The sequence below is a fragment of the Spinacia oleracea genome, chromosome 1 (genome assembly GCF_020520425.1).
Source record: "Spinacia oleracea cultivar Varoflay chromosome 1, BTI_SOV_V1, whole genome shotgun sequence".
NCBI lineage: Eukaryota > Viridiplantae > Streptophyta > Magnoliopsida > Caryophyllales > Amaranthaceae > Spinacia > Spinacia oleracea.
Window position 1 is genome coordinate 121303415 of NC_079487.1, and position 122935 is coordinate 121426349.

Sequence of the window (122935 nt, forward strand, 5' to 3'; positions counted from 1 at the left end):
TTGTTTTTACACTATTCATACTAGATTTTTTGGCATTTTTTTTGTGATTTCTATTTAAGAAAGTTTATAGTCATGTAAGAATTTGTTAGATTCGTATAGATATATATTTTTTTTTAAAATATAAATTTTTTATAATTTTTACTTATACATAATTCGAGATATTAGGAGTCAAAGTATTTGTTGGAAAACGAAAGTCAACCATGTTGCAATATTTAAGGAACGGAAAAAAAATGCTCATGAAAAACTTAAAGTATGGTTCGTGACAATTACTTGTTATATTTCAAAAATGTGCAAATAAAATGTTGGTATACACTATCATGCAGTCAACAATATGCCTTATTCTGTTATTCCATAACAGCAACAAAAACAACATTGAAGTCAGCAATGTAAGTTGTATTCTTACACTTAACTTCAAGAGGAAACGCAATTCAACAATATAAATTAATTAGAAAGTTAGTTATGCAATCTTCTTGTCATAGTTAGTTGTAGTTATGTACAAGTCAAACTTGTTGTAATGAGTTAACTCAATCAATACGAATGATTTTCTTCTTTCTGTACTCTCCTCTATTTCAATATGCTTACTGCATCTTTTTCTCAAGAAATTCATCCAAGATGATGAATTGTGACATGGTATTAGAGTATATGTTTTTTTTATTCAGTTCCAGTATTTTTTTTAATTTACAGAAGTAGTGTAGAAAATTTTCATATAATTTTGAAAGATTTAAAGTTAACAGAAAAAATGATCCATTCACCATCAATACCAAAACATTCTCGCTATATACTTTAAGTAGAGCACCTAGTGACAATATTCCGAAAGTAGGTGGATTTTGTAAACCATAACTTGTAAGAGAAAAAGCACGGTAACTCTTCTCATAAGTGAACATATACGAGGCCGTATCAAAGTGTTGCATGTCAAACTTTGTAAGTAAGATATCGACATCTTGATTGGATATAGAATAAAGATAATGTGAGTACATGTGTTCTTAGATAGAATATCATAACATGCATGTGTTCTTAGATAAAATATCATAACATGCATGTGTTATGAATCAAAATGTGCAAGTGTTATAGTAAACAGAAAATAAAAAACCATAAATATTTTCATTAATCCAATAATCCACACTATTTCACCATGTTGTCACGTGCTGACTATTTCCAAGCCTTATGCACGCTTTCCACTAGCGTCACAATCCCGTCTGATCTCTAGTCAAGGCTACCCGATGTTTTTGTTATGCTAAGTGTGCTACGAAATTGGTTAAGTAAGGAAATTGTAAGCAAGAGTGTTTGGAAAGGTTTTTGTATTGTTTGAGAATGTTTACAATGTGTTGGCTATACAAATTAATGGGGAAACCTATTTATAGGCACCCAAGTCTTAAGGCCTAAAATATTTTACTCTCTAAAATATTCTACACTACTCTTTACAAAGAAAGCCCTACAATTCTCTAGAATGTTCCCACCTGCAAGTAGGGTGGCAATGGATCGGGTTTGGATCGGGTGAGGCTCAATCAGCATCCATCAATGACATTTCATCTGTCATCCAACCCATCCATCATCCGTAATATTCTTCATCAACATCCGATCCATCCATCATCCACGGGTGATTCGGGTGGGTCGGGTGAGAATCGGGTGAAATATATTTGAAGATAAACAAAAACAACTTAAAGCGACACATATTGCAATTAGGAATATTTAGTCCACATATAGTCCACATGACTATTTTTCTTTTTGAAAAACCATAACATAACTTTTACAAAGCTTTAGATTTATCTTTGTGTTATCCTAGTAAGGGAACGCAATATTTTGTGTTACGCTTATGTCTAGTATATTTTTATTTACAATAAATAAATATACTATGAAAGTAAATGATGATAAATTAAATCATACAACTAATGTAGTAGGTTGATGGATCGGGTGATGGGTTGGATGCACCTTCATCCATATCCAACCCACCCGTCACCCGATCCATCCATCATCCGTCAACCATCCGCTTTTCGGGTTTTCGTCCATATTATATGGATCGAGTGGATGTATATTCACCGAATTCGGTTGAAATTGCCAGCTTTACCTGCAAGGGAACCTTCTAAATACAATTAAGGAGGTATCTAGAAGCCTGTACATCAAGGTTCTAGACTCACCCTAGCTAGAAGAAGCTTCAAGAAACAACCAAACTAGAATGCCCAAGATCCATCCGGAGCACTCTAGATCCTTCCGTTGCACAACCGGAGTGATCTGCTGCCAAACTAGGCCTCAAACCCAAAATATGGCCCAACCATAATCTTCATTTGGGCCAAAATACGTGGGACCCCCAAGTTTCATCCCATTTGGATATCGTTTGGTCCCCCAAACGGCCAATTATTACGTTATTGTCATGTGGGTGTTCACTAGGAATTAACCCCTATTCAAAATAAACTTCTATAGGGGGTTGGATGCTCCTCTTGCTGCCAATGCCCAGCCACACCCTTGTTGCCCAATGCTGCCTAGCTCCCATGACCGTGCACCCAATGGTCAATGCACTTTGTTGCCACATCGACCCACACGACTCAACTTCCGATGGAACACCACGTTGCCTAGTGGTGCCCAACGACCTTGTTGCCACCCTTGGCGGTGTTGCGATGCTTGTTGCCTTGCATATTGTTGCATGCGATGGTGTGGGAGGCAATTCGTGACAGTGTACTATTAGAAAGATATAATAATCAAAATACAAAATTTAAATAAAAATATGGCATGGATCATGTAATGGCAAGTACGATGCACAATATCTTACATGGGTGCTTGAATGCACAAGTAGGTTTCGATGAAGCAATTTAAAGCAAGTCATTTCTTTTAGTTTAATTTAAATATTTGTTTTTAATCTTAACCTCTTAATAAAAAGTTCAGATATGTTTAATAACAAATAGTTTCAAGTCAATGGAATTTTAACCTTTGATATAAATACGAGTATGACCTAAAACATACAGAATGTTCCATATTTCATACACATATACAGTTTTTAGTCTTTAGTAAAAGGCGAAAGAATAGTTCGCTTTGTGCTCACTGCGTGGCTGCGTATATACAGTTTTTAGTCGAAAGCCACATTTTACCACGTTACCGTCTTACGGCCCCAAGAAGAAGACAAACTACTTACCTTAATCTAATCTAATCTAATCTAATATACATATATAAAGGAGGCATATTTGCTGAAATATTAGAGCGCCACATAGGATTACTAATGGTTTCGGCCAATGAAAAATAAGATTTCTAATTTCTTTTTGAATTATATTAAAAAATCAAATGCCACGTAGATAATTAGGTGCCACGTAGATATTTTAATTAATTAATTATTAATATATACAACTCCATCGAAAATCAAACACTCTAATAATTAAAAAATAATCGAGGAAAGATAAAATCAAATTAAAGATAAAATATAAACATCAGATAAACATTGAGTCATACTTTAATGATTAGTATGATTTTTTTATTTAAAAAAAACCCTTAGAGTTTAGCCTAAGTTAAACTTTCAATCATAAAACATTATAAATAGACCTAATTTTACGAGATTTAATCATATGACCCATTAAATTTTTCACAGAAAAAAGGAAAAATTATGCAAATCGATTAAGACCATCAAAATTGGTCTCGCAACGAATTTGGTTGCATTGCGATTGAGTAATCAGTCTTGTGAATTGCGTTTGAGGGTTATGAACTATGAATGTTCTAGGATATTTTTTTGAATTATTGGTTGCATTTGGTGATGATCATTGGTTTATGGATTACCCACAAGACGAATGAGGCACTTGTCTCTGCTCATGAATTGACATTGAGCAATGGGCATGTGCAGATAACTCCACTCTATGTAGCCGCCACTTGGGTTGGTGAATCTGGTGTGTAAATTTTGTTTGATTCCATTTTTTTTAACTTAATTTTTGTGTCCAATGCAAACTAATCTTATATGGAGTAACAAATTATTGTTTCGTTTTCTCTTATAATCCGTAAAGTAAACAAAATCACGTACTCATAATCAAGTCATTAATAATACAGAAAATATAATGAAATCATTTTAGAACTATAATCCTAATTAATTTACTTTTAAGTTATAATTAATATTGGTACTAAGTACATAAAGTATTGCAGTTCTTTGTACCAATCGCAAAAGGTAGTATTTAACTAATATTGGTCTGATGAATCCTCCTTACTATAAATATTTAACTAATATTATTCAGATTTTTAAGATAAAAATAGATAAATAAGCACCCGATAAAATATAAGAGATAAATTTTGCTAGGAATAAAAAAATAAATAAGTACTAATTAAAAGATAATAAGAGAAAAAGATACAATTATCCCATTAAAACAAATAAGAGAGAATTGGAAACAAAAAGAGGTACGTGAGGGTAGATCTTTCTAAAGATATTTGATAAAATTGTTTGTTGAAAACTGAACGATCGAGAGTCATATAAGGGATTAATATATATACCTAATATGAACCAAATACTTATTATAACATAATATTTCCTAAGATAATTCTAACGTAATATATTCCTAATATTCTACACCCTTGAATTTTTTTTCTATTTTTTTTAATGTAATTGGTTCGTTTATTAACTACTTCGTACTGATAATATTGACCACCCTCGCTAATTCAAAAGGTAATTACATAACTAAGCATATTGACCACACCCGCTAATTCAAAAGGTAATTACATTATATAGTTGGGGTTTGGGAGGAGTCTTGTATATTTGCTCGATCTAAGGGATGTACTAAATAGAATATGGGGCGAGAAAATAAGGATAGAGGGATTCTATACTTATACAAAGTATATGTAATGATTTTGTTGAGATCACATGAATAACTAACCCGAGTTTTACCATTATTGAATTACCATTTCATAACTCAGCTTTTCCATGAGCGCCTTATGTATAAACATTTTTAATTTTAAGAACACGTTTATACTCCAACTTGAAAAGGGACCTATTTTAACTTTCTATTATAGATATACTTTAAAAAGTGCGTATTTGTATACGATAATATAATTATAATAAGACAAAAAAAGTACGAACATTGACAAATCCGTGCATCGCACGGGCTTCTATACTAGTATATATGTAAAGGAGACATATTTGCTGAAATATTAGAGCGCCACCTAGGATTACTATTGGTTTCGGCCAATGAAAAATAAGATTTCTAATTTATTTTTTAATTAAAAAAATCAAGTGCCATGTAGATTTAATTAGGTGCCACATAGATATTTTAATTAATTAATTATTAATATATACAACTACATACAAAATCAAACACTCTAATAATTAAAAAATAAATCAAAAATAAAATTCATCCTAAATAATACACTAATCTAAAAAATAAAATTCATCCAAAATTAAGCACTAATCTAAAACAAATTCAATCCAAAATCAAACACGAATTCAATATTAGAGCACCATGTAGAAAATCTAATAGTTTCGGCCAATGAAAAATAAGATTTCTAATTTATTTTTGAATTAAAAAAATCAAGTGCCATGTAGATTTAATTAGGTGCCACATAGATATTTTAATTAATTAATTTATTAATATATACAACTACATACAAAATCAAACACTCTAATAATTAAAAATAAATCAAAAATAAAATACATCCAAAATAATACACTAATCTAAAAAATAAAATTCATCCAAAATTAAGCACTAATCTAAAACAAATTCAATCCAAAATCAAACATGAATTCAATATTAGAGAACCATGTAGGAAATCTAATAGTTTCGGCCAATGAAAAATAAAATTTCAAAATTATTTTTGAATAAAAAAAAGTCAAATGCCACCTAGATAAATAATTAGGTGCCACGTATATATTTTTATTAATTAATTACTAATATTACACATATACAAATTCATCCGTAATCAAACACTCTAATAATTAAAAAATAAATATAAAATGGAACTTAATACAAAATCAAAAACTAATCTAATTTAATATATAAAATATATTACGTAGCAGTTAGTATATATAGGGGTTTAATTTTAACTTAACAATTTTGCATCGCACGGGCTAAAATCTAGTATAAACGAGTCATATTTGCTGAAATATTAGAGCGCCACCTAGGATTACTAATGGTTTCAGCCAATGAAAAATAAGATTTCTAATTTATTTTTGAATTAAAAAAATCTATTGCACGTAGATAATTAATTAGCTGCCACGTAGATATTTTAATTAATTACTAATATATACAACTCCATCTAAAATCAAACTCTAATAATTAAAAAATAAAGTTAAAATAAAATTCATCCAAAATCAAACACTAATCTAAAATAAAATAAATAAAATTCAATTTAAAATCAAACATTAATCCAATATTAGAAAGCCACGTAGGAATTCTAATGGTACCGGCCTATGAAAAATAACATTTTAAAATAAATTTTGAATTAAAAAATTCGAGTGCCACATAGATAAATTGTCAAGTGCCACGTAGGTATTTTTGCTAATTAATTATTAATATTACGCATATATAATTTCATCCAAAAACAAACACTCTCATAATTAAAAAAAAATCTTAAATGAAATTCAATGCAAAATAAAAAACTAATATAATCTAATATATAAAATTGGTACAGAGTATATAAATAGGAGTTTTATTTAAAAATAACAATTTAATAGAAAATCTAGTAAGTTAATAATTATGGTGAAAAAATAGTTCCGCTAAAAAAATAAAAAATAAAATAATTAGGAGTAGCATTACGGATCGAGTACGAAAGAGATTAGATATTCCGAGTCACCCCGTACCATAAAAGCGACAAGCCCACAGTCTCCCCTGAAATCACAAACAACCTATCTTCTGTAAATTAGGGTTTGTCTCTCTCCTCATCTCAGCCCTTTCCCTCTCCTCAAAACCTTCGACTTTCGATAACAATGGCGGAGGATGCTCAATACGACTCTCACAAGAGAAAGTACGAAGAAGATATCTCACCACCGCGTCCACGGCGTCCCACTGGATTTTCAGATGCTCCTCCTCCAGCACCGGCGCCTTATGGCAACGTTCCGCCGCCGTTGGAAGATTTTCAGCTTGCCAAACAGAAGATTCAGGAACTTGCTTCTCTCGCTTTCAATGCCGAGGCTAAGCGTTCTAAGTTTGATAACGGTGGTTATGCTTCTAATGTTAACGTACTATCAGGTAAATTTCGCGTATTCATGGTCTAATTCCCTGTTCTTATTCATAGAGTGATTTTTATATTTGATATAGTTTGTTTGAATTCGTGATTTTCTGGCTATATACTTTTTGTGATTTAGGGTTTAGTAGTTCGATTTTGATGGAACTGATTATAAAGGTTAAGTTTAAAGGTTTTTTTGTTTTAACTTGAATATTTTCCTAATTATTATAATTACTGGTGCTTTTTGCACTAATTATTCTTAATTGTGCGCAATTTCTTTCTTTTTCTGTAGTTTCTTCATTGATTATTGAGATGCTATCTCCTGTAACTAGAATTATATTAGGCTTTGGTAAACCATGATCTTGGAAAAACATTATATGACGCGAGTCTGTGATGATTCCACTGTTCTATAAGTCCTTACGTTTTTAGGGACTTATCAAATATTTTTGTTCACTTGAAGCTGGAGAAAATCTTGTGATTTTTTCGAACTATGCCATAGGAATTTGGAGAGAAATTGTTTCGGTATGCTTGTTTTATTTCTTGGAAGATAAGACCACGATTAAGTATTAATCTCATTGAATCAGGAGTAGGAGTTCTCTATGTATGCAACTTAACCCCTAGTAGCTAAAGCCTTACCCACCTCTTATAGATGCGTAATTGAGGAAAAGCAGATTGGTAGTATAGCAACAGAGTAGAGTCAAGGAATAATAGAATGAAAGTGGCCCGAAATATTTTGATAAAGTATTTGTTGAGCAAGTAGAAAAGAGAAGAGTAAACCAGGAAGTTTTTGTGGCCTTCTATTCTTTTAGATGTAAAGTAACTGTAGACTGACTGAAGCTCAAGTCTGTCATGTTCTTGTTATGACTGGCTTAGTTTTCTTTGTGCAATGTAAATTGAGCTTAGTAAGTATCTTGTGTCTGATCATACAAAATGTGTACATGGTTTAATGTTTAGTATGTTGACAACTGATCTGTCTATTATAGATCAGAAGCCTCTATCGTCAAACATTCAGGCTGGAAGCACAGCACACTCCTACTCGGGTGGCTCCGGTAGCAAGAAGATTGAAGTACCCAATGGACGGGTTGGTGTTATTATTGGTAAAGCGGGGGACACCATCAAGAACCTCCAAATTCAATCTGGAGCAAGGATCCAAGTGACTAGAGATTCAGAGCATGACCCAAATTTGCCACATAGGTTAGTCGAGTTAATGGGAAATCAAGATCAAATTGCAAAGGCGGAGCAACTTATAAACGAGGTTCTTGCTGAGGTAAGGATTCTGAGTACTGATTTGTGGTTCATAAATATCTCGACTGTTTTCATTCTTTAAAAGGTTTGGCCACTATAAAGTACTGTCTTGAATAGCTGTTCATTTGGGTCATGGGTTGGTAGTTGTAGAACAATTTTTTAATACATGTAATATAATAGACTCGTCTTACTAAATGTTATGTGATGATGTTTGATGTCAGGCTGATTCTGGAGGTCCTGGGTCTGTTTCAAGGAGGCTTCCAGGGGCATCAGGGTCTGAACCATGTGTTTTGAAGGTCCCGAATAACAAGGTAGAACTGTGTTTTTAAAGGAAAACTCTGAGGATCTTCTTTGGTTGTCAGTGGTTCTGAGGGTTTCAATTTTCAGGTTGGGTTGGTGATTGGTAAAGGGGGTGAGACCATAAAGAACATTCAATCTAGGTCTGGAGCAAGGGTGCAGGTTGGTAGCAGGCCCTTATTTCCATCTATCTATTATGCTTTACTTTTGGTCCATTTACTCATATTTGTCTCATATTCTTGCAGGTTATTCCATTGCATCTACCCCCTGGTGATGCACCTATGGAAAGAACAGTGCAGATTGATGGTACAGCTGAGCAAATTGAGATTGCAAAACAAATGGTCAATGAGGTCATTGAGGTATGTGTGGGGTTATGCTTTACTTTATGGTGAAGTATGTTCCTTTTACTGTTATATATGATCTGAGTACCAAAATGTTAGGATAGCATATTTAATAACAACTCACATATATTAAACTTCTCTGCATGAAACTGTTATGTGTATAAAGGATCGTGTCCCATGTTGGCTTCCTATGTAAACCCCATTTTTCTTGTGTTTTTTTATTTAGTTAATGTTGCTTACAATGTGGAGCTGTCCCAATTCCTTGACTTTGTAGGGGTGCACGTATGCAATGTTCTTATGATATGCTTAGTTTACTCATCATCAATTTCTTCCTCTACTGTTGTGAACTGGGCAGGGTGAAAACTCATTTGTTTCTTTAGTTTATGTCAGAATTGTAGGATCACTTTCATTTATTTAAAATGATAATTCTCTCTTGTGCTATATGTCCATCATTTGGGGGGTTTGATTGATACGATTGGATTATATAAGTATCATTTGGGTCATCAAAATGTCAGGTAATTGAAGCTCTTGTTATCAAGTGAGAGTGCATACTTTTTTTTTTTGAGGTTTTGGTGGATGGTTTGTGGTTTTAATGGATCATAGGAGGGCAAGTAAATGATTGAATGGTTTATTTTGTTACAATAGATGTAATTTGTCATTTTGGAGCCATGCTCCAAGATTTTGTACTATATTGTATATAGAATGTTGTGAGACAGATTGGTGTCGACTGTCGAGAATATTTTTGCCATTTTCCAACACAAGATAACTGGAAGGCTGCATGAGAAAACACATGGCAGGGAAGCTATTTCTCTCTTGTTTGTAAGTAGTAGTTTTAGCTCCATATTGATATATTGGATCTATAGTACATGATCTTAGTTACATACTGGTTTCACATTGCCACCCACAAGTTCATTAGGGAGATTAATGTCGTACTTTGGTCCTGGAAACTTGAGAGACATTATTGTTATGGTTATGTTGTGATAGAACATCTTGAAATAGATTATTAAGTGCTAGCCTTTGAAGTGCTCTTGAGCTGTGTATCACTTGACTGACTTTTACTAGAAGCTGTTCTAGGGTAGGATGTATTTTTGACACCAACATGGACTTAGCTGTGTTGGTGTTCCTGCAACATATATCTGGTATGGGTCTTTCTACCTATGTATGACATTTACTGTCATTGGGTTCAAGTTGCTAGATTATTTTTTGAGGTTGGGACAGTCCTTGAATTCTGTATGACAATCAACAGCCAGATGAATATTATTTCATTTGAAGTTGACTGGCCTCTCAATAAATATTCAGTTTTGCCCATGGTGTTTTTTTACAGCGAAATTATGAGCTGTTATCTGTACAGATATAATCCACTTTGTTTATCCACCGAAATTTGGACAGCGCCTATTTTTTTGTCACTGCAACAGTTCACCTATGAGGACAATAGGAACCTATGTTTCTTTCTGCTTGATTTTAATGCTTCAGGATTCTGCTGTATTATTTCCATGCAGTTATTTTGTTTTTGGGCCTCTTCTTCACACTGCATTTTTTAGTGTTACTAATTGAAGCTGAGTAGCTTGTTTCTAGTGACGAATCCCATTAATTTTTTTTTGCTCATTTTGTTAATCTGCCAAATGCTAGTATGTGAAACTTTATCCTTCTCATATTACTCTCCAATCTCTATAGCTACTACTATTGTAACTGCTATAATTTTCTGCCTTTTGCGTAACCTTCATTTCCTCGAAAAAATAGCTCATCCCTTACATTATTTGGTACTTTATATGATATCCATCAATATTTATTTTTAGGTTAGTTTGTATGTTAGTACTTCTATAGTTTGTATATTGCTTGTACCCCTGTACTTTGAATAGGGAGTGGTTGGGCACCCGCTGGAGTAAGTCAATACTTCTACAAACCAGTACGGTATGTAGGCGTCTAAACCCCCTCTTGATCTTGAATTCTGACTCCTTGAGTAGATACATACTATATAACATTATAACCTTACAATCTGTTATTCAAAGTCTATATTGCTTTAATTTGTTTCCAGGTTTAATAACTGTCGTGCAAATCATATTGCTCTATGTTATATTTGCCTTGTTTATTTACCACATTGCTCTATTTTGGTCTTATATATGTGTTTCTGTATGGGTTCTATATATGCATATCTATATTTTCCTTTCCCCATCACATGCTAGCAGTAGCTGCTAGATGTTACCTAGGTTCATATGAGAACATAAATTCTTTGCAGAATCGCCTTAGAAATCCAGCAATGTCTGGAGGATATTCTCAGCAAAACTACCAAGCAAGGCCTCCTTCTACAAACTGGGCTCCTCAACCTCCCCAAGTACAGCAACCCACTGGTTATGGCTACACACAGCAGCCCGGAGCTTATCCTGGTGCATCATCTCAGTACAATCAACAATCTTACCCTGGCTATCCTCCACAAAACTGGGACCAGTCAAATGCCCCACAGAATCAGCAGCCTCCTCAAGGAACTGGATATGACTACTATGGGCAACAGCAAACCCAAACTCAGCAGCAGCAGGCACCACCTAATGGGGCCCAAACTGGTAACACTGGTTACAACTACAATCAGACACCAGCTTCTGGTGGATATAGCCAACAAGGATACTCTCAAGAGGGATATGGTGCTGGATACCAAGGTTATGGCCAGCCAACTCAATCTGGGTATGATCAACGCCAGGGTTATGGCTCTACTCCTGCCTATGGAAATGTGACAAACCCTCCAACTCAAGATGGCCACCCTCCTGCCTATGGCACTCAAGGTGAGACTGGTCAAACACCATCATCTGGGCAACCTCAACAGGGATACACGGGGAGCCAGCCTAGTACCACCCCTCCGTACCCGACTCAGCCTGGGTATGGGGTTCCACCAACCACACAACCTAGTTATGGGGCTCCATCTGGAGGCACATACCCTGGTTATGGGCCATCTCAGGGCCAGAAAACACCACCAAATCCATCAGCATATGCTCAGCCTCAGCAATCACCGTCTCAGGTAGGTGGGTACGCTCCACCTGCGGCTGGTCAGCCTGGATATCCTCCCTCGCAACCATCTGCCCAACCAGGTGCTCCTGCTGCTGCTTCTTATGGAGCTGGAGCAACTCACCCAGGTGCTTATCATCCTCAAGCCTATGGTGCACCACCCGTAACCCAGCCAAGTTATGGACAACAGCCATACTACGGTGGTGCCTATGCGCAGCCTGCTGCATATCCAGCTGATGATAACGGCGCTGCTGCTGCTGCACCTGCTCCTGCTTCCCAGCCTGGTGCCCAGCCAAATGGAGGTGCCAAAGCATCACCATAGATTGTTTGTGCGCGAGAGAGGTGCTGATCAAGTAAGTTATAGCAGCTTGTTCCTTTAGTAGGTTTAAGTTAGGATTTTATTACATTTGCTGTTTTGTAAAATTTTGGATGGTTATGTTAGCTGTTTCTTCTGTAACGATAATGATTTTAATCTATTTGGAACTCTTTGCTTTATGTTGAATAGGCTTTTCTGATGGATCTTAAGAACGGCTAGCATTGTGATATTTTAGATTTGCTGTAACGGCAATAAAAAGGATAGTGTTTGTTTTGGAACTCTTTTTTGCACCCGTTGGTAGTTGATACTCCGTAATATGTAAGAAGTATTAACACCGTTCCGTTGCTCAACTCTATAGTGGTTTACCCACGGAGGTTGTGGCGATGCTGCTTGTGACCATACTTAGGTACATGAAGACATGCCATCTCAAAATAGCCTCTTCCATTTCACACCACTGTTATTTTTGTTGCCCTTAAGTTGTACTGATAGCCTCTTCCATTTATCATCAAAAATCATAAATCTATCACCACAAAAATAGTGAAATTATCAGTAAATATGATGGATGTTGGCAAACGAGACAGCAATAAAGCATGACACCTTCTAGCCCAAAGAAGGATCGAATCCACAACAAATAAATGCATACAGTACGATCAGAAAGATATTTACTTGAAAACTTTGTTCCTAGTACTTCATCACACAAATTATATTTCATGTACATGGAGTTCAAAGTCCAAACATCGGTCACCACAAACGTCTCTGGGTTCAAAACCAGATTGCTTACCTTGAGTGGGATCAGCTTCTCATTGTTGCCTTTGTTGATTAAGTAGGCGGCCACCACAGCCGGTATCACGAGTACATGTCACTCCTATCAGTGTAAAAGAATTTGAAGAGGCATATATGAGCTAAGTTGCACGGTGAAATGGAAATTGATACGGAAAGCCGGAGAAAATGCTATTTTTGAAATTGTAACATGATCCACGTAACTATGTTTTTCTTAAATTTAAATCACAAAAGAAAATCAAAGGAGTTTCTTTAAATTGTTCTCCTACACTTTTGTGCATGCTCAACTGCTACCTTTTTCGTAAGAAAGTCTTGTGACGCCGCCACCTATATACCCTCCTTTTGAAGCTGCTTGGATCAATTGTCACCCGAATAAAGTCATTCTCCTAGCCATCTTGGTAACAACAGTCAGAGTTTTAAACATTGTCCAGCAAACCGTGTACAACGTAAATCTTTTACAGATATATAATTATAAGACTTCAATGTGTATAAACTTTGAAATAATTAAACAACGATGTTATATATATAAGGAATTTCAAGGCAAAATACTAGAACAAGAGTAAGAACGAGTTTAAGGAATCTTTGCTCCGTGATAATGAAACTGCCTTGAAAATAAGATCGGGTGCAATCGGGATGCACAATTGTATTTGGGTGATGAGATAGAGCCACATAAACGTATGCGCGAAAGAATAAGGAATAAGAAAATAAGGCTTGGAGGAAAGTATGAAACTATGAATCATCTTATATCAATGTCGAAACTTTGATACCTCTCATAATCTCATTAAGTCAAATGAAGTGCTTCGTATATAAAATCACGTCTTGCTGGTTTTCAATCGTTTTAGGTAGTAAAAAATAAATTTTCCTTTAATTTTACAAAAATTAAAAAACAATATCGAACGACCCTTACTAATTACTCACAATATCCAAAAGCACCTACATGGGTGGGTTAATTACTCAATTGATTACTGTACCATATATCCAGATCCATCCAATCCAAACAAATACGAATACATTCATTTTACAAGATTTGTTTGTTTTTTGGGCGGTTTATTTTGAATGTTTAGGGTTAAAAAAAGCCCTGGGTTATTGGCCTTATTGCATAGAAACTATCAAACCACCAAGTACTAAAAGTAAGACGACTCACCAAACACATCTTCCTCATCCTCTCTTACCTTTCATCACTTTCTCTCTCCTCCCGAGCGATCTTCCTTGGTCGATCTCGGCGCTTTCTCTGATAAAAGGTTAGCTTTCATTTTGAGTTATTATTTTTAGGGTATCCGAATTTTGGATCAGTTTTTTTCTGAATTTGTTCGTTGATTGTCTTGTTGATTTTGTTTTAGTTGTTTTGATCTTTGATTCGATTCGGTGATATTATTGATAGATGGGTTGATTAAAGGTATTAGTGGGTTGATTGATGAGGAAATGCGGGCCGATTTTGCTGACAATTTAGGGGGTTTTGTGCGGGTTAGGGTTTTTGATTCAGTGATGTAGATTCAGATATGCGATTTTACAAAATGGGGATTTTGTGGCGTGATGAGTGGTTGATTAGGTCAAGGGATTTGAATTGTTTTTGCAATGGGATTTTTGAAGAAATTTTGAAGTTTTTTTCCGTTGAGTTTTTTGGGGTTCATACATTTGCTTTGTGTTTGGCATTTGTTATCTGATGTGATGTCATTTTTTGTTATTATGTTTTTTTATTTCGTCTCGATATATACAATTTTGTTTTGGTTAATTGCAATTTTGGGTTTAGGGAAAGCATGGTCTCGGGGAGTTTAGAACTGAACTTAGCAGCTTGTAAAAATAAGGGAAGTTAAAATGATGGGGCAGAGACACTATTGCGAGTTAATCTTTCTTTATTGAACTCAGCCTGGCAAACTTCAGTGTTAACTAAAGAGTTATACGTCTAATTCAGTGAGACAAAATGGTTGAGTAAGATAAAATGTGAAAGGCTTTTGGGGATTGTTGCTTTTCCTTTTCGGTTTTCAATTTTGGTTTTATGAAGTTATTTTAAGCATTACACTTGTTATTCAATTAATCTCAGTCGGTTGGAAGAACTCTTTGCTAGTATTATAGTTATTTGGTCATTTTTTTATTGATAGTTTGGTACTTCTTATCACTTTACATCACTCTCTATTGGACGATTTTGTTGCGTAGATGAATGTTGATTTGTGAAAGCCATGGGCAGTCAATACTAGGGTGTGATTTGGATCTGAGGGTTGAACGGATAGTTTTGTGGGTTTTTGGTCTAATTAGGGTTGTTGTGGCACTATATTCGAGTGTTGAAGGGCCAATCTTGGGTATCTAAAGAGGGAATGAGGAGTTTTGAAATGAGTATTTACTGTGCTTTCTTAAATTGTTCCCCATTGCTTGTAGATACAATTGTGAGAAATGCTGCAAACACCCACTTGTAGCAGGAATTTACGTCATTGTGAGATTCTACGCTTTTTTTATGTCGTGGATTACATCAGATATTGTGATTACACAAGCACCCTTTTATGGTATAACTAAACCTGTAGTTTTATTGGCTTGTGCTGGGTATTTGAAAAGTAAATTATGGTACTTGTATATGAAGTCGATTTGTTATTTAACTCTTACATTCGTCTGCTTGTCTTGTCTCGATGCTAAGATGTTGTTTTTACTTTGTATATTTGTAGTTGTGAATTTCAATGGCGTCAATTGCATCAAAGCTTCGTCAGTTGCAGTCAAAGGCCTGTCAGGCTACCCAGTTTGCCTCAAAACATGGGGAAGTCTATTATAAGCAGATGATAGAGCAAAACAAGGAACACATTCAAGAGCCTGCCACTGTTGAGACATGCAACCGATTGGCGAAGCAATTGTTTTACACTCGTCTTGCCAGGTGTGTGTACTGGCAGAGTAGCCATGGATGTTAGTCATGTTACTTAAAAATTCACAATGCCTTAATCCTGCAGCTGTTTGTTGCTTTGAGGGGAATGTTATAATGTTTTTTTTTCTGACCAACTGAATTATGCGATCTACTGCCATCATGGATAACATGGGATACATAAGTTATATAATCTTTAGTATAAGCAGGTTAAATTATCTTGATTTCTTGATAGAAATATGTATATCATATTGCTGCTAGTAATTATTTGGAAAGAAAAGGAGAGAAATTCCTGCTAATATTGCTGCTTATTTTGGATCCTTGAAGGTTCTTGTGAAATTGTTTGTTCTTAATATCTTAGAAGTATTCAAGCCACTGAAGAACATGTGGCAAAATTTGGGTCATATTTCTTCAATTCTTTCAGTTGCTAGCATAATCTTGTATTTTCCATGGCTCTTGTTTGTGTCTAACTTGGCATGTCAAAAATATCATGCTAGTAGTGTGATGTCTAAAAACTAGGCAAGAATCGCGAGATTAGTTTGGTCCTGAACTCTTGAATGATGAACTTTGATTCCCAAGATGCCTTCCCCTTTTTGAACTTGGATTTTATGGTTTCACATCTGTGTTTATACTGGTTATCCTTGTGCATTTGTAAATTTCAAATGTCTTTTGTCTCTTCCTCTTTGAACATGTGATTTAAGTTTTAGTTTTATAACCATGCTTATTTAGATTTAAATGAGTAAATCTGATTCGCTGATTGCATATAGAAAGTTAGAAACATTGAAGTTGTTGGACTTGGACTCTCAAGATATCGTGTAATAGCGTCCTCCATTTATTGATGTTATTAACTTATTCCGCACTATAAGGGTAACAATTAGTGTCCTAAAGCTGTCTGTGGTGTTCACTGTTGACATGGTTGTATGCATGTCTATAAGGGTATGTTTACAACATGCCAAACGTAATTTGGATTTTTGTGTTTTACCATGTACGCATCTTGTTGACATGCGGTTAATTGGAAAGAATTATGTACTTGGATGTTTAAGGTTATAATTTTTGATGGAAGGAAATTAGCCTTGGCTGAACTCATGACACATATCATTGATAACATAAATATTAATTTTGTTAATGAACATGTCTACTTTTCGGCTTGTTGATGAGACTAATGACAAAATAACTTGTTTGTTCCGCCATTAGAAGCATCAGAATCCCTTCTTGCTTGAGTTGAAGGCTGAGATGGTACTACGTAGTGCATATTTGTGACTTAATTCAGATGTTTAATCAGAGTTGACTGATAATGTGTTTCCTAGAATGCTCCATCAGTCCAGGTTTTGATTCAACATACACTATTTCGAAATAGTATCACGTTTTCTGAATCCATTACAATTAAGAATCTAACAGTATTTTACCAAATTGCCCTTTATAAATAGTTTCGTGTTCTCATCCTCTCCCCCATTTATTCTGCAGAAATCCAACCATGATCTATTGTTAGTATTTTTTTAAATTATGTGACAATGTTCTCCAGTCACCTTAAAATAGTGTGCCTGGTTAAATTTCTGAATTTTGGGGAGTACTTGTGATCTATTTACTTTTTTATAACTCTGCAATCGTGGCTCTAGATAAAAATGCCTCTCTTTATTGCATGAATAAGGCTGCAAAAGTCAGAACCCTTCTATCCTCCTGCTACTTACAGCAGCCTCATGAAAGGGATTTTGTTATTCATAATTGTATGGTCTTGTCACATCGTGTCATCATTCATCATATGTATCAATTTATGTTGCTGTGCACCTTGGAACTGTATGAATGTCGATGATCTTCACCAACAAAGCCACGTAACATAATGTGTAGTTACAAGTGTCAGAATGTCTTACATAATTAGATCAGGTGGTCTAACTCTTATTGTTGGTGCAGCGTACCGGGTCGTCGTGAAGCATTCCGTAAAGAAGTTGATCAAGTAAAGCAGGCATGGAAGAACAGGAAAGATGTGAAAGTGGAAGAACTTGGAGTCGCAGCTTTGTTTGGACTGGAATGCTTTGCATGGTATTGTGCTGGTGAAATCGTAGGACGAGGATTTACCTTCACTGGCTACAAAGTTTAAGTTGCCTTGAGACTTGTTTTAAGACAAGTTGCCTTCTTTCCATTCTCTTTTTACCCCAATTGCCTAGTTGAATCGAGGATTTTTGAGAAATACCAGACATGAATAGAGGATTTTTGTAATCGAATCAAAGGATTGAAGATCAATTCCTTTGAAACATGTCTCCCTCGTTCCTCCCTCCCCATTTAGATGACAATACATAAATGGCAAACTTATACTTCTTATATTTGGCTGCTGATTGCTGTTAAATGCAATGTATTTGACATTGAATGGCTTAATAGTGAATAACCCTCTTCTTCAGGTCTGGTGAATGTCATGTTGTTATTATATTGTCAAAATTTCATAAACCTGATCTTTGGTTTTCTTTTCTTTGTAAACTAATTGATTCCAAACATGATTTATGGCATGGTCTATCAAACACACATAGTTAAACAGAGGCTAAAATCAAAAGGCAGGAGATGGATTTTTAGGGATGAAAATGAAGTGGGGAGGGCCAGTGTTAGTTTGTCCGGAACTGGAATTATTTGCACAAATTCTTATTTAAAAGTAGTTATTGTATACTAGAGTAAAAGTTAACTCAAAATGTTTAAAAGTTATCTCGATATATGTTATCTATTTTTATCTATTAACTTTTTGTTCATAATATGAAAGCTAATTAAAATATATCAAAAGTTAATGAAACAAGTTGTGCATGCAAAACTTTTGTAAGTTTTGAGATCCACACAAGTTTCATAACCGAAACTGATCTAAACAGCCTTTAAACTTGTCTATTCCACATTGGCAAGTTCATAATGACTGCGGTCAGTGATAATGATTCATTCTCCTTTGCCCTCATGAGAAACATGATAGAACTTCTAACGGGAAATCAATGATACACTCGGTTCTACTCCGTACCTCTCAAGACCTTCATCTAGAAATGTTCTGAATTGTAGAACCTTACCCAAAAAAAAGGAAAAACAGAATTGGAGAAGAATTATCAACAGTAAAAATTATTTCAAACTGTAACAAAATCTGAGGGATTTCCCTTTCTAATTTGTACTATTTCATTCTTGCTACAGATGTATATTTGAGAAAATAACCAGCAGGCTACAAAATAAAGTATTCAACATTTGTCATCGTTTGGAAGTTGAAGAAGAAATTAGAAGGCATGAAACAAGCATCCTCTTAAGTCCATCACTACTATGATTCTCCTCTGCAGTCTATTTTTTGTATACTGTTTGGCTTCATAATCTGTTAATTCTTCCTCTATTTCTCTACAAAAGATTGTTCCTAAATGCCAGAAATATCTTTGGGGACAGAAGCAGGACAAAGGCCAACAGAGAGCCGAAAAAGAACTTTATGAAATACTTGACCGGGTCATTTTCGACTTCTTCAGACGACGTACTGGTAGACATTGCAGCTGCTGAAGGTAGAGCTTCAGTGACAGCATCAGCTAGATCATTGATGAAAGAAGAAGTGCAATTTAGAGCAGGAACACGACCCCAGTTTTCAATCCCAGATTCAAGCGCCAATTCCTTGTATTCCATATCTATCTCTTCAAGTGTCTCAATGTGCTCACTCACAAAGCTGCAAAAGGGATTGGCAAACAACATGAAAAAAAAGCAGACAATTCAGCTATGAAGCAAATTTACAGTACTTTTTTTACTACCCACCAACATCAGTGCTTTTACCAGAGAATGGTCAATTGACAAAGATATTGCTTACTGCCTATTTCTTTCTCCAACAAAACACCAAGTCCATAGAGGACCTACTATCTAATTTCTCCATGTTCTCTTGCAACAATCTACTGAATCTAGTACTAAAACAACAAATTGCTAGCTACTCGTTTCAAAACAGCATCGGATAATGCTACTCTGTATTCCATGAAACAATTTTAGTGCCATAATATGTCCAAGAGCAAGAAGTAGGTAGTGATTAGATAAAAGTAAGCTTGTTGATTGAATGTGACTCACCTCACAGGAACTGCCAGCAGACTCTTTACTCCTTTTTGGCCAAGCTCAACAAGAACTTCATCAGTATAAGGTTTCAGCCATTGCACAGGACCAACTCGACTCTGAACATGGAGGTTATGAGAAATAATATTAGGGAAGAGCCCATATAAAAAAAAGTATCATAAAACAACTTCATAATTAAATATTGGGTGATGAGGACACGAGAGAAAAAATGGGAAAGTAAGGCAGCAATGAAGCAACTGAAATTTAGAAAACATGAAAGCTCGTAATAGACCTGGTAAGCAAGTGTATGACCATTGTTGATTCCTCTAGCTTTTAATTCTCTCATAATTAAGAAGATGCAATCCTCCATCTGATCTTTGTATGGATCTCCAGCCTCCTCAACATAACTAACAGGCACACCATGAGCGCTGAAGAATATCATAACCTAGACATTGATACCAGCTATGACAATTAATTCCACATCTGAAGTTAGAATGCCCAAAACTTCAAAAACAAATGATCAAGTACAAACAGAAAGCCATGGTGTACAGGTGAATGTAAGAGCCCGGCCTACCTCATCTGGCGTGGAGAAAGATTGCAGCTCTTTCTCAATCAAGTCAGCCATGGATTTCACATAACCTTCTCGTTGGTACCAGGATCGAATAACAGCAACAGGCAGGCGAGACAGATATGCATCTTCCCTGATAATGTATTAAATTAGGTGAGCCACTACAGTATTGAAACCCATATTTCTCGATTAGTTAGGTCTTGAAGAAAAGTTTACCTGAACATGTTTTGTAGAACTCGGAGGCTAGAACCTGTTGTGGATATAGAAAACTGAGGATAGAGAGGAAGGACAACAAGCTTTGTAACCTTGTCCCTCTTGATCTGGAAAATAAATAAAGCAAAGTTCAACTGCAATGCTTCAGCACAGAGAAAAAGATAGTAAAAGCAGACACCATATGAAATACGAAGTATATAACATAAGGCAAATATGCACAAGGAATATTCATAGAATTGAAAGTGTAGAACTGCAGAAGGAAGATGAAGAAACGGAGTCTCCTCCCTTAGCAGAAGGGTAAAGAACATGTCAGACTTTAGCTCATAAGGAGAAGGGCGAAAAAAACTAGTAGTAGCTTTACTTTCTACAACATAAGATGTCAAGATGGCAAGCAAAGATAGACAGCAGGGAAAGGGTTTACAACTCCAATTAACTTTTAGTTCAGACTCACCCTAGAGAAGCCAATGAAGAAAAAATGCACAGAAACATGGTTGGCCTTTGGTTTAAGGCAATCAATAACACGTGAAATCAGATCAACAATATAATAAAATCGTGATTCTTGCCCACTCGGTTTGTTGCCCCAATCTGAGAAGCTCAATAGGTCAATTGTGGATTATGGATCAAATATAAGGAAAACAGTTCAGGTACACAAACAGATGGTGAATCTTCGAAAAACAGTTGGGATTCTACTTTCTAGAAAATATGAAGGGCAGATCATGAAAGATAGTTCCCGAACAAACCAAAGTGTTCTCTCAAACATGTACTCTTAATATAACAGTGATTGAAGAGAACAATGACAAAACCAAACCTGCTCAACCGCCTCTTCTGTAAACGGGTACCAGTACCTCATGCCAACATAGACAGATACATCCTTGTTTTTTGCTTCTAGTGCCATCTTGATTGCATTTGCCTTTAAAACGGAGTTCAATTCATTATTAAGAGTCTAAGACTTCACAATATAATGGAATTACACAACCCAAACATAAATATAATTCAAAACCATCAATCTCAAGGATACGGTAATAATGCTAGAGAAGAAAGTAAGATGTCCAAAAATGAAAACTCTCTCACCTGCTCATCAGTAATCTTTCGCAAAGGAGAACCCCCTCCTATTGAAGCATACCCTTCCTTGCTTTTAGGGGCTCTGAGAGTAGAAATCAACTGCGCCAGAGGTCTTTGCAGAAAACGAAACAACGCTGGAAGGCGAATGATGTCCTAGTAAAAATTGTTAAGAGACACAAATTAGATAAATATAATAACTTCATCTACATTCTACAGCCAACACAAACAAGTCCAGGGAGAGAGCATACAGGGTCAGCAAATAGATTAAACAAGAATGGCTGGACATCGTTAAGAGTATCAGGTCCTCCAAGATTCAAAAGAAGCACCCCAATCTTTTCCTCTGCAACATGAGAAGGAGCTTTTGCCAAGTCCTCGTCATATATGCTTGGGTATAATGCAGCAGAACAAAATGTTTTTCCCATTACATTACTTCTTTTCTCTGGTTGACAATAAGAAAATCCACTGATGTTGTTGCTTTGACTGTCAACTGAGTTAGAAGACAAGATTGTACGTGACCCGGAAGAATTTCTACATGCATATCTACTAGGAGGCATGAAAGTTTTGATTTGTGGACATGACCTGCCAACAGAACAATGCAATAGCAAGACATAAGAAGCAAGAACAACATGAACTCGAACTCGGACTCAAACACTACAAATCCATTTTGATGAACTACATCATTTTAGTTATTTTAAACAATCTTGCAAACTCATACTAGAAGTAATCACAACAGTATAGCCAATTACTAAGTTGGTACCTCTATCCGGGTTTCTGGATACATATCTAGTTTAAATTACACTGTTAACATTCAGTTACACTATTAAAGTGACAATATTTCGTAAATTCTGAATGCACCTAGAAAACTATATGATCCCAGAATAACTAAATTACGGAGGAAACAAGGGAACACAATTACACGGTGCAACTCTAATCGAACATCAACAAAATTGAAATGAATAAAAGGTGACAAATATGTGAATCAAGCAGGTTAAACCTTCCTAAATGATCAATTGAGGATGGGTGAGACCTATTTCTAGAAGCTATCACTATGTTTTTAATCAAACCCCATAAAAATTGCAGCCAACAAAACAAAAACACTAGTTCAATCAAAATAAGCTAAAAAGGGAATCGTAATTTTCCGATCAGAGAATAAGATCAAACCCATAAACAATCTAAAAAAAAAATATCAACGTATGAGAATCCCCCAATTTAATCTAAGCATATAAAATACAAAAATCGATTCATTTCGTAAGCAAAATGGAAAAAGATGGAGAAACCCAAAAACTCACTCAAAGAATCTGGGTCTGAAATTTCGAGATGATAATCGCATCTGCGAAACAACGGTGGAGCTCGAGGTAGCATCCATGGCGGGAATTCAAGAAATACCCAGAAGCCGTAAAGCTGAAATTTGGCAGCTGGAAGATCAAACTACAAAGAAGTCCTTTGTTATTTTAGGGAATTGATGAATGTTTGAAAGTATGAGATCTTTATATTTCTAAATTAAAAATGCAAGGAATCACGTCATTGGTCAATGAAGGAAGAAAAAGAAGAGAGAGAATATAAATGGGAGAAGAAGGTGGACGTGTTCAACAATGGTGGTTGGTGTGTGCACCTAATGCATGTAGACTTTTCCCAACGAGGTCGGTTGGTGTTTGCAAATTGCATACACCAACGCAACTACTCAAGGTATCAAAGTGGACTACGTGGTGTACGAATTCGTACTTTTGGTAGGCCCGTAATAGAGGGGATTAACGTTCGGGTCGGGTCGGACTTTTTTTACAAAACTTGTATCCAAATCTATAATTTAGTACGGCGGAATGGATATTTTTAGATTGGGCTTGGATTTTGGTCTGAAAATACGTGTTAGAGACTACTCAAATCCGCACTTTATTACCAATAAAAACCTACAGTGTTCTCTATTAATATATACGAGTATTGTTTTTGTACTTTTATAATTACCTACTTTTAAATATAAAAAACGAACGTAAATGAATGAATTTTTAAACAGGATAATTTTACAATGGTTGTATATTGCAATAGTAACATTTTATTTAGAATCGTGGTTAAATCTACACCGATGATTCAATTGACTCTATAATTATTATATTTTGTGTGTAAAACATGTTACAAGTAAAAATAATAATATCACATACGGAGTACTTACTTACAAGTTACAACGATGTCTTTCCCATTCTATCGATCTCGATCGGTTCTTAATGATAGATTGAAGTTTCCATGAAAAAGTCTTGCCTTATTGTTGTGCATCTCTATTATATACTGGAACTTATGATGTCATTTTCATAAATGGTCTTTTGGTGTCCTTTATAGGATAAACTAAAATACCCTCCATAATTCATTATCAAATTGAATTAATTAAAAAAATTGATTGTTTAGTGACATTGAATTTAATTAATTTAAAAGCCGATTATTTAATACAAATCACCAATTAAGAAAGACTAATGCAAATCATGGATTGATACGTGCAATCTCTAAAAATACATAAAAGAAAATTAGTCAATCAAATTTAATACTACTTACCATTACTATGACATTAATAATAGAATAAAATTAAAAGGCATAAAAGAAAAATTAGTTGGTAAATGAGATTTAATCACAATAGACAAAAAGTCAAAAAAAAAAAAAAAAAAAAAAAAAAAACTACAACCAGACACTTAATCACAGTCAAATATAATCCTTATTATTCACATATTTTATATTTTCCTTTCAAGTTTTTATCATGTCACATTTTTATATCATAAATAAAACATTTTTTTATTTAAATTTTTAAACAATTAATATTCAGTTAAACAAATAACTTCATAATAAAAATACACACCCAATTATTTTGATGTCTAATTTTCTAGAAAAACTTTACATATAATTTTTTCTACATAACTTGATTTTTTTTTTTCTATATATTTACATATGATTCGCGTGCATATAAGACTATTTAGTATCTATCTTAATCCTTTTACCCTTTTCTTTACGCCATGTGAGTCATGTGACTCGTGTCTCTCTTCGGTAGATTAATGTCAAAACTAGTTTATGTGATTTGGGGCTACTTTAAAATGTTAAGTCCATATAATTTGGAGTGATTTATTCTATTCAGAACAAATGTAAATGGGTCTCGGGTATTTGAACCTGATATTTATCATGCACATGTCCCTGGTCTTAACCACTACTAGAACAAAACCCCATATATAACTGCCTATAGTACGTACCCTCATTCACACTTAAATTAACCAAATTGTATTAAATAAAGAAATTAATACTTAATGCCAAGATTTAACAATCTGACTGGGGAAAAAAAGTCAAAGCAAAACTATTTAGTGACAAAATTATTTGGTAAAAATTACAAATAATAGTATTCAATTTTCAAGATTAGGAGTGAAACACATTTACCAAAATGCATACAATTATACACTAAAAATGTACTTCCTCCGTCCCTTTTTGTTTTTTACACATTTCATTTTGGGTGTCCATTTTATTTTATTTTAAATAGAAAATATTTCTTTTTATATTATCACATACATGCCTTGATCTTCTATAAAAATTTGTGCCCAAATATTATTTAACCAATTAAATGCATTGGAGTATTAAATCTCTCACGTTTTTATATTAGAGCCTTAAGTCTTTCCCATTTTTCCAATGTCAGTTCTTTTTACAAAAGTGGAAATATTATAAATAAATGTAATTTGCCTTGTTGAAGTAAAAAAAATATAGAGGAATCTCAAGGCACGTATATTAATCATTAATTAAATCACGCGCATAATACCAAACGTAAAGAACAAAAAAATAATGAGGAAATACATGTTTAGTGCATAATTTAATAGGGAGTAGTAATTCACTTTTCAAGATTAGTAGCATGCAATACGAGTTCTATTTTTCCTTTAAATGAACTTTGTGAACAATTTTGTGGTGATTATTTGTAATCCCAATTACCAAATAGTTAGATCGACTATGGTCAATAAAATGGATGTCACTTGAATATAAGGTGGATAACATGACAAGTGGCCTAGAAAGTCGATCTTTTACCAGAGTTTTTAATATCATTTTTAAGATGCTCGTTAAAGTTGAATCCCAATCCAATCTGTTAAAGCTACCCATATTTAAGGTGTGTTCTATTCAACTTATTTGTATTTATTGGAACATATCAAACATGACCTGATTGGAACTATATCACCTTATTGGACATTATTATTATACTCTATAATAAATAATAAGTATACTAATGATATAATATTATTATAAAACTATACTTATAATAACAATAATAATTTTATTTACTCCCTCCACCCCTTAATAATTGCCCCGGTTTGACCGGCACAACATTTTAAACAAATTAATTGACTTATTAATTTATTGGGTGATACTTTTTTGGCAAAATTGTCAAAAAGTACCTTGTTTTTGTCTCAATTAGGAAAATAGTACCTTAACTTTCTTATTTTGTCAAATAGTACCTTGAATTAAAATACTTTATTAAAAATGGGACCTTACTGCCATATTCCGGCCAATTTTTCAATTTACCGGCCATTCATTCTGTTCATGGGCACAACTTGGGAGGCAAATAAACGCGTGAGGACACGCTCTAAACAACAAACCACATTCAAACTTCCTTTCCTCTTAACTTCTTCTCATTTACTCCTGCATTTCTGCTTCACATTGAATCTCAACCACCATTTTCGCGATCAGTCAACATTAAAACCTCAACCACACCATCTTCCTCATGCCTGCTGATTTCCCTCTTGAGTAAATCAATTTGGGATTGCAAAATTTTCTTTTCAAGTAGCAATTGGTTGGTAACATCCTTCTGCCAGTCAAGGATACCTTCGTCCACCCACTCAAAAAACTTGCATCCCCTTCTTCCAGTTGCATAGTCATAGAACTTGCAGGCTATTAACTTTCTTCCTGGGTTTTTCATTGTCCATGCCTTTAATGGCCCAGCATAAGGAATTCCACAGTCACATGCATGTAGTGCGAAATCTTTGAAGAGATGAATGAGAATGGGAAGACATCTGTAATGGGAATCAATTACAAGCAATCAATTTCAGTTTATTGCAACAAGAAATCCAACAGAAGAAAAGATAGAAAATAATACCTTTGGATCTTGAATTCAGTTGGTTTCCCCCCAATAAACTTGTTGCTTCCCTCCAAAATAAACGGCTGTAGATCTTTAAGTCTTGTCTAGGTGTTGTTGTTGTTGTTGTTCTTATAAGAGGTAAGCAAAGGCGCGTGATTGTTTGGCTTGTTTGTTGCACACGCACAATAGTTTGGAGGGAAAATTGAAAAATTGGCCGGAAAAGGTTGATTTTGCCCGGAATGTTGGAGTAAGGTCCCATTTTTAATAAAGTATTTTAATTCAAGGTACTATTTGACAAAATAAGAAAGTTAAGGTACTATTTTCCTAATTGAGACAAAAACAAGGTACTTTTTGACAATTTTGCCTACTTTTTTTGATATACAAAGAGCCAAAAAGGCCAGGCGACAAATGATGTACACGGGATTCTATCCGAGTTCTTGAGTACCACCCCATCAAAGCTTTACCAACTAAGCTAGTTGATTTATTAATTTTTATTAGGTGGCACTCCCTCCATATTTAATTCAAATATATATTTTCTATAATCTACTGTATTTAATTAAAAGACATACTTCATTATTTTTGGCATGTCATGGTCTCCATTTCCAATTATATTAAACTTTCTCTCCCTCTTGTGGTTCCCACACTTACTAACATCATCTTTTTATTACAATAAATAATAACTCAATACCCCACTTTCATCTTATTTTAATAAATTTAACTCATTTTTCTAAAATTACGTGCTGGCCAAACTATATATTTTAATTAAATACATAGGGAGTACTCCGTTGTTGATAGTGGGGTACTTTTAATATTGGTATATATAGTTATATCATTGTTATTATGATATTACTATATTTTATTAATATTACTGTTTTAATAGAAAAAATATTGTTGTCTATATCTGAACCGATATGTTCAGATCAGAATCGGTATGATCAATTTATGTCCAAGTTAAACATAAATGATATGTACGTATCATGTCCATATCAAAATGGATCGTGTACATATCATGTACAAATCATAACCGATATCTCAAGACCAGGATCGATATGTCCAGATCAGAATCGATATGTCTAGATCAAAACCGATAAGTCTAGATTAGAACTGATTTTCTAGATCAGAATCAGTCTATGTACGCATATCATGTATAGAGAAACGATATGTCTAGATCAGAACCGCTATGCTAAGATAATACCCAAATCATAATCGATCTATACAGATCATGTCCAGATCATAATCGATATGTAGAGATCATGTCCATATCAGAAACCGATATGTCCAGATCATGCAATCAGTCCAGACCATAACCATACGTTCAAATCACAACGGTGTGTCCAAATAATGTCCAAGTCAAAACTATTATGTCCATATCAGAACAATTATGTCCAGATCATGTGCAATTCATAACCGATTTTGTCCACATCGTGTCCAATTTAGAATCGATCTATCCAGACAATTTCCAAGTCTATCTAATATATGAAATAGTTAAATTAATGATTAAAGTTAAATACATAGTAAATAATTTGTAATTATAACAATATAAATTTGAATAAAATTTTACGTGTAAATCATTTAATATTAATAATTGCAGTTTTTGTTATTTAAATCTTAATTATGAAAATCAGATCAAATCAAGCCAGTTCAGATCAGATAAGTACAGATCAGACTAGAAAAATAAGTTCAGATCAGATCAGATTAAAAAAAGGAGAAATAAGGTGAACTAAATTTGTAACGCCCTGTATTTTTAAGCCTATTTTATTATTCTGTAATTACAATTATTAACGTAATTACGTCCTTTTTTTTTAATTTCCGATATTTTCTAATTATCGTATTACGTCTACCTTTTATTGAGATGTGATACATATGATTTGAGCCCAATTTATTTTCACATGTGAGTTTAATCCATATTTCAAACCCAAATTTGGTAATCTGATTTCTATATCAAGTGAGCATTTACACTCTCCATCCATTTTCCTTTACTCCTTTATACGTGTAATTGTACACTTGAGCCAACAAATATTTTGACTTCTCTTCATTCATGAAATCTGCTTTATTTATGAAATTTGTCAAAGTTCAAAGGCAAAACTCATTCCTCCTTCTTCTTCCCTGCGTGGCAAGCATTTTGAAAGACAAATGTCTGAAACTTTTATCCTATTTCATGACTCACCATGTCTCATAAACTCTATAAATAGCCATTAAAATTCTGTAATTTTCAAGCTCAAAAATCCATCTTAACTCCTTATTTCTTCTCCTCTTTTTCGTGGGTATTGGCATCCATGGCCAGTCAATTGGAGCTCTAATTTCGCCCAACAATACCCATAAAGAACATCAATTTAACCCAGAAATTTATAAACCCAAATCATCTTATCATTTACAACCCATTTTCTCTCTCCTCTGTTTCGACCACCGCGGCCCCGCCGCCCAGCCACCACCATTTGCCGGCGAACCTTTCTTGCCGCCACCCAGCAACCCTTCTCGACCTCCCTGTTGTGTGCCGTCGAGATAATGAAGCTGCTATGGATTCCTCTTATTTTTCCGTTTTTTCTTTGTTACTGCTTATGCCTCTTTTATGTCAAACCAACCAAGGAAAAGAAGCTGCTACTTATTACTTGGATTAAAATTGGAAGTGGGCCAAAGGATAAAGTAGGAGTTACTTCTTCATTTTTTTGTGGGCTTTGACCAAATTAAGAGGAAAGCTACGTAAGTGCTCCATAACCCCTAAATTGGTGATATTGGAGATTATTAAAATAATTTATTAAGCAAATGATTAACTGTTACTATTGTTTAATCTTGAGGTTTAATGAGGTTATGGCCAAAGGAGACTATTAATACTAAGGCTGCGTTCTATTCACCTGATTTTCACTTATTTTTTCTGAACTTATCTTATCTGAATTTATCTGAACTTAACTGAACTTATCTGAACTTATTAAAAGTTATCAAAACTTATTTTAGTTATAAGTTGTACTTGGTCAACCCTTATTTTTCCTGAACTTATCTTATCTGAACTTATCTGAACTTATTTTTCCAGAAATAAGTGGAAATAAGGTGAACAGAACAGGGCCTAAGAGCCTATGGATGTAGATTATTGATGGCAAATACGGTGGTTAAATGATGAGTTACAGAGGTAATACTTATGTCCAACAATTATATTTATGTGCCCGTACATAAAAGTATTATGTTTTTGTAATTTTCATGTCCAACCTTTAAGTTTATATGTCGGTATATGAAATGTGGGACTATTATGTGATTATATGTTTATTATGTGTTTTATGTGATAAATGATATGATATATGTTTAAGATTATGATCATGTTATTATGATGTTAAAGACCTTGTTCGGAAATAATTATAATATTTATAAAGTTATTTTAAAAAGAAAGACGATGTTGCTTTTGTCGGCTTGGAAAAGTGAATTGAACTAGTAAATGGGCAAGTTACAGGTAGAGGCCATGTTAAAGTTAAAGTTTGGGAAACAGTTCCCCCTGAAAAGATGTATGAAAAGTCCCGCCAAAGCGTGTACTTGCCAATGAGCTGTAAAGGAAATGATTCCTTGCCGACACAGTTTTCAAGATAACGAGATTAAGTTAGTTGTTTCCGAACAATAAATGCTAATGATGAAATATGTGCCAAATGATTTTCAAAATAAAACCGTTTTGACGGGCTGGAGTAATATTACTGAGTTTTCCACTCATTTTTGTATTTTCTGTGTTTTTCCTGTTCTCTATTTTTATGATGATGCACAAGTTCGATTAAGGAGCTCAAGTTGCTCAAACGAGAGTTATTACTGGAGTTGGTTATTTATTATGGAGATATCGAGATGAGAAATTATTTATTATGGAAATCATGTTATTGAGGTTGTTATAAGAATATTGATTTATATTTATTTTATGGGAAAGTTGTATTATTTATGGAATGTTATTAAGGATTATTTTATTTGTGGGCCCATACCCACAAGTCCCAAGGTTAATTAAGCCTAATTCCGCTGCAAGTGATCAGTTAAGTGCGGTTTATTACCGCTAATTAAGGTGCCGAAAAGTCGGGGCGTTACAAAATTAAACCTTCTTGAACTTATTTTATCTGTTTTTTTAATTATACGGAATATGAACTTGTTTTTTGAGAATATTATATGAACTTATTGGATATAATTTGTTTTTTAATGTCATTGTTATTTTATGGAGTAGTTGATCACTTGGAAAACAATAGTTTTTTTTTTGGGTTTATTGTTACTTATTTTTAATTTTGTTGTTGTTGTTAGTGGGAATCTAGGGGTTTCGGAATGATTGAGGCGTTACTGCGTTAGGGTTTATACAAAGCCCTAATTTATGCTATATATAAATCGCGCCGTTGTTCTCTATCTTCCACAACCCATCTCATCTTCCTCAATCTCACTTCGTCTACCTCCTCAAATATCGTTCATTTACTTTCTCTCTCCTCACCTTTTATCAATTTTATTCCACGGTTATCTATCAATGTCGTTGCTTATTGCGAAAATTTCCTCTTACTTTTTTTTTTTAATACTAATTGTTATCAGTAAAATCAGAAATTTCAGAGGTTTATTATGTATAATCTCAAATCAAACCCAATTTTGAGGTTCAGGTATTTCTTATTTATGAAATTAATCAGTTTTTTTTCATGGTTTTGAGTAAATAAGTTGTGATTTCAGATTTGGGGAAAAAATAGGCACATTTCAGACACGGGTGTTAGTTCAAATCCAATAATTAGCTACCTTTTGCACGGTGCCTATAAATCTGCTACTCATCACGATTGGAGGGAATTTTATATCCTCTATAATTCCCCTTCAAATTTAAATTAGCTATATTTTACTTTCACTTTTTCATTCGTTTGCTATTGAAAACTCAATTATTTCTTCATGAATTGCTATGAATTTACCAGATTACTAGACTATTTGTTGTACGGCTCCATTACAGAGTCAGCAGCATATGCCAAATTGATGGTAAATTGACTGCCGCTTGGAGCCAATAGTAAATCTAGTCAGATTGTTGTGATTTGCTTGAATAACTCACTGTTGATTCGTGCTTCAATTATCTGTCTAAATCCCTCATCATTAGTTGATTTATGCGAATAATTTTAGGGGTTTTTTAAATTTTAGGTTGTTAGAAGTAGCATTGCCTCCAAAGAGTAGCCTTATGAATGGATCAAGGTTTCATATTGGTTTAGTTAAGGGGCATAAACCAATTTGGATCAAATGTTATATTTGATCCTTATTTGCTAAGGCCTTCTTATTATGGGGACTGTTTTTATGCTTTTGATTGTCCTCTTAAGTAGTCTTGGACATTTTAATTCAGTTTCTGGGTTGTTTGTTAATTAATGGTTTGAATTAGTTTAAAGAACAAGCCTTCGAATAGCTGAATGGTTAATCTAGGAATCATTTGGTTCAGACAGAGGCTTAGATTGAAACTGGGATTACATCCCTCGAACGAACCAGTTGGATGGATGATGAGGGATGTATAATTTTACCTAAATCCTTCAATTAGGATGACTTCGGATATATGCATTATATTATGTGGTAAGAGTTGGTTTGTGATTCTATTATCGGTGATGAGGCCTTAACATATAAGGATGGTCCGACTATGTGTCGGATCTTCGATGCAATACTCTTGTTAACGCTTGGCTTCTGAGATAAAACTTCAAAGCAAACAAACAACTGGTAATTATGTATGATTATCATCTTGAAAACTCAAAGATTGTATCTTTTTGTGTTTATTTTATGCCTGGGAGGAGAGGATTAGTTGTATCTGGTTATGTAAATATCAGATATATTTCTAATCCCTTGACATTGTTCTTGTCCCAAAAATGATAGCTGCAGGATTTAATGCTTGTGCACCATTCATTGTGGTTTCCAAGTTTGGCTTTTCTGTGACATTTTTGTTCTGCTAATTGTCTTTGTGGTTTAATGTTATGGATCGTGTGTCTTTTTTTTGAAAGCTAATGATTTTTGATGCAGGGTGCAACCGAAAGACTGTTAGTGTTCCAACAGATTGTTGTTTTTAGTTTCTACATTTACAGTCAAAATGTATTACATTTACAGTAGTAGAAAGTTGTACCAAGAAAATAGAAATGAAATGATAATTATTTTTTAAACCTTTGCAATACCTTGGATTCTTTCCAGTGATTTTGATATGTTCCAAGTGAAAAGCAATACCCTGTTTGTAAATATACTTTGCTTTTGGCGATCTTTTGACAAATTGTAAATAGTGAACAAGTCCTTAAGGTTATGAATGAATGGTTACTTATTGGACGGATAAGATCATACACCCTGACTGATTGTTTTGTTTTGTAAATGGTGTCATTTATTGTCCAATCTTGAGGCTAGCTACGGTTCTACGAACCCATCCCAGGCGACAATTTGGTAAATTTAAATCACAACGGCGACAAATAAGTCACAAAACCGATCGGAATTTAGAAAACCTAATTGCGTGACTTATACGTTCTTAATATTGTTTTTTCCTGTACCGATCGGAATTTAGAAAACCTAATCGCGTGACTTACACGCTCTTAATATTGTTTTTTCCTGATTTTTTCCCTTAATTCCTGCAATTTAATTTTTTGATTAACTCTTTTGTAAAAAAAATCGTAATTAATTTCCTCCTATTTTCCTTCCCTTTTATTTTCTCTCTCTTGTCCTTCTCTTCCATTTTTGCGCTTACCCACTATTGCTGAAGAATTACTGAGTCAACTCAACAAAAATAAGGGAAGAGTATCATTAACACAAGGATTTGGCGTAGTAAAGGTGAATTTCAGAGTTAATTTCTTGCTTTTGTCTTTTCAAATGCCAATTTGTAATGGTGGTTGATGTTTGATTATGACTGGTTAGTTATGAAAATTGGTCGCTTGTAATAAAAAATTCAGGATTTAAGATTTTGATTACTAGCTTGATTGTGAAAATTGGGGTTTAAAAATTAGGGTTATTATAATTATGTTTGTTTAATTGATGAAATTAGGTTTAAAATGCAGCGGTTATGTTTACTTGATTAGTGAAATATGGGTTTGATAATTAGTATTCCATTGAAATTAATTAATTAGTACCAATTTGATGAATAAACTAATAATTTCAATAAAGATTCAGTAGGAATATTATCACTGATGTTGTGGCCCCTAGTATCATCATTATTAGGCCACTTCACAAAAATGGAAGAGAAGGAGAAGACAGAGAAAATGAAAGAGAAAGAGAAGGGGAGGAAACTAATTATGATTATCTTTTTTTTTTTACAAAAGTATTAATCATAAAATTAAATTGCAAGTAAAAGAAGAAGAAAATTGGAAAAATCAATATTAAGACCGTGTGAGTCACGCGATTAGGTTTTCTAATTTTCGATCGGTTTTGTCACTTATTCGTCGCCGTTGTGATTTAAATTTTACCAAATTGTCGCTTGAGTCACTTTTTTTATACCAAATTATCGCCCGAGATACTTTTTTATACCAATTTGTCGCTTAACGTCCAATTTTTTTACCAATTTGGTTAAACGGCCGCAAAAAGAGTGGCTAGTTCTTCACTTCTTCAATAAGTCTTGCCATCACAATCTTCCAATATCATTCGAATTTGCCTTTGAGTTTTACCTTTGAGGCCTTTAGGGTTTGGAGACGGGAGTACTTCGTACATGCTAAAGGGCTTCTAGAGTTTCAGTTCTAGCCTTCTAGGAACCACAATAGAACACTGGAAGCTTCTACATAATACATATATCTTAGTAACATACCCTGGACTCTTATTGGTTATTTTTACATAATCAACCCCACATGAGATTAAAATTTAAATCTAAAATAGCAATCTTACATGGAAGTTAAAATTTTAGACCAATCACAACCAAGGGTATATGTAACTCCTAGAGGTTGGTTCAACTGCGAATACCCCTGAGTTCTAAGTTTTGCTAACTTTGTGCCAAACTCCGAATTGGACACAGTCTATCCAATAGACTAATATTCGAAGTATCTTTCTTTGTATTGGACACAAGCTATCCAATACAATTGTGAATTGGCTAACGTATCTTTTTTTAATATTAGACACAAGCCTCATTTGACAAAGAATTTCTTGTGATATCCCTAGTGCATCTTTATTTATTTCAACTTTTGGTAACTTTCAATAAAAAAATCACCTATGAATTATGAAAATACAAGGTACCAAATACCAATTAATAATGAATCACATGGTGGATGTCAAATAGCTTACCTGAGATCAAATCCCGTCTACATCATTTGTCGCCTTGCCTTTAGTGACTCTCTCCACCCCAAAACGAATAATAGTAATTAAAAAAAAGTAACGAATCACATGAGTATAATTGCATTGGCTTATGAGCAAAAACCTCATAAATTACGTAGTAGAAAAAAAAATTGTTTGGGGTGGAGATAAAGTGGATTGATTTGTACAACTAAAGATACGCCGTGGACAATTAAAAAGGCTTGGGTATTACTGTAAAAGTAATGAATCACATGGTGGATGTCAAATAGCTTATCTGAGATCAAATCCCGTCTACATCATTTGTCGCCTTGCCTTTAGTGACTCTCTCCACACCAAAATGAATAATAGTAATTAAAAAAAAAGTAACTAATCACATGAGTATAATTGCATTGGCTTATGAGCAAAAACCTCATAAATTACGTAGTAGAAAAAAAATTGTTTGGGGTGGAGATAACGTGGATTGATTTGTACAACTAAAGATACGCCGTGGACAATTAAAAAGGCTTGGGTACTATTGTAAAAGTAATGAATCACATGGTGGATGTCAAATAGCTTACCTGAGATCAAATCCCGTCTACATCATTTGTCGCCTTGCCTTTAGTGACTCTCTCCACACCAAAACGAATAATAGTAATAAAAAAAAAAAAGTAACTAATTACATGAGTATAATTACATTGGCTTATGAGCAAAAACCTCAGAAATTACGTAGTAGAAAAAAACTGTTTGGGGTGAGAGAGGCTCGAACTCTCGACCTCAGGATCACTCAACTTAGCTATGAGACCTACGCGCTAGCCAACTGCGCCACCACCCCAATTGTTGTTAAGTATCCGTCAGTTAACAAATATTAACATAATATTTGTCCAATTTACAAGACACGTGATATTAACATAAAGTATTAATTGGTATTTTGGTACCTTGTATTTTCATAATTCATAGGGGTACTTTCCAACACGTAAACTTTAATATTATCACAGTATTTGATTGGTACTATTTTTTTTCGTTTTAAAGATGATATAAACGACTCAAAGTTATTTTTGAATATTTATATATCACTTTCGCGTAAATCTTTCATTAAGAGAATGTTAATTACTTAATTGGAGAAAAATGTTTCGGAATAAGTTTTTCAAATTTTCTTGTTTGGTTTGCAAAGGGTGGAAATTATAGTTCATGACAATAATGAGTTTTATACTTTAACCTTATAACCCAAAAAGATTATATAGTAAACCTTGATCAGCTCTACTCAAACTCTTATCTCAAAATCAGTATAGTTCAAACATTTTTGCAGTGGCAAATTTGAACTCTATTTTTCACATGAGCAGAAAACTAACATGTAATGTTCCATTATAAGTTTGATCGATGTTAATCTCTAATATTTGCATTTTATGTTGTCGGAACCGTGGAGGTTGCAATTTATGTTGTCGGAACTGTGTCTGGGATATTCATCAACTAGATTAGGTCCCGTGCACGCACGGTTATTTGAAAATTATAATTGATCATCTTTTTTAACTGGAATATTTATTCCTTAAATCTATTCCGTAATTAATAAATTAATCTCGAACGTACTCATTTTATCATACAATTCACAATTTCCGCTCTATTACGTATTATATATTTTACATGTGTTAATATGATGATTTGACCAAATTAAATATTTGATATGCTTAATATAAACAAAATATTGAGTAAGAATGTTTTCTATTATTGATAAGATGATCTGACTAAATATTACCAAAATTGTCTAATAATATCATATTTAATAATCTTATAATTTTTTCTATTTATAAACATTTATACAAAAGGAGAGAAAATAACAATAGAATAAATTATGTATAACTTTTTTAGGAAATGGTTTTTGGCGGGAAAAAATCGTACCAGGAATTGACACGTGTCATTCACGGTGTCTCTTTTAGTATATAGGAATTAAATAGATGTTATTAATTGTATAGAAAAAATCACGAGATATTGATGTGTATCATAGGAATAAGTATTTCATTACTACAATTTTGTTTAAACTGCAAATTGATTACCACAATTGTATATAGAATGAGATATTTGAAAAGTAATTTTATTGCTAAATTATGATCATTACTCGTATTCATAATATAATTGAGTATATTATTTTATGAAATTTTTGTGTTATTCTCAATCAATTCAAACAATTTGATTATGAAAACATGTTATTGATCAAATGGACAAATACAATTTCTTTTCGAGGGGAAAATAAAATAAAATACAAACTTGTTGGCTTATAGTTGGGCTAATCAAACCCCTCAAATTACCATCATCCTGCACAATTTGGAGTTTAAAAGTGGATTAAGGAAAATCTCTAATATAATTAATAATAATTTTTTAATTACGCATAATTACCTTAAAAAAAAAGGTACAGAAAAAAAATGAAATATTTGGAACTCAATTTTTATTTATTTAATGTTTTTGGTTCCATTTTTTTTTCATTTTATAAAAATCTCAACCCTCTATTTTTTGTTTAAAACCGACCTAATTAAATCAAGCACAACTGTAACTCGGTGACGGTAAGAAACAGACGTGTACAATAAAAATAATGAAAGATAGGCGCGTATATGAGTTGTAAAAAAAAAGAACGTCTGAAAAAATAAAAATACCGTTATAAACCTCCAATCCACCGCCATATTCCGGGAAACCACCGCCTTAAAATCTATATAAAACACTCTCACCGGTAAAGTTTTGTGTACATAACCCTAATCCGTCAATTTTCTCTCTCGTTTCAATTTCCCTAACTCTAACCCTAGAATCTCCGATCAAATTCTAACAATTTCAATCTAAACCCAACCCTAACCCAGTAACCCTAGATGATGATTCTTCAAATTGGGGATGATTCATCCATTCACTAGTTTGAGCCACCGGAACAGTGTTGATATAATCTTCCTAAGGGCGACAATGTGTTTCATTGGAGCATATCTGGTGGTATTTCTCTTAGAAACTACTTTTTCCCTAAGTGAAGATGTTGATCAAAGTCTTCACTTCGGGAAAAATTACGTTTTTATCGAAGTTTCTTATATGGTGTTGATGAAGATGAAGAATAATTAGTAGCAAAAGAAGAAGTTCGCGGATAAGAAGACGACGACGAAGAAGAAATACGAGGAGTTCGGTAAGCGAAATTTGTACTTCATCTTTTGCAATTTTGGATTAGGATTATGAATAGTGTACCTTTATGTACTGTCTGAATTACATATGGGTGTTATTAATTTATTATGGTCTGTCATGATTCGTATCATGTTTACAATTTGTCTTGATATTTTGTGAAAGTTGTGGTCTTTTGGAAGTAGTGAAGTAGGAAGCTTTTGATATAGTCAGTAGATAGATGTTGTAGTGGATTCAATGATTGAGACTTTGTTATGGAGCATATTGGCAGGTTGCTTGGACCGAATGGCAGGTTGTACTCTGTGGTTGTTTTCGGTAATTAGGAAATCTGAGTTTACGTATGCTGATTGTTTTTGTGTATTGGATTCTTGTATGTTATCGGAGAGAGAGGTTGATTTGAGGATGGGAATTTGTGTTGTGAAGAAAGGTTTGAGTGAAATAGCTTGTTTTTTTCAGCCAACTTTTAAATGTTGTCTAGGTTCCTGAGATTTTGTGTTCTGTAGGTGGTGTGAAGTAGTTGTGTCAACATCTTTGGGTTAATATGATTTGATATATTAGCGTGACGGGAAATATACTGGAGTGACTACTTACAGTTTTGTTGATTTACATTCTTGGAGGAGTATACATTTATGTGACTAGAGTAGTTAGGGCTTTTGAGGTTCTAGGGGATGTGCTTATTTCTGTTTTATGGAAAGTTCTGTTTTGAAAACTGAAATAGTACTGGAAGTAATTCTTGTGGAACGTTTTTTATGTTAACTTTGGAGAAAAGTAAGGGAAGTTAAGTTTATTATGTTTTTGATTTTTTTTGTTCTGTTTTTGGATCAAAGGGATGAGAGGTGTTGACTGAAGGAGTGAGTTTTTTTGTTGAGAACCCTGTGTAGTGGGGGACTTTGTGATACCTTAGTCTACAGGATCTTTTGAATGGAACTAGAGATTATATTAATGGGTAATATAGATGAATAAAGTTGGAAGTTGTATAGTAGGTTTGAGGGATTTTATACTTTATGTGTTGTAGTGCTTGACTCGATAATTCTGCCAGTAAACGTGCGACTGTCTATTGGAAAAAGCTTATGTAGATCAAGTATCTTCTAAAGGAACTAGGTGGTTGTGTTTTGCGTACTATAAAGGTATGAGTGGAGGACCTTTTTGCATATTAAGGGAATCCGAATTGCTATGTTATGTTTGTTGTTTAGGTGTGTTCAGTAGTGTTACGATCTTCGGTTATATTTGATTTTAGGTTTTCATCTGTCCAGATTTATATTGAAGTGACCACTGGCATTATTAATTTTTACTTTTTAAGGAATATGATTATGTTGTGAGATACGTTGGCACTTTGGAGGTTCTAGGAGCTTTGTTTAATTTGTGCATGATTTATAGAAAGTCCATTTTGAAAGTTGGAATCATACTTGCAGAAAAGATGGTGCTTTGAGGTTCTAGGAGCTGTGTTTATTTTGTGATTTATAGGAAGTCTATGTTGAAAGTTGTCTATTTTAGACCACTTTTGCAATGACGGAAGGTAAGTACATTAAGTTCTGATGGTGTTGTTGTACATGATTTTCGGGTCAACATTATTAGAGGTGTTGACTTAATGAGGGAATGTTATATTATATTGTGAACAAAGTTAAATGGAGGAGTAGAAGAGATCATTATAATGGAGTGAGTGAAGTGGGTGAATTTATGGATAGTCCACAAGTTGGAAGTTGTACAATAACTTAGGATTTTACCCTGGAAGGAGTTCTGAATTACCTGTAGTATATATTTTGTTATTTATGGCCAAGTTAGGTGTTGTTATAAAGGTGATAATGGAAAAACCTTGCCAAGGAGCTGTCTTTGAAGGGGTATATAGGTTGCTGTGTTATGCTTGTTCTAAAGGTATGAGTGGGAAAGGTTTTCGCAGATTTACGACATCGAGGTTGGCTAAGTTTTCTATGTTTTGGAGGTGTTGGCCCTGTTGGGCTGTTGTTTGTTTTAAGATCTTTGGGTTATTTGATTTGAGGTATCACTTTGACAGGAGATTAGTGGAGTAACTACTTATGGTCGTCGTTTTTTTGTGAGTATACATTTATCTGACGAGAGTAGATAGCAGTGGCGAAGCTATGTGGGGGCCTAGGTAGGCCATGGCCCCCCTAGGATTCTAGAAATATATACTAAAAGTTGCAATAATAAATAACTTTTTCTTCCTTGGCTGAGTTGGTATTTGAAGTTTGCTGCCAAAATGCTAATTGCAAGTTCGAATCTAATTGCTAGCATTTCTTGTTTTTCTTGTTTTTTTTATTTTTTATTTATTATTTGTAATATTTGATAAATCTATCGTTCCTTGTTCGCGAAATCCATTGAACTTATATTCGTTTCTCAAACTTCTTTTATTGTTCTCATTACATTTTTTAAGTGCTTTAGATTTTTTTATGAAGTATTATTCAATGGAAATAGATAATAAGTATGTTGCCCAACAAAATATATATACGTTTAATACTTAATATATGTTACTTAATTTTCGTTACCTAGCTACTTTAAACATAACGGTACTTCGCCTGTGTTACTTAAAACTTCTTTGTTTATGGTGTCCAAGTATTTTAGGGTTCGTTTCTTCAAATATTAAAAAAAATTGGTCAATTTATATTTTACTATAATAAACAACAACAAAAACATAGTTGAATTGATTATTGAAATTGTAGTATTTTATTTTAGGGAATTAGACAAGTACTCCAATACAAATTTACGGCCCCCCGTATACAAGAGATCTGGCTTCGCCCCTGGTAGATAGGGCTCTTGAGGTTCTATTGTTGTGTTTATTTTCTGGCTTATGAAAATTCTATTTTGTAAATTGAAAGCATACTTGGAGTTATTCTTGTGAGTCGCCTGTTATGTTTACTTTTGAGAGGAATGTGGGAGGTCAAGTCCATTAGGTTTTAATGGTTTTTATTCTTTGTAATTATATGGTCAAAATTATGATAGATGTTGACTGAAGGAATGAGTACACCGTGTACTGGAGGAGTTTGTGTACCTTAGGCTATGACATCTTCTAATGGAATAAGTGACTCTGCAGTCACATGATTTATAAGAATTATAGGTGCACAGAGTTGGAAGTGTATATGAAGTCGAGGGACTTTGTACCGGATGTGTTACAGTGTATTACCTGAAAATTAACCAACTTCTGAAACAAAAGTTGGTATTTGTGTTTTGTTCCATCATCAAAAAAAGAAGAAAAGAAGGTAGTTGTGTTTTGTGTGTTTTAAGGCATGAATGGAAACTTCGATTTTTTTTTAAGAATCTGTTTTGCTAAGTTTTGTTTGTTGTTACTGTGGTGGTTGGTAGTTGTGTTATGGTCTTTGGTTTTATTTGATTTCAGGATTTCTGATATGAATTGTATTGGAGTTACCACTTACTTTAAATTTTTTCATGAAATAATTGTGAGAGACAGTGCATGGTGCTTTTGAGTTTTTAGGAGCTGTGTTTATTTTGTGGTTCAGGAATTTCTATTTCGAAAGTCAAAGTCATACTTGAAGTAAATCTTCGAGACATAATTTATTTAGACCAATTTTGGTAGGTTTATTCTAAGTTCATTTCATTAAGTTTTGATATTTTTGTGTGGTACAAGATTTTTGGGATAATAATATTCAAGTATTGACTTAAGGAGAGAATGTTATATCGTGAATAAAATTGAATGGAGGAGTTGATGTGATCTTTTGAATGGAAGGAATGGAATGTATGACTATGGCTATGGCTATGGCTATGATAATGGATAATATAGGTGGACAAGTTGGAAGATTATGCTTCGGAAGGATTTGATTATAGTGTATAGATTAACTGACTTCTAGAGGAATTCTAGGTGGTTGTAATATATGTGTTCTAAAGATATGTGTGGATAGCCTATTATAGATAAGGAAATATAAGTTGCTAAGTTTTGCATGTTCTGAAGGTTGAGGGAAGTAACAGTGTTGTGATTTTGGGATTTTTAATTTTTTATTCGAGGTTTTACTTTGACATGAAATATATTCGAGTGACCTTTTTGCAGATTAAGGGAATTTGAATCTCTAAGTTTTACTTCTAAATTGATTTATATATTTTGAGTATACATTTATTAGATGGGTCTTTTGAGGTTCTTATGTGGTTTATGTAAAATTCATTATGAGATCTTTGACTCAAAATGATAAGGGGTGTTGACTATAGGAGGGAATGTTATATTATGAACACGGAGTAAATGAGATCTTTTGAATGGAATGTAATGGAATGAATGAAATGAGTGACTATAATAGATGATAATAGGTAAACAGTTAGAAGTTGTATGCTTTGTTCTGAAATGACAATAAACGGAGTAGTAAGGTGCTGCTATAAAGTTCTGTGGATTATATTAACTGTCTTTTGAGGGGAACCTATTCTGCTTAGTTTTTTTTATGTTCCGGAGGTATAAGTGGAAAAGATTTTTGAAGTAAGGGGAATCCGGGTTGCTACGTTTTGTGTGTTTAAGGTGGTGGTAATAGATGTGTTATGATCTTTGGGTTCATTTGATTGAAAGTTCAGGTTTTACAGGAATATGATGATTCTTTAAGAGATGAAAGAACAAATTTGTGCTAAATTTTGTCGTACCCTATGTGCGAGATTCACAAATTTACTTATTGGGATATCTAACTTTCTATAAACAAATTGGATAAAAATTCGGTTCCAAGCTGGGAATTCTTTTGAAGTGACCACTTATATTTTTATTGATTTGTAGTATTCAAGATGCATTTATGTTGAGAATAAATGGGATTTTGAAGTTCTAGGGGCTGAATTAAATTTTGTGGTTGATGGAAAGTTCTGTTTTGAAAACTGAAGTCATACTTGGAGTGATCTTGTGAAGACAACTTTTATGGCATAGGAAACTTTTGTCAGAAATACGGGAAGGCAAGTACATCTATTTTGGTGGATTTTGTGTGTGATTTTGGATTCAAATGCTTAGAGGTGTTGGCTTAAGAAAAAGGATAGTTATGTAGAGAACACTCTGTATTTGAGGATTTTGAAACCTTAATCTTTGAGATCTTTTAATGGAATGAATGAAATCTTTTATGTATTACTATTATTGCTCGGTAAATTGAGAAATATTCTGGAAGGATTTATGGGTCTTAAGTGTTACTTTTATATTGTACAACACCATATCCAGATAATTTTGGCATGTGCTAATTATTTTATAAGGTTCGAGGGGAAAAGATCTTGTTGTAAATTCACGGACTTCTAAAGGAAATCCAGGTAGTTGTTGTGTGTGTTCTAATGGTGTGAGACTGTGAGTGGAAAACCTTTTTGCAGATTGACTTCAAAGGGAATCTAGGTTACAGAGTTTTGTATGTTCTAAAGGCATGAGTGAGAAGACATTTTTTTTGCAAATTCTTGTTGTAGATTAACCAATTCTTGTTGTAGATAAACCACCAGCTTCTAAAAGAAAGCCGGTTTTCTTTTTGTGTGTGTGTGAGTTTTCGTGTTCTAGGGGTAGGAGTGGATAACCTTTTGCAGAGGAAGGAAATCCGAGTTTAAACTTTTGTATGTTTTGAAGGTGGTGGGAGTAGTTGCATTATGATCTTTTTGAGCTTATTTCATTAGAGGTATCAGATTTATACGAGTATATTTTTTGAGGATACATTAATGTGGCAATGTGAAAATTTTGGTTTATGGAAAGTTGCTACTTCTTTAATTGAAATCGTGTTTGGAGAAAATCCTGTGAGTCGTTAAGTTATGAGATTTGAATAGAATGAATATGGGAAGTTTAAGGTCATAGATGGGTCCAAGATTTTTTGGAGTATGCCTTCCGCTGGAGTCTGGGTATTGCAATGGTCCTCTAGGTGTCCTGAGAAATAAATGTTCTGGATGATGCTTTTTGATGTGATTGCTCTGGGAAATTTTTGTGACTCTGCAGTTGGGCCCTGTTTTGGTTGGCAAGGAGTTTGGGTGGTCTGCAGTGACTGCAGAGCTGCTGTTGGTTTGATCTAGTAGGTCAATCTGATGTCGATATTGTTATTGAAATATTCTGGAGGGATTTATGGTTTAAGTGTTCTAAAGGAAATCCAGGTAGCTGTTTTGTGTGTGTTCTAACGGTGTGAGAGACTGTGAGTGGAAAACCTTTTTGCAGATTGACTTCTAAAGGGAATCTAGGTTACAGAGTTTTGTATGTTCTAAAGGCATGAGTGGAGAAACATTCTTTTGCAGATTATTTGGGTTGCTTAGTTTTAAATGTTCTGACGGTGTGGGAAGTAGCTGTGTTAAACTGTTAAGTGTTAAGTTCTTTGGGATTATTGATTTGAGGCATCAGTTTGACATGAAATATTTTGGAGCGATAAACTCACAACTTACAGGAATGAGTATAACTTTTTTCGCAGATTATAAGAATTTGGGTTGCTAGTTCTGTGCGTTATGAAGGTGTGGGAAGTCGTGTTAAGATCTTTGGGATTCTTGATTTGAGGAATCAGTTTGACAAGAAATATTCTGGAGTGACAAACTGACAGCTTACATTTATGTTGATAATATTATTGGAGAATACATGTATTTAAGTTATTAGTTATGAGACTAGATGGGGCTTTGAGATTCTAGGGGCGGTTGCTAAGTTTTGTGTGTTCTGAAGGTGGTGTTTGTTTTAAGATATTTGGGTTTATTTTAATTACAGGTTTCGGACTGACTGGAACTTGGAGTGACTACTGAAATTTATATTATTTTATATTATGATATATTTATCTTGTGGAAGTAAATGGCGCTTTGGAGGTTTTTAGGACTGGTGTTTTTGAAAGATGAAATCATACTTCTTGGTGTATATCTTTGACACGTTTGTTTTACACTACTCCCGAGGGGAATTTGGGAAGTTAAGTTCATGAAGTTCTAATGGTTTTTATTGAACATAGTTTTCTGGTCAAAATTATGAGAGGTGTTGACCTAGGAGAGAATGCTATAGAATAAAGTTGATTAGAGAAGTAGATGAGATCTTCTGAATGGAATGAACTACACAGGTGTCCTTCGTCAAAGAACAGATATCACAGGTGACAGGTCTCTCTATAATTTCTCAGAGTCCCTTTTTAATCAGACCTTCTTAATGGATAGTATATATGCACAAGTTAGAAGTTAGTAAGTTGATGATCTTATTCTAGGAGAGTAGGAGGAGTGTTAACACTTTAGATATAGTACATAATATGTCAAGGGTGCCACGTAATGGGCTATTATAAGGTCGAGAAAGCTTGCTAAAGGTTAACTATTGCATAGGAATCTAGGTTGTTGTTTTGTGTGTTCGAAAGGTATAGGTGGAGAAGTTTTTGAAGATTAAGGGTATTTGGGTTGCTATGTTTTTTATGTTACGAAGGTGGTGGCTAGTAATTATTGTAAGTTTTTTGCGTTTATTTGATTTGAGGTATTAGTTTGACGGGATATATAGTGGAAAAAGCTAGTCGTAGAAAAAGCTAGTCGTAGAAAAAGCTAGTCGTAGATTAACCGACTTTTAACGAGAATATGGGTTGATGAGTTTTGTCTGTTGTTAAGGTAAGAAAGAGGAAAGCTTTTTGAAGATTAATGGAATCCAAGGCTGCTATGTTTTGCATGTTATGAAGGTGGTGGGAGCAGTAGTTGTGTTTAGATTGTTAGGTTGTATTAATTACAGGTTTCTGTTTGACAGGAATATGATGGTTTGTTGGAGACACCAAAAAATTGTTTCTTTTGCTAATGTTGTCTTAGACTAACCGTGGGATTAAAAAACTCTCCCATAAACAAACTCTAATGGGATGAAAGTTTTGGTTACAAGGGGAGGATTACTTCGGAGTGACCACTTACATTTAATTGATTTGTACTTTCTTGGGATGCTTTTATGTTTTGGGAGTAGATGGGATATTGAGGCTCTAGGGGTTGTATTAATTTCATGGTTAAAGAAATGTTCTGTTTCCAAAACTGAAAGTACTCGGATAAAATCATGTGAAGCATCTTTTGTAACATAGAACATGGGAAACCAGAATCCATTTGGTTTGGTAGCTATTGTCGAGTGTGATTTTTGTGCCTAAATGATGGGAGGTTTTGCCTAGGTGGGAATGTATTGTTGTGATCACAATTGAGGATTTTATGATACCATCTTTGAGATTTTTTGACTGGAATAAGTGACCATGACCGTATAATTGATAATATAGGTGCACAAGTTGGAAGTTGTATAGTAACATCATACATCAATAAAGTGGAGGATTATATTTTGGGATGATTTGAAGGTCTAATATGTTTTAGTTAATGTGTATATCTTGATTATGTCAAGTAATTTGCTATCTGAAAGGTTTAGTGTATTTGGGTTGTTGATCTTATGTGTTAAAGTTATGTGTGGAAAGCCTTTTTGGAGATCAGGTAATCTGGATTGCTAAGTTTCGCATGTTATGAAGGTGGTGGGAAGTTGTCTTGTTATGATCTTTGGATTTATTTGGTTAGAGGTTTCAGTTTGACATGAATTTTGTGTGGAGTTAATCTTGTGTAACATTGTTTATTTTAGACAACTTCTGAGAGGAATATGGTAAGTTAAGTTCATTATCTTTTGTTGGTTTTTATGTACGCTATTTTTGAGAATATGATGAGGGGTGCTCATGCTCACTTATGAAGGGAATTGAATGTTACTATTGTTAACACAAATTAATGGAGGAGTTTGTGATACCTGAAGCTATGAAACTTTTGAATAGGAAGTCGAGTATTTTATTTTGGAAAAGTGTAGTGTGTCTGAGTATTATATGGAATGACCACTTATCACAGTGGTTTTTACCTTTTGTGGATACATTGATGCGATGAGATAAGATGTGGCTTTTGAGGTTCCAAGGACTTTGTTTATTTGGTAGTTTATGGGAAAATCTATGTTGATGAGTGAAAGTGTAAAACCATACTTGGGGTAACTCTTGTGAGACGTTGTTTATCTTAGCCAATTTTGAGAGGAATAATGGAAGTTAAGTTCATTATGTATTGATTGTTTTCATAGTATGTTTTTTGGTCAAAATGATGATAGTTGTTGTCTTAAGGGGGGAATGTTATATTGCAAACGGAAACATGATTGAGGAGTAGATGAGATCGATGAATGACTATATAAATTGATAATATACGCGAATAAGTTGGTATAAGTAAGGTGATATTGACAAGGTCTTAATGGAAAAAGATGGTTCTGGACTATGTCTTTTGTGAAATCTAAGTTGCTAAGTTCGGGGGGGTTGCTAAGTTTTGTTTGTTCCGAAGATGGTGGGTATAGTTGTGTTATGATCTTCGGATTTATGGGTATAGTTGTGTTATGATCTTCGGGTTTATTTGATTTGAGGTTTCAGTTTGGCGGGATTCAATTGGAGTGGACCGTCTACATTTACATTGATTTATTTATTTGAGAATACGTATATGTTGTGAGAGTGAATGGGGATTTTAGGGCTGTGTTTATTTTGTGGTTGTGGAAAATTCTATGTTGATGATTGAAATCATACTCTTTGTATATGTTGTGGGATGTCGTCTATTTTTGACTACTGTGAGAGGTATATGGCAAGGAAGTTCTTATGTAAGTTGAGGATCTTATTCTGGAAGCATTTATAGGCATCAAGTGCTTCAGTTGTAGCGTATACATTTAGGAGCTATTAAGAAGGTCTTAGTGTATATATTATCTTTGGTTGGAAAGTATGAATGGAAATGCTATTTGTAGATTAAGGGAATCTGACAATCTGCATTGTTACATTTTGTGTCATCTGTCTGTTCTGAAGGTAGGTGGGCGCGTTGGGGTATTTGGTTTGAATTTTGAGTTGACAGGAATATGAGGTTTTGTTTGAGGTCAAGTTAAATTTTTAGCTATAAATGTTGCCATAGCCTGATGTGCGAGTTTCATTAATTTACTTATTGGGATATCCAACTTTTTATGTCACCATTCCCCATAAGAAAACTCAAATTGGATAAAAATTACAGTTCCAATTGGAGAAGGGTTTTGGTGTGAACAGTTATGTAATTGATATATAGCTTTTGAGGATGCTTTCATGTTGCGAGAGTAGATAGGGATTTGTGTTTCTAGGGGTTGTCCTAATTTTGTGGTTAATGGAAAGTTCTGTAGTAAGAATTGTAATCATCTTATGAAGACATCTTTTATATCACACAATTTATGAGAGGAATATCAAGGTACATTTTTCGATGGTGGTTGTGTATTATTTTAATTTATTTTTTGGGGTCAAAATAATTAGAGGTGTTTATTTAAGGATGGAATGTTACGTTTAGAACACTTAGTACTGCAAGATTTTGTGGTACCTCAATCTTTGAGATCTTTCGGAAGGAATGATGGACCGTATTAATTGATAATATAGGTGCACAAGTTGGAAGTTGGAGTGTTTGTTTATACTTTCATCAATTTAAGCTTTGAGGTTCTTGAGGCTGTGTTTGTTACTTTTTTATTGGGAAGTTCGTCTTTGAAAGCAAACTTGGGGTAATCTTGTGAAGACATCTTTTATATTAGGCAACTTTCGAGAGGGATATAGGAAGCCAAGTGCATTATGGTTTGACTGTTGTTATTGTGTTATCATGTAGTTTGCTATTATGAGTGGAAAAGGCTTTTCCAGATTAAGTGGTCTGGGCTGCATTATTTTGTGCTAATTGTTTTCGTAGCCAAGTGTGCGGTGTTCATAAAATCACTTAGGATGTCTATCTTTGTAGCACCTCTCTTAATGAAAAACCTAATTTTGATGAAAAGTTCAAGTATAATCAGATTCTTTTGAAGTGATCCGCTTACACTTGTATATGTAGCTTTCAAATACTAATCTATGTTGTGAGAACAGATGGGTCCATGAGAGTTTGAGATTCTACTGGTTGTGTTTTTGTGTGGTTGGCTAGTTCTTTACTGAAGGCATACTCCGATAATTCTCGTGAAGACTTCATTTATATTAGGCAACATTTGAGAGAAATATGGGAAGCCAAAATCATCTTGAATTGATGATTGTTATTTTGTGTGATTTGCAGGTTTCATAATAGGTGATAATGTTAATGTTGAGAACAAAATGGGGATTTTGTGATACCTTAACATCTATATGAGATCTTTGAATGGAGTGACTTAAATGAGGACTACATCTATATAAATTCACATTATAGGTGCTAGAGTTGGAAGTTATATAGTTAATTGATGATTTAATTTTTTATGCCAAGTAATGATTCATTTATTCGGTTGGGCTGGATTCTATATAGGAAATCTAGGTTGCTAGAGTATGTGTGTTATGAGTAGAAAAGGTTGCTAGAGGGTATGATGGTAATTTGGTTTCATTTTCAGAGGATTATGATAGGTATTCGTGATAGATCATGTAGTAGTTATCAAAGAGGTGAATGTTGTAACCAAATCTGTGGAATATTGGAGCCGAAAAGATTACTTATTGGGCTGAAATTGCTTTTATTTAGACTATTAATTCTTGTGTGAATGGGTGTTGAAGTCTGCTTTTTGTTATGTCGACCTTAGAGACAGTTGTAAGTGGCGTATGATCTATCGTAAATTGACGTCGGGTGTAGTAGATTGGATTACATAAGGAAGAGAAATTCCTTTTGTTAGATATAGTTATAGTCTTATAGAAGGAAACGAAGGATTCAAGTTATCAGTGATTATTGTATTTCCAATTTTTTTCATTATCTTAGGTTGATATGTTCAGAAAATGTTTGATAAAGTTTACGGGAATGGAAAAGATTTTGTAGCGTACCTTACATATACAAATTATTTTATCATTGTCTTTTACTAGTTATTAATTTTTTCATTATTTCTCATGGAGCCAAAGATATATTTCTTCTTTTTGCTTTGGGATATAGTAAACTAAATAAAAAAGGCTCTCAAAACATCTTTGCTTCCTTTCAATGAAGTAGACGATGGTCGTCGTGTTACTGCTAAGGGGTTAATTGGAAACAACCTCCCTACAATTGTAAGGGTAAGGTTGTGTACTCTCTCATCCACTTACCCCGCTTGTTGGTGGATCCCCTTTGAAGGCAATAAGTTTATCATGATGATTGTCTTTTAGCTGTTCGAGTATTCTGAAATTTTGCAGTTTTAAGATATTACAAGTACGTTTTGTAGTTAATTTTGGTGAAAACGGAAACCTTCAATAAATTAAATCAAATCATGGCCTTAAGCATATTACAGTTATCCAAATAAAGTTCAATACAATAACCTGGAGGAGTGAGAAAATATTTAGTTATATGTACCTTTTGTAGTTAACGTATGTTTAGTTAATGTATGTTATTTAATTCAAGTACTTGATATGGTTGTACAAGGTTGTGGTTCGTTAGGACATATTTTCCTTTGTGGAAGTTCTATTGTGTAGAAACGATCAATATTTTAGCCCCATATGAATGGGAAGTCCTGGTCATGGGTTTGGCTTTATAAAGTAGACGACGTTGTTGAGTCTGGGTATTGCAATGGTTCTTTGGGTGTCCTGAATGTTAATGTTCTGGATGATGATTTTTGATGTGATTGTATCTGGGAAAATTTTGTAATTCCACAGATAGGGACTGTTTCGGTTGGCAAGGAGTTTGGGTGGTCTGCAGAGCTGATATTGGTTTGATGGTGGTTTGCGGTGGTGTTTGAGGCTGCTGCTGGGTCTGTTGGATGGAAGTCTGGTGGTCAGTCTAGGTGCAGGAAGTAGGACTTGGTGTGTTTCTGGTGGTCTGCAGTGAGTTTGAAGAGAGCGGTTCTGCTCGGTCGTAACTGCAGTTTGCCCTGTCTGCAGTAGCTGCATTGGTAGTGTTGTCCTGTTGCTGATGTCGCTGCTTGGCTGTTGGCTAGGCCAGTGCTGCTTCTGGTGCTTCGTAGGTGCTGTTTTGTTGGTGCAGTGGTACAACATTAGGTTTTGTTGCAGTTAGTTCATGTGCAGTGGTGCGGTTTCAGAAGCCTTGCTGCTGTATTGCGGCTGTATTTCTCGCATTTCCTGTTCTTGTCATTCCTGGTTAAAGTTGACCAGGGTTGACTTTTGCTCTTTGTTTTGAGGGCCTTTTTTGTTTTGGAGCGTGTGTTTGCTCGGTTTGTTTTTGGTAGGTTGTTAGAGTTTTCAGTTTTCACCACCCTTTTAAATACTTTTTGGTTTATGTTGTTAATATAGTGCGTATTTTTATGGATATAAAGATATACTGACAGTGTTTATTACTTCATATTATGGTTTTTGTGATCTATTGATTTGTTCTGATGAATAAAATCATTCAACGTTTTGCTAAGACGAGCACTAAGAGATGTCCATCGACAAATTACTTTGTATTTCATTTCAGCTCGCAGTACTCCCAAGCTCTAAGGGAGGCTGATATCACAAAGATTGGTGCATCATAGTATTTGTCTTAGTAAATTATCCTCTGCCTATTAAATGCAGGTTGAAAATGAGTACTTGCAAATTGCAATATAAGGAAGTAGATGGACTTTTACTTGGGTCTGCTCAATAAAGCTCATAAGCATCACAGATTCACAGTCCCTTCTTGCTCGAGTTGAAAGCTAAGATACTATGTAGTACCTACTACAGAGTGCATATTTGTATGTCATGTGACTGACTCCAGATGTTTAATCAGAGTTGCCTGATAATGTGCTTCCTCGAATGCTCCATCAGTCCAGGTTTTGATACAACTTTATTTTACCAAATTGCCCTTTGTAAATAGTTTCGTGTCCTCACCCTCTCCCCTATTTATTCTGTGGAAATCCGACCATTAATATTATTTTATATTATGTGACAATGTTTTCCATTCATCTTAAAAAAGTGTTCCATTTTTGCAATGGCAAGTTTGAACTCTATTTTTCACATGAGCATAAAAATAACATGCTATGTTCCTTTATAAGTTTGATGTTAACCTCCAATATTTGCATTTTAGGTTGTCAGAACAGTGGAGGCTGCATTACACGTTTCAAAATGTCACCTAAACTAGCATTTTGAATCAATAACTAAAACCAGGTAAAATGCCAAATAATCCCATGATCAAAATCGCTTGTACAAGCAAAAAAATAAAAAACTAGATTACATTGCCATGGTTGAAAAGTAGAATCATAAATCAAAGTTTCCAAAATCACCATCTTAAAAGCAACAAGAACAATCAAAAGGGCAAAGTCCAGTGTTACCACCTTCTTGACTATTAACCTTCAGTTCTTCTTCTGAGTAGATAACAAGGCCGTCGTTTGTTCTCCTTCTAGGCTTCGAATCAGGGTTCAAAGCTTCGTTTTCTTTTAGGCTACGCTTCAGCTTTTTCTTTATCTTCAGTGGCTTTTCATTTTTGTTGCTACTTTTTTCTGCCTTTTCTTGCTCAGACTTCTTCCTCTTTAGGCTAGCAAAGATATCATCAATTTCATCGGCCTTTTTTGAACTCGTAGATGGTTTTTCTCGTGCAGCATTGGATTTATCATTTGAAGCAGTGGATACCTTTACGGCCTTTTTTGAACTATTAGATGGTTTTTCTTGTGCAGCATTGGATTTATCATTTGAAGCAGTGGATACCTTTACGGGCTTCTTTTTAGGCATTTTTTTTACAACGCAGTAAATTATCAATCAACTGTCCTGAAATTCACAGGTGTTGATGCATAATGGTCAATAAAAAGACAAGTAAACCAGCAATTGTAAATGGTATATAGTGTCTCTAATGCAATACTTGTATTTAGTCAAGGGAAATGTCAGGTCAAGCTCATTCCATAGTTCCATAGCCTCATGGAGTATATAAACCAGTTGATTGTACTCAACTAGTAATTATAACAAAGTACTCAGAGGCAAAGGTGACAAGCACAGTAGCTACTCGTATTAGGTGATGCTTAGACATGAAAAGAAAACTAGGTAACTGGAACATAATACTCCTCTATCCCATATTAATAATGCGATATTTGATTTTCGTGGTTAAATTTGCTAACTGCCTAACACTGATAATAATTTTATTATATCACTGCCTAGCGGCTACATGTCAAACATATAAAAAGATTTCCAATACAGGAATATATAGCAAGAACGTATTTGCATCAGACATCCATATATTTACGAAAAATAACAGTCAAAGTTCAGTTAAACCCCAAAAGTCAAATGTGGCTTATTATTTCACATTAGGGGTCTCTAATGTCCTTAGGGCGGGGGACATTAGAGACCCCTAATGTGAAATATATATATATATATATATATATATATATATATATAGGTTTAGGCTCACGTGAGAAGCATCCTTATGGTGAGAAGCGTGAGAAGCTATTACAATCGTTGGATTTAAATAGATTAACGGATGTAATTGCTCCTCGGTAGTCGGTTTATTAATGACAAATCAAGGAAGTCCCGTTGCCCAGCTGAGCTAGCTCCCATGTAATTATACAATCGTCTTCCCCATTTCTTTTTCTCTCTCCTACCTCAATCTCCCCTTCTCATAGTTTTTTTTTGTTTTTTTATTGACAGATTCTCTTTCCTCCGACCTCCAGCTCTCATATAACAGTAGAACACCATTAATTTTTGTTTGATGTATGATGTTATCTCTAATTCACCATTGATGTATCTCTAGTATAATATTGATGTATCTCTTAGACATTCTTAATGTATCTCGAATTCACCCCAATGTATATCATATTTTCTTCAATTCATTCAACCAAAAAATCAATCTTCCCAAATTAATCCCAATGCCTGGAAATTTTCTATGGTTTTTGAACTGTTGATTAATTGATCGGCATTGGTGGAAATGTTGTCGGACACATTATACTACCTGCAACAAGATAAATGGCACCCATGGATGAAAGGTTCAAGAGGAGAGATAAATGGACTGAAAATATGGAGTAGGAGGAAAGAGAAGGGATTTTGATTCGATTATTGACTTGTGCCCTCGTCGCCATTGAAACCAAGCAATTAAACACAGCGTATCGTAATTTTTAAAACTGGACGCATGTGTCATCACTTGTCTCCCCCCTCCTCTTGTCCCTGTTAATTACCTTAAACCTCTGTTGAGCTTTTTAAACGGTGCCTGGGTGTTTGAAAAAAATGTTCAACTCATCCTCAAATTGCGTATACAACATTGATATAGAGTAAGATTTTTGATGTACATGTAGTTCTCTTTTGATGTATCTATACCTTAAGTTTTATGCATCTCGAATTCACGCCTAATGTATATCATATTTTCCTCAATTCATTTATCCTAAAAATCAATCTACCCAAATTAATCCCAATGCATGGCATTTTTCGATGGATTTCAAACAGTTGATTGAATTGATTGGCGTTTGTAGCTATATTGTCGGAATTTACAGCAAGATGAATGGCACACGGATGAAAGAAACACAGTAGAGGTTGGGAGGAAGAAGATGAAGCAAAAGGAAAAAGGGAACCCATGGAGATCTTGGAAGCTGGTTGAGATAATTAGGGGGGATTTATTTGGGTTTGTCAGTAACAAAGAGAGAGGAGAGAGAATGAGTGGGTTGAGAGTTGAGTGGGTTCATGAGTTTTATGAAAGTAATTCCTGCTTAGTATTTTATCACTCACGAGTGATCTAAAAAAATATGCATCGTTAGATTAATTTCCTTGTACGGTTGAGATTACTTCTCACCTTCTCACGATAAGTGTACTTCTCACCGGATCCCTCCCCTATATATATATATATATATATATATATATAACAAAACATGCTTAGCCTGCCAACATTTATTACGACTCACAACTTAAACTTCTGGAAGAGAGGGCACGTATCCAAATTCATTGAGTTTAGATGTAGCTCTGAAGCTCTTGGAAACAAATGGAGCTATGCAGACTTGCAAATAAGCAAAGTGAGCGGACCTGCAATGATCCAGAGAGCTGCAGTTCCTAATCACTATTCACTAAGCTACAGTCTACCTTAAGCATATACCTACTGATTCCTCGAGAATAGAAAGTGCTGCAAATAGTAAATATCCTTAGGGCGGGGGAGATAAATAAAAATATTATGGTTTGCAGTCTTGTGCAGGCATGGACAGCTTGACTCAAACGTGCCAAAGAAACTCAATTTGTGGTCCCAGAACTACGGAGCAATATTTAAGAAACAATCATGGTGGAAGGAAATACCACAAAAACCCAATGGAGGTCATGTATAAAACACCTTTGCTAAGATACATGATAAACCCAACAAAATGTTCTCTTTAATAAGAACTAGAGGCATAAGGCCGCAGAACTTTAAGATATCAAAAACAGGTCCAAGAGAAGGAGATAGAAAAAAACAGAGTAATAAAAGCCATAAAAATGGAGAAAAGGGATGAACTAGCCAAGAAATAGCTGGCAACAGGCACAAAAGGCAGTGTGGATGTAAGAGAGCACTGAGGTGTAGGGAGAGCAGCAAACAGCAAACTATCACATTATCAAGTTTGACAGAAAAATCCTTTCACACATAATGGTATTTGTCTCATAAACCTTTGCCAAGATAAGCAATTTCCTAAAACATTGACAGCTATAAAAGCGAGGAAGTTCCATACCCAATGAATTTGGAGAAGCTAATATGTTGTTCAATCTCTAGATTCACTTCCCAATTCCCATCCAGAAAGACATTAACAGTTTAATCGTACTCAGCTATACAATTACTCTACTTAGCTATACTTGATCAAGCATTCAAGCTCAGCACTAACCTGTTACTCTGTTAAGACCATCAGGCAAACAACACATAAATACACATACATAAGTTATCAGTATGTAACCAAACCCCACGTCTTAAAATTTATGGAAGTTCCTACCATTGTGATAAAGTGAACCAAAGAGGTTACTACTTATTATATTAGTTTTCTCCCTTCAAATCACCTTATGTGAATCCATTCCTAATCGAAAAGCTCCCAAATTTAGTCAACTTCAATGTGGATTTGTTGTACCAAGAGTGCGTTATGACCTGTGGCCCGACTGTTAGCTATTAAGTGTACGTAAGAAGCATTTTTATGACTGAATTCATTCATTCTGCTTTAGGCCAAATATTGCTTCAGCTTATTATGAACTCACACACTTTCGAGAAAAACCCTATGCGTGTCTTCATCTTTAAAGTTCAACCCGAATGCCAAATACACAGTTTAACCAAGACTGCCTCAGAAACAACCATCCCCACAATAAGCAAACTTAAACTCCCACCAATTAGCAACTCAGTTATAAGTTTATAAAAACATACTTTTCATTTCTTCTTTGAAAAGGGTACCATCGAGTTTACACTAGCAGCCATAAAAAATTACCAAAAATGCTAACCCCCCTCAGTCCCTCACCCCACTCTCCCACTACAAATCAATATTCATTGAGGCATTTCATCGAACAAATGGAAGACAAGTAATCTAAACTTATTGAACCCAATCAATTCAATCCAAAATTTGCAATTTTGTAGGGTATACGGAAATACACGAGAAATTAAGCAAATCGAAAAAAAAACCCTCAAGAAAATAGATTTAATTATAAGGTATGAGTTCATACTTAATTGAGCAGTACCAATTTCAGGGTTTCTTTCTTGTCAATTCCTATTTTTCTTCTAAATAAAAAATAAATCGTTGAATGAATGGAAAAAGCTACATAGTAATAAGGTGAGAGATGAGAGCAGTACCGAAGGTGCGAAGCACGGAAGCAGAGCGGCAGCGGCCAAGGAGGAGAGTCGCGGCGGAGTATTCACTCTTCTCTTTTATTTTTGTTTAGTTTCGATTTTTTTTTCATGTTCGGTAATGTTTTTCTAAAAAAACTAATTACCTTAAATCTGAAATGATTTGTGTCCAAATACAACTATTTGTATTACTCCGTACCAATATAGAGTATGTCAATAGTGAAAATACAAAATTGCTAACAAGTATCAATATAAATTACGCGTTATTGGCATTGACATATGTTGTGTTGGTACTAAAAATGGTTGTATTTGAATTACTTATGTCCATATGACCATTATAGACTTAGATTTCCTCACTTCATCTAACTTGTATATTCAACTTAGTCCCCCCTTTCCTGGTTTTCGCATTTTAGAATGGACTAACTGAATAAAATTTTCATCTGAAAATCGAAACTACGTGTCGCCATGTCAGAACAGACTTTTTCATGCCATAATAAAAAATGATGCTTGAAATAAGAGAGAATAAATCGGAAAAAGATGGAATCTTGAAAGCTTAGTATTCTTAGCAGATTATTGTTTTCAATTACGTAGATTATTGAATAAGCCTAAAATAGATCATAAGTGATAAAAAGACAAGAAATATTAGTTGCATGCCTAAAATAGATCAAAAAGTGTTTAAAAGACAAGAAATATTTGATGCATGCCAACTTTTGCACAATGTTTTCCTTACAATCTAATACACCAAAAGCCAAATATAGTGCTTCCCTTGGGCATATATCTATTCTTCACATCTTCCACCCCAAATTTCTCTTTGTTCATCGTCTTCTTCTTCATTAATCAACAACAAGAGTTGAGAACCTTCTTTTCGCCAACCAACCTTTTTTTTTTTAATTTTTTTTGACTGGTAAGGAAAATTTTCATTAAATCACCAGTCAACCATTTCAAAAGTTTGGTTGATCGGTAATTTTTGGCCTTCCCTCATCAAACAAAGGTGAGTTTCTCAAGCCTAAACAATGACTTCCTTCTTTAGTAGTTTGTGTTGCGGTTGTGCGTGTGGATCATACGATGACGACGACGACTCCTTTCACGCAAACGGAAATGTGCAACATATTTTAACGGTAGAAGCTTGGGAGGAGACCTTAAACCTCAAAGGGAAGATCATTATAGCATGTTTCAAGGCATCATGGTGTGGACCTTGCAAAGTAATTGCACCCTTTTACGGAGAATTGTCTCGAAAATATGCTTCTTCCTTGTTCGTTAGCATTGATGTCGACGATGTTCCTGACCTAAGTGACGACTTCAATATCCGAGCCACCCCTGTTTTTTTCTTTTTTTTGGATAGACAAGAGCTTGATAAGATGGTTGGTTCCAATAAATCCGACTTACAAAAGAAGGTAGCTACCATTGTAGAGTTATATAGTTAAAGATTTCTAACAATATCAGGTTGTAATCTCACATACCCTTTATCATTTGGTACAATCAGAAATGCCTTGCTAATTGCAGTTATTACTCTAGTATATCATGCATGTATAATGTATGCTATGCTAAAACATTGTCATGTTTGAATCTATATGATGATTGTCAAATATTTCCATCCAAAACAAGGGGTGGTAAACCTCCTTAATCAACAAACTACATATGTATCATTATCGAGTTCAGAAATGTGCTAGCAGCATGATATATTGAGACCTTTAAACCAGAAAACAGAAGTTCACAATGTTTCTAGTCTTCAAGAAAATAGACAAGAATCAACAGATAGATAACAGTTCCTTTGTAAGAAGAAATAACAGCAAAATCTACACTACCAATCCTCCATAACATCCAATGAACAAGCTCAGTAGCGCTAAACACCCTCCGGAAAACGTCTACTCCCTCTCCTTCTATCATATAACTAGGCCAGGACTGAGCTGATCTGGAAAACAAAGTCTACACCATTATCATCATCCTAGAATACCTGCAAAACCGCAGATATGTGGTAAATGTGAGAAATAAACCAGATAATCAATACAGTTTTACAATAGTAATTATTCTATAATGGTCTTTACATTTTCCAACGCAAGAGAACAATTTAGTTAGACAACTGGTCCGCCATCCAGTATTTCAAGGTAAGAAACAGGCGGGGTTTTGCACTCACAAGTTGGTAGAAGGAAGAGAAGGAATAAAACCTGTCTAGTTAAGACATCCAGATCCAATACAAAGACCAGATATTCCGAACTTTTGTTGTTAACCAAGTGACAACAGACCAGTTTTTTCTGCAATTGAAATCAAGCCTACTTCATATACTAGGCAAAAGGCCAAGATATGAACACCAAGCCGCCTTCATAAACAAAACCTAAAAACTCACAACAGCTTTCATTGCATAAACCTCCTCACCAATGAACCAAAATAAAAGAATTCCACTTTGCGACATTTTTTTTCTTCTATAGTAGTATATTGCCTCTCAACTGACCAAGTCCACCAAAAAAAATATAGGTAATAAGCAGGCATCCAGTGTCAGAGCCTGCCTTTTGAATCTACTTGGCATGGGCTTAAGTTATCATTCATTCCATAGGCCAACATTAACTTTCACAAACTTCACAACAGCATCAGATAACAAAACATACGAATTGTAATGAAGTCGGATCCTACAAGTCCAAAATCTATACCTAAAATCAGGCTTTGATCGTTAAACCATTAAAGAAAGTAGTCAACATGACTGGGTAGGTTATTGTATATTCTTCCAGGACAAAACCAACACATAAACACCATTTCTTGAGGCAGAAAGCAATTACTCAATTTCCAACCAAAAGAAGAAGAGCCAATTACTCAATTCTTTATACTTGATAAGTTTAACACTAAATTCCAAACAAATTTATAGACAAAATTCATGCAAAGCAACGGGAACAGTTCAAAGAAATTAACGCTATCTGAAAAGTCCATAACAAAAATGCACATGTGTCGATGATCGAAATTCAATATATTCCAAACTGGCAAAAATCTCATTTTAATCATAAGCAGACCAATCTATAGATCATTACTCGTACGCAATCACAAAGTATATGTAACAAATAGTGTCAATTCCAATGCATCTCTCATTCAAACACATATGCAGGTTAAAACCAAATTAGCAGCAAGCATACCCATTGTATTGCAGTAGTCTAATTACTGCTGCTGATTCTGAGGTGGCTGTTGAGAGTTTGGAGGAGGTGGCATCCCCGGACGAGGAGGTCCATAGACTGGCACCTGTCCTCCAGGTGGTGGTGGCATGCCAGGGCGAGGAGGTGGTGGAGCTTGCATCCCAGGCCTGGGAGGAGGAGGAGGGCCACGCATCATGGGAGGAGGTGGGCCAGGCATTCCAGGACGCTGAGCATACTGAGGAGGCATTTGGAAATGCCCTGGAGGAGCTGGACCAGGCCTTGATCCTGGAGGAAACTGCCCCGGGGGAGGTGGGCCTCTCGGTGGCATCTGTGGTGGTCCTTGAGGTGGATATCCTGGCATCTGCTGACCCGGTGGCCGCATCACAGGTGCATTTGGGTAAGTCATCCCAGGAGCCGAAAACTGAGGAGCTGGAACTGGTGGTCGAGAGATCTGAGGCTGCATCATGCCCGGAGCTGGACCACCAACACCACGAACTGGACCAGCCAAACCAGGCTGAGCATGAACAAGTGGAGCAGTTGGAATACCCCTTCCAGCAGCTCGGCCAAGACCCGAACCCGCGACGGCAGTGGCGCTCATGGACTTGGCACGTGACTCTTCAGGAGGAGGAGGTCCTTCAACAGTCATGGAAATCAATTCTTCACCCCTAAGAAGAACAAGGCCAAGGGTACGGCGCTCTTCTCTCTCCTCATTAGGGTTTGCTTTGTTGGTTTTGCTTCCCTTAGTGGGAGGCAGCTTACGAAATTCCTCACAATCGCCAAGGACTAGGTTCATGTGACGATCAAAGGCCATGAATTTTCCTACGAGTTGACGCCCGTCTTGGATTGTGACCCGCATCCGGTAATTGATAAACTGGAGCATCTTCGAACCCTTAGACATCGACATGTTGATTGATTTGCTAACCTTTAAGCACTAGTTTGACCTGCACATTTGCGTCGGGTTCTTAGAATTTCACAAGGATACATATTTCAATGTAGTTTCAGCCATTCAATCCACAGAGCTACATAGTACATAATACTGACAATAGTAAATATGCCTTTCTAATTTCCATGAATTGAAGAAGTAACAAGTCCCTCGAGCGCAGACAACAACCAACATAAAAAGGCATAATCATTGATATCAGGTGTCTACCTTATCACCCAAAACAAAATAATCAACCTTCACCATGAATTTAACATACACTAACAATCAAGAAATCCAAAAAGAAGGAAAACCATGTCGTTTTCACATCTCAATTGCACATCACAACTCACAAGGAAAGCCACAACATCGTTATCAAAATGCTCCTGAAAAAAGCTTCTATTAAAACCAACAGCACTGGTTATTAAAACTGCCCAAGTTCTAATCAATCAAACTCATAAATGATATACTCTATATAAAAAATAATTCAACCATAACAATACTTTATTATGCCCTTCAATCATTGCTCTTTTCTACTCTGCCCCCTCCTTAAAAAATCAAATCAAACCCAAAACATAGAACTTAATCAAAAAAAATTGAAAGAAAAATAATAATATGATTGTCAAGTACAATTATGAACTGTGTATAGACTAATTACTAATTAGACAGAAAACAACATCAAAACAAAGCCCAAAAAAAATCCCAAAAATATATATTTCAGTATTTCACGACAAGTTTCATCATTTGAAACATCGAGCAAACAGAATGTATCACTTTATGGATCTATAAAACTACAAATACATCAACAGAAACTTCCAAAAAAAGCAATACAAAATAGAGAAGTGAATAAAATAGACGAGGAAAAGAAACTATACATTGTCACCAACACCGAAACTAGCAGCGGCAGAGAAGGAGAGGTGGTTGGCAGAGGCGTAGGTGGTGGAACAACTAGAAGATGGTGGTTTTGATAGAAGAGAGTAATAGGGTTTTAAGAGGAGAGGCAATTAGAACGAGGAAGCAGATGAAGAGCAGCTGCTGCGAGTTGGACTTTGAGGAGAGAGGAAATTCATTTAGTTTTCTTTTCTACTTATTATATCTTTTCTTGCAGAAATTTATTTGTTTCTACAACTAAGGATAAGTTTATTAGATTAAACCTAGAACAAGTGAAATGTGCAAATAACTAGGGTTAAATCACTCAAAATTCATAGCGTATACCGACTTCAATTGACCCAAACAGCAAAAACAAGACAATTCAAAGCATCCAAAATCACTACTCCGTAATTTGCATCCATGAATAAACCCTAATACATAAAGTGAAGGGCATTATTACACTGCTGAGCAGACCTAAGTCACGAGAGAGCGAAAGGAAAATTGTAACCAAAACTCAACAAAACCCAGTTACAATTCTTACAAACTCTACTCAAATCAACAGCCTAGCATTTTATCGAACACCTTAAAGGCAATGTTCTTCAGCAAACACATTCAACGAACTTATGCAAATCAACCCTTGTTTGGCATCAAAAAACAACACAAAATCAAATAAAATGATAGTTTTTAATAAATTAAGCAACAAATTACAAGGGCATTTTCAAAAGAACCAAATTAATCTCTAAATCACAGTGAGGAAGCCAAAATAATAGGGTTTCGACTTTTCTTCGTAAAAATTAATGCTCAAAAGCGATGAAGAACAATGACGAAGAGAGAGAGTTACCGAAGAGCAGCGGAGTAGAGACGGCGACGGCGAAGAAGGATGGAGAATGGAGGAAAAGTGGGCGGAATTTGAAGCAGCTAAACCTTAGTTTAACGAAGCCCTGCAAAAATAGAGAGCAACGGGGCTGTTTTAAATTAACTCTCGTATGGTCGTATTATATCCTCTTCGCGAGCTTTTTTTCTCTCCCTCTCTCCAAAAACGTTTTCTAATGAAAGAATGATTTTCATGGGAATTTTTGTTTTAAAAACATTAAGGAAAATTATTTTCCACATTTGAAAAAATTGTTTTCCACCCTAACAAAACAAACAAAGGAAAATGAGAGAATTATTTTTCGAAAAGTATTTTCCGTTACAACAAACGGAGCCTAGATACAATCATACAAGTACTGTTCTCGAGTTAAGTCGCTTATTACAAAAGAGAACTCGCTCATTGTTTAGGGGTGAGTAATGTAATTCCACGACTAACAAACCCCTAGTAGATGTGGGATGTTGTAGTTTGTAACGGGTGTGTATAGAATACGTGGTCATATAAGAATTATTTTATGAAAAAAAATATTTAGTATTTCACGTCCAAATATTAAAGTATAATAACACGACTAAAGACAATCACGAGTTTAAGAATAATACACGAGTCACGACTCATGAGTCAATTTTGACATATTTTTAAGCTTCTACATAGTACTTTTGTATTGGCTGAATTAGAGTTAAAATACTTGATGTGTATCTTGTGTTGTTGTGAAGCTTTGAACTTGGACGATGGATCATGACATACTATTGTATGATTGTATCATTTTTTGATCATTCATTATCAATATCATTACCCCATTGCCTCAAAAATGCTCCTGCAAGAAGCGGGGGTCGAACGTACGCAACCTTATCCCTGCAATTGCAGAGAGGTTGTTTCCAATTGACCCAAAAGCAATAACAGTACAAAACATCGGGACAACCATCTTCTACTTTATGGAAAGGAAGCGAAGGGGTATTAAGAGTCATTCTGATTTTGTCCATTACATCCCACGGCCAAAAAAACAAATGAATCTTTAGCTCTATCGGAAATGGACCTGATTGTATCATTTTGATGTATTAATAATATTAAATATGATTCGTTTTGCTCTCAGAGAAAACATGTTCCAAATCTTCCGAAACTCCATAAAATCACCCTTACTAATGGTAGATGTCACAACACTAATGATTTGGTTAGTGAAATCTTTTGATTAGGATTCACACAAAGAAACTAACTAATAAGAAATTCCACCTGGTGAACCCTAATTCCGCTCTTCTCTGTCGCTGAATTCTCACAAACATTTATTTTCTAAAAAATCAACTACAAAGCATTTGATTGCTCGCGACTCGCGAGCCATGTAAACATGAAAACTTTGGGTGTTTAGAATAAGTTCAACATTTACATCAAGTAACATGAGTACATGAAAGGATGCCAAAATATACTACTGCAGAGGGGGGAGCGTTAATAAGATATAACTACTTTGCTATTGCAAATTTTTACAGTTTCCATTGAATGGAATTAGCGGATACATAATGTACAATACTTGTATAACAGTACCTCATGGATGTACACTGATATAGTACAATATGACATAAAATTGATCATGGGAAAATTTATCCATGACTTCTAGGATCAGCAACTTGGTGAATCCTTCTAGCCTCTGCATTTGAAAATTGGCCAACAACACGTGCGTGGGGAATAGAATCCTTACCACGTGCTAGAGCGTCCACATTTTCCAGCAAGTACTGTCTAGGTAGCCTGCCAACCACATTCCCTTCCTCATTACCATCTTTGTCCAAGAATGCAAAATGTGGGATGCCTTCAACACCAAATTCGTCTATCTCTTGCTCCCACTTTGTGTTGTCAACATTCAGCATCACAAAGTTCACTCGATCCCTGAGGGAGGGAATTCATTACAATTGTAAGTTCATCCCAACATATTTTAAATACTCAGCAGTCAGCAACAATCATGGTGATTCATAATAATCAGCACAAAGAAAAAGTTTCACCTGAACTGCTGTTCAACTTTGTATACATCTGGTGCTAGTTCCCTACATACTTCGCACCAATCTGCATAGAATTCCACAACTGTTGGTTTTCCGTTTGCCAAAGCCTGTACAGAAACAATAACCAAACACAAAAATGAATAAGCCACTGAAAGCCAAATTGAACAGGGTGAAAGTGTGAAACATGCCAAACATCATTTTGTTTAACACTCTTGCATAATAGAAGTGGAAGACGTATATACTCGAACTAAACGTCCAGACTAGGAAATATCTTTTCCTGATCCGCCTTTAGCACAGCATGTATTGAATAGTATGTGCAACTGCACTACTGTGCCACAATAAAAGAATCCAATTGATGAGATGACAAAATGCATATACACTAGACATATAACAATTATTGTCATTGCCCCAAAAATAGCATGGACTAATAGAACCTTCAAATGAGCATAGCATAAGAAAGAAAAGGATGGCTAAATGACATATCGAGGCATGCATTTATGCAGTTGTTATTTGTTAACCTCAGAAAAATGCTTGGCATGGAACCAAGGGAATAAGAGGACCAAAACCCATCAAGTTACGGAGTTCTACAAAATGTAGCATTTTTTAGTCAACACCATAAATTCTGAAATTAATCTCAATTTGAATATTCCACGAAAAAAATGCCCAAATCAGAATGGGGGTGGAGAAGCGTTGGACAGTTAGAGGCTACAAGACAGAAACAGGAAGACTGGGCCATCAATTATTTATCAGACCCCTAAAACTTTTTCATGTTGTCGTGAACTTGCTTTAATGTTCATATTCCAAAGCATCAAACTCAAGTTCAGTAATGGCATAATTTTGTTTAATGCTTAACGGGACCCCTCTTCCTTTAGATGACCGGACCAAGGATCACAAGAGGATGTCAAATCCTCTTGATTGATGGTCTTTTCAAGGAGTCGAGTTTAAGTATCAGAACTATTCTTCATTATTCAAAATTTAACCCCTTCATCATGCTATACCTAGCTTTGAAATCTTTAGGTGTATTATAAAGGGTAACCCTTGAACTATCATGGAGCAATTTAGCAATAAAATCAAGAGATGTCAAGTATAGTTCCAAAGCCAATACTTGCTTCAGCTTCAAAGCCTCAAAAGAAGGGATTTTAACCTTGATATTGAAACTTCTTAGTCGTCATTTGGCTGAAAATGGAAAGCAATATTTCCTAGGAAGTTATTTTTCTCATGTAGTTTCATTTCTTACAAGTTCCAAGTGTGAAATGTTGTTTGGTTGATCATGAGAAATAAAGTTTCCTAAGCAAACTTTCACTTACATAGGGGGACTTTAGTAAGCAATTACAAAGTGGAACTTCCTATGAAATACTAACCAAACTATTTTCTTCCACTTATTCGGAACTTCTACTTCCCATGTTTATTTGTGTCAACCAAACAAGCACTTAACTGGAAGAGATACGGAGACATGGTTGTGGGTTTTCAAAATTGGGGTCCTAAACGGGACAAGGATTCATTTTTTTTACCATATGCAAAAATAGGAAAGTATTAGTCATACATGTTAGGCCAAGAGATTCTAAGTGTCCTGTGCCCATAGTCATACCCATTTTTTCTTTCAACTCAGAGCATTCGACACAAATACTAGAGCTGAGACACAGCTCCAGAACGTAATAGGCGTATGTTGTCAGAGATATCACAAACATTTATAGTGACTTGCTTTTAGCTTCTACATTAATTTACCATTAGTATAACCCATGTGGTGAGCAAAGTGTAAAAAGTCTCAAAGACCAACTTAAGGAATTAACATGACAGAAAAGACAAACCGCTTCATATGGCTGTGCCAAGGCAGTGAGGTCTCTCAATGAAACACCAAAATCTAAACGTGTTGATAAGAAAAGCCCTAATGCCGCAACAGTGGAAAACACAGCTATCCTCTTGTTCACTTCTTTGTTTGGAAGTTCAGGAAGGCCAGCATTAGAAGAGGAAGTCACAACTTGGCCTGATTTGTCATTAGACTCATTACCTGAACTAGGTTCGGCAGATGGCTTCTCCTGGACAAACCAACAAACATTTAGGAGAAAAGAGGACAGTTAGAAAGAAACAAATAAACAGTGGACACTTTACCAAATGTGGAAAAGGGTGAAGTTCTCTTATTTCCATCACAAAAGTGCTTGATCTTCCGCCTCATCAAGACTTCAAATCAAGTAAACCTTTTCACTATGACACTTTACCAAAACATCGGTTGGCTAATGAATATTACGGAGAAAGGTGATATGAAACAGAAACGATAGTTGTATGACCACCATAGCAGGGAAAATGTAGTCACTTAGAAACACTAGAGAAGTAGGAAACAAGAGAATTTCTGTAAAATTTAATCACATAGAAATTATGCCTTAGGACCTGAAGCTGCTAGGACTTAAAGAATTATGTTGCTCAGTGCGGAATATATTAAACATCATCCAACTGCATTGCATTTACTAAAATCTAACTCGCAATCTCAACTTATGAGATTACCCATTTGACACTAGCTATGAGCGAATGGATTATACTATTACTACAAACGTGAGCTCAGCCTGCAGCCTGCCTGCAATATAAGTGCTTGTCTGATTGCGCAGAAAATCACAATTTCCTAAATACTCAGGCCCTAAAAGCTAAATCTTACAATTAGGGTATACTCAGGCCCTTTGTTCTGATCAAATATTGTCGCCTTCTTTAATTCAATAATCCCCCTCCCCGCCCGACCACAAGTAATTCTCTTATTTCCATCACAAAAGTGCATCTTCTGGCCCATCAAGACTTGAAATCAAGTCAACCTTTTCACTATAGCCTATAGGTTTAACATGACACTTCACCAGAACATCGGTTGGCTAGTGAAAATTATGGAGAAAGGTGTAGAAACAGAAACGATAGTCGATAGTGAACCTTGGCTTCTGAATAAAAAACAGGCTGTATGATCACTGCAGCAGGGAAAATGTAGTCACTAAGAAATACTAGAGTAGGAAACAAGACAATTTCTATAAATTTAATCAACATAGAAATTATGCCTTAGGACCTGAAGCTGCTAGGACTTAAAGAATTATGTTGCTCACTGCGGAAAATACCAAACATCATCCAACTGCATTGCATTTTACTAAAATCATTAATTGGCAATCTCAACTTGTGAGATTACCCATTTGCCCCCCACAAGTTATTTTAAAGCGACTGATCAATTCCACAAGAAGAAGATCTACAAAATAAGTCATTGAAAACTACGTTCCTTTGTCTTGGTCCCAATTCAAATCCGCTATAGCATTTCAAACAATTATTGAGTTCGCGGAACACAAACATCATCTTCAAGTTCAGATAGCAGGACAGTGAACAAGAGGTCAGAGTTTAATGTTATTTACTTATTTATCACAGCTACACATTTAGCATTGAGAATTTGAGACATACCTACCGTTACAGGAGAAGAATCTGAGGGAGTAGGGTTGCCTTGGCATGCAATGGATGGAAATCTCCGTGTTCTGATTTGAAATGGTCCAGGAGATTTGAAGAGTATCTGAGAAGAGGGGTAGAAATTACCAACCGGAGAAAATCTCTGACCACTGACCAAATTCGGAGAAACTCGAGCAGCCATATGTGGTAGTAGAGCCTCTAATGACATCTGGTGAAGAATTAAAAATTATTCAGTATCAACTTTAACAATACTAAATATTTGATAAAACCTATTAACACTCTTAGACAAAACTAAAGTCAAGAAAACTCAATTTTAATAACCAAAACTTTCAAAATCAGGTGCACTGTGTGACACAGTCTATCAAAGGATGGAGGAATAAAATCAAAGTGGGTACCAAATCTCTCGAACTATCCAACAAAATTATACCGAGATGGGATGTATAGAACATGCTGTAAAATCTTCATTCTTCACTAAAGTTAGAGAAGTGTGTATTTCCTAAATTTCGAGAGCATGACTAACATTTGAAATGCATGCTAATTCCAAAGCTCATGACTAACATTTTTCAATTACCAAATTCATTTTTCAAACCCTAGTATTTCATTCACGCAAAAGAACAAAATTACACTTCATCCATCATGTAAATTATATACGGAGTAATACGAAGTATGAATTTTTTAACCAAAAATCGAGTGCAGTGAATAGGTTAATCCATTAAAACAAAGAAAATTCATCCCAGGTAGCAAATAATTAGGTTTTAGGCTCAGAATTAACAACTAAACATGAAACTTTTGATGTTCTTTTGCTATTTGATTGAGAAATTGAAGTTCCTCTATCTAAAACAGTAAATCATTCAAAAATTGAAGACAAGAACAAGCATAAGTACATCAATCGAGAGGAGAGAGGGCTCACAGTTGTGTATTGGCGACGGTGTTACGTGTGAGGTGAAGTGAAATGGAGATTTGTGGATGAGGTTCGTGTACGTCTGTAGAAATCAGCCAAATTTCCAAGTTTCCTCCAAAAAAAAAATATCAGACCGAAGCAGTGCCGCATGTTAGGTTATGGTTTTTTTACCAGGTTCGGTTTGATTTTTTTAGTTAATGATCTTCTTTAATTTTATTTTTCTGATCTGGCCTGGTCTGAGTTTATTATTTTAAGTAATTGTTTCTTTTTCTCTTATATGATATGATCTAATTTTTTATAATTTCTTCTGATAGAATAAAAATAAAGGCTTCTCTCCCTCTCTCAAACCCTAGTCTCCATTAGTGAATTTTGAAGGGGCTTCTATCGATTTTATCGGTGGAAAGCCCCGATCTTTTTATTTTGTTGTTCTTATTCTAATTTTGTTTGAGTTTTAGGGTTTTAATAATACTTCCTCCTTGTGCGAGGAATTGTTCTCCCTCGAAAGACAGGGTTTTTCTTCTCCTTTTAGGGAGAATTTGCTTAGGTTAGAGGATCCTAAATTTCTGGTATACGAGGGAGAATATTATTTAATTTCACAGGAGAAATTGATTCAGCGATGAAAATTTGTGCGGTGTCGCAGCAGATGTCAGTTCTACATCTACAATCAATTGAATCTGATTTAATTCAATATCAAAATTACAACAGATCAAAAGACCCCCTCGTTGAAGGGTGTATCAAACAACGATGTGTTAGAGGGTATACAAGATGTTCGATGCGCGATGATCGTAGTTTTGCAGAAAACGAGTTTTATTTGATTCGATTTGTTATGTATTTGATAGATTCAGATTTATTTTGTAGATGTCGTATGACTTTTTATTAATGAATTAATTTTATTTCAAAAATAAATAAAAATAAAAATAAAATAAGGTGAAGAGAGCAGAGACTTACCAACCCGATTCATGTATATGATGTTTTTTTCTTAAACTGAAATTGAACATTGCAGTATTTAATTTGGCCAAACTTGATGTATTTTCCTTAAAAAGCTAGTATTTTTTTTATTTCACTCATGCCCGGAATAAAATACACTGCAACCAACTATTGTTAAATTGAACTCGATCTTAAAGTAGTGTAGTGACTTGTACATAAAAAAGAACCTGTTGTACTTGTATTACCCTAAGAACACACACAACCTTGACATTGAACTTGGATCAAGTGATAATTGACATGACAATATGACTACAATGTTGACAATATACAAGGGTCAAAATTTTATTAACTTGACCCGATCGGATATGTGACACAAGGTCAAGTTCATTAAAATGGGATGTGGGGCCACATTTTTGCGCAACTTGCATGGAGTCTAGGCAATTGTTGCTTCCTGTTTGCATACGGAGTATTATTCTAGGCTAATACGGAAATATCACTTTGTATTGTATTCACGCATGCAATTTTTTTTTTTGGAGGGGGGGGCTCATGTGGTGTTGTCATGCATTGCGATGCATTTTTTTCCCCTTGTAGAGCTCATGTGGTGTTGATGAGTCATATTTGTATAGGGTATTTTAGGCGCATTTAGGTTGCATTAATAGGCATTTATATCATTTTAGTTGCATTTAGGATCACATTTGCATAAGTTATCGTTGTCGTACTCTATTACGCCCCGTTTGTGTTTTCTTAATGTTTCAGGTGATTTTACGGTCATTTGGATGCTTTCGGAGTGTTATGAGTTGATATGGATGATGAACGGATGGAATGTTGACTCGAGGATCATTGCATGTCTCTAGGGATAATTTTGAGTCAACAACGAAGCTAAACGCTATTTTTCTAAGCATCAAAATGGACAAGCGTTCACTCTTTTGATGATATCTCAAGTTCTACATGTCGGAATGAGACGAATTTGATTGGGCTAGAAAGTAGACTTCAAGAGCTTTCCAACGACAGGTCACACGTCCTTATAGGCATTGTAGAACAAGAGTTATGACATAAACAAGATGGCTCGACTATCCGATTCGCCTACGGCCCAAAACGCAGGCCCAACTCTCCTCCTTGGGCGCGAAAACCAACGACCAACCAGCGGGCCCGCTGGTTTCTGCGCCCAAGTGATTTCCGCGCGTGTTTTGGTCTTCGTGATCGTCCAATTAAATCTTAGCTTATGTAATTGTTATTTTTTCCTATTTTGTTTAGAATTTGAGAAGCATATAAATACTTCAAGGGAATGCTTTTATCCCTCATGCTTTTATTTCCTTTAGGTTTTAATTCTCTTGGAACTCCTCTCTCACGTTTTTTTTCTCTCTTTTCTTTTTCATGAACCATAGTTTTTCTACAAACTCCATTAATGTAATTCTTCGAGGTATTATTGATTTTCGTTTTTATTTTATTTATTGCTTTTAATTATGTTTTCATTCTTAGATTTGATTTTCATTGTTCGTTTCATGATTGAGTAGTTTCTTTTCTAGGGTTTGGGAATCCATGTTTACATTATGAATCCTTATTATTATTGTTGATGGTTTGATTATTCATTGATATTTCTAGTTGATTAGGTTTATATTGTTAATCTTTGCAATCTGATCAATTGTTTGATTAAATCATGCTAATAGGATTTAGAATCGAAAGATCAAATTTTAGAGGCTTACCTACAACTAGCAATTCTGATTATGTTAGCGATCGTACTGCATATGTTGAATTGAGAGTGTTAAGACCCGACCGTAGGATTAACTTGTGCTCTAGATAATTTGAATATTTGAGTTGTTGATGATGTTTTGATTGATTCTGAACTATGAACATGGTGAACCGTTGCCCTAGATCTTTTAGTTTATTTTTCTATTTATTTTAGTTTAAACATTGAATCCTAAATTTCGTGACATTGTTAGTTTCGCCATACCTTGGAAGCTAGATTTAAATAGCCATCTCTCTGTGGATTCGACCCTGCTTACCCTACTACATTGTTAGGAGGTTTCGTTAGGATTTTATTTTTGACGGGTGTACGACAGCCTATCAGGTGTTTCCATCTATCTTACTACGGTACATGGAGAAAAGGAATGAAATGCGGGATATAGATGTTCATAAATCATTGAAAAATGATCTGATTGAACATATATGGCATACTTTTCAACCAAGGGGAGGGGGGGGGGGGCTCATGTGGTGTTGTCATGCATTGCAATGCATTTTTTTTCCCTTGTAGAGCTCATGTGGTGTTTCCATCTATCTTACTACGGTACATGGAGAAAAGGAATGAAATGCGGGATAGAGATGTTCTTAAATCATTGAAAAATGATCTGATTGAACATATATGTCATACTTTTCAACCAAGGGGAGGGGGGCTCATGTGGTGTTGTCATGCATTGCAATGCATTTTTTTCCCTTGTAGAGCTCATGTGGTGTTTCCATCTATCTTACTACGGTACATGGAGAAAAGGAATGAAATGCGGGACAGAGATGTTCATAAATCATTGAAAAATGATCTGATTAAACATATATGGCATACTTTTCAACCAAGGGGAACTTAATCAAAATAGTAGTCAGTTATGTATCAATTTTGATTCATTGTGCTATATATGTATGGTTAAGGTTATACGTTACATTTTTATTTATATGTATGTTAATTTAATTTCATATTTATTTATTTGTTAAAATTAATAATTGTGTTTGAAGGTGAATTTAAAGTGGAGTATATGTAAAAGTAAAAAAAATCAGGTAAGAAAAATTAATGACCTTGAGTCAAGATTGTAAAAGAAAATGGGGGATTTAAGTAAGAGGTATATCTCCCTTCAAAAAAAAAAAAAAAAGAGTAAGAGGTATGTCAAGGTAGTGGAAGTGACTGGAAGATGAGATGGAAGAATGGCGAGAGAGATATTATTGTTCACTTGATCGAAGGTCAATGATGTACATGGTCTAATCAAGTATAATGGTTATTCTTTACAGGTGTCACTAAAGCACGCGGTGAATCGAAATTTACATAAACGTTGTAATAGGCAATGGAGTATATGACTATTGTTTTTAATATGTGTAGAGGTTGCACTATGCACACTAGCTACCATGAACCCAACGAACAATTTGGCAATGAAGAGCCAAAAAAACAATGATACTACATCAGACTGGTAAAATAGGGGAAGATTTTGTATATTTATAACATTGTCTTGTGAAATTGAAATATTGCTTATAATTGTTAGGCAATCGATAGTTTGTAATTTGTTCTTCGTTTAACAAACTACTCCGTATAGTCTAAGATTCCCAGATTAAACAGAAACATTGGGCATATCAAGTCTCAAATTCGAATCTCAGATCACCTAAGGTGGGATCCAGGAAAGTGGAAACCATCAGCTACACAAGAATAAAAACTTTAAACACCAGGTAATCAAAATGACTGTTCTCAATTAAGGACAACGCAAAAATAATAGCTGTGTTTTGCGCCGAATATGTATACAGTTGCGTACAAGTACTTGTCAGAGGTTCATGTTATTCAACATCAGATGAACCTGACCAAACTAATCACCACAAGCATCAATGGTTTTCTCTTAATGTGGTTCATTTCATTTGGGTATATCCTTGAGAAAGTTGCATCTTACAACCCGGGCAACGGGAACTGGGTGGTTAGAACTTCAACTCTCCTTTGAAGGTCTAATAAACGATCTCTCAACGGGAAGTCAGGAGACGCCACAAACTTCAAGAATTCTTGGAGTTTTGTTTTGGGAATTAACTTGTTTGCTTCGAGAGTTAGTTGGACTCCCTCGTGAATAAAGTCGGCTGTAGCAACAAACTCACTCTCTTTGAAACCTCTAGTTGTCATGGCAGGTGCCCCAATACGTATACCACCAGGTACTAGGGCACTCTTATCACCTTTTTACAAATACCCACAACATTGATTTTAGCACAGATGTTCGAAGCAAGCGAGAAAGAGAGAGAGAAAGAAAGTACATAAATGAAAAGTTTGAAAACTACTCACCAGGAACAGAGTTCTTATTTAGTGTGATAGAAGCCATGTCAAGAATTTTCTCAACCCGAGCACCATCAGTTCCCTAAAGAAAAACAACGACTTAAATCAGACAAAATGGAAGATGGGATTCACAATCACATAGTATGAGCCTATGAGGTCATTGAGGGTTGTTTATAAATAAATCTTAGCAAACACAACCTATACAAGTGGTGTCTAACTGTTAGAAGTGAAACAACGGGAAATTTGTCACTTACTACCTACATCGTTGGCTTTGTAAATTACTACTTAAAACAATAAAAAAGTTGTCATTTACTACATCATTTTCTGACACGTGATTACTATTGCTATCTTAGTCCGTTTTCCAGCCAAAATAGCTGAAATATGGCATTTTTTGAGTCTAGGTAGTAATTTTCAAAGTCGCTCATAGTATAGGTAGTAAATGACAAAATTTCCAATCTAACCGGCATTTGAATTACAGCTCTCAGCAACAAGATTCAAGAACTTGGAAACTCACCAATGGCCTTAAGTCAACTAGAACAAGGTGGTTATCGCTCCCACCAGAGACTAGTTTGTAACCCAATTCAACCAATCGGCTTGCAAGAGCTCTGCAGTTTGAGACCACCTGCAAGTCATCATGCCCTTAAATATCAGTACAAAGAAACGGGCATTAGGACAAAGTTTTGAGTCTTCTTATCAGAAGACAAGGTTTTTACATTGTTTTGGTATGCCTTAAACTCTGGAGACTGGGCATACTTCAGGCAAACAGCTAGTCCTCCTATAGTGTGGTTATGTGGGCCACCCTGCAAAACAAATTCATGACATCCAAATCTTTTAAACAAATCAAATTATGACAGTTATGTTATGCAAGATAGAGATATACAACAGGGGGGGAAAAAGGTGAATTCAAGAAACAGTAACACCTCACCTGTAAGCCAGGAAAGACTGCATTATTAATGGCAGATTCTAAATCAACACCGAAAATGGTATCCTTCTTGTAGAAGATCATTCCACCTCTAGGACCTCGTAGAGACTGAAAATCATTACACGGTAATTTTATCACAATGATGAAAGATTCATGTGGCCAATAGACTGATTTTAGCAGAAATAATTTGATACAGGACAACACCATTGAAGTTCTTCTCCTATGTTGTCCCTTCATTTTAAGAGGGAATCATAGGGTTAATGAACCAAATTCACAACTCTTGAACAAAATGCTATTCATTTTTACAAGGCGGAGAATCTGAAGACTGAACAAGGTTCAGGTTACTATTTTTGTAGTCAAGAGATAGTATGGAGATTTCGATACTGATGGAGAACTATTTAGGGGAATTTAAAGGCAAGGAGTCTGTATGAGGCGAGAGTGGGGCTTAGAAGACATGGCATACCTCTTGTTTTTTAAGAAATAAAGCACAGATATGGAGTGAGTTGGCCTCTTGTTGCACTATCATCTATGATCCGTCTAAAGAATTCTAAACCGTAAATTGAAACATATGATGATTCCTTTTCTTTTCCAAAAGACGGGATCTAATGGGATCTTTCCATAACACCACAAAATACTAGACACGGGAATTTCACAACTAAGATCTATTAAAAGCTACCTCTTCCTACATCTTCCATGAATGAACCCTTAAATATTGATTAGCACCTCAAGAGCAACTGGCAAATCATAAACTGGGTCACAGAAAGATTGACCAGCACTATGTTGCCTAAACAGAGTTTTAGAGAACGGAAAAGAACTCAGTGTCAAAGCCACTACCCTTAAAAGCAAATCCCGGTCCTTAATTAATCAACCAAACGTGGAACACGTGTCCAAAGGTAACATAAACATAACTTTCCGGTCCATTATAGCAAACAGTGAGGAAAGTTTAGACGTACCTTGTGAGTTGTTGTTGTCACTACATCACAGTACTCAAATGGGTTACCAACCACAGAGGCAGCAACAAGCCCACTTATATGTGCCATATCCATCATAAGAAAAGCACCGACAGCATCTGCAATCTTGTATTTTAAAACAATACATTCAATTAGTTACACGCAAATGGAAGCAATCAACACATCACTTTTAGAGGGGGGGAGGGGGGTGTTCATACAGTCATATAAAACACATACCTTCCTCATACGAGGATAATCAAAATCTCGAGGGTATGCACTAGCACCAGCAATTATGAGTTTTGGTCGAAATAGAGTAGCAGTTTTCTCAAGCATGTCGTAATCGATCAGACCTTCTCTTCGGATAATAATTAGTCAGAGACCAAACCCAAATAAGCAAACACAAATACCCACCAAAAGTAAAATTAAAATACCTGTAGATTCATCAAGCCGATAAGGCATAGATTCAAAATAAATTGATGTGCCTGAGACTCGTCTTTTAGGAGTCATGAAACCATGGGACAAATGTCCTCCATGAGGTAAATCTAAACCCTGGATCAGTAGAAATGGATTGATATAAGAGCAACGAACTGTGCCAATATGACCAGTAAAGCCATAGGTAGGGAAATTACTTACCATGATACGATCATGTGGATTTAAGAGTGCAGTGTAAACCTCAAAATTAGCAGGAGAGCCAGACAAAGGTTGAACATTTACACCCCACTTCTGTCCATCCAAGTGAAATGCTTCCAAAGCCCTTTGCTGACAGAGGGTTTCTAGCTCGTCAATGTGTTCATTGCCTCCGTAATACCTAATGTAGAACAAGTTGTAAGTGACAAATCGCAACAGACCCAAAACATAAGAATCAACAGTAGTGACAATGTGACATGCACATAGCTTGGCCAAAGAAAGTGTTACCTTTTACCCGGTAATCCTTCGGAATATTTGTTAGTGAGACAAGAACCAACAGCCTCCATGACGGCTTTAGATGTAAAATTTTCAGAGGCAATGAGTTCCAGACTTCTAAACTGCCTATCCTTTTCCTTGCCAATAATGTTATACACTTCTGGATCAGCATCACTCAGCTCATTATCCTCAAAACTGCTCAGATCATCTGAAATGTACCAGAAAATAGCATGCTTGAGGATAATTTGTCCATTATATCAAGGATTTATAACACAGCATATGCACACTATACTAATTCAAAATTTTGGAAGCCTGCACAGGCGTAAAAAATATACGATGAATAGATTACCAAAAAGCAGCTAAAATTTGGGGGGAAAGATTAATCCTGCTTATTTGGGATAGCTCTAAGACCACATGCAATGGTAGAAGTAAAAGGAGACTGTTAGATTACATGGTTATAAACAGCGACTAAGATGAGAACTCCATGAGAACCACGACATCTATTGACCGCCATAAATACCAGAAAAAGGTTATTCCTAGAACCATAAATTTCACAATCCAAAGTAGCTAAAACACAACTCACAACCACTCTCGCTCAGTGAAAAGAACAATCAAATTAATTCTTCAGCAAAAGCAAAAGGAGATTAGCTTCCAAAGGATACATTTTAGTATCAAATACTTTTCCTACAATGAGCATAAATGCATAATGTCACTAATCGTCTCCCAAGCATCAAGTCATGCGACCGGGGCGCAGCCGTGGTCTAGAGGGTGTCCTTGGCTGGACTAGGAGGGCAACACACTCCCCCTAATATTTTGGAATGGCCATAAATGTCCAGTGAACACCCGATTGACAGTAACGTAACAATAGGCCGTTTGGTGGATTAAACAAGCTCCAAATGGGCTAAAATTTGGGGGTTTGTATTTTGGCTCAATGAAGACAATGGTCAGGCCCTCGAGGCCCGAAAATATGGGCTAAAGCAGCAGCAGTTTTGGTTGTGCACAACTTCTAGAGTGCTCTGGATGGGTCTTAGGCATTTTAGCTTGGTTTTGTGTGGAAGGTTCTAGATGGGATGTGTCTAGAACTCTTTTGTACAGATTTGTGTAAAAACGTCAAATGAGAACTTTCTAGAATAATGGAACATTGGAGAGGTCATATAATGTTCTCCTAGTGAGTTAAGGAGCCTATAAATAGGTCCCCTCGTTTATTTATCCATTAATCCAACAAAACATTTGTAAACGCTCTCAAAATAATCAAAGCACTCTTTGGAACTCACAAGTTGCATAACTAGAATTAACGCTAGGATATAACACAAAAATGAGGTTCTATCAAAAATATTTTTTGTAAAAGTAGAATATTAAAAAAAAAATGGTAGTACCACCATTATTTTGATAGAATAAATTATGGATTATGCCGCGAATTTATAGTTAATCAGGGTGAATATTGGGAATTTCAATCATTTTGAATGCTAGTGAAAGGACGATAAACAAATTAAGTGTGTGGTTTTGGATGATTTGATATTGAATCACTGTTTCTAATGCTTAAGGGTTCTTAGGCCAGAGTAAAAATGGTATTAGATGTTGACATCAATGTGCTACTTACTAATTTTGGTATTTTGGTGAGGTTGGCACATCGAGCCACGTGCCTCCTGTTGCACAAGTTCAAGACCACAAATAGTGCCGATTGATTGATGTGGATTCACTTGATATTTTATTTTTTGTTTTAAAAAAGAATAGAAATGAAACTTCTACTGGTTTATGATCAAGACGAAAGCAAGTGACTTTTACTCCAAATAATCGATTTGATAGGTGAAAGGAGAGTAGTAGAATGTCAATATTGAAGTTTAGATACGATCATCTTAACGGGATTTGGGATAGAAGAAGTAAGTGGCAATTGAGGATAAAGTATATGCCTAACGATGTACAATAATTCGCAGGATGTAGTAAAACATTGATATGCTAATAAAAATTTGAAAACTAGCTATTGGAAAAATTGTATCAATCTTCAAAATCAACCAGACTCAACAATACAAACTCACGATTTCATAAACTAAATTATCATGTGTAGATAAATAGTCATATTTCATTTTCTCGTTAATTGTATTCCATAATTCTTGTAATTATTATTCGTAGATAAAAAAAAAAAAGTTTTCTATTGTAATTAGAGTTTGTTGATGCGAACTTCATAAGTTCAATACGAAAGCTGAGTAACTTAGAACAAAAACAAAATCATAACCAACAAACAAACCAATACACAAAATAACATAAAAATTACAACAACAACAAAAAAAACTAAGAAAAACAATCCAATAGTAACAAATCATCAACCAATTAGAAAAGAGGGCAAACCTTGAACACCAGGAGCAGGAACAGAGACAGACGAGGGTGGTCTACCAGTGACCAAACTATTGGAAACGAAAGAAAATCGAGAGATGGGTTTTGAAATTTTGATTGAATTATCAGTAAAACTAAGATTGTTAGACCCTTTTAGAGAGCAATTAGTAGGATTAATGGAGATTTTGGTACATGGGTATTGAATTGAACCCATGATTTTAGGGGTTGCTGCTCCAGTGCAAGCTTGCATGTTTGATTCTGGAGAGAGAAAATGGAGGTGATAGAAAAGGGAAAGCTTTTAAGGTTTGAGGGAATGGAAATGTCAAAAAAAATGGCAGAGTAGAGTGGCTTTGGAGTTTAAAAAGGGAGTCAAAATGTCAAAACCCTAACGTCGTGTGGCTTTGCGCGCCGGTTATGGTTTTGATTCTATTCTTTTTTTTACCTATTGCGTTGGTCCTACCACGTCAACGAGAAACGCCTGATTTGAGGACTGCTGTTTAATTCTTTTAAAATAGTTTTCGAACAGGTTTAGCTTACTAATCAACGCGTGTCTCACTTGGTTAAGTTTCAATTTTAGATGAGTACTCCTCCGTCTCTTTTTGTTTAGCTTATTAATGTGGGTTGAGATTGAGATTCCTCTATTTTTTTATTTAAAAAAGAAAATTTACGTTTATTTATAATATTTTCACGAAAAATATTTAATGTCCCAATGGAAAAGTGTGAGAGATTAAATAACTCAATGAATTTAATTGGTTAAAATAATTATTGGACACAGATTTTGATAGAGTATTATGGCATTTATGTGATAATATAAAAGGAAATGTAAAAAACATTTTGAAACACCAAAAAAGAAAAACGTAAAGAAAAAAAAGAGACAGAGGGAGTAGATTAGTAAATTACAGATGAGGACTAATCCTATGTGTGTGCGATAAAGATGATTGACTTTTATACATAACTCATTTAATGATTGAGATGTTTTTCATATTTTTATTGTGTTTAATTTGTCTAATACTTCGTAGCATTTAGACTATCGATCAAAATATGGTTTATGCACTCATGTGCACAATGCTCACTGTGCACCCTGTTTTTAAATGAGCATATAGTTCAAATATAAAGAACATATAAATCTTTTGGTGAGAAGTTAGGAGGATAAAAGGAAATGCCACGCTCCGCGTGTCACGAAATATGGGGCGTTCTAATCGAAGGCTCATACTTTTCGGCCTTATTAATACTCAAAGAACATATAGCTAATGAACATATAGTTCAAATCCTTAGAACATACAGTTTAAATATGTTACTAGTACATGTACATTGAAATCATTCTCCATGCTCATTAGATTTTCAATAATTATTCAACATGGTGCACAATGAGCACTATGCACCCGAGTGTATAATCCAAATTGCGCTATTCGATAGAGATACACAGAAAAATCATTTACGTTAATAAACTCATGAGCTCCCTTGTAGAATAGAGATATTAAAGGAGCGATTTTACCTAGCCTAATCTCTAAAGCATTTTTTTTCTTTTGCCAATGTAGTTTCCTCATTTAAATACAATTTTTTTTAAAAACGGATTAGTTGTTAAATGAGAATCTGAACCATGTGCTTGGACCGCATAACACGAATCTAGTGGGACATTCCTTGCTAAAGCCCTAACATGAACGCACTATATGTAGCGGCAGAGCTAGAAATTGTACGTTAGGGGGGCGAGAAAAAAAATGAAGCTAAAATGGGGGGACAAGGAAAAAAATGAAGCTAAGAAATAAATATATAGTTGTGGGTAAAATTCGAATCCTTGACCTAAAGAATCCACACTTAATAAAAACAACAATAACCACCAAGACAAAGAGCATTTAGTGATATATTCATGTACTAATTACTACTTATCTCTCTTTTAATTTATTTTTTAAAAATGGAGAAGGGGGGCGGCCGCCCCCTGCTTGCACCCCCTCCCTCCTATGTGCTTTAGGCACCAATCCACCACAAGCACAGTCCCATTGCCATCTCCAGACTTTAAACACGACCAAGTCATGCCAAGGTCTCAGGTTCGAGCCTTGGGTATGGAAAAATCTCAATTGGAAGGGATGTTGCCCATCGAGGTACCCATGCAAACACGTGGGAGATTATTCCACTCGTCGAAGGCGGTGGAAACTCCTCATAGTAAAATAAAAAATAAAACGGGTACCGTTTACATCTCCATAATATCCTTTTTCCATTAGCTTTAGCAAATATACAACTGAAGTAGCAGCAAATAACTATTTCAGCAGTGTTTTGCTACTGGAACACAAGACTTCTGCATAAAAACACAAATCTTAAGGATGGATATTCATCAGTACATATGCTACAGTCAAGTAGCTAATCAAAATTTCCACACCAAAAAAACAAACACAACTCGCACAAGCACTTCTTTTACTCTTTTTTCCCTCTTCTGTGGGAGGGTGTTGTCAGATAACAGCAGTAGTTGGTTTTTGGAACTAGTCAGAACATTAAAGATACTAGAGGATTGGAATTAACCCACATCAAAATTATATTCTCGGTCCTAATACGCGGGGTATTTAGTTATTTACAGTAAATATGTAAATGTGTCAAAGATTAACAACTGTTGGTATCATGACCATCACTCAGTTTCAGTCTCTATTGGTGTTAAGATGTTGCAGTGAACAAGGGAACATAGGATTCTGAGGAATATTAGCTTCATTACACTTCTGAAACACCTCCTCCCGTCTCAGCATGTGTCCTGCACAAAAATTATGGATTTAAAAGGCAACACAAAAATCAGGGGAAAAAAGTTGCACAGTTTTGTAGTGAACTAGCAAGGGGAAGGTGGGAGTGAGCTATGCATAATTAGTTGTTGGAATAAGCTTGAAGAAGAAGGGCGACGGTTAGTTAGACCAAGGAATGCTATATAAAGGGGAGATTAGTGAGAGAGAAAGCAAGCAGAAATATACAAAGGGCCGTTTGATTATGTTTAGCTTTTGTTTAGAATCCACTGTCCAGCCACTCGAATTTCTAGATTGAATTTGACAATTTAATCGCGTCGAAGTACAATCGGCTATCGTTTCCCCCAAATTTCCTCATTCTCATTTTATTTTGAATTTCCAGTCTATTCCAGTTTTATTGCATCATGTTCCCATCCAACCCAAAGAAAGCTCGTTTGACATCCAAAATTCCATTTCATCCCACTTTGAATTACTTCATATCTTGTCATTCAAATGCCCAAGACCATTAAGGCTCCGTTTGTTTTGACGGAAAATATCTTTTCGGAAAATGATTTTCCCAATTTCCTTTGTTTGATTTGTAAGGGTGGAAAATAACTTTCGCTATGGGAAAAATCAACTTTCCTTTTGAAAAGGAAGCCACATTTTCCACTCTAATCCCTTACATTTCCTTTTCTCCCCTCTCATTTCCACTTCTTTTTCTTCATAATTTTTTCTTGTAAGGAAACAAACAAAGGAAAACTATTTTCCCTTGATGTTTTCCTTTGAAAATTGTTTTCCTTGGAAAGTCATTTTCCTTTGACATGTTTTCCATTGGAACGAACAGAGCCTAAGAGTATTAATTTAATAGTACTGTAGATTGGAACACAAAACAAAATCACATCTTTTATGTGACAGAAGAGTTCATCTATACATTCCTGGGAAAACATCATCTTTTCCATGTTACTGGACTGTAATAGAACAGCAGGCCAATAGTCTGACATAAGGAGAAGAAGACTTACTTGTGCTCAGATGGATTTGGCATAAGTTCATAAACGATATTCACTGCAAAATCCCTCTTCAACTGAAAGCCATTGTATAAAAAGAAGTATTAGTCGAGTAGCCAGGAAGACAAAAGATATAGCCTAAAAATAAGCAATCAATGAATGCTCTTTATTTTAGCAGCAGTAATACCTGAGTTGCTTCACCCTTCAAGCCTATGTAATGTATCTGACTTGTGTCCGCACCAAAGTTGTCAGGGAAGTGCAAAGTCAAATTTCCCACACTCTGAAATTTAGAATACCTGTTCACATAGCCTCATGCAATGTCAGATCTTTAATTGCAAAGCAAGCATGAAAGGTGATGAAGACAATGGATTCACATATAGGCATATAGTAATCACGGAATTCGAAAATAGTTGTACTAGCTACCAATACTTGACAGAACACCAGTTCCTTAAAGTAAAAATCTAGTCATACTGAACAGAAGTTTTGACTTACCCCATTGAGTATAAACAACTTGCTAATTTCCAAGGCATGCAAAAGACATAAGACCTCACTGGTGAGATGGTGGGAAAATACAGTGAAATAAGGAGTTACAAAGAGATCTACTGATGAGATGACAGCATTACATCAAGCTTTTCACATAAGTCGTGAAGTGCTAGCAGAATTTTAATGATAACAGTAACCACCAACAAGGGCTGTTAGAGTGTTGAACATATGCACAAAATATATTGAATATGGTGGAAGAAGTAAAAGTATTCACGAGAACAATACGCAATATGGTTGGTGGGAGAGGGAACTAACCAAAAGGCTTATTGAAAACCAATTAGTTAGCTAAATGATACAGGAAACAAGAAATAAGTTGCATTTCCTTGTACTAGCTCTTTCATTCATGAAAGATAACAGGTAACTGCAAGGTAATTGTGAGCTAAAAGTAAAAAACTAGCCACATTAGTAGCAAAATGAGACAGGAAGCGGAAGACAGATTCCATTTAGATGGCTCTAGCCAACAATTACCTAGAGTCCTAGACTAATGTGGGGGGGGGGGGGACAGCAAGATTTTCACCTGGTTTGATATTCCAATGCTCCTTGCAGGTTCTCAGCTAAGTCCCATTCCTTGAGACAAGACCCTAGTTAGAAAGAGGGGGGGAAAACCTAGAAAATATTAACATAAATCTTGACCTTAACATATAAATACCTGAACAGCTTGCATACTTTGAGCATCAGAGAAATCAATGCCTTCTCGATTGATGAACCTAAAGGGAGTTACCAAGATTATAACATTAACTATAGTGGCAAAGATATCAGTGCGAAAACAAATTAAGCATAAAAAGCTTTGAGATTTTCAAGATGTACAACAAAAATATAGGACTACTTTACTTTCTCTGTGAAACTCCATAGTTGTTTAGGTTGGTTACCAAAACTATTAAAATATTCAAACCCTTTCAATGTTCAATTGTGAGCCCAAAATGTTTTAGCCTTTTAGGTGTAAACCGTGTAGCATTATACAAATTCTATGTGTGCCTTTGAAATTTGTAAATGTCTGAGTCGTCTTCCAAAATGAGTGGCTATCTAGCTAGTCTAGGTAAAAAAGAATTCAAAATTAACTTATTAGTTTGAAATTATGTAAGTTATAAATTATATGGTGAAATAATCAATGTACACGCACTAATGCAACTTTTGCTTAAGCAAGCCAGTAAATACAGTATGTTTAGACAGTTTAAGTTTGAGAATTACTTCCTATTAATACAGCACAAGGAAACAGTGAAAAGAATTACATACAGAAGAGGTGATATGGCAGAGTGGCAGACTGTTCTTAGATGGAAACAGCTAATGTAAGTCTAAATTCCTTCACAGCCAATGTATAAGAACCAACACAAGAACAAGGAACCAAGGTTGGCAAGGTATATGGAGAGCAGGCTGGAAAGAAGGTTTACTCTTCATAGCTAAGAAGCCCAAAGTGCTAAATACGGAGTGTACTGAAAGTAAGATGATACTCCGTATGAAATATGAAAGTTCCTTCTTTCACCTTTTTCTCTTCTAAATTCGAATTATTAATTTTATATTTATTGAAGATTTAGATTTTCAGAGTGGAGAGCTAAACAAAGGAGATAGTATTCAACTATCCAAAACTTAAGGTAAATAGTATAAGAAGAAATTTCCCTGAGGAACTACGAGCCTCCACGGAACTGAAGAAATCTTGGGACATCAGTATATTAACACCCTGGATAACGAATGTCCCCAACAGGTATTTCTCATTTAATTTCACTACGGAGAACTTAAAGGAACCAACACTAGTATGAGAAGAATGTGTCAGGCCGGCCAGCCTATTGGTTGGTATGTCCAAGAGGATCTAGCAGCTTCATAATGGATAATAGATAAGGTTATTGATTTATGCGTCTAACTCTAAGGCTCGCCTGGAATAAGGGTAGAAACTAAGGGGGTACTATGTCAAGGGATAATGATTCCAATGTAATAATTCACGGGGGATCTTTTCCTTTCTCCCAGGTTTGGTTTCATTACTGGAGTAACTGAAAATCCTCCACACCCTTCCACCATTTCCCAGCAAACATTCCAGTGTGACTAAATGGAAAGAGGAAGGAGAGAAAGAATTTGGGGGTAATACATTACTCTGGGGGGTGGGTAGGTAACAAATACCCCCATTTTTAGGGGAAAAGAATACCCCTGTAACTTACTATCTTCAATCCAGGCTGTTAAAATAACCAGAATTTGTACTTCCTCAATTTTTCCACTCCCATTTCTCTTGATCCAGGCGTGCCCTAAAGAGTAAAATACAACAGCAAATAGGCAAAATCTTTTTCCCTCCAAAAGTTGGACATTAAAATGAAAAAAGAAAATATAAAGTGGACAATATTTACTATCCAGAGCAGTCGAACAGAAGTGCACAACGATAAGGTGGAGTGAGGGCAAGATATAAGCAGTCCATCAGAGCTCTCTACTAACTTGCGTGGATAAGCAAGAAAGCTCATCAGATGATGATGTCTCTAACTATAGAAAAACATGTTTCCATGGAAGCTCCTAGAAGGTAATTGATGTAGGAAACAGCAGCAGTAACAAACATCATATGGTATCAAGCACTTACACAGTTACACCATTCGATCATCATTATCATTATCATTACCCCAGTGCCTCAAAGAGGCTCCCGCAAGAAGCGGGGTAAGGGCAGTTACACCATTCCCTTTAATATAAATAGAAACAACCACTTCAGCAATCCATCACAGACAATTGAGTGTAAAATTCCCATCAGGAAATGTTGGAACCCAACAATTTATCCTTTTCCCAATTTTGCAAAACTAACCATGCACCACTAACAAACTCTTGACAACCCCAAACCTATTTACTCCCTCCGTCTCATTTTAGTTTCTCCATTTGACCCACAAAGCTCTCACAAAAAAATAGTCAAATGGAGCAAGTAAAACGAGACGGAGGGAATATTAATTACCCCCACAAGAATAAACCTCAAGAAGGTTAGGGTGTTGATGCTTGGTAGTCAAAATTTTATTGGAAGAGGTTAATTCTAACCAGGAAAATGACATATCATTATGCAGCAATACCATTGTCCTATTAGAGTAGTAAGACAATTAGTAATCAGTTCACCATGGAAGGACAGCCCTGAGTGAATAGTTTCTTATGAAAGTTAAAAGAGGAAGACTTATTGATACATCAATATATAAATTGACACCTTTGATCTACAATAACACAAATCATAAGATAACCGCCAGTCAGCACTTAGACTACAAAGGCAAACCACAACGACCGTATAAGAAAAGCTTACGCTCTCATCTTTGAAGGACTAGTTCCATCAGCACCACCAACAATTGATATGCCCTTAATCTTGACATCAGAAGTGAATCTGACAGTAAAGTTTCCATAAGTTAGCATAAATAGTCTTACAGAAAACCCCGTAAGAAAATATTATGTTACTTACGGGATGAAAACAATCAATTCAGGATCACCGTCATTGCTTTCCAAGAATGCCTGGTGCAATTAAGAAGACTTGCATTAAACTACATGCTTGCTAAGAGCCTAAGACATCTAGTGCACTAATGATAGATAACAAATTAAAGTCAGTGAAACAAGAAGTGCCATGATTAGCAGAAAGATACCATGAATCAATTACGCAGAAAATAAACACCCACATGGCCACACCCCTCCATATGCAAGGATGATATCAACAGGGCTATTACATCACAATACCTAACTACCTAACTATATGCCATCCTTGCCACTTTTATCCCTGATAAGTCAATACAGCATAAAATCTTCAGCATAATTGAATCAACCCCGAATGGCAATCATATTCTCGTTTTTCTCTCTAGTAAATGTTGAATATGTTTCATGGAAGTATGGAACTATAGGAAAGCTGTGTGTGCATGGCCATTGCCTACAAATTGCAAGCCTAAAATCCATACTTGCTGGAAAATTTCAGATTCAGGAATTAACTGCAACCAGCTACGCACTCATTTCACACATTTTAAGTTGCAAGAATTTATATTCTCTCTTTAATCAGATACGCCTCTGTCTCATTTTATTTCTTACTGCTTAACTTTTACTCAAAATTTGAGGATAGATTTGTTAGAGAACACAAATGCAAGGTAAAATTAAGTATAATTGATTCTTCTTCGACTACCCTTTTGTAGGACTATAGTTTTATAAGTTTCATTAATTTATAAGAATCAATAAAATGGGTCAACATTTGGTATAAAATAAATGTTTGAATGTAGAATCTATTAAGGAACTAAACTGAGGTGGCACACTCCCCAGAAGTGTATAGAAAGGCACGCCTAGTATCAAGACGATAGGGGGTCAATCAATTCTATTGGTCCAGGAAAGGCAATTTCAAAGACGAGCACCGAGGCACAGCTGAGGCACACTAAGGCTTTAATAAGTAACACCAGCTTGTCATATCAAACAGGAGAGGGGGAAAGAAGCAACTAAGCAATGCAACTAATAATACTTAAGGTCATTTGTGCTTAGAAGTTAGAACAAGAAATCAGAGAAGTAAATGGATCGAGATTTTAAAAGCAAGCACTATGCCTTAGATAACAAGTCATTTAGAAACAATACTACAATAGGACAAAAACAAATATAAGCATGTCATAGATGGACCAACATTGATACTGAAGTACTGAACAGAGTAGCCAAATAAAGAATTTAACAGCAATGCCCAACATAGATTCATGGTGTCACTGTGTCACAATTCAAAACATTTATTTTTGATGTATTTACCCCTGCAGAGTTTAGACGCTGCTCCCATGATCTGAACACTGACTTTGCACTTCCTTGAATCGCCTCATTCAGAGCAGACACCTGCATAAAACTTGCACTTATGACATATACTTTTATGGACAAGTGAACACTGTAGCAATGTTTAGCTGAGTTTGCATAGCTATTCCAAGTCGAACAACAACCAGAATAAACCAAATTAAGAGTCAATACAAGTCTTTCATTTGTCATGGTCCTCACATAGTGCGCCAAATGCCGAACTGTCAATTGTCAACCAAAAAGTCCACATGTTCACACACAATCAAATAACAAACGTGTTTGATGTTGACTCTGAGAGAAATTTAGAAATAATAAACAGGTACGACTCTTAACAGCTGCAATCCTTTCACAAGTGCATTACACTCTAAACATCAAAAATTTCCCTTGTGTCTACCAAAGAAGGTCCACATGCCAACATGTTTAATCTCAAGAACTAGAAAATGTACTGTTTGATGTATGACTCAATCAACTCAGATGGACTTTGACAAGTGGACTATATTATACTTATCGACAAGGAGATTTTCACCCTCGTGTCTGTAAACAAAAGAAATAAGGGTTCACTTAGCATGTAATCTGACACAAAAGAATCTTCAATCCCATAGACTTTTTGTAGTTTTTTTTTTTTTTTTTTTAAAGGAAAAATCAAAGACGACTTCAGAATCTCCGCTTGCAATCTGCCAATAGCATTAGTAAATACTTCAGGCACTATTCCTATTTTTCCTCTGAGCCAGATAACTCAAAAATACTTCTAAATAAATGGACTGATAATTTCTAGCATCGATTAGTATCAACGGTTTTGCTCGGAAACTGTTATGCGATATAAGTTGTTTTAGGGAAGTAGCAATGATGAACTATTCTAGCCATTATAATAAAGCTATTTGACTACCTAAACATCACAGTATTCTTTCTTAACAAACTCAAAGCATAAAATCAGAACATATTTACGTGAGTTCCAAATCACTCATTTCCTTGCTCGGAACGCTATCATAAGTCACTATTCTTACTAATAGTCCTGGAAAAGCTAAGGTATAAGCTGGTTAGCTTAGTTGTATGCACCTAAGAACAAATTCCATATTAACTACAATACGTTTACCTCAAGTCTCATTGACTCATTGTAAATGCAGTCCTAAGCCTCTTATGGATAAATGTTCAACTATGAAATCGCTCGAACAATACCCCCATTTCTACTACATACAGGCAACAACAATTTCATCTCAATCTTGACCCCTTAATCTGACTAAATGTAGGCTCGGGAAGGATTAAGAAGTATTCTATATTCAATGAACAGCCAAGTAGGTGGGGACATAACCTAACAAGCAAGCAATCATACATGACCCACCTTTGTGGCTTTCCAGACTGGGTCCGGCAATTCGAATTTCGTCCATGATCATCTCTTTCAAAAGTTGATACTAATATGACATTCCTAAATTTTTCAAACTTCCAGACCATATACGTCTCAAGCCAAAAATAGTTAAATACACACCCAGAAAACATATTTACACAACTCCTTAAGAAATCGGCACATGCTAAACCCAGGTGTATGGAGAGTAAATTTTACACAGTGAAAAGCAAAAAAGAAATAAACCTACAGATTTCCTGCAAAAAAGAAATAAACCTACAGTTCACACTTCAGCTCATTCAGCTGCACAGCTGCTACATTAAAGTTTGAGAACCCAGAACACAATTTCCTGCTCGAACTTTAAAACCTCATTGAATTCCCAAATAGTTTAAGTAAACTACGGAGTATCAAACAATCAAATGATCACATTTTTAATCCCAAGTAAAAATGGGTATTTAATCCCAAGTAAGATGAACACATTTTTATGAGACATAAATAAGAAATTTTATACTAATGTGACATTTTAGAACCCAAAAAAAAAAAAAACAAATGGGTATTCCATAAACAACACTTAAATTTTTGAAATTTTAAGAACTTTGAACAAAAAAATCGAACTAGGTATGCTGTAAAAATCACTAAAGCGGCAGAAAAATCAACGGTAGGATTTACAGGGTGAGTTTGAGTATGAAATTGAAAGCAGAAAAAGGGGAATGAATGGGAATTATACCTTAGGGAGGTCGATGTGTTTGTAAAGAGACCAATTAGTTGAGCAATCGTGATCTTCGCAGCTATGATCATGTACGCATGCCATTTCTCTCTCCTAAATTCAATCGGAATTGAGCTCTGAACAACAGAAGAAGGTTGGAGTTGATAATAAGCTGCCAAATACAAGTACGGGGTACTGAACTCGTAATATTCTTCTGCAAGAAAAGAATTGCGATGTAAAACGCACCGTTTTACTCCGTTAAAAGTCGTCCAGATTCGATTCCAGGAATTGTCTCAAAAACATTTTCGATTGGCTATTGCACATTTGTGCACGGTGCACCTATATATACATACGTACACCATAAATGCTAGGGGGTTGAATCCCGTGTAACGATACTCGGACTCAAATTATATTTAAAAATGATACCGCAAAAAATAAATTGCCCAACAAATTTAACATAAAATACCTAACACAATTATATTGAAGTCCCCAATGTCTGAGATTGACATGTCAATTGAGTTAGTTTAACACATTTATATTAAAATGAATATAAAAACAGGTAATCGTATTTAGTGTCTATAAAATGTCTCGCATTGATCGAGCTTAAATTAAATGATTGACCAAAATTTGACTAAGACAGAAAGGAAAATCAACCCAAAAGGATGATAACCTTATGACGCGATTAAGTCCATTTGAATGTGACTTATGACATTTAGAAATTAGAATCCCTTTGAATAAGAATAATACTTCTTAGGAGTATAATTTATATCAATGGCTAATAACAAAGTTCTTTTGGATAATAACTAGTTATTGTCCCGGGCGATGCCCCTGGGTGTTGCATATGTTTTGGATTTTTTTTATTCATTTCAAATTTACTTATAAATTTCTTTATATATGCAATTTGAGAATAATATAAATTTCATTGTATATGCAGTTTAAGAATAAAATCGGTTAACCAACAATTGTTAAATTAATTTTTTGAGTAATTATTTATTTGTATAAAACTTTGTTCTTTGTAATACTTACTTGCAACTTATTAAAAAAAAAAATTACAATTGTATACTAAGTTACAAAATCAAAATATATTTTAGAGGAAAGAAAACACATTTTATTTGCAAAAAGTAATTTTTTTGTCATATTCTTTTCTTTGTAATGTCATGGCTTTATGTTTGATCTAAATAAATTTCTTGAAATGATATATGATTTGATTAGCAAAGGAATATAAATTAGAAAAAAATTGTTATCATAAAATGTTACTCAAATACATAAATTAGGGCATTGAATTTTTATACGACTTTTCTCATTTTTAGTTGATTTAGAGTCACAAGTTGTATTGTTGGGGTGATGGATAAAACTTAGTATTAACATATAAGAGGTCATGGGTTCAAGGATTGGTAGCAAAAAAATTTGTGAGGACACAATAAACAATCATGTGGGGGTATGACGTGGTGCTACAATGTCATGTCACTTGCCAAGTTATCGTGACACATGGAAAGATGTCATGGATTGCCTTGGAGATTTAATAATATTTATATACATTAGATATAGATTCCTTTGAATAGGAACAAGAATAATGCTACGTGTCGGTTTAAATTAGAATACCTTTGAGCAAGACTAATATGACTTTAAAAGTGGAGGAAAAAAAACAAGTATATGGTGAACCTTACATTTTGTCCTCCTCTCCCTTTCTCTCAAACCCTAACAAATTTTGAAGGGATTTTCATTAACCATTCTTATTTATGTGTTTTTCTTTAATTTTGTTTGTTTGTTAGGGTTACAATAACGCTTCCTCCTTTTGCGTAAGACTTTTCTCCCTCAAAAGACAAGGATTTTCTTCTTCGTTTGGAGAATTGTTCTTAGGTTAATTATATGATCGTAGATTTATGTGTATATGGGAAGAATATTTATTTAATTTCGTAAGAACAATTGTTTTGTCGGTGAAGATTTGTATGATGGGCGCAACATATGTCAGTTCTACGTATTTAATCAATTAAATAATATTTAATTCAATTTCAAAACTACAATGGATCGAAAAGATTCCCTCGTTAAAGGTTGTGTCAAACAACAATGTGAAAAAATGTATAAAATAGGTTCGACTTGCAAAGATCGTAGTTTTGCTGAAAATAGGTTTTATTTGATTCAATTTGTTATGTATTTGAAGGATGCAATTTTTTTTAGAAGTCATATGACTTTTCATCAATTAATTTTTTTTAAAAGAATAATACGATTAAATTATGGCAAATTTGCCAAATACAACCTAATAAAGTTCTCTATTTGCCAATTATAACCTCAAATTTCTAATTTTTCCAATTACAACCTTAAACTTGTAAATCTATTTTAAATTACAACCCAAAACCATTTTCCGTCAAAAATCTCTGGAAAATGATGTCATAACGTTATTAAAAAAAAATACGAAGTACATAATATCTATAAAAAAATTTATTTTTTCGATTATTTTATATTTTTTTGTTTTAATTCTTATTTATCGATTTAATTTTTTTATAGAAAATATGTAACTTTTTTAATAACATTATGACATCATCTTCCGGTGATTTTTGTCGGAAAATAATTTGGGGTTGTAATTTAAAATGGATGTATAAGTTTAAGGTTGTAATGGGCAAGAATAGAAATTTAAGGTTATATTTGGCAAATAGAGAACTTTATTAGGTTGTATTTGACAAATTTTCCTTAAAATATACCTTACACCTGAACAAGTTTGGCCCGCAATACCTAGAGTGTCGTGTTTTGTTGCAATTTGATAAGGGTTATGCAAGCACTAGGGATGGAAATGGGTGGGATTTGGATCGGGTGGAGCATCACCCGCATCCATCACCCGCTTTCATCCGCTCCACCCGGTCCATCCGTCACCCGCTTTACTCATCACCCGCATTCCGTCCATCCATCACCCGCGGGTGAACCGGGTGGATCGGGTGATATTCGGGTGAAAACTATTAACCACTACAAATTCACCACCTAAGAATATGCATAATAATTAACCAAAAAAAAAAATTCTTATATACCTACATTTACTACCGAAACATATAATTGTTTCTCGTCATGCATAACTTGTAACCCAAAAAAATTAAACAAACACTAACTTTAATAAATAATGGATTTACTAACACATTTTTATGTTTAAAACAAAAACAAAAATAAAATATATAAAATAAATGGGTGATGGATCGGGTGATAAACGGGTGGTGGGTCGGGTGATGGATGAAAAAACATCACCCGCATCCGACCCGCATCCATCACCCGCTTTTCATCCATTTATTTCGGATTTTCATCCGTTTAATTAGAGCGGGTGACCGGGTTATTGGATCATCTACTGGATATTTCCATCCCTAACAAACACGATGCCAATATCAGCCCACTTAACCTATGTCATATGTCAAACATTACTTCATTTTCATGCGAAGTCTCATTTTTCCAAAAAAACATTTTTCAAGAACGACCAACATTTAGGTGTTGCACGATAATGCCGTACTGTGTACTTGTGCGGTTGTGACTTTCTAATGTCGTGTTTCTTGATGGTCTGACCCAGTGTTATCTTGATTAATCCAATTATGGGTTGGTACTATCCTTCTCATGTGTTTGAAGTATGAACTATTCCTTCCATTTCTAAAAATTATTTCCATTTTTCTTGGGCACACTTGTTAACACACATTACATATCGTTACTATATCTAGTTACATGTTAGTAAAAATCATAAAATTTTGCTATTATTATAGATGTATAGTACTTTTTAGATGATTTAAATAAGATATCACATATTTACGTGACTATATTTATATTTCTAACTAGTTTGTGGCCCGGGCGTTGCTCCGGGTTTTACTTTTAGTGGGATTTACTTATTTTTTTAAAAAAATGTGCGTAGGTGGTGCCATTTTCGAATTTCCGTGCAAGATCAGTGGCCGGTCAACAAACTTCCTTCCCATATCCGAAAATCAAAACAAAGTCGAGTTCTCTTCGGTCTTCATGATTAGTTGATTATTTATACCCTTGTCAATGTTTCCCTCTTCTGCACTCATAATTACACTCCATTACCCAAAGTTTTTTTGTTTTTTAAGCTTAAGTTGAGAAGAGAAGAATTGTACATTTATAAGTTAAGTAATTAATTCCCCTTTGTTTTTGTTTTTCCATTATTTTCTTTAATTCATTATTATTCATTTTAAAAAGGTTATATTTTATTATTTATTGAAGGATGTAACATCATTGTGGCTAGCTAGGATGGTAAGAATTGTAAATTTAATTCAAGAGGTCTAGTGTTCAATCCTTACTACTTAGTATTGATGATGTGGCGTAATGAGGAGAGCTCTACGCGACACATATACGTTATTATAAACGCCTTTTAATATATTAGTATAGATAATAATGAAAAACTAGTTTGTACCCGTGCATTAGCACGGGATATTTATAAAGTTAAAAAGCTAATAAAAAAAAATTAATTTTAATTCCTTCTTTATTCATATTATTATTTAAATTGACTTAAGTTTTTAACACTTACCTTTTTTATTAGTATTTTTTTTTCCTCTTATTGATAATTAACTAGACTTTAGCCTGTGCGATGCACGGTTTCTATTAAATTGTTACGTTAAAATAAAACTCCTACATATATCAACTGCTATATTTTATATATTAGATTAAATTGATTTTTTTTTAATATTTTGGATTGAATTTTATTTTAGATTTATTTTTTAATTATTATAGTGTTTGATGTTGGATGAAATTGTATATAAGAAATAGTAATAATTATTTATTAAAAATATTTACATGGCACCTAATTATTTATATACGTGACATTCGACTTTTTAATTCAAAAATAATTTTAAAGTCTTATTTTTCATTGGCCGATACCATTAGATTTCCTACGTGACGCTATAATATTGGATTAATGTTTGATTTTGGATTGAATTTTATTTTAGATTAGTGTTTGATTTTGGATGAATTTTATTTTAGATTTTTTTTAATTACTAGAGCGTTTGATTTTGGATGGAATTGTATATATCAATAATTAATTAATTAATTTAAATATCTACGTGACACCTAATTAACTATCTATATCTACGTGGCACCTAATTAATTATCTACGTGGCACTCGATTTTTTTAATTCAAAAATAAATTAGAAATCTTATTTTTCATTGGCCGAAACCATTAGTAATCCTAGGTGGCGCTCTAATAGTTCAGCAAATATGCTTCCTTTATATATGTATATTAGATTAGATTTCATAAGAACTTTAATAATATAGATATATTCATAAGAATTGTAGTACAATGTCAAGATTTTTAAATGGGAAGAACACGGAGAACGGAGGAGTATGTTTCTTTTCTCGGTGAAAAGGAGGAAGTTTGTTCGGGGTTAGAAAGCTCAACATTCCCTTCAGTAAAACTGGTAAACCCAAAATCAGCCTAACACACATAGAGAGATGGAAATTCAGGTGGTGGAGGGCAGCGGCAGCGGAGGTGGAAGCGGCGGAGCAGCGTACAAATTGAAGCCAACTCCGTACCATAAAGAAGATATACTCTTTTGCATAGACATTGACACGGAAAGTATGTCAGAAATGAAGAACACCGGACCAAATGGACGACCTATCACCAGACTTGATTCAATAAAACAATCCATCCTTTTATTCATCCACGCCAAACTCACAATAAATCCTGATCATCGATTCGCCTTCGCCTCTCTCTCAAATTCAGCTGCTTGGGTACTCCATTCCCTTCAATTTAATTTCTGCTTTGAATTTGATTAATTAATTGTTCAATTATTTGATGATTTGTTTTATCGAGATGGGTAATTTGATGATATTGTTCACCTGTTCAATATTTAATTTCTGTTAATTTTGTTGCTTGATTGAGAACATTTGAGTATTTTATTTTCTGGGCATTGAAATGCAGTCGTTTTTGTTTCCCAGATGGGAGATTTTGACATTTAGTCTAGTGATTTTGTTACTTTGAGGAATTCAATTCTATTGGGTGTATAGTACAGAGGAAATTGCTGTAGACGGGATTTAATCCCTGGTTTTGGTTGTCGCACTCTAGACTTTACCAACTAAGCTAGCTAAAATTTACACTTCAAGGTATTTAGATATTGGTTTTTTGAATTACTGCAAAAGGCGAAAGCTGAATTCCATGTAAAAAATTAGATGGAAAAGGGATGTTTGTTTAACTGTTTGTGTTCTCATGAGAGAAATTTTCGTTCTTTGTGGAGATAGGAGGGAATAGAATGTGTTTAATTGGTCGGAGTATGATGATAATTGATAATCTATTGCCTAGATGGGTGGAATGATGGGACTCGTGGGAGATGTTCAAACTTGGTTTCTTTATAAATGGTCTTTAAGGCTTTCGCAAGATGGAAGGTAATAAGGAGAAGGATTGACTTCGATTTGAGTAGGATTTAGGCCACATGATTTTTCTTGTATATGATTTTTGCTCTGATTTTGTGGAAATTAAATTCTTTGAGATGTCAATTACGTCACAAATTGAAGTTGGAGGTGATGATGATTTTAAGACGCACTTTCTACAAGCTCCCTGCATGATAGTTTAGGACTTTAGTCCGTCCTGTCAAATAAAACTGACCTATTGATGCATATTGACCTGTTCTTGATACATATTGTCTAGTTTAAGATAGTTCTATGTAATTGATAGGAATATCCTCTCGTTAATAAAACTAGCTTTTTCCCGTTTTTGCTTATTTGTGTTCGGATCAGTTTGTTACACATTATGACTATCTTTTTCAGCAGGTTCTTCTGGCGTCTTTGCTCCGAGTTGTCCAGTGATTGCCTATTGCTTTAGCTTGATGTTTGTCTAGACTTACATTATTGTTCATCTCCTTCTCAAAGTAGAGCTGCTTGGTTAGTTCCATGTTCCCGGACAACAAATGCAAGCCTTGCTAAGTGCTAAGTTGCTAACCATTTAGGGGTCGCCTGGATTGGGTATAAAGGAGGAGAATGAATAAAGGAGTAAAAGTTACAGGCCATTTTTAGAAGCTTGGATTGAGGGAGTTTGATCCTGGAGTAATGTTTTCCCCTCAAATAAGGGGTAAAACATTACTCTAGCCCCCCCTAGGGTAATTATCTCCCCCATAACAATTACTCCTCTCTCTGAACATCATCACCTAAAACACCTGGCTTGTACTTTTACAGCCATTATCACCACCAGTATGGTGTCGTGGCTTTGCCGGAAAACCTATCTCCTTCACTGAACGTTTCATTTCTTGGATCTCATTTACTCAAATTTCTTAACCTCGATTCACCATTGCCATCAAATCTCTTTGACCACTAATTTGCCAGATTTTTTTTTTCTCTCCTTCACTAAATTTTTATTTTGAAGATCTATAAATTGGGTGAAGAAATTGGCATAAGGGCTAGCTTCTTTGATCTTGGCCTTGAATTTCGTTCATGTTGATCATCAGCCAACCTTTCACCGATGGCGTGGTAGCGGCTAGACAACACCGCCGCCATGAATGGTGGTGCTACATAGCAATGGCTTTAAATAGAAAAAATGAGATAGAGATGAGATTTTGAAGTTCTTTCAGAAGTAATTTCTACTCTTGTTCCAAACCTTAAAAAGGAAAATGTATTCCCCTTGATAATTTCACCTGTAATATTTCCCCCCTTATATTTTCCCCCATTAATAAGTAAACCCAATACAGGCGACCCCTTAACCTGATATGAAACTTAAGGTCCCTAGTTCATGCCTTTTTTCTTGGTAACTCTAGTTGTATAAGTATTCATTTAACATGATGGGGCCAATAATTCTTCTGCTGCCCAGATTTTGAATTATGGAAAGTCCTCTTAGATAGGGCGATGATGTGCAATATTTTGTTACAGTAACTGAAACTTTATTGTCCATTTCCGATGGAGCCAAAGATTCATTTGTTCTTTTGGCTGTGGGATGTGATGGACTAAATCAAAATGGCTCTTAATACCTCTTCGCTTCCTTTCCATGAATTAGAAGATGGTCGTCCCGTTGTCCCGTTATCGCTTTTGGGTCAATTGGAAACAACCTCTCTGCAATTGCAGGGGTAAGGTTGCGTACGTCCGACCCCCCCTTACCCCGCTTCTTGCGGGAGCCTCTTTGAGGCAATGGGGTAATGATAATGATAATGATAATGAGTAACTGAAACTTCAATGCTTTTTGTTATGTACTGTATCAGTAAAGAAATCCTGATTGGGGCAGATATGTCAGTTTAGGTTGCTCGTATTTGACCATTTGTTGCTCAACTTGCACACACATTTATTTCTAATGTCGATTAATATGTTGACCAGGGAATCTTTTTCTATGCCAGGATAGAAAATTTTAAACATTGTGTTGTGCAATATAACATTTAAGAAATTTCCAAGTTGCTCCACTGAAGCCCTAATAAAGGAAGAAATTAGAGAGAAATTTCCAACATTTAAGAAATTATCTGGCTTGAGTAATTAACATGATGTTTGCTTGATTCAAATGGCAATGGCCTTGTGGCCATATAACTCTTTTTTTTATTTGAGAAGGAGCAACTTCAGTTTACTACTTTGAGTTTAAGTCAGTAAACACGACTAGGCTATGTTTCAGCTTGTAATCAGTTTGATGACAACCTTTTCTGAAAAAGGATTATTATTATATTGTGGCTAAGCTGGATTATTAAGTAGATGTTAAAATCGGCAATTTTCATTTGCACATGGTGCATTAAGTGAGGAAGTGAAATATTGCACACCTTCAAGTCTTCAACTTGCAATCAATTTGATGACAACCTTTTCTGAAGAAGAGATTATTATGTTGTGGTTAAGCTGGATTATTAAGTAGGTTTTGAAATAAGCAGTTTTCATTTGCGCATGGCATATTTAGTCAGAAGCTATCGGATATTTCATTTCCTGACCAAAGCTGTGGCAGTTAGGGTTGATGTTTTAATTGGGTATAAGCTGTAGTAGTTGATAACTTGATAGTTGATGTTGTAAAGTGTAAATTATTTATGGATCTGTACTATAATGTTAATCTTGGAAGTCCTCATGCTTAGCGATTGTTTTTGTTCTCCTTCAGTTTGTGGGTTGATTTTTTTTTTTTTTTTTTTGCAAGTCTGTTTAGAACATGAATTAGTTTTTTTGCCATGCCTTGTGTTCCCTTGTTTTCAGAGATGGGGTGACTTGGAGGTCCATTCATCCTTACACATATTATCTAGATGTTAAATTTACCTGTCCTTTTTCTGTTTCTGAAGGTGCGAAAAGAATTCAGTAGTGAAGTTGATTCTGCAATTGCTGCTTTTCGGGGTTTGTCAGTAAGCTCATCAGGGGGTCATGCAGACCTTACCCAGCTATTTCGGGTTGCAGCTCATGAAGCAAAAAAATCTAAGTCTCAGAATCGAATATTAAGAGTGGTAAGTGAGTTAAACTGTTGACCATTGAATGTTTATAGTCCTTGTTACATGTTCGTGACTTCGAAAAGCTTGACCTTGTAATATCTTGTCAGAAATTCCCGCTGTTCAGTTATGTATAGAAATTGGGAATCATTACTAATTGACCTCTATATTGATTGTCACTATTTATTTGCTGAATGATTGATCGATCAGCTTTTGTTCACGACCATGTTGCTCTTAGTTTGACTAAGATTTCTAGCTAATTTTCGGGGGTAATGCTAAATTGCCAAGGCATGCTGGAGTTGGTATAGTTGTTTGTTTGTAGTTACTGAACTGAGACTCTTATCTTGTTGATCATGGAAGGAATTTCATGTCCACATTCTTTTTGCATATGCACTATGGATTTGACTTTGACCAAAGAATCCCATAGCTGCTTCTTGAATCATGATCATGTTTCTGCCTTCTCTCTTTCAAACTTGGAAAAGTCTCAAAACTTTGACATTCTTTATCTGTTTTTTGTGAAAATTAACTCTTTTTTTTTTTTAATAACTATGGCATATGTCTATAGATCTTATTGTATTGCCGTTCATCAGTACAACCACGATTTCAATGGGCTGCGAACCAAAAGCTTTTCACACTGGATGTGATATACCTTCATGACAAACCAGGACCTGAGAATTGCCCCCAGAAAGTGTACGATGCTCTTGTAGAAGCACTAGAACAGGTTACAGAGTATGAGGGCTACATCTTTGAAAGTGGTCAGGGTCTCCAACGCATTCTTTTCCGTCACATGTGCTTGCTTTTGTCACACCCTCAGCAACGTTGTTTGCAAGACGACCTTGGTTTACCCATGGCCCTTACTAAGAAATTGCCGGCAACTGACTCTTCTCCGGGCGAAGATGCCATAACTGTAATCAGCCAATGAGAATGTTGATGGATTTGGATGCTTTCTCCTTGTCTATGTTTCTAATTAAGTTAGCCTTTTGTAAATCTGGAGATTTTATTCAGCAAGGGGTAATTTGTAATTTCCTTCTTAAGAGTGACATAAACTTGGTAGGTGTAGGTTATATTTATGTGAATGAGTCCTTTAGTTAATTAGCCCATAGCTATGGACTGAAGCTCGATGTCTTGGAAAGTGATTGCGAACTACTTGTCAAGCATATATCAAACTTGAAGATATTCTCTCTTTTTGTAATTCCTTTGATTTAACTTGGTCACACGTTAAGAGGGAGGATAACTTTGTTGTTCATCACCTTGCTCGGTAAGTGTTGTTTGGAGTCCAACAAGTCTGAGAAAATCATTGTCCTTGTGAGGTTTTTCCGTATGTAACAATTGACGAAATGTCCCTTAATTAATGCACTAATCGCTCTTTTTCCCTAAAAAAACTAGTGTGTGGCTCGGGCGTTGCTCCGGGTTTTACTTTTAGTCGGGTTTACGTTTTCGAAAAATGTGCCCAATTTTAAAAGATTGTATTTTACATTTATATGTGAAAATATGACAAACATTGTAGCTAGTTGAGATGGTAGGAAGTGAAACTTTTAATATGTGACACATATACGTTTTCACAAACGCCTTTTAATATATTAGTATAGATATACCCTACTACACTAGCATTCATGCAAGAAAAATGAAAATAATATGTTGCAGTTTTTCATCCGAACTTACTTAAAAGAAGTTAGTTAACTTATTATCTAAAGTTTTTACTTATCAATTTATTTGAACTTATTTTATACGAAGTACCCAAAGAGTAAAATTGATGTTCAAAATACAAAGTACGGAAGCAAACCTCTCTTTTTCTTTGTTCAATTTTGGATAATATTGAGAAAATTTAGGAAAGTTATGTGGAATAAAGTTGATAGGACAAGATATCTTCCTAGAACTTCTCGTGCTTAGATTACTAAACCTATGGTTGTGGGGGTTAGGGATTAGAAGTTCAATGTAATTAATGAAAATTAGCTTTTATGGAAAAACTAAGTTGGACCTTACTAATCCTTCCAAGCCGTGGGTTAAACTATTTATGAGAAATATCTTAAGCATTGTGCTTTTCTTGACTGCATTCAATTCCTAATCAAAATCAATCCCCAATATGGAGATGCATTTTAAAAGGTAGAGAAATCTTAGCTACTGATATGGTGGTAGGAATAGGGGATGGTAAGTCTACCTCTCTTAGGTACCATCATTGGGTAGGTTATGCTCCCTTATGATCAAGAGGTTCTCAATTCTAAGACTCATTTGGTTTGTTTGTCGTATCATTAAGAATGGTTCATAGTGCTTGGATTCTATTAAGCACTTGCTCCTTTTGCATATTCAACATCAAATTATGACCATCTCTCTTTCCTCTGTTGTTCCTCCAAATGATTTCATTAGATGGTGGATGGTTCCTTTTCAATTAAATCAGCTTCAAATCTTAATTTTCTCATTCCACAAACCTTACTAATGTGACTCTAGGCTGATTTATTGGGGAAAAAACTTGTAGAAATTCATGCCTTTCAAGTATAAAATGTTGTTTTGGAATTGTGTGCATGTTATCTTCCTATTTTTGAATCTCTTCATGCCAGAATTCCTCTCATCTCTATTGTGTGATCTAGATGTAATTCCCACTCAAAATCACATATTCACTTATTCAAAGATTGTCACTCATCTTCTATATTATGGAACTTTATTTTCTCTAAAGTCGAAATCTGTGATAGTTTTGATTATCATACATTTTCAAACTTTCACCGGTCTCAATGGATTATCTTTAATCCCAAACAAGAAAGTAGTTGGAGAATGATTTTCACTATTGCCATGTGTCAAAACATGTTTTTCATGGTACGAGTAAGGGCAAGGTTGTAGTTTCTGATGCTGAAGCGTTTAAGGAGTTGTGGTCTCCTCCCGGTATCAATGAAAAGCTAATAGTCGTTCTTCGCAGAGAAACATGTTCTTGGTACTTTAGCTTTTCCATTAAATACGATGTTGTCATGCTTTAGCTGTTGAGTTACTAGCCTTGACTGTAGGTTTACCGATATATGGTTAGGGATTTCAGTATTTAAAAGTTTGAAGTGAAAATCGATGCTCAATCTCTGAAGGTCATGTTAAAAAATGTGGATCTTCAAAACTACCATGAGCTTGGCCCCTTAGTTATTGATGTTTCCAATCTTCTCGATTCTCACTAGGTGGTTGTCTTTTGTCACATCCTTAGGGAGGCAAACTTGGTAGCACATCATTTAGTTGCCTATGCTTAATTTATCTATGGCAGTAGCCAGTAGGGCGCAAGGATCACTTCCTTATCCCTCCTTGTGCAAAAGGCTGCTTATGATGTTGATTTTGCTAAGAGTTACCCAAATATTTCTACCTTTTGTACTGCACAACCATGATTTGAAGTTATTGTTGGCACCCTTGGATGTTTGTATAGGTTGTTTTTGGTTGTTATTGGTGCCTATTTAGAATGGCATAAATGGTTAATTGCCTATTTTTCGGGGTTGTTCCATTTGTTTAATGATCCTAATGATGTAAGAGCAACTCCAATGGCTGTAATTAGGGACTTGCTTGTAATTTGCAAAATTTTCAAGCTACTAGCTTAACCATTGAGTGATTTTAATAATTTAAGTTGAGCAAACTAATTTGATTGGAAAAATGTGCTCCAATCATAATTTGAGTAATAATAAAAATGAAAATTAAATGCTTAATTGTAAAAATGGGCCAATTTAAATATCAAACTATTTTATTAAATTAGCTTGCCATTGAAATACAAACTAGATAGAAAATAATTAGATTAAAATCTTAGGTGGCATGACAAATTAGTTTGACAATTAGGTTGCTATTGGAGTTACTCTCAAGCCCTATTTGTGTTAGGCCACTTGTTTAATACGGAGTATAAGTATCTCCTTTTGCGTTAAAAAGAAAGATGTTCATTAAGTTAAAATTAGAAGTTAGACTCCGTTTTATTCACTTATTTTGACTTATTTCAAATAAATAAAAAGTTCAATTTAATATAAATTCAGAAAAGTGAATTTTTTTAGATAAAATAAGTTCCAAAAGATTTAAAATAAATATATATTATATATATAAAGGAGGCATATTTGCTAAACTATTAGAGCGCCACCTAGGATTACTAATGGTTTCGGCCAATGAAAAATAAGATTTCTAATTTATTTTTGTATTAAAAAAATCGAGTGCCACGTAGATAATTAATTAGGTGCCGCGCCACGTAGATATTTAAATTAATTAATTAATTACTAATATATACAATTCCATCCAAAATCAAACGCTTTAATAATTAAAAAAATAAATCTAAAATAAAATTCATCCAAAATCAAACACTAATCTAAAATAAAATTCAATCCAAAGTCAAACATTAATCCAATATTAGAGCGCCACGTAGGCAATCTAATGGTTTCGGCCAATGAAAAATAAGACTTCAAAATTATTTTTGAATTAAAAAGTCGAATGCCACGTAGATAAATATATAATTAGGTGCCACGTAGATATTTTATTAATTAATTATTAATATATCTTATATATAATTTTATCCAAAATCAAATACTATAATAATTAAAATATAAATCTAAAATGAAATTCAATCCAATAAAAAAAACCAATTTATCTAATATATAAAATATAGCAGTTGATATATATAGGAGTTTTATTTTAACGTAACAATTTAATAGAAAGTTAGAAACCGTGCATCGCACGGGCTAAAATCTACGGAGTAGTTTAGAATAAGGTCAAACAAAATAAGTCTTAGATCTTTTCATATTCACTCATCCTGATCCCTGATCCAAGCTCACCACCAAGACACCAACGCAACAGAATCGACGGCTGAAGCAGCCATGGCTGAACTTGAGAAGACGAAAGAACAGCGATAACGACAATTGGTGACTGCAATCAATCAGTATCTCCTTCTCAAACAAAAGCCCCAAAATATATTTTTTCCTGACTTTCAATCGCCAGAATTAGGGTTCCAAAATTCGCGGGAATAGGTGCAAATATGGTAACAAATTACTTTTATCATATAATCTCTTTCCTATTTTTTTTATTTTTTTTCATTTGTTGTTGCTGATTTAATTTCTATTTGTATAAACAAATTCAGCTTCAAAACCCTAATCAAGGGATATTCTGTGATTTCCTCTGAAAATGTCGACATCTGAAATTGCCAGCATTTTGGACAATTCAAAGGAGCTCGATCGGCTTAGGAAAGAGCAGGAAGATGTTTTGACTGATATCAATAAGCTTCATAAGAAGCTCCAGACCAGTGCGTTTGTTTTCTCTCTCATTGTTAATATTTAATATTTACTGTAATTTGCTCCTCTTTTCTTTATATATTTTAATTTTGATGTTTGATTTAAATTTTATTTGCATATTTTTTTTTGTCAAGGTTGTATTGATCAACTTCTCTTGTATTCTCCTTTTTAATTAGAAGGTAGTTTTAATTATAATTGATTCTCTGTGGAAATTTAAGCATTCGTGGATTAGGTGTTATAGTGTGGCTGGTTAGCAAGTGAGCAAATATTTTGTGAATTATGAGGAAATTTATGAATAGTGAACATCTGATGTTTGCGCAACTATACGACTATACGTGTACTATAGTGCGGTCGGTTTAGTATGGATAATAATAATAAGTTATCAGCTTTTATGTGATTTGTTTGTGAGTACAAATAATATGGTACACTAGTATTTTACTAAAAAATTCCATTTCTTTCAATAATAGACCAGTGAGGATTTTATAAGGCTTTAACATGGACATCTTTTTGTGGTTTTACAATTGTTCCCGGCGAAGCGTAACTTTCTATTCTTCATACTGGATACTTTTGGATGTTTTTGGTTGATGAGGCTAAGGCTAGACATGGCTGAGTATATGTAATGTAAGTATGTAACGGCATGACACCGACACCAAATGCCATGAACATTTCTTGATACTCTTTGTTATTGAATAGTGGGACGCTGCCTTTAGACTTTGTCCTGATCGACTTTTTGACTTATTTCAGACAAGATAAGTTCAGATAAGCTCAGTTAAATTCAGATAAGTTCAGAAAATATAAGTTCAGCAAAAATAAGTTTTCTTCATAGATTTTCACACACAAATAAGTTTATTTCAGAAAAATACGTTTTTTTCAGATAAAATAAGTTAAGTTCAGATAAGTTCAGATAATATAAGTTCAGTCAAAATAAGTCCAATAGAACGGAGCCTTAATATAGGCAATCATGGGAAGAAGTGTCCCGTAACCTATGTTACTCAAATTCGGCTAGAAGGGTCCAACATGGGTATGTGTCCAAGTGTCCACATGACCATTGTTTGATGATTTTGCTTGATTTTGGTAAAAAGTAACTGTCAAATTTATACCCATGTTCGAGTTTCGAGTATCTGACATGGGTACTAGAGATGAAATGAAGTGTTAAGTGTCACCAAATGTCAAAATGAAGTGTCAAGCATCTGGCGTGGGTACTAGAGGTGAAATGAAGAGTTAGAGTAACATAGCCCATAAAATTTGAAAATTTTCTTAGGATATATTAAGGTGCCTTCTGGAGCGAGTTTCTGGAAGAATGTTGTGTATGTGAATATCTTGTGAGCATTAGGGAATGGTGCTTAGGGTTGCAACGTGGCATTTTAAGGGTTATATATGTGGAGTTATTAGTTAGTTATCCATAGAGCTGTTAATGGCAAGTAGCATAATCATTTCCCACAACTAAGAAGCTTTTAGTTATATAAATAGACCCCTGGAATTCTTTGGTAGTATGAGAGCTACAATGCAAACTGCAAACACGTATAAGGCTATAAGCTCGCTAATATATCTTCACTTCACCCTTTTGTATTTCAATCTTCCATCCTTTCTACTACCAGTGAAGGAAATTAAGGAATTTTAAAGTCAATCCAAATGTCTACCTTTGGGCAAAGGTTTGATTGTCGATAGTGGGGACTCGCTGAGTGTCGGTAGTGGGGACTCGTTGAATTAGACATGAGTCACACGAGCATGATTTCAATGGTATCAAAGAAGATTGCAAGTGATAAAAGTACTGACGATCGCTAGATGCATGACCTAGAACCTTGTGTAGTGACACATCTTTCTCCCGATAGCCTCACATACTCTGTTTTAAGAGATTTTGTTTCACAATTAATCTTTAATTCTTTAGGATGTAGCTACTGTTAGTTTGTTTCTTGAGATTCTCAATGATCACAAAATTATCAAATAACTAGGTCAACTTAAGAATGTGCTAATTGATTCCGAGTGTTCAAAAGAACTGTGGAGATTGCAGCCATATGAGCTTTAATGATATATTCTATTTTATGGGAAGGATTGCCTTTGATTTGTTTTAGTCTTTTAGATAGACAAGGTATTGGGGGAAGGGTTTTAAAAGCTGAAAAAAACTTTATCAATAGCTGTTTGTCTGCCTACAGCTTATAGGACTTGTATCCAAAGATTCTGAGTGTAGTACTTTGTTTAGAACTGTTCAGATTTATTTTCTTTTTAGTTTACAAGTGAAGGAATTTTTATTGCCAAAATTAGGGGAAGTACAAAGCCAACAGTAATACCAAAACACAAGGCCTAAACTACTATATCAGTTCTTAAATTACGACCTCATAGGAAGAGTGCAAACATGAACATCATTTAAGTATTTAACTATTGAGATTCTGTGCTACATGGAAGTCTCTTAATAACGAGATATGGTAGACATCCATTAGCTTAAGGAACTAAATTGTGCGAAAACGGATTTGTATGAAACTTTGCCAGGAAAGCCCATATTCATTACCATGTTAATGGAACTCCATCCCCAAACATGTGTTCCTGTCTATAAATTTCCATTTCCACACAATACCACATCCAAAGTAGTAATTGATGTAATGGGATTTTATGAAAGAAGACGAGGTACATGGGGATGCACCGCCGTTACCATGGGAATTGGCATGAGATTTTCTTTACAAAATTACATATAAATGATTACAACTACCGCCTACCAACCCAGAGTCCCAGACGTTAGTGGTTTGCATGAATTCATGATTGACATGCATCGGGTAAAGGGGAGATACCAACTTAAGAGGCATTTATGCAAGTATATAACGTTTTTATTTGTTCCTCTCATTTTTAAGTGATTGTTTTGAGCTTAAAAACACCAGTTAAAAAGGTTACATTTTCTTTTAGAGCTGAGTTTAAAATGTTAGATTTATGTGGTTGATACTAATGTGGCCTTGTAAGACTTTGATGTGTAGAATTATACATGAATGATTAGTTGAAAGGTTTAGTCATGTATCACTTTTATACCCAATCTTCTTGTGCATTCTCTTTTGTCACAAGTTGGTAGTATTCACAGTTTCTTAGAATACTAATTGTTTGGGTGATTATCTCTATGAGTAAGTATGTTGTCCATCTTATCTGGATATCATACGAATGAAAATGATAGGAAAGTCAACTACTATTCAAGTAGCCAAACTCAAAACACGCTCCCATTTGTGTATCTGCACTCATGTGATGGAAAAAATAGTGATGTTGGAGTGTGTATGAATTTGCTAACCACAAAGAGAAAACCCATCCCAGTGAAAGTGATTACAACCATTGAAGATAATATTCTTTGCTTGTTAAAATCGCTTCCATAACCAAGTAGAAACAACATAAAAAAGGTAACAAGTGAAAAGAAAATAGTGAAACCTAAAAGGTAATCACTTATGTAACTGATATGGTGTAATGAAGGAGAAATCCTATTTATAGTGCTTGGTTCTGTTAATCAAAAGTTTAAACATAAGCTTATTTGTGCTTAATATTTTTTTTTATAACAATTATGATTACTGTGGTGCAGATCCTGAAGTAGTTGAGAAGCCTGGGGACATGTCTTTATCGAAGCTTAAGAATTTGTACATTCAAGCTAAGGACTTAGCAGAAACTGAAGTGAGGTACTTTTTCATCACATACAAAGTACTTCATGTTATCAAGCCTTCTGCTTGATTATCTCTTTGATGTGGAAACCTTAATTTGCCTTGAAAATGCTTTAGTAAGAAAGTTGATGTTTAGATATGTTAAATAAGAACTGATTTAATGGCTGACATTACAGAGTATCTAATATTTTATTATCTCAACTGGAAGCCTTGCTCCCTCCTGGGCCGCCTGGACAGCAACGAAGAAGAGTAGGTGTGTCCACTATTGATATATAACATCTTGGTATTTTCATTATTCTTCATTCATATATTTTCTTAAGACTTCTGAGTATATTTTGTAAGCAGTTTCACCTAATATGCTACTATTAGATTCGATACCAAATGCAAATCTCTAAAATTACCACTTTTGTGATATAATTGGATTTGTCAACATGCAGTACCATGTGTGTGTGTGTGTGAGATTAGAGTATTAGGTAACACGGGTTGCGAGGTGGGAAAACATTGATATGTAGAGGCAACATTTTGTACATTTGCCTGTGAGCTTCTATCATGTTTATTTGAGAAATGTGCCTGTGTTCTATTTTGTATATTCTAAACTAGCTTGACCAATCTTTACGCCTACTGGAATCCTTGATAACAGCTTGCTGACCGATTACAGTTGGCCTGTTTTTGAGAATGTGGCTATGTGTTACTTGGATTTTTGAATGGTCATGTAAGATGTAGCTATGGCTTGTTATCTCCATATTTTCTTCATCTTCAAAAGTCTTGTTCGACTTCTAAGTCATAAGGATTGATCTTTGGTTAAAGTAAAACTATTTTGTTGGTATAAAGTATGCTACATCTTTTAAAAAGAAGCATGTTTTCCAAGTATTTTCTCTGTGCTTAAATACACCTTGGAGGTAGGATACATTTAATTTTAGGTGTTTTAGATAAAATCAGCTAAAATCCCATAAACATTATACGTAAAATGCTATTCAGTGCACAAGCGTAATGCACGCTGGCACGCACAGTGTCATTGTATACATTCAGTTTATGATGAGCTACAGAGAACACCTGATATTGACGAACATTGAAAAAAAAACAACTTTAAGAATCATTTTAAGCTTTTATATCTAATCTTTCACAAACAGTAACTTTTTACGTTTTACTCAACAATTGATTTATAGGACAATGTGCTCCAATAACTCTGCCATCTGACTATTTTTTGTGATCTTCAGTTGTGAACTTTTCAAATACGGAAAATTTAAAGTGACAGTGGAAATTCCGCAGTAATTGTGACTCCTAGAATCCTAGGAAAAAAAACTCTGCTGTGCGTCTAAAGAAAAAAGTATTATATTTGTTTATATTCAAGATAATACGACATTATTCCTTATTTCTAATTTTTTTTAAGTTGCAGAAGGTAATGAGCAGAAAAAGAAACAGAAGAAGAATGATTCTGATATTTCAAGGGTCTCCCCTTCCATGAGAAACCAACTTGATAACCTTGCTAGTTTGAAAGGAGAACAGGTATTAGTCAATTTAACTTTCTACTGTACATTGATACTATAGTATTGTGTGCTTTTCTCATGGGTTTAATACTGATTTGTTGTCAGGTTGCAGCTAGGGTTACAACAGAAGATATTGAGAAGGATGAGTATATTGTGGTGAAAGTGATGCATTATGACAGGGAAACAAGAGAGTAAGTTATATCTTATGCATAAAAGCTTAAATTTGAATTAGTTGTTGTTTGCCTGTGATTTGAACTTCAAAGATCTATTATATGAAAAATTGTGACATTTTGGAGTGACTTGTAGAAGTTATTTCCATTTGTCCATAATAATGCATCACTACTTGTCCAGTCGTGCGCCTTGTGCCATTATAAGGTAATGGATTCAATTAAGTTGCAACTTGTACAGCTCTGGACACTAAACTCAAAATCTTCACCTATTTAGAATTCGGAAAATTTTATGGGATGCCCCTATTATTTAGAAAAATAACATGCTAAATTTGCGGAACTTCAAAGAGTTCAACACTTTATGTATAGCGTCTTAGGATAGCTCAAGTTTTTTTCTTTTCTATAACTAAAGGGGTATCTTGTGAAAATTGCTACTATTTTAAGAAATATGAGTGATGATTAAGGTAATACTGTATGGGATATTTAGTAGGAATATTATTTCAGCTCCTTAAAGTTGTGAATAAAATTTCTCTGTCTGTGTATCACTTATGGCAACATAGATGGTGTTATCTTCGGTACACTTGCTTGTGAGTTGTAACTTGTAACTACTTCAATGTTTCAGATTATTTTTGGCGCAATTTTTTTTACTGGTATTATCTTCTGTTGACAAGTGCTTTCTACTTTTTTTTGTGCTTTGTGTGTTATAATGATGACCTAAAGGCATGTTTTAGCGGACAATTTTTCATCTTCATTTGAGTTTATAGCATGTGGCCATGTAGGATGATCTCTGTTCATGATTTTTCCTAGTTAACTAGCATACCAGTTCAACTTGTCACCAATCCAACGGAGCACAAAATATTACTTCATGAAGCTTAAAGCAGTATGTCTAATCGATCCACTCCACAATTCTAAATGATAGTAACAGAAGCAACCTAGTCCAAATTCCAATGTTGATGGGATCTAGACATAAACACAAATATAGCCTTAGATATTGTTTCTTTAGGGTGCTACTAATGATTCAATAGCAATGAATACCATATGATACCTTCTTGAGCTGTAATCTTATTCTACCTTGAAAGTTTCCTCTCTTCTTAACTTGAAACCAGTGCTGCTTGGTGCCTTGGTTAAAATTTGCATCATTTTCATTGAGAGACGTCCAACTACTCCCTTTAACAAGAGCTGACACGTGTTTCTCACTCAAGTGTATCATCTATGCATGTTTTCAAAGCAACTCTAAATATAATTTTTAACAAAAGATATACATTTTGAAAACAATTTGTCGGGACGGGCCACGGGGGAGTATGGAAGAAACCCTCAAAGTATAGCGTCCGGCTGAACTTCATACCGATGTTTCACAATAGGGCTTTGAGCTTTTCCAGGCTCATATTTTGAAGGCAATTGATTAGTAGCCATGATTCTTAGCGCCTTAGCTTTAGCAGCTAATTGTCATGTCCTGTGGTCTTAGTGGTCCATTATATTTTGCGTGATTGCTTCCCCTTAGCTATTGACAACTCTTGATACTTCTTATTTTATGCAATTTCAGACGATGCTCTACTTCCGATCTATTATGTTTTAATTTTCCTTCTTTTTTGTTTTCAGATTTGAAGTGCTTGATGAGGAACCTGGTGACGATGATGAGGGTGGTGGCCAAAGGTAGCCCACTTCATATCTGTTCCTGGTTGGTTTGATATGGCGAGTCATGATACTTCATTACCTTCTATTTGAGTATGTGGAGAGTGTCGGCTTTTACCATTTCTAAATGCCAGGCAATGTGAATTTGATTGCATGCCACTTTTAAATCTTTACATGGTAGATAAAGATAAATAAGGACTGGCGAAATGGTCTATTACCACCATCTTGGCTTACCCAGGCTACTTGTTGGTTCCGCAGAGTGCATTATTTTGATCTCACCTATTCTATATCAGTTATGGGAACTCGTTTCTTTGGAAAATCATATATTAAAAACTTGCTTAGAAAACAGGATGTTTTCGTTGAACAATGCATATATAAATGTTGAAACATTTAACAACTTTGAAAGATACCTGAAAGTTTGAAAAATAGTGGACTATCGCAAGAAAATTTAAGGCCTGTTCGGTATCCTTGCCAAATTTCATAATTTGGTTTATAACTTTTAAGTGATTTGATAAGGGTTGGATACTGAATTTAAAATTAGTCATAGTTACACTAAGCATGTTTGTTTTGAAATCCAACAAGGATACTACTTGTGTATTCTTGTTTTTAGTTTTCTAAAAATTGAAAACTAAGTAAATAAAGATGATGAACAGGCCCTAAAGTTTTATTTGCAATGTTTACACTGTTGCTCCTGTCTTACTGAAATGTAATCGCTCTAATGATTTTCCTTTTGCCAATTCTAAGGAAGTTTATAGAATATTTGAGTCCTTAACTTACCTTTAAACGCCTCTTCTTTCGGCTGGCACGGTAGGGAACTGTGGTCAAGCTCTGGGCATGTTGAAAACTTGGTTCCTTGTGCTACTCTAATTTTGAAAGTACTTGGTAAATTGAACTTTTGAGTGGTTTATTAGGTATACATATTATATTGTCAATTGTCAATGTCCTTGAAACCATTTATTTTTATGTTAATGGAGCTTTTCTTAAAATGCTCTTTATAACCATGTTATAGTGTTTTTGAACTCTACCTGGGTAAGAGTTCAATGTTTCAAGGTAGGCGTACAATTGCTTCTTTCAATCATTGATATTTATAACACTCTTTCGCTGTGAGTTACTTACCATGAGATAAGTAGCTGAATCTGATTTTTGCAACTGTAAATACAGACACATTAATGAAGGAAGATTCTGCCACATTACGGTAGAAATTTGCTGTTTATATTGAGTGAGCCATGAAGCTTCTACGACATACTTGAAATGAAATCACAGATTAATAGAAATGAAATCACAGATTAATGAGTCATCATAATATGGTCGATTATAATAAAAGGCCAAATAATAGTGTTTATTTGATAACATTATGGACAAATGTTGAACCAATGGAAAACATGTAAACGTTATACGTTGACAAGTAGTTTGTCTGGATATAAAGATGTGGAACAGAAAACGGTTTGACATTTATAAGCAAACTACATTTTTTTTTGCTTCCTCATGATTTTATGACAATGTAAGCGTCTAGGCAACTCTACTACGATAGAACATCATTGCATTATATTCTTAAAATAGGAATTTGTACCTATGGTGATCAATAAAGCATTTTTCAGTCTGTATGTTAAGTTGCACTTCTGATTTTGCATTTCTAATTGTGCAATAGTATTCTAAACCTAGTTTGTTGAACTCTAGTGGCGAAAATAATGAGGTCTATCTGCCTCTTATATTTCCCTTGTGTTCTGGACTCCATGATATTGTTTGTCTTGCATCTGGGCATTCATTCACTTTTCTCATAAGTTCTGCTCATCTCTTCCTTCTTTTGCCTATGAATCAAAAGTGTTTTCTTGTTGCAGTTGTCATTAAATTCAAAAATATAACGGTTTACTTTTTTACTTTGTTCATCATTCACATATGTATTCCTCTCACAAATAAGGTTGTGGCAATGACTGTTTAGTTTCATTCAAAATTGCATGTTACTTGGAATCTGGTATTATGTGCCTGAGAAACTGCATTAATCATGTATTCCTTGGTGAAATATCTCTTTGGCTGTAAATGTACTTAATGACTTTTGGAAATGTTATTTTGACGACGCATGGAAATTAATCATGTATTGCTTGGTAAAACATAACCTTATTTAAATGGAAAGATTTATTTCCAACTTTGTTGTACTGGTTACTTTTCGGGAGTTCGATTAAGAAAGAACATATTCTGTAGCACCATTGCCTCAAAACCTGACTATGTCTGCTTTTTTATTCTGTATTTGTATGCAGTGGAGCTAACTGTTTTATCTTTTCACTTAGTTTACGTCTTTTACTTTTTGTGTATTTTTAAAAGTAGCTGATGATTTCTAAATATTTACTAAGTCTGTATTGTTGTTTTGGTCTATTGTGTTGACGTGTAGAAAATTTAAGCTTCATGCGTCAAATGTCATACCTTTCCCTAAACGGAATGATCCTTCTACTGCTCTGGACTTCCTTCCTGGCCGAGCAGTTTTGGCAGTATATCCTGGTACTACAGCATTGTACAAAGCAACAGTAGTGAATCCACATCGCAAGGTACTTCAGATCAACCTAATTCTGTTTTCTTTATATCCTGTACAAGAACCTGTAGCTTCTTAATTTCTAGTCTAAGAAACCAAATTTATTCTTGGAATGTATCTGACTGAGATTGGCTTGATATCACTGTTTCCGGATGCGGCGTCCATTACTGTTCTTCCAGAGGAAGACTGATGAGTGAGTAATCTATCTTGCCTTTTCAAGTTTTCCAATTTCATCTGGTTTGTAGTTAGAATTACAGATTTCTATATTTTGCTAATTGCTAAAGAAACTAAAGAGGACAAGGAATGTGAGTGTAGAATGATATTACGCAGATGATCAATTGGGAAACTACGGAATCATTTTACCTCTGATTTGCCTTTCTGTTTTTTCTTCTTTTAAAAAAAAATTGGTTCGGCGAGGGGTGTGTGTAAGATTAATTACGAGAGCACTGATGTGCAACTGCTATTTCATTACCACAATTTGTTTTCAAAGGAAGAGTTATTTCTCTAGGTAATTAGAAAGGGAAATAAGTGACATATGTTGTCTGATCCCATAAGAGGAATGTGCAGATTTCGGGGAGAAGATTAAATTGTTGAGTGTTATTGCTTCAAATGAATCTACAGAAACAGAAATTGATTTTTTTTTAGTTAGAATTCTGAAATCTCATAGATTACTGATTTTAAATGCAAACTGTTTATGTGTAGTTATCTTCTCGAGTTTGATGACGATGAAGGTGAAGATGGATCCATGCCAAGAAGGACAGTACCATTTCACAATGTGGTTGCCTTGCCAGATGGACACCGTCAGTGATTCTGTCCAGCTCCCTTTTTATTGTAATATTTATATTTATATTTAATGAACAAGGCAATGATGGTTAACGCTTGGTGACTGGTCCGCCTGGAGCGTCATGAAATAACAGAAATAGCGTAGTCTGCATATCAATTGAGCCATTGCTTTCCTCTGAAATCTGCAATTCTGCACTTTTCATGTGGGCATCAGTTCAAGTAAATAGCTTGTAAATGAGGATGTAGTTTGTAAGTTTTCTGTTATATATATCAAGAAAGCTAAGGGAGCTTGTTGTGCTAGGTATTATGGTGGCGTATTTTTATATTATGGGAAGTACTTGTAAAGCTTTGAAAGAAAACTTAACTACGGAGTACGGAGTATAAAATATTAGCGGATTTTGGCTATGGTATTGGTATTCAGTTTATGAGTTTTTCAACCTTTTGTGACCATCAAAAGGTACCTTAACTATATTTAAAATAGTATTCCCTACTAGCTTTTTTATTTTATTTTATTTTATTTATTTTGTGTGTGTATTGGAGGATGAAGTCAAATCTGCCACTTAATGAACAAAGTTGACCAATTTTGAAGAGTGAAACTGTTTTACTGACTTCAGGTATAAATCTTATTTTCCAAAGCAGGTAGAAAGGGGCACAAAGGTGTCTCCAATTTGCTGAAAACGGTGGACTATTATGCTTTAATCAGGCCAATTCTCCCTCTTTATTTTGTTAGTTAAAGTAGCCCTCCCTTTTCTTACACTTAAGCCTTAACAAAATAGGTTTTGGCTATGATCCAAACAATAAGGGATGGAGGGAGTGTATTCCAACTTGGTTTGGGATCAAAGTTAGGTGACATTCAATTCAAGAAGGGACCCCTTAATATATACTTTTTTTTGATAGGACCCCTTAATATATACTTCGTATTACATGAATTGTGTAACAAAAATATGTAGGGTTAATTTCATTTATTTTGACTTATACACTATTTACGTTGTGTCTTTGACCATCGTTTTTTTATATATGTAAAAGAATATACGGAGTATTAATCAGGTAGGATCTTGTTAGATTTGCATCAATATATTGTACTTTCTAAATATCAATTTTTTTTTTTCTAATTTTGTATTTATGTATAAATGCATAAAACGAGATATTAAGAGACAAAGTTATGTGCTAGGAAGCGAAAATTCAACATGGTGCAATATTTGAGGAACGAAAAAAGTGAAGGAATATGTCCTTTAATCAAGATGACAATCACTAAACATAGATAAGAATTAATAACGGAGATTAATAATCCGGTTATTAGATGGTCATAATGTTTTGCTAGAAACCATTTTGATATGAGGGCTAATTATTATTGGGCTACTGCTAATATAACTAGGTCCAATAAGGTCACACACAATTGAGTATTGGATATGATCAACATGACCCAAACCCCATGATGGGTTTTGGTGTTGGATAGGAATTTGGAGTAGTTAAGGTGTACTAGGATCACCAGGTTTTCTAGTTCTACTAGGATAGGAATTTGGAGTAGTTAAGGTGTACTAGGATTACTAGGTTTTCTAGTTCTACTAGGATTGGTTATTAAGTTATTATAAACATTATAAATAGAGGTGAAGACCCGAGGATTAAACACAAGTTAAATAAATCATTAACCCTATACAATATCCGTTCTAGCAAAAGAAACAAGGAGATCTTGATTTGTGCTCGTTTGGACTAAGTAGAAGAATCACGCTTGGGATTCTGTCTCCGAATTGGTCCTTGTTCGCATACTCGGGTCGTATACTTGGGAATCACGCATCAAAAGTATGTTTACCTCCTATATTATTCATACTAATGTATGTTTGCGTCCCTGTTAGATGCAAGAAAAGTGTTTTTATGCAATTCCACTTTTAGCCTCTAATCCTACAAAAAATATTTGAACTTCTGAGCCTGAATTTATATTGTCGAATTCCGGAAACTAAAATAATACGGAACAAAAGGTCTTGCGCGCACAAGGTGCACAATAAATTTATTGTACACCAAGATAACTTTTACCCCTTTTCTCGTAACTTTAACCTAGTTTTGATTAACTTTTATATTAGTAAAAAAAAGTTGATAGAAATGATTAAATGATTAATTTTATACATTATAAGTGATTTTGAAGAAATAAGTTTTACTAAAATGAAAAAATTAATCACTTAAAAATAGACAACTTTTACATATATAAGCTTAACTTTTAAGCATTTTGAGTTAACTTTTACTTCGGTGTACAATATTTATTGTACACCCATTGTAAATAAGAATTTGTGAATACGGAATAAGGTGAGAAAAAACGCAAGACAAGAATGTTGTTTTGTTGCAATAGTAATAGAGTACACAAATTCTTATTTATAATGGGTTTACAATAAATATTGTACACCGGAGTAAAAGTTGACTCAAAATGCTTAAAAGTTACATTTATATATGTAAAAGTGATTTATTTTTTAATGATAAATTTTTTCATTTGAATAGAAAAATTTTCTTCAAAATCACTAATAATGTATAAATTAATCATTTAACCCTTTAAAATGTTTATCTATCAACTTTTTAATTTTATAATATAAAAGTTACAGAAAAATAGGTTAAAGTTACAAAAAACTGCATAAAAGTTATCTTGGTGTACAATAAATTTATTGTACACCTTGTGCGCGCAAGACCTTTTGAATAGAGTATCTAATTTGTTGCTTATTGCAAGCATAAAAACAAAGTTGACATAAGCACATAACTCGATTGTAATAAAGCTATAACAAATTAAGAATACTTAATTCCAAAAAAAGAGATCTGACTTCTAAGATCTACGAATATACCTGCAACTAAACAATACAATAATCTTAGCATAAAAGAAAACAATACAATAATCTGGTTTGGGAGACCTTTCCCTATTGATTGGGAAGGGATAATACAAATTTACATGTCTTACACCTCATCTTCCATTTCAAGGGACCATCAAAATTATAGTTAGGAATGAGTCCATTTGACTGTTTATTAACATAAAATGAACCCACCCTTTTATCAGCTGTTGTTAATTGCCTTCTTAATCTCTTATATAATCTACTTAATTTAAAGAAATCTTTTTAAAAATGCAAAGATTTTAGGATCAAAGTTAAGAAATTTGCAACATTTTGGTAAGATGGGAGGTACTGCATCAGCTCCTGTGATTCCTGAAGGTCTTGGAAGTGTTGTTTATGATCAAAATGGTATGAAACATAATCATCAGATCAAATCTGGATCAGTAAATTCGCAACGAGGCGGTAAAGCTGTTAATCAAGATTCTGCTGTTCTTTGTCAGGTAATTCCTCACCCTTTTACTTTTGGTCAACTTTTGTTTCTAACACCTGAACACTTTACCAGTATCTGAGATTCAATCTTGTATTTTTGTTTCTAACTGCTCGTTTTTTTTCATATACTGCAATGATATGGAAACTGATTTTAGCACACCATTTATTGATGTTGACACAGACAGAAAATTCTGCTCTTATAGCAGGTGTGCTGAAATCATGCCCGACTGCCCGTAGAATTACAAGTTAGAGAATTGGTTTTTGGGGATTTAGGTGTTATTGGAGTTGTAGTTCTTGGAAATAGAAGAAAAACATTACTCTGTACTATGGTGCTTAATGTTCATGTGGTAATCCTATACATTAAAGATAAATCTATTTTAGGCCTCTAATTATCGGTTCAAGCATTTGGTAGAGTTAATTCTCGCGATATTTCAATTCAGTACGGCTGATTAATATAACAGAACACGGCAAAATGGATCCATGGAATTCAGTACGGCTGATTTAATATAACAGAACACGGCAAAATGGATCCATGGATAGAAAATTTGTATAATTAGGAGGCGTATTAGAGAAAAAAAATAGTATGAGTAGTGCTACTACTCCGTATTATTGTACCATGACTACCATCTTAAGTCCTTGGACCTAACTACTATAGCTTTTGTATTAACCTTGTTGAATGTGTTTCTGTTTAAAGGGATATGGATTATTTGTGTAATTAGGAGGTGTATTAGAGAAAAGATTAGTAGGAGTAGTGCTAGTATTATTGTACCATGACTATAGCCTTTGTAGTAACCTTGTTGTACATCTTTCTGTTTAAAGGGATATGGATCAAAAGATGGTGTACTTTGTGGAGTATTTGATGGTCATGGGAAAACCGGTCACCATACGAGCAAGATTATCAAATACCGGTTGCCACTGCTACTGCTTGATCAAAAGAATGCAGTGTCATCAAAGGCTAATAATGTGAATAATTCAGAAACTAAATCAACAAACAAGAGTGATGATCAAAACCAGTCATCACCAAACACGGAACTCATTCAATGGAAGGAAGCGTGTATCAATGCTTTTGAAGAAATGGATGAAGTGATTAAGATGGTGACAAAAGTTGATTATTCTTTCAGTGGAAGTACTGCTGTAATAGCCCTGAAACAGGTCTGATTAATTTATAGTAACACTAAATTTTAAGCATTTACATAACATATATATATATGTGCATTACTCTGTATGTTGTATACTTGTATTATATGGTTTTTGACAATAGAGGAATTCACGAGCAGGGTGATGATCTTCTCATTGCTAACCTTGGAGATTCGAGAGCTATGCTAGGAACTAGAGGCGAAAATGGAGTTACAGCTGTACAATTAACCACTGATTTAAAGCCCGGCACACCTGGTAACTAACAAATTATGTTTCAAGATTAGTTTTATACTCTGTTCACGCCCCCTCACATGAAAGCCATTTGAGCTTGAAGTGTGGATGCAGCATGGGCCTCCCCATACCCAACGCTAAATATTCCACTTTGAAAGGAGGGGGTGGATAAGATTTGAACTCGTGACCTTTGTGTCACGCTGACTCTGATACCATGTCAAATGACCAACTCAACCAAAAGCTTAAGCATAGTTTTATACTCTATCATGCACTGGGTTCTTTTAAGGCCTTTGTTTCTGTATGAATGTAATCATGTTTTTCATGTTCTTTTAAGGCCGGCCTTCTGTTCTTGGATTAATGTAGTTATGTTTTATCTTAACTTGTCATGTAGAGGAAGCTAATAGAATAAGAAGGTTCAAAGGAAGGGTGTTTGCATTGAGGGATGAACCAAGTCTTCAACGAGCGTGGATGCCTCATGCTCAAAGTCCAGGGATGGCTATGTCTCGGTCCTTTGGAGACTTAGTTATGAAACACTATGGCATAATCTGTACTCCAGTTATCACTCACCACCACATAACTTCAGATGACCTTTTCATCGTGCTTGCTACTGATGGAGTAAGCTTTGAATCAATTCATTATTAAACTTCCTAAACTCAACCAATATATTGATTCTTTTTTTCCTAGAAATGTGATGTTAAAACCTGTTTTGAGTTGCAGGTATGGGATGTGCTTAGCATCAAGGAAGTAGCATCAATAGTATGGGGTGTAGAGGATGAAAAAATGGCAGCAAAAGCAGTTGTAGATGCAGCAGTTGTAGCATGGAAGAGGAAGATTCCATTAGATAAGCGCGATGATTGCACTGCTGTTTGTTACTTTCTACAGAAAAAGGATCAAACACAAGCTACCACAAGTAACTCTTGAAAGACTAACAAGCCTTACCACTTCACTTCAAGGTCAAAGACCACTGATTGTAAATATGTGGAGATTAGTAGTAACCCAGGCAAGTTAATCTATGATTAGATAATAAGCAGTTTTGGCTTCATAGATTGTGGCATGAAATGAAAGGATCTGGCTTTAAAAGAGGGAAGAATTCAGAGGTCCTGTTATCAAATGGAATTTGAATTTGCATTATTTGTACAGGTCTTGTGGTCAAGTATATATAGCTAGCTGTATATGAATGGTGGAAGACAGTAGATTAAAGATGACATTCCATTTATTTGTTTTTGCTGAGACCTTACACAAGTATGTATAAACTAGTTTTTACATATGGATAAATGTAAGCAAACTATATTATATACAAGCTCTCCAGGCTTGGACATGCCATGACTTGTAGTGGCAAAAGGGCAATACAAAATTTTATGTAAGACGGTCTTACATAAAAGATCACCTAGGTGTCATATAAGTTGAGCAAAGAAATCAATTAGTTAAGCACTTGAACTAATTAGTTAAGAATGAAACCAATTAGTTAGCCAATCAAAGTGGTCTTTTCGATAAGGCGGTCTTACACAAAAGTTGCCGAACTGGCAATTATATCGTAGCAGGATATTTTATTCATCTGACTCGAGGTTGTAATTTAAAGTGCGAGATTAAGTTTTAGGTAATGAAAGACATATATGAGGTTGTATTTGACAATTTTTCCTTATTATATGCGGACTACTACCTCCATTCCTAGAAGTTTTTTAAGCTTTGGAATATGTGTCAAAAGTATGAAAACTTTAATCTTTAATTTCCACTGTTATATACACCATAATGTTATCATGTAAACTTGTTAGATTGGTCTCAATATATAGTTTCATAAATAAAAAAAAATTATTAATTTTTCCACTTACAAATTTGGATGTACTCCCTCCGTCCCAGAATACTTGACCTGTTTTCCTTATCGGGTCGTCCCTTAATACTTGACCTGTTTCTAAAAATGGAAATATTCTAACAATATTATATTATTTCTCACTCCACCCCTATTAACCCACCTACCCCCTACTCCATACAAAAAATAATTAAAAATTCAACCCCTACTCTCCCCCAACCCCACCTCTTAACCCACCTCCCACTAACTACATTAAAATAATACCCCACTATCAACTACTACCTATTAAATTAAATAAGTCAATTCAAGTCCCTTAAACTCTGTGCCGGTCAAACCGGGTCGAGTATTCCGGGACGGAGGGAGTAATAATGGTTAAATAATGTCGTAGACTCATACAAAATACATACAAATACACAATACACCCATATACCTACGGTCGTGCAACTTACAAGATACTCCCTCCGTCCTGGAATACTCGCACCGGTTTGACCGATTTATAGTTTAAGATAATTTAATTGACTTATTATTTAATTAGGTGGTAATTGATATTGGTATTTTTTTTAATATAGTTAGTGAGAAATGTGTCAACTTTTTGAAGGGGTTGGGGTAGGGGTGATTTTTTTTAATGTTTTTAGATGCTAGGAAGTAGGAACATAAGTGAGACCTTAGGTAAATGGAATAAACGATACGAAGTATAAAATTAGAAAAATATACCATTTATAGAAACAAGGCAAGTATTCCGAGACGATTTTATAAAGAAAGCGGTGTGAGTATTTTGGGAAGGATCTCATTGTTTTCTATGACTCTTTCAATAACCATGCTTTATTATATCACCCCTGAAAAAGAAAATTAAAAATTGAGAAACTTTTGTGTGAGACCGCCTCACAGGAAAGACCGTCCTTGTTGGCAGTCTTGCTGGCAGCCCCATTGGCGCATGTGCTGATGTCACCATGTAATTTTTTAATTTTTTTTTTTGAAATGTTTTTTTTGAAATTTTTTATTCGAAATTTTTTTTGTATTTTTTTTTCAGGCTTAACTAATTGGACTTTAGGCTTAACTAATTGGACTTCAAACTTAACTAATTGGATTTCAGGCTTAACTAATTGGATTTTAGGCTTAAATTTTTTTTTTCGAAATTAAAATTTTCAATTTTTTTGGTACTAACTAAACTAGTGTAAAACATAACTAAAAGTAATAAAATCATAACTAATTGAATAACAAAATAGTTAAGGTATAAAAACAAATAGTTAAACTTATGAGTCTAATAGTTATTAATTTTAAACAAACTTATTATTAACTAAAAATCATAAAATCTTAACTAATTAGTTGCAATACTTAACTAATTGATTTCATTGCTTAACTAATTGGTTTCAGTGCTTAACTAATTGGTTCATTGCTTAACATATTAGTTTCAGTGCTTCACTCATTAGTTTCGTTGCTTAACTAATTGAATCTCAAACTTAACTAATTAATTCCAGTGGTTAACTTAATTAAATCTAGTGCATAACTAATTGATTCCAGTGCTTCACTAATTAGTTGCATGGTTTAACTAATATGTTACATTACTTAACTAATTTATTACTTTGTTTAACTAATTGGTTCCGAAGCTTAACTGATTAGTTTCATTTTTTTTAACTAATTGATTCAATTTCTTAACTAATTGGTTTCAATGCTTAAAATTTTGTATCTTAACTAAAACTCTGAAATTCGTTATCTGAAACTCAAAAATACATAACTATAACTAAAAAAATCTTAACTAAAACCAAGAAATCGTAACTTAAACTAGTAAAATCATAACTAAAACTCGGAAAATCATAACTAAAGCCCTGAATGGAAAGTCAAAAATACGTAACTAAAACTCAAAAAACCTTAACTAAAACCAAAAGAATCGTGATT

At 34.7% G+C, this 122935-nt stretch overlaps 11 protein-coding genes, 2 long non-coding RNA genes and 5 other non-coding genes across 22 annotated transcripts; 11 read left to right on the forward strand and 7 right to left on the reverse strand.

The window, feature by feature from the left end:
• The first annotated feature begins 6769 nt into the window (after positions 1 to 6769).
• On the forward strand, positions 6770 to 12498 carry LOC110789244 (uncharacterized). The gene is made up of 6 exons (XM_021993890.2): positions 6770 to 7142; positions 8103 to 8386; positions 8586 to 8675; positions 8752 to 8823; positions 8907 to 9020; positions 11239 to 12498. Exons 1-6 carry the CDS (start codon positions 6881 to 6883, stop codon positions 12316 to 12318), a joined length of 1902 nt encoding a protein of 633 aa, XP_021849582.1. The 5' UTR covers positions 6770 to 6880; the 3' UTR covers positions 12319 to 12498.
• A 1677-nt stretch (positions 12499 to 14175) lies between these two features.
• On the forward strand, positions 14176 to 18326 carry LOC110789247 (uncharacterized). Its single transcript, XM_021993894.2, has 3 exons — positions 14176 to 14333; positions 15747 to 15949; positions 17843 to 18326. The coding sequence occupies exons 2-3, from the start codon at positions 15759 to 15761 to the stop codon at positions 18027 to 18029; spliced, it is 378 nt and encodes a 125-aa protein (XP_021849586.1). The 5' UTR covers positions 14176 to 14333; positions 15747 to 15758; the 3' UTR covers positions 18030 to 18326.
• A 662-nt stretch (positions 18327 to 18988) lies between these two features.
• Positions 18989 to 23451, reverse strand: LOC110789248 (ferrochelatase-2, chloroplastic). The gene is made up of 9 exons (XM_021993895.2): positions 23093 to 23451; positions 22052 to 22382; positions 21813 to 21956; positions 21550 to 21651; positions 20745 to 20848; positions 20535 to 20661; positions 20253 to 20405; positions 19979 to 20079; positions 18989 to 19592 (listed from the first exon to the last, which is right to left on the reverse strand). Exons 1-9 carry the CDS (start codon positions 23167 to 23169, stop codon positions 19280 to 19282), a joined length of 1452 nt encoding a protein of 483 aa, XP_021849587.1. The 5' UTR covers positions 23170 to 23451; the 3' UTR covers positions 18989 to 19279.
• Positions 23452 to 29028: 5577 nt separating this feature from the next.
• Positions 29029 to 32995, forward strand: LOC130472218 (uncharacterized). The gene is made up of 2 exons (XR_008932265.1): positions 29029 to 29583; positions 29912 to 32995. It is a non-coding gene; the product is annotated as an uncharacterized lncRNA (long non-coding RNA).
• Positions 32050 to 32180, forward strand: LOC130466678 (small nucleolar RNA U19). The gene has a single exon (XR_008926847.1). It is a non-coding gene; the product is annotated as a small nucleolar RNA U19 (small nucleolar RNA).
• On the forward strand, positions 32234 to 32376 carry LOC130466695 (small nucleolar RNA snoR138). The gene has a single exon (XR_008926863.1). It is a non-coding gene; the product is annotated as a small nucleolar RNA snoR138 (small nucleolar RNA).
• On the forward strand, positions 32433 to 32526 carry LOC130466638 (small nucleolar RNA R24). Its single transcript, XR_008926809.1, has one exon. It is a non-coding gene; the product is annotated as a small nucleolar RNA R24 (small nucleolar RNA).
• LOC130466660 (small nucleolar RNA snoR98) lies at positions 32657 to 32768 on the forward strand. Its single transcript, XR_008926831.1, has one exon. It is a non-coding gene; the product is annotated as a small nucleolar RNA snoR98 (small nucleolar RNA).
• Positions 32996 to 35800: 2805 nt separating the features above from the next.
• TRNAM-CAU (transfer RNA methionine (anticodon CAU)) lies at positions 35801 to 35887 on the reverse strand. Its single transcript is given in 2 exon segments — positions 35801 to 35836; positions 35850 to 35887. It is a non-coding gene; the product is annotated as a tRNA-Met (tRNA).
• A 1750-nt stretch (positions 35888 to 37637) lies between these two features.
• On the forward strand, positions 37638 to 51318 carry LOC110789250 (uncharacterized). Its single transcript, XR_002533558.2, has 2 exons — positions 37638 to 38203; positions 50655 to 51318. It is a non-coding gene; the product is annotated as an uncharacterized lncRNA (long non-coding RNA).
• Positions 51319 to 52038: 720 nt separating this feature from the next.
• LOC110789249 (uncharacterized protein C6G9.01c) lies at positions 52039 to 56824 on the reverse strand. Its single transcript, XM_021993896.2, has 2 exons — positions 56668 to 56824; positions 52039 to 52676 (listed from the first exon to the last, which is right to left on the reverse strand). Exon 2 carries the CDS (start codon positions 52638 to 52640, stop codon positions 52200 to 52202), a length of 441 nt encoding a protein of 146 aa, XP_021849588.1. The 5' UTR covers positions 52641 to 52676; positions 56668 to 56824; the 3' UTR covers positions 52039 to 52199.
• Positions 56825 to 58315: 1491 nt separating this feature from the next.
• LOC110789251 (uncharacterized) lies at positions 58316 to 62608 on the reverse strand. Its single transcript, XM_021993898.2, has 3 exons — positions 62408 to 62608; positions 59781 to 60718; positions 58316 to 58615 (listed from the first exon to the last, which is right to left on the reverse strand). The coding sequence occupies exon 2, from the start codon at positions 60679 to 60681 to the stop codon at positions 59803 to 59805; it is 879 nt and encodes a 292-aa protein (XP_021849590.1). The 5' UTR covers positions 60682 to 60718; positions 62408 to 62608; the 3' UTR covers positions 58316 to 58615; positions 59781 to 59802.
• A 1179-nt stretch (positions 62609 to 63787) lies between these two features.
• On the reverse strand, positions 63788 to 68904 carry LOC110789253 (thioredoxin-like protein HCF164, chloroplastic). 2 transcript variants are annotated; one of them, XM_021993899.2, is made up of 5 exons: positions 68747 to 68904; positions 67838 to 68044; positions 66225 to 66452; positions 64420 to 64523; positions 63788 to 64306 (listed from the first exon to the last, which is right to left on the reverse strand). In XM_021993899.2, exons 2-5 carry the CDS (start codon positions 68042 to 68044, stop codon positions 64024 to 64026), a joined length of 822 nt encoding a protein of 273 aa, XP_021849591.2. In that variant the 5' UTR covers positions 68747 to 68904; the 3' UTR covers positions 63788 to 64023. The 2 variants fall into 2 exon arrangements, with proteins under 2 accessions (XP_021849591.2, XP_021849592.2); XM_021993900.2 differs by having other exon boundaries at positions 68721 to 68846.
• Positions 68905 to 73085: 4181 nt separating this feature from the next.
• Positions 73086 to 79137, reverse strand: LOC110789254 (serine hydroxymethyltransferase 3, chloroplastic). The gene is made up of 11 exons (XM_021993901.2): positions 78789 to 79137; positions 76455 to 76650; positions 76173 to 76347; positions 75971 to 76088; positions 75777 to 75889; positions 75543 to 75665; positions 74593 to 74697; positions 74381 to 74467; positions 74182 to 74289; positions 73677 to 73749; positions 73086 to 73570 (listed from the first exon to the last, which is right to left on the reverse strand). The coding sequence occupies exons 1-11, from the start codon at positions 79021 to 79023 to the stop codon at positions 73296 to 73298; spliced, it is 1608 nt and encodes a 535-aa protein (XP_021849593.2). The 5' UTR covers positions 79024 to 79137; the 3' UTR covers positions 73086 to 73295.
• A 2028-nt stretch (positions 79138 to 81165) lies between these two features.
• On the reverse strand, positions 81166 to 90003 carry LOC110789255 (uncharacterized). Its single transcript, XM_021993903.2, has 9 exons — positions 89823 to 90003; positions 87721 to 87801; positions 86420 to 86469; positions 86267 to 86344; positions 83669 to 83726; positions 83537 to 83586; positions 82664 to 82772; positions 82492 to 82553; positions 81166 to 81510 (listed from the first exon to the last, which is right to left on the reverse strand). Exons 1-9 carry the CDS (start codon positions 89904 to 89906, stop codon positions 81471 to 81473), a joined length of 612 nt encoding a protein of 203 aa, XP_021849595.1. The 5' UTR covers positions 89907 to 90003; the 3' UTR covers positions 81166 to 81470.
• A 5081-nt stretch (positions 90004 to 95084) lies between these two features.
• LOC110789256 (uncharacterized) lies at positions 95085 to 100328 on the forward strand. Its single transcript, XM_021993904.2, has 3 exons — positions 95085 to 95507; positions 98996 to 99154; positions 99702 to 100328. Exons 1-3 carry the CDS (start codon positions 95229 to 95231, stop codon positions 100056 to 100058), a joined length of 795 nt encoding a protein of 264 aa, XP_021849596.1. The 5' UTR covers positions 95085 to 95228; the 3' UTR covers positions 100059 to 100328.
• A 3536-nt stretch (positions 100329 to 103864) lies between these two features.
• LOC110789257 (SAGA-associated factor 29 homolog A) lies at positions 103865 to 114996 on the forward strand. 4 transcript variants are annotated; one of them, XM_021993905.2, is made up of 10 exons: positions 103865 to 104105; positions 104205 to 104366; positions 107903 to 107996; positions 108155 to 108231; positions 109369 to 109484; positions 109571 to 109656; positions 111232 to 111285; positions 113651 to 113804; positions 113968 to 113981; positions 114491 to 114996. In XM_021993905.2, the coding sequence occupies exons 2-10, from the start codon at positions 104249 to 104251 to the stop codon at positions 114594 to 114596; spliced, it is 819 nt and encodes a 272-aa protein (XP_021849597.1). In that variant the 5' UTR covers positions 103865 to 104105; positions 104205 to 104248; the 3' UTR covers positions 114597 to 114996. The 4 variants fall into 4 exon arrangements, with proteins under 4 accessions (XP_021849597.1, XP_021849598.1, XP_056698740.1 ...); XM_021993906.2 differs by having other exon boundaries at positions 109375 to 109484; XM_056842762.1 differs by having other exon boundaries at positions 109378 to 109484.
• Positions 114997 to 117398: 2402 nt separating this feature from the next.
• Positions 117399 to 120497, forward strand: LOC110789258 (probable protein phosphatase 2C 72). Its single transcript, XM_021993907.2, has 5 exons — positions 117399 to 117875; positions 118684 to 119016; positions 119142 to 119256; positions 119624 to 119847; positions 119950 to 120497. The coding sequence occupies exons 1-5, from the start codon at positions 117717 to 117719 to the stop codon at positions 120151 to 120153; spliced, it is 1035 nt and encodes a 344-aa protein (XP_021849599.1). The 5' UTR covers positions 117399 to 117716; the 3' UTR covers positions 120154 to 120497.
• Positions 120498 to 122935: the final 2438 nt, after the last annotated feature.

Bases quoted from the DNA above. Each gene is read 5' to 3' on its own strand.
- LOC110789244 (XM_021993890.2), top strand. From the start codon at position 6,881: ATGGCGGAGGATGCTCAATACGACTCTCACAAGAGAAAGTACGAAGAA. The intron at 7,143-8,102 runs GTAAATTTCGCG...TGTCTATTATAG, and splicing joins TAATGTTAACGTACTATCAG to ATCAGAAGCCTCTATCGTCA. The intron at 8,824-8,906 runs GTTGGTAGCAGG...ATATTCTTGCAG, and splicing joins GGTCTGGAGCAAGGGTGCAG to GTTATTCCATTGCATCTACC.
- LOC110789247 (XM_021993894.2), top strand. From the start codon at position 15,759: ATGGCGTCAATTGCATCAAAGCTTCGTCAGTTGCAGTCAAAGGCCTGT. The intron at 15,950-17,842 runs GTGTGTGTACTG...TTGTTGGTGCAG, and splicing joins TTTTACACTCGTCTTGCCAG to CGTACCGGGTCGTCGTGAAG.
- LOC110789248 (XM_021993895.2), bottom strand. From the start codon at position 23,169: ATGGATGCTACCTCGAGCTCCACCGTTGTTTCGCAGATGCGATTATCA. The intron at 20,849-21,549 runs GTTTGGTTTTGT...TTTATTTTCCAG, and splicing joins CAGAAGAGGCGGTTGAGCAG to ATCAAGAGGGACAAGGTTAC. The intron at 20,406-20,534 runs GTAGGCCGGGCT...ATCAATGTCTAG, and splicing joins CTTTCTCCACGCCAGATGAG to GTTATGATATTCTTCAGCGC.
- LOC110789249 (XM_021993896.2), bottom strand. From the start codon at position 52,640: ATGCCTAAAAAGAAGCCCGTAAAGGTATCCACTGCTTCAAATGATAAA.
- LOC110789251 (XM_021993898.2), bottom strand. From the start codon at position 60,681: ATGTCGATGTCTAAGGGTTCGAAGATGCTCCAGTTTATCAATTACCGG.
- LOC110789253 (XM_021993899.2), bottom strand. From the start codon at position 68,044: ATGTCATTAGAGGCTCTACTACCACATATGGCTGCTCGAGTTTCTCCG. The intron at 66,453-67,837 runs GTAGGTATGTCT...TGGTTTGTCCAG, and splicing joins CAGATTCTTCTCCTGTAACG to GAGAAGCCATCTGCCGAACC. The intron at 64,524-66,224 runs GTTTGTCTTTTC...GTTTCTGTACAG, and splicing joins TGGCACAGCCATATGAAGCG to GCTTTGGCAAACGGAAAACC.
- LOC110789254 (XM_021993901.2), bottom strand. From the start codon at position 79,023: ATGCAAGCTTGCACTGGAGCAGCAACCCCTAAAATCATGGGTTCAATT. The intron at 75,666-75,776 runs GTATGTGTTTTA...TTAAAATACAAG, and splicing joins ATTATCCTCGTATGAGGAAG to ATTGCAGATGCTGTCGGTGC. The intron at 73,571-73,676 runs GTGAGTAGTTTT...ATTTGTAAAAAG, and splicing joins AAATAAGAACTCTGTTCCTG to GTGATAAGAGTGCCCTAGTA.
- LOC110789255 (XM_021993903.2), bottom strand. From the start codon at position 89,906: ATGGCATGCGTACATGATCATAGCTGCGAAGATCACGATTGCTCAACT. The intron at 83,587-83,668 runs GTATTTATATGT...TCTTGTCTCAAG, and splicing joins AAAGTATGCAAGCTGTTCAG to GAATGGGACTTAGCTGAGAA. The intron at 82,554-82,663 runs GTATTACTGCTG...AATGGCTTTCAG, and splicing joins TGAAGGGTGAAGCAACTCAG to TTGAAGAGGGATTTTGCAGT.
- LOC110789256 (XM_021993904.2), top strand. From the start codon at position 95,229: ATGGAAATTCAGGTGGTGGAGGGCAGCGGCAGCGGAGGTGGAAGCGGC. The intron at 95,508-98,995 runs GTACTCCATTCC...CTGTTTCTGAAG, and splicing joins TCTCAAATTCAGCTGCTTGG to GTGCGAAAAGAATTCAGTAG. The intron at 99,155-99,701 runs GTAAGTGAGTTA...ATATGTCTATAG, and splicing joins AGAATCGAATATTAAGAGTG to ATCTTATTGTATTGCCGTTC.
- LOC110789257 (XM_021993905.2), top strand. From the start codon at position 104,249: ATGTCGACATCTGAAATTGCCAGCATTTTGGACAATTCAAAGGAGCTC. The intron at 107,997-108,154 runs GTACTTTTTCAT...CTGACATTACAG, and splicing joins TTAGCAGAAACTGAAGTGAG to AGTATCTAATATTTTATTAT. The intron at 109,485-109,570 runs GTATTAGTCAAT...ATTTGTTGTCAG, and splicing joins CTAGTTTGAAAGGAGAACAG to GTTGCAGCTAGGGTTACAAC.
- LOC110789258 (XM_021993907.2), top strand. From the start codon at position 117,717: ATGGGAGGTACTGCATCAGCTCCTGTGATTCCTGAAGGTCTTGGAAGT. The intron at 119,017-119,141 runs GTCTGATTAATT...ATTCACGAGCAG, and splicing joins CTGTAATAGCCCTGAAACAG to GGTGATGATCTTCTCATTGC. The intron at 119,257-119,623 runs GTAACTAACAAA...CTTGTCATGTAG, and splicing joins TTTAAAGCCCGGCACACCTG to AGGAAGCTAATAGAATAAGA.